The 144,179-nt window shown below is 37.4% G+C and overlaps 5 protein-coding genes across 9 annotated transcripts; 3 read left to right on the top strand and 2 right to left on the bottom strand.

The window, feature by feature from the left end:
- Positions 1–48,055: 48,055 nt before the first annotated feature.
- Positions 48,056–56,459, top strand: LOC134755893 (venom protease-like). Its single transcript, XM_063692544.1, has 8 exons — positions 48,056–48,196; positions 50,764–50,864; positions 51,555–51,691; positions 53,082–53,215; positions 53,636–53,804; positions 54,430–54,674; positions 55,017–55,177; positions 56,250–56,459. Exons 1-8 carry the CDS (start codon positions 48,136–48,138, stop codon positions 56,409–56,411), a joined length of 1,170 nt encoding a protein of 389 aa, XP_063548614.1. The 5' UTR covers positions 48,056–48,135; the 3' UTR covers positions 56,412–56,459.
- Positions 56,460–58,736: 2,277 nt separating this feature from the next.
- On the bottom strand, positions 58,737–80,411 carry LOC134755762 (glutamate decarboxylase 2-like). Its single transcript, XM_063692345.1, has 8 exons — positions 80,171–80,411; positions 76,997–77,178; positions 74,626–74,848; positions 74,144–74,395; positions 73,905–73,969; positions 73,331–73,520; positions 59,903–60,136; positions 58,737–59,393 (listed from the first exon to the last, which is right to left on the bottom strand). Exons 1-8 carry the CDS (start codon positions 80,276–80,278, stop codon positions 59,205–59,207), a joined length of 1,443 nt encoding a protein of 480 aa, XP_063548415.1. The 5' UTR covers positions 80,279–80,411; the 3' UTR covers positions 58,737–59,204.
- Positions 80,412–82,165: 1,754 nt separating this feature from the next.
- Positions 82,166–89,420, top strand: LOC134755734 (adenylate cyclase type 10-like). The gene is made up of 4 exons (XM_063692283.1): positions 82,166–82,542; positions 82,614–87,285; positions 87,356–87,520; positions 89,235–89,420. Exons 1-4 carry the CDS (start codon positions 82,253–82,255, stop codon positions 89,418–89,420), a joined length of 5,313 nt encoding a protein of 1,770 aa, XP_063548353.1. The 5' UTR covers positions 82,166–82,252.
- A 713-nt stretch (positions 89,421–90,133) lies between these two features.
- Positions 90,134–94,343, top strand: LOC134755805 (guanine deaminase). The gene is made up of 8 exons (XM_063692417.1): positions 90,134–90,373; positions 90,472–90,732; positions 90,990–91,208; positions 91,518–91,625; positions 91,799–91,906; positions 92,546–92,711; positions 93,141–93,287; positions 93,777–94,343. Exons 1-8 carry the CDS (start codon positions 90,275–90,277, stop codon positions 94,031–94,033), a joined length of 1,365 nt encoding a protein of 454 aa, XP_063548487.1. The 5' UTR covers positions 90,134–90,274; the 3' UTR covers positions 94,034–94,343.
- LOC134755767 (uncharacterized) lies at positions 94,339–133,675 on the bottom strand. 5 transcript variants are annotated; one of them, XM_063692358.1, is made up of 12 exons: positions 133,164–133,675; positions 132,904–133,076; positions 130,879–130,974; positions 125,349–125,440; positions 113,325–113,434; positions 111,575–111,586; positions 109,423–109,606; positions 108,810–108,887; positions 104,135–104,295; positions 103,397–103,519; positions 100,891–100,981; positions 94,339–98,395 (listed from the first exon to the last, which is right to left on the bottom strand). In XM_063692358.1, the coding sequence occupies exons 1-12, from the start codon at positions 133,329–133,331 to the stop codon at positions 98,262–98,264; spliced, it is 1,422 nt and encodes a 473-aa protein (XP_063548428.1). In that variant the 5' UTR covers positions 133,332–133,675; the 3' UTR covers positions 94,339–98,261. The 5 variants fall into 5 exon arrangements, with proteins under 5 accessions (XP_063548428.1, XP_063548454.1, XP_063548437.1 ...); XM_063692393.1 differs by lacking the exon at positions 100,891–100,981 and adding an exon at positions 102,300–102,331 and having other exon boundaries at positions 98,265–98,395; positions 133,164–133,674; XM_063692384.1 differs by lacking the exon at positions 100,891–100,981 and having other exon boundaries at positions 133,164–133,674.
- Positions 133,676–144,179: the final 10,504 nt, after the last annotated feature.

Below are 144,179 nucleotides of genomic sequence, written 5' to 3'. Positions count from 1 at the left end.
CTAAGTATTTGCATTTAAATAATGCTACCTATTTGGTGTGAAATGAAGGAAATAAAGACCAGAATAGAACACCTCTACTCTGCGGTACATGTCTAAGTATAGTCTGACAAAAAGAACAGAAATTAAAAAGTGGCAATACTGTAGTGTCAATAGTGTCATCCCGTTTTCTTATATAGTTTGATTTGAAAGGGACGACACTACAGTATTGCCACTTTTTTTTTCATTTCTACTCTTTTTTTGTCAGACTATAAGAGATGCATTACGGTTGTAAATAAAACCTGACCAGTAATATAAATATGAGGCATTTCGTATGAAAAGGGACCTTATTGTCAATGGCGCTTACGACATGAACTACGATGAATACAATAGTAGAGTAGGGTGGAACCGAAAGTTCTGGCTCATGACTTCAATTCGTTCGGTTCGATTGTCAATAATGATCATTGTCAAGAGAACGCTGTTATTTTCATGTATGGTGACAGTTTAGTATAGTATGAAAGAAAAATTGTTCCAGTGAATGAGGGCTACCGCGTTTAATTTCGCCGCTAGGGGCGCTAGTGTAGATGGAGGTCTTTCAAAATGTCAAATGCATAGAAGTTTTGGGGGTTTCAAGCTTTTTTATCGGGAATGTTTATTCCTTATTCATAATTGTGGTAAATCTTTGTCCATCTTTGATTAATCATGGTAAACAATAGATATAGCTCAATAAATGTTAGTGGTTTAAAAAAGTATCAACTAAAATATATGCAAAATTAAACAATATATTAAACAGGTTCAAAAAATGTCACATTTAGACGTTAAAATACCTTTATTTTGTTATTAGAACGTATTATTTTTATAAAAATAAGCATAGAAGAATTTTGAGATCTGTTTTTCTGGACCTACATCCAAAGAGTATATAACCACTACTACATCTACAGTGGCGCCAACTGGTGATCACCAAAACGTTAGCCCTCATTCCGCAACATGGCGCGTGATCATATATTCCTGGCCAGGCTTTAATTTAAATGGCATTTCAAACTGTTTTTTTTTTTCAAGTGTGTTTTTTTAATTAAATATAAAATTATACTAATAAAACAGTTTATAATATTTGAATTGAATCTAGCCCGAGGAAAGTAGTAAACTAGTAAGTACCTATTGAATTAGATTTGCATATCCTTACTATAATCATAATTGTGTTAATTTCCTTTCCTGTTGATTGGTTTGCCTATATGTACTAAACTTCCTATAGGTAGCATCATAAGAAGTAGGAAGGATATGGTGGGCTTGCAAAAAAGTCAGTTACTTAAGTGAACACTGCCGGAAGGAGCAATTAAGGTAACATAATCTGAAGTCTTAAGTTTCCCTAAAGTAGGTAGATGCATATAAGTAGGTACTTATATAATATTTCCGATCGTCGTTGTAAGTCTTCTGGGTTTTAAGCAAAACACTGGCCATAGGCAAATTAATTTGAAGGAGCTTGAACTGAAAATAATAATTTCATTTAGTTATGCGTACTATATACCTACCCTACAGATTAAACGAACAACACTTGGATAGGGTAAATATCCAATGATTGGCACTTAAAAGTTCATATTTTGTAACCTTTGACGGGGTACCGACAATGATTATGTAGATATTAATAAAATACATTAATCTAAGTAGGTACCTATTAACTGAAATAAATGTCATACACGAAGGAAAAAATGACCAAAGCCTCCAGTGTCCAGAGCTGGAATCGAACCAGCGTACCCCGTTTACCGGACAGGTGCCTGAACCGCTCGGCTATCCGGTTACGGTGGCATGGGTCGAAATTTCCAAGTATATGACAATTCCCGAAGGCTTGTGGCGCCCCCTGGCCATCTCTAAGGTAGAACAGTATGGTTCGACCTTCTAACTGAATCAACTCGGGTGATTACGGGCTAGCGAAGAGACATCCTCCCATTCCTTCTCATTCCTTCGTGTATGACATTTATTTCAGTTTATAGTTTAAATAGTAGTGTGTCTACTGGAAAAACCACAAATTTAAATATTTTCATATAAAATAATTTAATTTGTTCTTAGAGTAGGCACCTATTGATATTTAAAGAATCAACTGTAAGTTCCTTTTAGGTAGGTACTTATATATGTACCTTAACTATATTATAACCGTTCAAGCAAATAATATTACGTACAATACGTACTATTCTATTTATTGTATTACTAGCTTTTTCCCGCGACTTACTCTACGTACGTGGAATCAGTAACAGCAGCTAGAGTAAGTTTAGCGCCTGAGTAAAGTGTAATAGCACTCATTCAATTTGAGCATAAGCTTAATTGCGTGACATCAATTTTCAGGCAATTCATTAAATATCTCAATTTCACCCCCCTTTTACTCTCTTTAGGGATGATTTCCGACATAAAAACTATCCTATGTCTTTCCCCGGGACTCAAACTATCTCTATGCCAAATTTCAACTAAATCGTTTCAGCGGTTTGGTTTAAGCGTGAAAACAGACACAGACAGACAGACTCGCATTTATAATATTAGTATGGATGGATTTTTGACTATTATTATTATTATTGGGGCGTTGTGGGCCTTTGAGTGTCACGTCGACCAAACAGTGATCTATTGTGACGGCCCTTTAAAGCTCATTACTAATGAGGGGGGAGGAGGGGTAGGTACGCTCAGGTATGCGACGCTGAGCTATTGGCCTACACCTCAAGTCCGTCATACACGTCCCCATCGGCCCTGTATCTGCCGCCGCGGATCAGGGCCGAGCTCACCCAGGGTTACATTTGTGGGTGGGTCGTCAAGTGATGTGGCATCCCCACCCGCCAGGTGTTCCTTTCCTTACCCTAGAATTCCTGTCTGTAATCCCATGCTCCAAAACGTCATTTCCCGTCTGTTATTCCCGTCTTACCTTCCCATCTCCTGGGGTTTGCAGTCCGGAGCCTGAATGTGCGGAACGATCCTCCGCACATTTGGGACCCGGAATGCAAACCCCAGGCTTCCTTTCACACCACTTCTCCTACTCCACTCCAAGAGGAGTCAACCTCTTTAAAAAATCCCCAATCTAAGGTGGAACAATCGTGCCGAGAGATGCGTGGCTGAGGGGAAGCTCAGCCGCTAACGATGACCCTCGATACCGGGCAACCTCGAGGTGTATTTTGCCTTGTTCCGGCAAGCGGGGCTCTGCTGGAACCGACCACATTTTTCCCTAGCTTCTCGTGGGATTTTTATGGAGAACGTTAATAATAATTTTTGACTAGCGACCCGCCCCGGCTTCGCACGGGTTACACAAAACCGTAAAAAATTATACACCTAAACCTTCCTCAAGAATCACTCTATTGATAGGTGAAAACTGTATGAAAATCCGTTCAGTAGTTTTTGAGTATATCGGGAACATACAGACAGACAGACGTGGCAGTAGTGGAAGTGGGAGTGTTGTTCCATAATATGTTATCGAAGTAGGTACCTACTTATTCGCTTTTTCATATTGTGGTGCACAATCCATACTATCCATATCCATACTAATATTATAAATGCGAAAATATGTCTGTCTACCTCTTCACGCTTAAACTGCAGAACCGATTTAGTTGAAATTTGGTATACAGATAGTTTGAGTCCCGGGGAAGGACATAGGGTAGTTTTTATCCCAGAAGTCTTCCTTTAAGGGGGTGAAAAAGGGGGGGGTGTAAGTTTGTATGGGGAATCGATAAAAAGCAGATTGTATTAAAAATAAGCTACCCAAATTACTAACTCCACGCAAACGCAAAGTCGCGGGCAAAAGCTAGTAAAGAATATTGAGTATTGAGTCCGTCGATATAATTATACGATTTACAGTTAAATACATATAATACAGGTTTCCGTGGCAATAGTTGTGACGATTCTAAACATGTATTACCCAAGGTAAGCCGACGAGGCTCTAATCTATTTTAAAATAAATTATTAAGTAGGTAAATAACATTTTAAGAAACATATTTTATTAATGGAACATGGTTGACACAAGCGGTCAAGTTTTTTTTTGAACGCATTTATTATGCGTCATCCCTCCCTAATCAAAAGGCGGCAGCGGCAGACGCTAATCTTCTTATAAATTGGAATCTGTCTTGTTTCTAATATGAATGAAGGGCACAAATCCACAAAATATACAGTAAGTAGTTAAGTACCTATAAAAAAACCGGCCAAGTGCGATTCGGACTCGCGCACCGAGGGTTCCGTACTTTTTAGTATTTGTTGTTCTAGCGGCAACAGAAATACATCATCTGTGAAAATTTCAACTGTCTAGCTATCACGGTTCATGAGATACAGCCTGGTGACAGACAGACAGACGGACAGCGGTGTCTTAGTAATAGGGTCCCGTTTCTACCCTTTGCGTACGGAACCCTAAAAAAAGGTCGTAACGTCGTAACAAAGCAATACCTATATTATGTCACTAAGTGCAGGCTACCTATTATACCTAGTTGTTAGTAATCAAGTTTAATTTGCGTCCCCATTTTACGCTCCTGTCATTGAAATAATATTTTGTGATCGTCTTATTGCATAACTTTGCTACGTGGGTGCGAAAACGAATGCCTATGCCTACATAGCTATGTAAATTACAACCATGACCACAGTTCGTTCTTATTTGATTACAATATTATTTATACCATGCTGGCATAGGTAGGCATAATAAAATGTGGTATTTTCTATAAAAAGGGGCCTTATTGTCGATGGCGCTTACGCCATTAGAAACGATGCTTCGATATAAATACAATGCCGCGCGACGCTGTGCGGCCTAAGCGCCATCGACAATAAGGTCCCTTTTCATAGAAAATGCCCCAAATAACATGCGACTTCAATCAGTATGCTAAATACTTAAGTTATTTAAAGTGCGAAAACTGACACATGCCTAACAATTTATACTGCGCAAAGAAAATTATGGAGATAAATATGTTTTATTATTCATTAGAGTTTAAAGTGATTTTATAAGTATGTGTACAAAAGGCTGTAATGATTTTTTCCCCTCACTAGCTCGGAAAGCCGTCTATTATCCTTTAAAACAAGCGGGGAAAAACGCATTTTATCCACTAGTGGGGAAAGTAATTTGACCTTGGATGGAGCGTGTTTAAGTAGCTTGACAGATAACAAAACGTACAACGCTCATAATAATGGTTCGTTCGATATTAATTATCATTAAATAAATGGTTTGAGAATGTAATAAAAAATACCAAATTTAGATTTATTTAATACTTTTAAGTCATAACCCTTAAAATTCCATAAGAAACGTTAGATTTTTTATAATGATGTTAAATATAATTCTGAACGCACAAGTTGAGTCGATGCAATTTCAAAACGCATCGTTGACATTTCATACGTCAGAACAGAAATGTTAACATTGTCAACAAAATTTTTACTATTCTTCTCACCGACTCACGTAAAAATCAGAATTTCTAGTGTTTTCTGTTATAATATCGTAAAAAAATTAGTGATTCCAGTGATGAAGATGATCTAACGCCTGTGGATGTTGCACTTTCCTCGCTATAGTGAGGGGAAAAGTTTTGTGTTACACACGGGTGCAAATGTATTTTACTTCTCGTGTGTTGAAACACTCGCGGGTAAAATACAACTTTGCACCCTTGTATAACAAATAACTATTGTCTTGTTGTGAAATTCTGCAGTTACCAACTTAGTAAGATAGTAGGCACCAAAGATCATACTTTTCTGAGTTTTCTATCCTACATATTATATAAAGTTTTGTTTGTCATAAAATGACGATTTTGCGCAATTTGTTAGGTTTAAAAAAATGTCCCTACACTAACAATAAGAATCAGCACTTTCTGAACAGAATGAAACAGTTAAATCGAATACCACAGGCACAGAATAGTCTGAATGAATAGTCAAGAATGTATCTTGTTTAACTGAAGATAGTAACATATACTTATTTTTAATAATATGGCCTTAATACTAGCCCACCCAATTTGTAAGTGCAAAAATAATATCATAACAAATTAGGTGGGCATTTAAATGTGATCTTACGAATCTGAGCACAGAAAATGCAAATAACGACTTTGTTACATTGTCTTTAAGGTTTTGAATGCTAGATTTTTTATCGCGAGGCAAGGGGGTTACTTGTACTATGCTGATAAGTAATTAGCAGAAAGTGTGAAGGTCCTGAGGTTATCTGGAGTAAAACAACAAGAGTTACCGCCGATCTTCGCACTGTATTCCAATCGCTTGGCTAATATATGCGAAGAGCGCTAAGCTGTGGGCCACTAGGGTTACCAGACGTGAGGAATTTTCCCGACATGTCAGGAATTTTGGCCAGGGTGCCCCCCTCACCCCTGTCGTTTTATCTGGTAACCCCACGGATTTAGATTTTGGTAACCCTAGCTGTGGGGAGGGGACACAATTCTCGCTCACGCTCTGCCCGCAAAACGCGCGTGTGTGACGGAGCCTTAATAGCGTTATCCATGAACGCGTTACTGGCCTGAATTAGCTATGAATCGTTTGTCTTTATCTGTCATTTTGACTTAAGTATTTGTAAGAAAGGGATAAAACATATATTAACTAAATCAGGCCTGTAAAGTTTTATAAATAGGGGGGTTCTTTGCACCGGCTTGAACAAAGCAAAGGAATAAAGGAGTGTCATTTTCATAATAGTCACTTTTCATATTTGACATTAATGATGACATTGCCACACTTTGTCATTGCAATGCTATGCGTGTTCTGACTTCCTATCTCATATTTATCGCCAAGTGGTTGTCACTTCTGTGCTACTCGCGTCTCTATGCGAATGAATTTCTAGAATTTATAGAAAATTTTATGATCCCGTGGTTTCCATACACACTGGTTCGTTAGTTAGAAGCGTACTCTCTGTAAACGAATACAATAACAATTCTGACAAATCGGCCTCCGACTGTACTAATTAAATCTAAGACTACGCACTTAAACCAATTAGAACATGGATCACTATCAGTTTGGCCCAATTTTAAGAAAATGGAGTGAAGTCAGGCAATGGCAGCCATAGCGTAGGTATCTTGGGATTCTTGGGGCTCTTGGGCGTTTTCCAAAATAAATATTGAAAACCTGATTCTTTCAAATCTGGATATTCTTGGGCTCATTCTATCTCCATCTTGCCATTAAAAAAATATGTCCCAAAATGTCCACTCCATTACATCACGTTTTAGAGTGTTTTTTTTTTGTATCTGCGTGTCGTGTATATGTACAATTTTCATACAAATTTTTGGGACACTTTTTTTATCATCAGGATTGGATATGCTAGTGATTCTGAGTTGAAAGAACCCAAAAACACCAGGATCTGTGAGAATCAGGTTTTCAATATTTATTACTAGCTATGCCCGCGGCTTCGCCTGCGTGGAATTCGGTCTGTGTCAGTAAGCGGCTAATTCACCCCTAATTTATCTCCCTGTCCCCTGGAGACGGAACTTAAAGTAAAGTTGACAGATGGATACGCTAGAGGACTGTAGTCCAGATAAAATATTTTACAATTAGGTACCTACCACCAAAGAGATATAACTCCATAATAGATGGATACAGTCTAACGAAAAAACGTGCCTCGAAAATCACGAAAATTATTTGATTCTTGTATTTATTATAGAAAACGGCCATCTACAGTCTGGCAACAAGAGTAGAAATTAAAAAGTGGCAACACTGTAGTGTCGTCCCGTTTTTCTTAGATTGATTTGAAAGTGACGACACTACAGTGTTGACACTTTTTAATTTCTACTTTTATTTGCCAGACTTTACAATAGAGATAGAGACTTTTAATATATTGGATTGGACTAGCAAGTGTTTGTCGTCGCTAAATGTACAGTCAGCATCAAATGTACCTGATAAAACCAGGCGTCACAAGTATATATTCTCAAGTTTAACAATTATATATAAATCCCTGTATGTAGAACAATTAGACGGTGACAGATACTTTAGAACGCGAACAGTATATCGGTCGTGTCCATCTTGTTGGGGGCCTCCTTCTGCTGCGAGTAAGTATAAATACAAATTTCACAGAATGTAATCCCAGAAATTAACGCAGATCGGAGCCGGGATTCGAACTCGAACCCAGGAGTTCATATCTGCCTGCATGCGCTAGCCCTGCGCTTCATTGTATCACTGAGTATAGCATAAAACATTATTAAATCCTATCTTGCAGCTACAGCTAATTTTAACTTTATAAGTATCATACTCGTAATACATTCAGGTGCTTCTGTTTCTGTTTAATCTGTTTATATTTAGTTCGGGTGGTTGTGTGAAGTGGAGGAGAAAAAACCGGAAAGCGGACCCCCGGCATCGATAGTAGCTGAGGATGCAACCATGCAGCATGGGCTAAAGGTGCAGTTCCGAGCCAAGCGACACTGACGCCACTAACGCCGCGTAAGTATCGCCGCGACAGAGCGACAGTACAAGGTTCTACATAAATACATGACTGCGTGTACGAACACGGCGGCTGTCACGCCGCGTCAAGTATCGCCATGTTCGTACACGCCGTCATGTTCATGTATTTATATAGAACCTCGCTCTGTCGCGGCGATACTAACGCGGCGTTAGTGGCGTCAGTGTCGCTTGGCTCGGAACTGCACCTTAAGCGACAGTGCGGGAAGTATCCGGGAACTAATTGGTGATATTATTATTTTTCATTTCTCATACTCTGAAAGAGGGTAAAAGTGTGCCTGAAGAAAGTGATACTGCGTTTCTGCACCAGGAGCATTTTACTTTCCAAGTACGATTTTTTTTTCATTTTTAGGGTACCGTCAAAGGGTAAAAATAAAACCTTATTATACTAAGACTTCTCTGTCCGTCTGTCTGTCTGTCACCAGGCTGTATCTCATGAACCGTTATAGCTAGAGTTGAAATTTAAATAGATGATGTATTCCTGTTGCCGCTATAACAACAAATATGAAAAAGTACGGAACCCTCGGTGGGTGAGTCCGACTCGTACTTGTCCGGATTTTTATTTTTACGATAAATAAGCAATTGAAATTAGGTTTTCCCCTCACTAGCTCGGAAAGCCGTCTTTTATCCTTTAAAACAAGCGGAGAAAAACGCATTTTATCCACTAGTGGGGAATAGTAATTTGACCTTGAATGGAGCATGTTTAAGTAGCTTGACAGATAACAAAACGTAAAACGCTCATAATAATGGTTCGTTCGATATTAATTATCATTAAATAAATGGTTTGAGAATGTAATAAAAAATACCAAATTTAGCTTTATTTAATAATTTTAAGTCATAAACCTTAAAATTCCATAAGAAACGTTAGATTTTTTATAATGATGTTAAATATAATTCTGAATGCACAAGTTGAGTCGATGCAATTTCAAAACGCATCGTTGACATTTCATACGTCAGAACAGAAATGTCAACATTGTCAACAAAATTTTTACTTAAAAGCACTTCTCACCGACTCACGTAAAAATCAGAATTTCCAGTGTTTTCTGTTATAATATCGTACAAAAATAAGTGATTCCAGTGATGAAGATGATCTAACGCCTGTGGATGTTGCACTTTCCTCGCTATAGTGAGGGGAAAAGTTTTGTGTAACACACGGGTGCAAATGTATTTTACTTCTTGTGTGTTGAAACGCTCGCTACGCTCAGGATTCTATTTTAGAACCACTTGCTTCGCTCGTGGTTCAACTATAGAATCCTTTCGCTTGCTCGTGTTTCAATTCCACACTCGCAGGTAAAATACAACTTTGCACCCTTGTATGACAAATAACTATTTAAATGGATTTGTTATACAATTTCCATTTTGATATTTGACTCCAGATTCCATAAATGAAAGTACCTTCAAGAAATACTATAAAAATGTAGTCATGTTTTAAAAAAAACATTTGCATTCTACTTTCATCGTATTTGAAATGAAAAAAAAGGTGAAAGGCATGATTTCATCCCTTGGTTAACAATCTACTATTATTAGGTAGGTTAGGGTAATTAGCTAGGTGAGCAATAGGTAAGTAGGTACCCAATTTCACGTGTTGGCTGTGGCATAAGCCACCTACGTTTTCAACTGATTCTGAAAGAGTAGGTTTTTCTCCTGTCAGTTTAACGTTTTTTAAGCGATTCGTTCGAAAGTTGTACCTATTTAGATTACTTAGATAATTTTTACCCACCCGGTTTATCTAATTATATTTATTTTTAGGAAATTCCTTAAGTTAGATACATAGGTAGAATAGAATGTGCAATGCAATTTAGAAGCCGTTGCAGTTTTCTACAATAACTTTAGTGTCTACTTATTATTTAACGTTTATTAGTTCCAATGCATTATTGCAACTATGTAGATACCGATGTTATTCTCATTGCTACTCGAGGCAGCCAAGCGTTTACCTTGGCGTACTCGTACCCGTGGACCGTACCTACAACATTAAGGTCATTAAGAGCCCTATAATAGAACTACCTTAACTTATTCAAAATGAAATAGTGATTGTTTACTTTTATGACTTTTTGTTAATTCCCGTTATTAAGTAGTTGGTTAAATGTCGGGCTTTTGTCGGGTCAAGAACATAAAAAATATATTTTTAATACAGTTGCTCAAAAAGTGCTACTTTTCGTGGCTGTTTAGCGTGCGGAAAGTTGGTTTTCGCGAACTAGTGCTTTTTACTTTTCCAATTTTTATTAATTTTTACTTGTTCCGATCATGACTACTTATTGATGAGTGTTAATATTAGTTTCCTTTAAACGTCGTAATCAACATAAAAACCTACTGTTAATTTAAGATATGCATATTTCTTATTTTATTACTTACCTCTTCATCATTATAAGTATTATAACACGTTTATTTTTTAATGTTGAAAAACCGTTCTTAATAAGTTGTCTGAATGGAACGGAACGCCTGTCAAAGAAGAGGCGTATTTTCTTACTGCAAGAATGTTTTAAGTTTCCAAAGGCAACATTCGATATTGTTTTCATAAATATACGATACATAAATAATCATAAATAACGATATTTAGGTAATAATGGTAACACAGTAGTAGTAGTAGTACAATGTTTTAATATTTACAATTGTTTCTGTCTTATAGAACATGCATTTGAAAAAATAACTTTCATTGAAGTTGGTTCAATAATAATAACAAAATCTATTCTAGTCGAATATAAGCTAGAAAAACACTTCTTCATAATGTCAATGTCAATGATGTCACAGAATTAATAATATAAAAGTTTCGAATTCCATTCCTTACTTGTTGCTTTTCTTATTTTTTCGCAACTGTATTAAAAAACGTCGTTCGATACACGTGCGGAAATGTCATTCTTCACTCGGCTCGTGGCAAGATATCTCGGTACTCGTGAAGTAATGACATACTTTCCGCACTAGCATCGAAATGTACTATGATTTAAGGTTTTCCTAACGGGCCTATACCTTGATACTCGTATTAGTATTTTTTTTTTTTTTTTTACTTTATTTAGAACACAAACAGTCACATATACAAATGGGTTTGAAGTACAAATGTACTTAACATACTTAAGAAAACAGACCTGGAGGTTTATTAGTAAGTACATAATGTTAACATACACACTAAACAGCAAAGATAAAAAGGAGATAAAAGAAAAAGAAAAACATGAGCCTACGGTTGTCCTACCGGAAAGCCGGAAAGTTACATTTATACATTTACTTATTTATATTTATACTTGACATATTAAAACAACTTATGTCTAAGTTTCATTCTAAGACTAGACAGGGAAGTGTGAAAAGGATCAATGTCATGTAGGTGCTTATTATAATAATTTGGGACTCGTCTGAAAAATGTGTGCCGAGCGTAATTCTTGCGGGCAAAGCTGATATGAAATAGAGGTCTAGAACGTAGGGGTTGGTGCGGACAACTGAAAGTGACTAATTCTAAGAGATTCGGACATTTTATCACACCTTTAAGAATTTTAAACAAGAACATTACATCTAAGTAGTGTCTTCGGTTATAGAGGGAAGGAACACAAAAATGCTTCGCTGCTGACGAAGTGCGTTCGAAGTAATTACCTGTCCTGTAACAAAGTGATTTTAAAAAAATATTTTGGATCCTTTCCAGGCGATCAATATGGACTTGGTACTGAGGTGTCCAAACAACACAACCAAATTCTAGTATACTCCTAACAAAGGAATAGAAAAGTAGTTTATAGGTATTGGGGCGCCTGAAGGGCTATCCAATTCTGAGAATCATCCCCAACTTCTTATAAGCTCGCTTACATATATTATCAATATGTAGACTAAAATTCAATTGCGAGTCTAAGGTAACACCTAAGTCCCTAATGGAATATACCCGGGCTATATTTCTTCCAGCTAAAGTGTAATTGAAAATTAACGGGTCATTTCTACGATTAAAACTGATTATGAAACATTTATCAGTATTTAAGAAAAGCTGATTATCTGAACAGTAGAGTAAAAAGTTATCTAAGTCATGCTGTAATGCACGGCAATCTGCTTCCGAGGACACAGCTTTGTAAATCTTTGTGTCATCTGCATAGACGAGGTGCTCAGAGTTCCGAAAACAGGATGCCATGTCATTGACATATAAGATAAACAATAAGGGACCAAGGTGCGATCCTTGGGGTACTCCGGAAGGTATAGGAAGAAAGCATGAAGTATAACCCTTCAAGGCAACCGCCTGACTGCGATTGGACAGGTAAGACTTTATCCATCTAAGGAGGTCGCCGTGTATACCGAGCTCAAAAAGTTTCTTGATTAAGTTATTGTGATTAATTTTATCAAAACATTTCGAAAAGTCAGTATACACGACGTCCACCTGACAGCCAGAAGATATCCTATTGATAATGAAATCGGTAAACGTCAGGAGATTTGTATCAACGCTACGACCCTGACAAAATCCGTGTTGGCTAGGCGCAATGTGTTGAGAGAAAGCAGAAGTAATTTTATCCACCCATATATAAAAAAGATCTACGACTACACGAAGTAGGTACTTACCTAATAATCTAATCCCCTCTCGTACCTATTATCTGTGATCTCGTGGTCAAAGTTACACTGGTTCCCTGTCCAAAATGCTAAAGCGATGGAAATACGGAGCCAGCTTGCTTTACAAGCCACATCCGGAGCAAAAACCATCGAGCTCATTACAATAATCTGGACGAGTAAATTATTGAACTAGCTAAGTGAAGTACCAACGGAGGATATATTTATTTAGGAAATAATTAAGTATAGGTAAGATTAAAAGTAGAGTGGGTTGAAGAAAGTCGCTCTCCGCTATCGTAACTGCTGCATAATTTAATTACCTAATATATCTTGGTTGTGGTTATTCGTTACGTTAGGGGCCTAACGCAAAATTGTAGTTTGTATATTTAATTTTTACACGTTTTAATCAAATGCAAATGCCATGAAAAAATTCACACGGAAACTAGACTATTTTCCGAGGGTCAAACAAAACCTTAAAAGGTAAAAGTTTACTCCGTAGAAAAAAATCACGAAGTAATGTCTATTTTATTTCAATTGGATATATATTACCATAACCTGGATAACCTGTTACCATAGCAGTAAAATTTTAGTTTAAAATAGCTAGTGATATAGCCGAGGGATCTGACGAGCAATAGTTATTTGTGCAACAAGAGAGGAAAGTTGGTTTTTCTTGCGAGTGTTTATTTTGAGTCCCGAGAAAGCGAGATTCTATAATTGAATCACGAGCGAAGCGAGTGATTCTAAGGTAGAATCTTGAGCGTAGCGAGAGACTCAACAACACGAGATGTAAAATAACTTTGCTCTCGTGTTGCACACATAATTTTTCACCTCAGTAGTGAGAACATATTAAAGGTTAAAATGTATTTCGAATTACACAGAATAAACAGAAAAAAAAAGAATTATAATATGTACGATACGATACGATACGATACGATACGGGACGGGACCGGACCGGACCGGACCGTACCGTACCGTACCGTACCGGACCGTACCGTATCGTACCGTACCGGACCGGACCGTACCGTACCATACCATAAAAAAAATGTAATAAAAGTATGAAGTTAATGGCCTTCACTAAATTAAAAAGCTACATTGTTTCACTCCCTGGAGTGAGGAAAGTGCGATTTTCCTCACTCCAGGGAGTGACGAAAGTAGGCTTGTTCGAGCTGCTGAGGTGAAATAGTTATTTGTGCAACAAGAGAGGAAAGTTGGTTTTTCTTGAGAGTGTTTATTTTGAGTTCCGAAAAAGCGAAAGATTCTAAGGTTGAATCTTGAGCGTAGCGAGGGACTCAAAAACACGAGATGTAAAATAACTTTGCTCTCGTGTTGCACACATAATTTTTCACCTCAGTAGTGAGAACATATTAAAGGTTAAAATGTATTTCGAATTACACAGAATAAACAGAAAAAAAAGTACGATACGATAAGATACGATCCGATACGATACGAGACCGGACCGGACCGGACCGTACCGTACCGTACCGTACCATAAAAAAATGTAATAAAAGTATGAAGTTCATGGCCTTCACTAAATTAAAAAGCTACATTGTTTCACTCCCTGGAGTGAGGAAAGTCGCACTTTCCTCACTCCAGGGAGTGACGAAAGTAGGCTTGTTCGAGCTGCTGAGGTGAAAAAGTATATTTTTAGAGTAATTAAGATATGAGAAAATACCTGCGCGACGGCCATATCTTTCGTCGCAAGTTTTGCGCGGCGCGCCGTATCGTATGGTGCCTGCAGTACGGCCACTTGGGCACCAATTTTTTTTATAGAATACTTAACTTTATTATTTTCACCTCAGCAGCTCGAACAAGCCTACTTTCGTCACTCCCTGGAGTGAGGAAAGTGCGACTTTCCTCACTCCAGGGAGTGAAACAATGTAGCTTTTTAATTTAGTGAAGGCCATGAACTTCATACTTTTATTACATTTTTTTATGGTACGGTACGGTACGGTCCGGTCCGGTCCGGTCTCGTATCGTATCGGATCGTATCTTATCGTATCGTACTTTTTTTTCTGTTTATTCTGTGTAATTCGAAATACATTTTAACCTTTAATATGTTCTCACTACTGAGGTGAAAAATTATGTGTGCAACACGAGAGCAAAGTTATTTTACATCTCGTGTTTTTGAGTCCCTCGCTACGCTCAAGATTCAACCTTAGAATCACTCGCTTCGCTCGTGATTCAATTATAGAATCTTTCGCTTTTTCGGAACTCAAAATAAACACTCTCAAGAAAAACCAACTTTCCTCTCTTGTTGCACAAATAACTATTTTAATTAAGTTTTAATCTCCAATATCTCCAACATTTTAAGATTTTCCATTTACTTTCCTCTCTACGCCCCCTATTAATCCATTTGATTCGTAAACCTTTTAGCATCGTGATAAGGTTTAGTTACAACAGTTGTTCAGTTAAATGTTGTACATGTATACGACGAGTCATTTATGTTTACGCCAAAACGGTTTGATTGCTTAGGATATCTATGTCATCTGTTACCTAATGACGCACTGAGCAAGGTCATCTCCAGATTAGATACGTAATCCGATATCACGGTGAGGATTTCCATTCTTTAGTGGCCTTTATTGTCTAAGATTTAGCAATAACAGTATTGGAAGATTAAATCGGAGTTATAAATAAGATTCATTTAGAGACAAGTTTAACTTAAACCTTGTATTGTTCTCTTCGTCCAGACATCGTGGTCCCATTGCGATACATTTAAGATATACGTGTTCAGATGAACAGATATGGCAACGACTGTGCCTTAACTTACGCAAGGTGTGCGAGGTAAAGCGTTGTTTGATTGGTATTTGGTATGGTAGGTAAAACAGCGGTTTAGGAACATATAGAGTATACATATAGACGGCAAACGTGTTATAACCACCTTTTTTGTAAGTGCTGCGTTGCCCTTCAGATCGCTCTTTCGGGGTGATTTATACGGTACTGAAACTATTCTTTCCTAGGTGAGTAACTATATAATATAAAACATGTTATTTATGACCCTGGTACCTAGAATATAAAGGGTAGAGGTACCTTAGTAATATAGGCTGAGAGTAAGTATTTAGGAGAACAAGGAAATGGGATAAAACTGATTTATATTGTGCATTTAAAGGCTTTTCCGGTAGGTAGTTGTATTCTTGGGCGTTCCCTGATATGTGTTGGAGTAATTCAATCCTCGTAAATGATCTATTCTTGGCTAGCTCAATGTTCCAGATTCCCAGAATAGATTCCTGGATACGTATTGTGATAGTTTATAACAACCATTTTATTGTTATAGGTTTACATATATGCTGACAATCCTTATCTTGGTGCATTCATACTTCCGCTTGCATCTACCTATTGCATGCAAATTAGTATAAGTACGATAATAATGAACCTCAAAAACATTTCTTGATTTCCGATAACAAGGCGACGACGACGACAAACCTTAAGGGGCCCACTGACTATCAGTCCGCCGGACGATATCGGCCTGTCAGTTAGAACAAAAATTTGACAGTTCCGAACAATGGACAGGCCGATATCGTCCGGCGGACTCATAGTCAGTGGGCCCCTTTATAGAGAGCAAGAACCAATCACACACTCAACAATATATAATGTTTATGTTTTATGTACTAAAATGGCTATGCTCTTAATAAAGTCGTCAGTTTGAGGTAATTCCCACGTTAATTCAATTATCAGTTCAATAAATTACCAGCCAATAGGTAATCTACATCTTTTATGTTTTTTCGCCAACTTTCTGCCAATGTCCTTCTTAATCGTAAGTGTTACCTGGCGGAAATCCGCATTAAACTGAAATGGCGACTTAATTACCTTTAATTTATGAGCTACATGGTCTATTACTTTTATCAAGAAAGTCATTTGCGATATAAAAATTTAATGTACATACGTCCTTTCAAAGTTCAGGCGTGTTAGTAAACATACGTGGTTCGTTATACGGCTCATGTTTGGGACTAATTGCATGCAATTCTGGTTCATTCAGCTTCATTATGTATACATAAAATAATTGAGATAAAATTACTGACCTGTTTTGTCCATATTGTTTTGACACCCACTAATTTCCGTAGGTAATATAGTATAGGGAAGTAGTGTCGATATTTTAGGTCTGTAAGTCTTCAAAAAATCTTAGGTTTTTAAAAAAAATAATTTGTAAATAAATACATGGGGTATGTTGCATGTTTACATATAGCTCCACAAAACTCAACAATGAGTTTGTCTCTCGAAAACATCAATTGGAACCTACCTAATTGTTACGTCGGTTCAGTTTTATGGAATTAGAGTGATCCGATATGAAAGGTGCCATAATAAATTAATAATAGGACTTCTTGAGTATTATTTTTGATGAGGGTAGGGCTGGAGTGGTCAAGATTGCGGTTAGAGACTTGTTAAAACACTCACTTTTTGTGGCTGTTTTTACAGTCCATACTTCATAATGGTGTCATTTTTCAATTTATATAGGTAACCCTTTGTTTTTGGTCATCAATCTTTGAAATAATAAAAACTGGATTAAATATGCCCAGGTTTATTAGTAGCATGACTAAAACACAAATTAGTAACAGAAAAAAGAGCTTTCGTTCGTGTTTTTAATTTTAAAGCAAAACTGGTTTCTTCAAAATGGATCGCATTCTCGATACTGAATGCTCCTCGATTGTTACCTAGGAGGATATAACCAAACGGAGCCGCCACGTCTGTTATTTGCTGTACAAAAAAGTCTGCCAATTTTTGCGGTGATTTCAAAATTGAGTGAATCTACTCTACATTCTACCAAGGCACAATGGGGTCCAGAAAGAAAGTGAAGCTAACGGCACATCTCACGTGGGTTGCCCTGTCAGCTCCGTCTCCGATTCGGCCCGATTTTGTCTTTGCAACGTAAGAATAACATAAGTATAGAGACGACACAAGTGACACAACATTATTTACCTACTTACCATTGAAGTTTCACCCAAAATCTAAGCGGCGGATGTTTCGCCAGCTGCTCCAATTGTAGAATTGTTTTTCATGTAAGTATATATGATTATAATAAAACTATGGCCTATCACGATGTTACGTGTTGGTTCACTTGACTATCGTACCGTAGGCCCAACCCTCCAACCACTAACAGTTGCTGATGACTAAGTACCTACGTAAGTACCTACCGACGAAAGGTACCGACGAACCTAAGTAGGACAAACGCATTATTTATTAGAAGAATGGAAGAAGACACAGAATAGAGCAGTCACAGGTACCTACTGGTATAATACAAAATGTAAATGTATTGATATGACAAGGAGATAATAATCCAACTATTAGGGAACAAATCAAATTATTTTATGAAATAAATTTTGATTTGTTTTTAAGTAGTCACACTACTGTATATAAATTATAAATTGAAATAGATAGCATACATTACTGTAGTGTAGAAAAAGTCAGGACGTTAGCCGCGTAAGGATAAGGACTTGGTCACTTTTTATTTAGTGTATGATATCTATTTAAGTTTATGAGATAATAACCGTCTAAGAAACATCATTTGTTATGGAAGAACAGCTATTCAGTTTTTCCCAAAGAAACAGTAAACTGTAGACATGAAAACATGCACAAGTTCATCGATACGAGTACCTCATAGAATCTAGTTACGCTTCTGTACTTTTATATCCTCGTGCTAACACAAGCCTTTTGTGCATTATCAAAACACGCCAGTGTGGTCCCCCGCGATAAAACTACCTACGTGTGGTAGTAACAAACAAACCGAAACGTTGCCACTCGCCAATATATTTCACATAATTCTCGATTTTATTACATGTAGACGTTTACTAAAAATACATCGCGGCATAAAACTTGGGTGTCGTGAGAATTTGGAAATAGTCCTTTCGACCGGTTATAAAATTGTTTTGGCTAATACGGACGTTTTTATCGCTTGTTATCGTATGCTGAAGGGACGCTAAGGGCTAAGTAATAGCTGAATCGTTTCTTATACCTATGTAAATTTTGTTACCCGTATTTTCTATCTGTTTCTGTTTGACAAAATCACTGTTAGAGACAGACTCACATGTGTTTATGAACTGCAACCCTGGGCATCCATTCAACGATAACCAATATGGTTCGTGTTCAGTTTACATTGAATCCGTCTATAAATACCTACTTGCCTCTCTCAGACCTTGAACAAGCGCGGAACCCACTGTTAAATATTTTCGATTAAAATTAATATTTAAACATTTCTCGCTGAATGTAAGACTAGGGTGTTCCGTAATTTTATGTAGGTAAGGTATATGTAATTTTGATTTATGGTACAGACCGGTACACCAAACCGTGAATGAAGTGAACTATAAATTAATGGATTATATAATTGTGTGAATGAAGTCCTGCCATATCGACGTTCGGATATAATCACTTTGTCGTCTCATCTCGCAGAAAGTAGCCTATAAGTATAATTATGTATACGCACTTTTACAGATTTTGTCGTACTTACGCACATAGACAATTTCTTTCAATTAGTTGATCAGCTAAATCAGCTTGATGCCGGCTAGCTTTGGTGAATCGACTAATAGTTATTTTACTTATCGACCATTTCACATTCCATAGGAAAGTGTTTTTGGCATTTAAGTGCTTTTCGGTATAAAAGTTTAAATGCAAGGATAATAAAATCTAATAAAAAGCACCGTATATTTAGCTCAAAAAAATATCTGGGACACTTTTAGTCGCGCTACAATGATTTGGAATTCGGTTAAAAGCATCGTAAACAGCTTAATACGCAGCTAACAGAGGATGTGGCCACATTTGAGTGATTGTTACTTTGTTGTGACGGCTCCGTTGTATTGCGAACCTACCTGAAAAGGTATTCAATACTTACTTGGATCACAAAAAACATAATATAGACGTATAACTAGCATTTACCTTAATTGTACACATTTAATCATTATAATGTAGACATACGTCTGTTTAATTTACATTTTCTGTGCATGTGGCCTTGTCATTTATACAATAATACAATCACCAGCCCGGGAGAATGATCTTCAATCCGAATACATAATAAAACGTTTAAGCTACAAGCGATTAACAATAATTACCAAAACGGTATTGTTTAACTGAGCTGACAAGGATGTTGCAATGTATCTTGCTCAAACATGATTGGTCAAAGGTAGATGAAGCTAGAAGTTCAAGGATGACAAAGATCGCACGTTTTACGGCTGCGTTTTTTGTATTACAATGGTTGCATATTACGTATAATGGCTCCTCTACACGATGGCCCAGCGTAGCCCAGTCCAAGGGACGCATTTATGCGTTAGAGTGATATGGCCATCGTGTAGAGGAGCCATAATCCTCCAGGGGTTAAGCGGTCAATGCAACTTAAAAAAAAAAGAGAAGGTTCCATCCTGGGTCCACGGTCTCGTTGCGCTGACAAATGAAGGGCAAACACAGCAGAGATCAACTCAAACTTGCATTCAACATCAAAATGATATCTAATTGATGTCATTTAAGTATCATTCGCGCGTGCAATTAATTGGCGCATCATTTACATATTTTGATGTCAAATATAAGTTTAAATTGGCTTTAGTCTTTGCTCGCGTAAAAAAATAAAAACCGGCCAAGTGCAACTCGGACTCGCGCACAAAGGGTACCGTACCATTCCATAATATCGAGCAAATAACGGCAAAAAAATCACGTTTGTTGTATGGTAGCCCCATTTACATATTTATTTTCATTCTGTTTTTAGTATTTGTTGTTATAGCGGCAACAGAAATACATCATCTGTGAAAATTTCAACTGTCTAGCTATCACGGTATTCACGGTTCATGAGATACAGCCTGGTTACAGCCAGACAGACGGACAGTGGAGTCTTAGTAATAGGGTCCCGTTTTAACCCTTTGGGTACGGAGCCCTAAAAAGTACCTATTATTTGGCTGTGCTTCTGTAAGTAAGGTATTTAGGTACCAATATCCTTTGTTGGTCTACACCAAATTTGGAAGAGATGCTGCCGCTGTTTCAAAATCCTCCTCCTCCTCGCGTCGTGTTCCTCATTGCTGAGGGTCGTGAAATCCCTGTGGAATCAGCTTCTCTTTGACGGTGTCCCGCCATCTGTGCCTGTTTTTGGCATTGTGAAGCGCGACGTGCAGTTGGGTGTCCAGCGTAGAACGGACTTGATCTGCCCACCTTATTGGGCTACGGCCTCTAGGTCGTTTGCATGCCATCAACCTTGCCAGTAACTATGAGTTGTTCAAGATTATGACCTTTCTTTCCTGGCTATGTGACCGAAAAACTCCAGTATCCTGCGTAGAAAGATGGTTGAGAGTCTGATTTTGATGTTGAGTTCGCGTAAGATCGTTTGTGCGAAAAGCAATCCAAGGTATTCAAAATATGAATGCTTAATACATGATACATATAATTGCTTGTGCCGTAAATACTGCGTACGTGCTTGGGCATGGGCAGTGTTTATTGGTTTTGGAATTACACTATCGCATTGAAAGCTTTATGATAACCGCCGGATTGATATGATTGGTGACTGTTGCTCAATCTCATGCATACAAATACGATACGAAAGTAACAGCGCTTCACATATCTTATCTTCTTAAGTTGCATATCTATAATTGTAATAAATGCACATTTAGAACTCGAAACGACCTGAGAAGAAGGCGGATAGTAAAAACCGGCCAAGTGCGAGTCGGACTCGCGCACGAAGGGTTTCGCAGAATACGGCAAAAAAATCACGTTTGTTGTATGGGAGCCCCACTTAAATATTTATTTTATTCTGTTTTTAGTATTTGTTGTTATAGCGGGAACAGAAATACATCATTTGTGAAAATTTCAACTGTTTAGCTATCACGTTTGATGAGATACAGCCTAGTGACAGATGGACAGACAGACAGACAGCGAAGTCTTTGTAGATAATATGGTCCCGGCCCTTTGGGTACGGAACCCTAAAAACAGTCGATGAAAACTGCAAGCACATATTAAAGTACGAGCACAAAGTAGATAATAGTACCTACTGTATAATATAACCAACTCTCACTGTCTAAGATATACAGTAGCCATCAGATATATCGGAGCGGCCGAGGTGCTCGAAATTATCTGAACAAGCACTCTAGCGCTTTGACAATAGAGGTGTGTTCAGATATTTGTGAGCACCTTGGCCACACCTATACATATATCTGATGGCGACTGTACAAGCTCTTGGGACTTGAATTTTACTATGTATTCGTTATTAGGCACGATACGACCTATCTGATACCGCAGGGGCCGTTTTTATTAACGTCTATAACTTGTACCTAATAAGCGAAAACAGGATATTTGTAGGAAACAGAGTTGAAAGAAAGCTTTGGCTTGTACAGGTTACAAGCATCTATTAAATGACCTCAAGGAGTTACAGAGATATGCATGAACAGATAAGTAAACATGTGCATCTTATAAGGAAGCTCCTTTTAAAATTGGCGAATAAATATGCGAATTGCGAATATTAATATACTAGCGACCCGCCCCGGCTTCGCATGGGTAGTTCAACTAATTTACACAAAACCTTTACAAGTTACACATATAAACCTTAAAACCACATCAAAATCCGTTGCGCAGTTTTAAAGATCTAAGCATACATAGGGACAGACGGACGAACAGACAGCGGAAAGCGACTTTGTTTTATACTATGTAGTGATTCGCCTAATGGCCTACGCAGAGATTAAGTAAAAAATGTCGTACGAGAATTACAAAAAAAAAAAAAAATTTTTTTGCTTTTGGGAAAATACAGAAAATGACAATAATTTTAAGTACATGCGTGACATTTACACTTATCGTAATTGTATCACAGTGGCCAGATATGCTAAGAAGAGGTTAGGTATGTATGGAGGATAGCTGGAGCCGCCGCGGTATAAACAAATTCACTTGAAAACTATCTTTTGTTTAAAATGAGACGAGATAGTACAAAATAAATATATAAATATAATTTTAACCGAAGGTTTATGATATATGAAAGTCATTAGAATGATACCAGTAACAATTATTTTTCACCCCAGAAAAATACCTGCTATAATATTTTCGGGTGTGCAAATACTGCACTTTAAAACTTAATTATCTTTGTTTTCACGAATAAAGTATAATCAAATGTAGACATAAAGTGTAGTCAAAATATATTTTCAATATTTTATTTTGACTTGTAATTCTTACCACAAGTTTAAGAAGTATTTTTTTGCCTGGTATCATCAGCAAACGTCAGAATTCCACGCAAAGAAAGATCAGAAAATATACTGAGACATTTTTATTGGATTTGACTTATAGATTTAACAAAAGGAAGACTTTATATCCGCTATAACTAGCTTATGAAATTTAATCTTACCGAAGACAAGGCATCAGCACTATATGCCCTATGGGTATGGTCTTAGCCTGTCCAGAAGGACGAATAAAAGAAAATAAAAAAAGAAAGATCAGAGTTTAAATGCTCCAACTCTTATATTACTGATAATATTTAAAAATTCGAAAAAAATCAAACGTAGAGCAGAACCAAATGTATCAAAATATTTACAATAATGTTTCGTCTTAATTGTCGTAACACAATGGAATAAATTAACTTTCGACTAATTACAGGTCCTGAACTATGTACAATATTTTTGCAATTCACTCGTACGGTTTTTAGTGATCTAAATAATCTAGCGATTTTATGCCAACAAATACACTAGTTATAATAGTTATATAATAGGTCTTTCTGCTCTCTCTATAATAGGACAATCTGCTGATTGTTGAGCGGAGGTATTTCCCCGTTTGTCCCTATCTGAATTCGAGTGATTAGAAAATTTACCCTTACTAAACAAAATTGATCGTGATGTTTCGATTAAAGTAACCTTTGCGAATAAATTAACCCCAATCAAATGAACAACAGTGATTCAGCGGGCTATCTCGTCCTCATGAGGCATTGTTTACGTTCGAAGTACACAGCTGTACTTACTTGTATGGTTACTGGTTACCCGTCCACTTATCTTATCGAGTGCATAAACTAAAGACATGATGTGCTAGGCTTATTGTGAGCGTGATCTCATCTACATTTCAGCATTTAGCAGCTATACGGTATAAAAGGTATAAATAGGTACAGATTAGACTCCTGAACTGTCTAATCTGTACAGTTATTTAGAACTTTAGAAGATACGTACAATGTTCATTGGCAGTAGTAGGTCTTAATATCCGGTCATACTTACGAGTACCTACATATATTGTGTTTAACTTCTTGTAATTAATAAACTTCATGTACCTACCTTCTCAACCCTCAACCTCAACGTCGTGTCGTATCAGGCTGTCAAAGAGAAGGCAGAGGACCGCGAAACATGGAAATGGCTCCACCGACATGAGACTTACTCTTAAGTATATGATGATGATGACCTACCTTCTTTATATCTGTGCAATTACCAATTATTTCACTGGTAATGTTTAATAACTTTATTCCGCAAGGAAAAGGAAAACCATTAGAAAGGTCAAAAGGTGATCAGATGAAATTACTATAATAGCAGGAAAACATTGGATTGAAAAAGCAAAAACTGGAGATAAATGGAAGGAGTTGGAGAAGGCCTATACTCGAGAGAGGTCCTTAATATCCAAGACGTAATTTATATACCAAATTGAAATTTTAAATTTTATTAAAATAATTTAATTATGAATTATATTTAAATCAAGATAATGAAAAAATGTAAAAAATAATTATTTAGTAGACATACAGTAAATTATTTAAAAATGAAAATGAAAAATGATTTATTCAGTAACAAGCTTTTTTAACAAAATACAGGTTGGTGTCCCTTTTTAAGTATATAAATACTTGTGTTAAGGAACACCGCTCTTCCTTAGTGACGCTCTTATTTAGAATCTAAAATAAAAACTGTAAGTTATGCATGCATTAATATCCGATAATTCTGTTATAATATTGTAGCGATGTAATATCGGAATCGGAATCGGAATAAATGGCTTTTTTATTTTTATTTATTTATTTATTTTATTCAGCATTAAGAGTTAATTTTAATACTCTTACTAGGTCCTCTTAAGAGGTATTTAAGTATGTACTTATACTAAATATTATGTAGAAGAAAGAGTATAGAATTCCCACCACCGTCGCATGGGAGTAAAATGTCGCCACGCATTTGTCGCTAAAGCATAAAGGCAAAATATCAGAATAAGTAGTTAGGAGACGAAAGTGACTGAAACATATGAAATGTCGAAGTTCGAACTAAATACCAATTGTAATATTAGTAGGTACACAACGGACATCTAATGTAGACGTTCTTGCTAATACCTACATGTACCTACAACGCTATAGGAAGTCATTCTTGCATAATTATCGATATGTTTATCCAGGTGTTTTATTGGTCATAGGCAGAGAAGACCCGGAAGAGATTAATCATTATAGTGTCATTGCCTCGTGTAGCCACTATCAGCGGTGTTTAATACTCAATCCTGTTATTTACACTAACAGGAATAAATAATTGCTTCATGGTAGCGAGCGACGTGTCATTTCTACACCGAGTTTTGTTTGTCACTTATCTCCTCGAACGGCATTACATTATTCATTTTAAAAATATCTTCAACTTTAATATCAAACTGAGGATTTTTTAGTTCGAAATGGCTTATTAGGTACGCTTTCTTTTTATTTATATTTTATAGGACAGAAAAATCGTAATATTCACGCACTGACCAGGAACCTTTCTAATGTCGTAACTTAAGATTCCAAACTCCAAAAAACTCGTCAGTTTAAAAATTAGCCTCATGAGTCATGCCTATATATTCTATAAACTTAAATAAAAATAAACACTATTTAAGCGACAGAACGGCGTGGCTCCGTTGAATCGTCCTCTTGTGTCGGACCCTTTGGCCAAAAGTCGACGCCTTCGATGGTCTCCTTAGTCCCCTAAAGCGGACAACAAAAGACGCTTGCAAGACTCATCATTGGACAAGCGAGTGTCAATGACATCTATGATTTATAAAATGGCGCCCTGTTTTGGCATTGTTTTGGCAAAATCGCATATAAAATAACTACTTACAGAAGTCGTTGTCACGCAATATGTTATCAGAGTTATCAAACATTGACGGCCCGACTAACCTAATTATATTTATAGTTTTATCGTACGCGTAGGTGGTTAGAAATATGACTGCATGGTTGTTACCTTATCGCTATTTTATCATTTTGATAAACTATGATAAGGGAAGGGACCGAGTACAATAACATTTTATAATATTGTATAATTATGTTATTTTGAATAAATAATATATAACATCGTATTTTAAATTAATAAGTGGTTGTAAAATTTTAGAAATCCTAGAGCCACTGATTGATTGATTGATTGATATTTCTTAAGCACTTGTTTAGCATGCTGTGTTAACCAACACGAATGCTTCTTTGCCATTAGATCGGAAAAATATTACCTACTTAGCGCTGTTTTTAAATTCCAGTACAGAAAATTACCGATGAATTGGCCAATTTACTGCCCAATCCAATCAGCCTACTTTTGTACTAAAGTGACAGATCGGTTGGGCACTCAAACTATCGCTTCAGTATCTGGGACATAAAAACAAGTTTCAGGTAGTTGTTTTAAATCATGTTTTATTTATCCAAGGACGTATTTATTCTGAACACTTAATGTATTGAAGCGTCTACTTAGTTAATAGTTCAAAAGTGCATAATTTGCTGTCTTTATTTTTACGGTTTCTACCTTAGTTCTCGGAGAAAATTTGCAAAATATGTAAATACATCTGACCTACACGCATTATTTATTCTTGTGTAGGTATATAACTTGTGTATAGTATAGGTACATGGTAGAAACGTCGGCAAAGCGAGACTAAGATAAGTCAAACAAGGCAATTCTGCAGTTACGCTCTTGCAGTAGACTTTCTCTCGGTTTTAGTTACAGAAACACATTAAACTCCATGTATGTAGTTGACGCTAATTTAAGAAATGCTTTATTAAGGCCACGGTACCCACAGGCCACAAGGTGTGTTCTCATTCCGTCTCGGTCATGCCATTCAGGCTATCTTGACACCTGTGATTATTATAGTAAGATTTTAAAATCTACACCTAACTTTAAGTACAATTTATTCTCTCAAGAGTTAAACCCTTGTATGACATAGTTTTAGTCATTCGTGCCTAGCTCGTACCTAAAATGCAAAATTCGTATGTTAGAGTTGACTGCATGCGAATGTGTGCCGCTGCCGCGAAACACAAGACGGACGCGCAATTTGCCACTTACCTATTAAACGTTAGTTAATAGCAATTACTCGTATGATATGTGTAATTTAATTACTAAATAATTATGATATTGATGATTAAATTTCTACCTATAAATACGTGAAAGTTGCATTGAGTCAGTCATAATAAAAATATTATAGGTCTGTTAACACATCTATCAGCTTTTCTAAAAGTGGAGCAACACTGTGCAGAAGTAAAGTAACTAACACAAACACCACAACACAAGCACAAGTAACTGCCTGTGAAGCCGATGGTCCTGGGTTCGAATCCCGGTAAGGGCATTTATTTGTGTGATGAGCACAGATATTTATTTATTTATACTGCTTGTTAAAAAGCCATAATTTCATCGACCTCAAAATACTAAATAAGTAAATAATGGTACTTAGTATATAAATTATAATAATGTTTGTTGCTATTCTACATTGTCGTTTATTGCTATATTCTACATCGTCATTAGATAAAATTAGCTGCAATTTAAGAGGACAGACCAGAATAAACTATAACAGTACTCGGAAACAAAGTTGTGAAGAAACAATACAATTACTATGGTAATTTACTCTACATTTCTGAATAAACTTTGTTGTCCATCATCAGTAGAATATTACATGTCTCTGAAACATCTGACAAAAGCTTACATGTAAGCCAACTTACAACCTTAAGCCGTTAAGCAAAGGATCATAATCGAGTGAAAAAATATATTGGCCAGAGGCTAACTCAGTGCGACGGTGCAGTAATCATTATCATCAAACGTTTCGTTACATTTGGAGAAACGTTAAATTACATGGGTATTATAATTTGAATCGTTCCGGTTCTTGCGTAATGCTACTGTGGTGCAGTGTGTGAACTTCCATTCGTGATTCATGAAACCTGTACCTACCTACCTATTTCTGATTTCTATTAATTACTTATTGCCTTAGGTATTGGTTGTGTGACTTGTGTGTTTAGTGAGAAGAATAATGAAGATGGAACATGAAAATCCTAATTGAACAGAATGCGAGATGAAGGACCTAAAAGCGATGATCGCCCTCGTCGTGAACTAAATGCTCCCAAAATTTTAAAATACTTAATATTTGACTCATAAGTCAAATAACCACCTATTAGGTACGGCGTAGTTGACAGAAAGGTAGCATTGACTAGCATTGTCAAGCAAACAGCTAAGACGAGTAAAAGTTTTTTATCATGGTGTCAAACAAGTGTATCGCACGCATGATGGTAATCGGTCACCTCAGCCTATAGCCACTTGGTGGTGTTTTCAGCGGTGTCACGAGCGCATTATCGATCCTATAGTTACATAAAGAATCATTGTGTTCATAGATTGACGTGAACTAATAAAGTTTTATCACCACCAACACAGTTCACCCATGGGAACCCTGCATGCCAACCTTATTTACAGAAAATAATTTTATATTGTTCAATACAGTGAATCATAGGTAAATGGAATTTTAAGGGAACCCTTGTACAATCTAGGCAGACGTTACCGTGAGATATTAAAACATTCAAGAAACAATGGAGGTACGAGTATGACTGGTCAATTGTAGAATGTGGTTTGAATGTTTAGATAGAGATATAGGACAATTAGTACATATCTATATATTACATCTGTATAGGACGGGTTATCTAATAATTAACCAGTGTATGATTATATCAGTCATGTTATTCTGAGTTAATCCATTCTCTTGTGTGCACCTGTTGCAAGTTTAATGCTGATTTATATTTGATTATGTCAACCCTGTGTTCGATTATCGTCATACCCCGGGATTATTCTGTGCCCCGTGGTTTTGAGTGCGGGAATGATTTGGTGTATTTATAACTTCGTTTATTGTAAAATAGTTATAGTTAACGCTATCTCTACTGAGCTCGTTCACTTACCTGTACTAACAATGGCATTCTGTTAAACAAAAGCCATTATTTCTTTTGTACGAGCACGTGGCCTTTGTGCCTGAGCGCGTGGCCATTGTGTGTGAGCCTCAGGCACAATAAGGTCACGCGGTCACACAAAAGAAATAATGGCTTTTGTTTAACAGAATGCCATTGTTAGAGTACGTAAGTGAACGAGCTCAGTAGAGATAGCGTTAACTATACCAAACTATGAATTAAAAATAGGTTGTATGCTCCTAATGTGTTTAGAAATAGTTTCTGTTTTTAAAACTTTTACTTATTTCTTGGTTAGTGTAGAAAACCCGCACCCAAAAACCCGGGGTAAAACTATTATTCGATAATTTTATTTGTAAACGTTTTAACAATATCTCACTGTATTACATTTTTTCTTTCTTTCGTATAGGTGCCATTTCCAGGTCCAAAAAGCAGGTATAATTTTGTTAAATCTGCTTTTTGGACTGTTGGACTGATATTACGGGTTTTTGAAATATTGAAACCTAACTTCAAAATCTTAAACCTAACTACTTAATGCTGTTTTTCAAGTTCAGCATTTTCTTGTCTGCAAACAATTTGCAAACATTAAAATTTACAATTACAATTGCACAGTACAAAACATTACATCACAAACTGCAATAGATAGATATATAGGTAATAATCTGCTAGCATATTTATTATGTCGTTTTGCAATACATATATTGATTGACTTACACGATGCTCAAACATCTTATATTAATTAATCTACCTATACTCTCTTAAAACAAAGAAGGTAGAATTTTTTGGGATTACCTAACTATAAAATACTATCCACCTTCTTTCCAATTAGTAAAGGTTGTCACTAAAGATAATATCGACACATGTTTCGCTCATGTTTTTGTAATTAATTTAGCAATATTCGCAAGCTAACTGAGGAGTTATCCCATGAAGCGATTATTAAATATCATATTTAATGTGTCGGAGACTGCTTGCTGGATATGGTGAAGTTGCCACTTTCTATCACTGCGACCAATTTAGCTTGAACTCCGGTCGGGAATGACATTACAGACTGTTGGAATAGATTACAGAATAATGTGATGCTGCTAGCGCCCCACGATGGGTCAAGCTAAATTAGTGTTGGAAGTTTCACCTCGCTTCTGTTTGCCTCAGGCACGGGTAATGGTCGTAGGTGTTTTTGTTGATTAACATTCGGAATTGGTACCTTTGCAATTTAAGCGAATGCTAACATTTTTATGGGCATTATTAAAAATATGGGGATAAATGGTGTTTATAGATCTGAGAATAGAATACTAAAGATTAATTCGAAATAATTGAATGGTTAAAGCGATAAAATAAAATAATCGATTAAATTCTTGCGCAAATAATTACCTACAAATTAAAACACTCCAGGGCAAATAGAATGAAGTGAGCGAAGTATGAAAGCGTGAGATGAAACTAATATTATCATATCATAATCAATGTTATTGTGACGTAATAACACGATGGTAATTATGCCCAACAGTCGTAGAAAGTGTTGAACGATTATAAATGACACTAATAATGTATGTCATGTTTCCAATCACGACTATCTACAAGCAAATAAAATAAATAAGCATATCGGCCACTGGCTCATTAAAAAGTTAAATTGTCGGGTATTGTGGTGGCAATAAGAAATAATAGAGTAATAACAAAACGAATGATCGCGCGAATTGGTCAATTTGAGAAATGCACGCACGAGCGCACGACTACGTTAACAAAATAGACGTAACCACAAGTGAAAATCAGGTAGACGTATTATATTTAAAAAAACCGGCCAAGTGAGAGTCGGACTCGCCCACCGAGGGTTCCGTACTTTTTAGTATTTGTTGTAATAGCGGCAACAGAAATACATCATCTGTGAAAATTTCAACTGTCTAGCTATCACGGTTCATGACAGACAGACGGACAGACAGACGGACAGACGGACAGCGGAGTCTTGGTAATAGGGTCCCGTTTACCCTTTGGGTACGGAACCCTAAAAAGAGGTATTAACATTTCCGTTGCAGGATATTCTAATTGTAACTAAATTTTTTTTTCTGGAACACTACAACATGTGAAAAATGTGTTTCTAATTAGCAGGACTTGGTTTTAACTGTACGTTATGTGTAAATAACGCATCTTTTTAATATGACAGCATTTACCTAAATAGGTTTTCATCCCACATCCGAATCCCCAAAGCGTAAGTTCGTGATGTAAATAAACATATAGAAACGTGTTTGGCATGAACTTTTTTCATTGACTGTACCACATCGTTTCCGTACAGAGCAAACGTACAATAATATTGCATCCGCGTGATAATCAATAGGTAATTGAGACAATTATTTGCCGTAACTATATATTTTATGCTTTATTCATTATGTATCGAGAACCTGCGGTGGCAGCATGGTTCCATTTTTATCGCCTGTCACTATGCCTGCAACTTTCGCACTGACATACTCGTTAGAACGTGACAGGCATGGTGACAGTGACAGGAGGTGATAAAAATGCGACCGTGGCCGCTGGAAGTCTGAGAATGAAGAACAAAGGGCCGAGCAACATAGTTTTTAGCGACATGCTGACCTTAACACTATAATACGACTGAATTTTACGTTTTTTTTTAATAAATATAATCTATATTATCAAAGACCTATGTAACTCCGTATAAGATGAATACAAGGATAAAAAGTGCCTCGCAAATCAAGAAAAAAAAAACTCGGACAGATGGCGCCTACACCTTTGGCCTATTCTCTGCTATATAACAATAGTTTGTTATATAACAATTTTAACACATATTAGTGAAAAAATATGGCTCAAAATCATACAAAAATAAAAAATACAAATAAAAAATTATTTATCCATATATAAAAGGTGTTCACGAGGAACCGAAGGATAAGAAGGAAAAAAATGTAATGTTTGGGTCAAATTCGCAAAAAATATATATTTACTGTCTCATAAGACAGTGAATATTTTTTATTACAAATGTCAGGATCTCTGCCTGGTTGTGAGTACCAACAAAGATAGATATAACTCCGTAATAGATGGATACAGTCTCAGGAAAAAACGTGCCTCGAAAATCACGAAAATTTGATTCTCGATCAGATGGCGCCACTAGCTTTGGCCTACTCTCGTATAGAGGGCGTTGACTGTTTCGTGTGTTATTTATAATTTTAACGCATATCAGTGAAAGAACATGGGTCAAAATCATATAAAAATAGTTGATGCAAATAAAAAAATAATTTATCCATATTTAAATACATTTTAACGTATTTTTATAAATCTTCATTTTTAGTTTTATAGTACCTATGTCGATAGATGGCAGTGAATTTACAGTGGTTACAAAATTTACTATGACAGTACCGCTCTATCTTATTATATCCTCTTTGGTATCAATATAACTCGTAACCGGTACCATGTTGTAGGTATGAAAATCCCTTACCAACGTTTTGAGGCTCCTTTCCAAAAATGCAATGTTTTAAACTTAACAGCTTACTTTAATATTATGTTGGAGATACGATTGAATTTGTAATTGTTTCTTATAAAATGTTTTTATTGAATAATTTTATGCTTTCGTTTCCATTGACCGACCGTGACAATATTTATTTCCTTTATTACATCCGATTGTTATGATTAATTGGTGTAATATTGTGAATATTTGCAAAAAGGTACTTAATATACCTACGTGCGTTATTATTATTGAGTTACGTGTGAAACTATTAATATTGCATCTGATAGGGTAATATCCGCTTAGATAAGTACATAGGTTAAAGTAGGTAATTACCTAGTCTACGTGTAACTATTAAAATCTAGCTACTAAAGATACGTGCCTAGGTTACATGCTTAATATTTTGTCTTTTGCAGTAAAAGTAATCCAAGTTTGTGTTTTGAATCTGGACGTGAATAAAAAAACAGAACATACCGACATAGTATAATTTAATACTGAGCTATTCCCAGAAATAATTTTTAAATAAGATACTTTTCCAAGCAGCATAATATTAAAGAAATGAATAGTGCCTAAGATTTACAACTATCTTTGAAAGATTCATCTTAATCCGTTCATTAATCATCATAAATAAAATATGTAAAACAGCGTATTTAATTTATGGCGGCGACTAAATAGGTATCTATTTGGCGATCGTAAATCAATCGCGGCGTCTGCGTCTGAGCAATTCCATTATCGAAACGTTACATTATTAGTCTCTTGCACTCTTATATCATAAAGCTATAGAGTGAAAGGGACAAATTATTTTTGGGCTTCGTTGACCGAACTGCGTTAGTAGACAACTTACACTGAATAATTAGAATGTCTACACCTTACCTAGTAATGCACTAATTTTGTTCATCAATAGTTTCTCGTATCTAAGTGGATTATATGCCTGCCTATTGCGCATTTTTAGATGAAGCAGTTCAATACAAGATTTCTTAAATTAATTATCAAAGTGCTCGGTAGAGTTCATAAAGTTGGCAGCACGTATATAAGTCTCACTACAAGCATCCCACCCTCGTATTTCAGAGACCAATGATTAACTTTGCTCTAGTAGACTCCATAGAAGACTTTGCTGTAAGCGCATAATTTGCTCTGCTTTTGTTTTTGCATGATATGAATATCCCTTATTTTCCTGGTTCGACATTATTTCCAAAAAAATCCTCATTACAATCTTTACCTGAGTCAAGCAAGGTGTAAGGCGAAAGCTAAGCGAATAAATCTTTTGGACTGCTTTATAAATGAGCTTTTCTCACGAATGAGGGCAAATTTGGTCAAAGACTAATCAGCTAAAGCTTCTAGGCTTCCCACGACTAGAAAGTAATAAATAGCTGCTCATTAAGATTAGGAAAGATCTTCACTTAAGTAATGTGCAACCGCGCATGACTGGGGGCTACGTTTTAATTTTAACGACTTTTCAAATGTTCTGTTTCTGGTTACAATATTTGTGAAAGTGAAATCTTTAGAATTAGCTGTGTAGTGTCTGCTTAACAAACCTAACATTCGCTGTCCTAATGAATGACTTCCATCGAAGTTTATGTTATCTAATTATTATATTACTACTAAGTATAATATTTTTACAAATATACGACCATTTTTGACAATCGATAACTCGGTTATCCAAATATAATTTTAAAAATTACATTAATAACATTACATTGCAGGTACATGTATACATGTAAAGGTTAGCAAACTACGACACAAATAAGACGCACTGAGGTCTCTGATAAAGATATATTTATCATCCAAAAATATGGCACTAAGTATTTATCGATAACTTGGTTATCCAAATAAAATTTCCAAAATTACAGTATTAATTACATTACATTGTAGGTGTTTAAAACACATCATCATCAAACACATGGTTATACCAATTAAATTTTACACCTAAGAACAATAAGTTGACTCTGATCTCAAACGCGATTTGTTAATTAGACTGCAAAATACAATTAGACAAGGCACAGCTATGTGGTCTAATGTTGGCCAGACATGGAAACTGGTCGTTAAAAGGTCAGAGGTCTAAACCGCTTACGGAGGCAATCCACACCTAGTCATTTCAGAAGGGGTTTGAACTGTGGTGATTTTAAAAAGGTTAACTAAGGGAAACCTTTTCTAAGGTTATGTTGCGCATGCGTCAACTGAATGTAGGGAAAAGGACAATACGCTTACCGCGTAAAACAATGCATATATAGTGTTAGATTATCTGATGTTTAAAATGGGTGTGCGGCAAACGCATCGCGTTTAACGCATAAAACAACCGCGCGCTTTAGATGTGAACAAATTTTAACGCAAGTGTGGTTTATTTGAACCAATTAGCAGAAAAACCTTTTTTTTTTATCTGACGTAACATGATTTTGTGCCTAGTGTCTCGGTGGGCACAGTCGGAGTGGAACATTTAGACTAAAACTCCATTAGTTTTACGTTCGTGCAGGTCAGTAACCAGCCGCGGCAGGAACTGCCTCGGCAGCTTAATTTCCCATATTGCTCGAATTGCTCCCATTCCGCATATTAAGTCCAGTTTGCCTAGTTAATTGACGCCACGCAATATGGAAAGCTACACCTTTCTATCAACTGCGCGCATGTGCTCGTCGACTGGTGAGAACTATGGAAAATCGTGTTAATTTTACATGGACAGCAATTTCCAGTTAATTTTAGACAGCAGAATAATGTTAATCACGTGCAGGAGAATTTAGTTGAATCCATACTTACTTGACTTAAAGTAAAGTCCTATGTCCCCTGGGTGGGGCAGGCAGAGGGCGGCCAAAGCGCGCCGAGATCTCGTTCTGTTTTGGGCTGCGTGCTTTGCCTCGGACTATGAGAGTTGAATCCATAATTGGTATATATTAAAATTTAATAATACAATTATCTTTTGCATGTCTTCTGCATACCAAATTGTATCTAAATAGGTACCTAAGCGTGAAGACGTAACAGAAAGAGAGCTAATCGCAGCTTCTTACGCATTTATACCTTAAGTCAGGGTTTCTTAAAGTCGGGTCCACGGACCCTTTAGGGGTCCGTAGCATGTTTATCAGGGGTCCGCAGTAGGTCAGTTACTTGCATGACTGTAAACATACTTAGTAGAAAATATTGTAGGGCAAGTTTGACTCGAGACCTACTTAAGTGTAATGAAACTTATAATAAAAGTAAATTTTTAAATAAAAATGTGGGTTTTTATTATTTTCCTAAAATATTTTTTGACCGGGGTCCGTGGAATTATTTAAATTGTGAGAATGGTCCGTGGCTGCAAAAAATTTAAGAAACCCTGCCTTAAGTGATGAAAGAATATCCATCAAGAGTGAACATCTGTTATCAAAAAATATAGTTAATAAGCAGTTAAATAAATACTGCTACATAATATGTCCTAGGGAGCTTTTGTGGGACGACAGACAGTAGCTCAAATTAACGCTTAAAAATTTTGCGAAAGCTGACTGGGCATCAAAACCAGCTCAAGCAATATTGTATTGCTTAAAATTTTCCGAGCTATAAAATTAATTCAAGAAATGCACCTAACCGACTAGAATGCTACTGTCATTGCCAGCAATATAGCCATAACCATCTGGGCGGCCATTTATAATACCAAGTTTCACAACTATAAGAGGCATCTACAACAACTGAACAGCTTTTCAGTATCAAGTTCGTTGCTTGTCCGGCCATATTTCTTTCTCAAATACCTTTTAAAAGGCACGTGCAGAATAAATCATTATTTTCTAGAACAGCCATCCAATCAAAGTGGCGTCGGGCCGAATAAAAAGCAAAATCCTAGGCAGCAAACGCTTTTCCAATACGAGGGTGCCCTTACCGCATTTCATATAAGGACAATCGACATTTCACCGCACCAGGGAAGTTCTACATCGACTTTCTTCGCCATTAAAATTATGGCAATATCATATAATGTTAAAATATATCTCAGCTCTCTATAACATTGTAGTCAAACACATTTCAATGATTTGGTAACTTGATAACTTAAATTTTTTAGGTACGTATTCAATGTTTATATGGCGCGGCTTTTAGATGGTTTCATTGGGATAACAAAGAGCTAAGGGATGTAGTATTAAAGGCGGTTGAAACTAGTCAACAGAATGCTTGCATGCATGCATGCATCTATGCATTAGTTATGTTGTCACCGTTGCTTGGTGATTATAAATTATTATGATTGATGAGTAAAATTGACAGTAAAAATACTACGATTAACATATATTACCAATGAATTATTTGTTTTCCCTGCATCAACTTGCCCATAAGCAACTTAAGAAAGTCTGTAGAAACACCCAGTAGCGTCCTAATGGGCTGCGTCCGGCAACAGGCGCACGCGCATCATTCATAGTATTCATACGTGACCGACGCGGTCGCAGGCAGCGGTCAATTTATTTTTATTTTTACCACACCACACCACCGCGTAAAGGCTTTCTTTATTCTTCAAAAACTAATGAGAAAGTTACAGTTTATGCACATGTGTTTAAGAGTGGCAAAGTAATTTGATGCAAATTGAGCTGTTCCCTCATGTTGACTGGTAGAATTTATTTTTTTGTGATGATTTTAAATGATAAATATTGCTATGAACAAACTAATGTGCCATGAACCCAGTTACTGAAATTTTATAAATATTTGATTTTGAATGAAGTATCTAAGCGTTTAACCGTTTCCTGACATACAGGTGCCGTAACGTCAATTAGACCTCCACGCAGTTTAAGTACCTCACGTCCACACGAAAGATTTAACCATCTGAGGAATCTCAGACCGCGCCCAACAGGCCATCGCATGTTATCGTGTTAACAAGCCGTGTTAGCAGATCAAATAAAACATCATTTATTTACATAATCTTTGTCACTCAACGTATTTGTCCGCCAATAATAGCCAGACTTCCTCGGTCGAATTACATAAAGTAGAATTTGCCTAATAAAACAAGTACGGCCATCAATGGAGACGGAACGGGCTACTAGTAGAACTAGAAAGTAGCCGCTAAGTTGACCGAGCATCGGGCGGCGCGGTACATTATTGACGCATTCTTGTAGGCCGGGTCTGGTCTCCTTGTAAGGCTCGCCCTGGACTCGCTAACAGTAAACCTGCTCGGCAAAAACCCCTCTAATTGCGCACTTGCGCAGGATTGTCCAGCGACTTGAACCGTCCTGATGTGACGCGGAAGTGGTCGCAGGAAGATGTCAATTAGAAAAAACATCTTATTAGTTGTGGGTAAAAAAAATTGTCATTGATGTCGCTTGTGTCCGAAACAGACAAGGGTAACGAACCATGATCAAGTGGTCACTCTCGCAAGCTTTTTATTGACATGCCGCTAATCGATTTCCTATCAAATCGTTTATCGCAACTTCCATCATTATATCTACTCGTATCATAGATTATATCTGTGGCACTGTGCCTACACCAGCCTACACATATTTTGTTTAATACTAACATACAACTTTTCTGAACAAGTTCATAAAAATTTCAAAGATCATTCAGGTGGCCTGTTCGACACGTCAAAATGACAGGTTATGACATGGTTAGCATAAATGCAATTGTCTTTGTATCATCTTGACATCAATATCATTGTAACAAGTTGAATAAGGCCCCTGTTAATTTGCCTTTACTGTGTCTCGTGCTGTCTCGTGCCTTTATTTATTGCCAGGCATTTTATATCAATTTTAATTAACTTTTTTAAATATGCATGATATAGAAAACATAAATTTATATTTTTATTATTAACTATAATAACCTTTTGGAGCCGAGTGTCGTACCTTTATCGGACAAATTAATTTTTTTGCAGTGTATGTACTTACAGAGTCCCAATCTATGTATTATATTATTTATGACATTGGGCCTCAGCCTCATGAGGCTAATACAAGCAAGTACTCGACTATTTTGGCAGCAAAAACGAACAAGACCAATACACCACTAAGTGCCTACTTAATGTTAACGTCTCTTCTAAATAATTTGAGTACGGCGGAACTAATTTAGCCTGATCCCTGCCCGCAAGGCATATGAATTTACGCAACTGTTTTACGACTGTGCGGACGTGACACGCACGGTAATGTGTCAGAACACACGCTAATCGCCTCCCGCGAACAACCACTCGTTACTTCCACAATCTAGGATGTAAAACTGAGACTAATCGCCCGTTGACACACGATGAAAGTGTGCAAAAATTATAACTACTAGCGATTCGCTATGGATTCATATTAAACTTTGACTAATATGTTTACAATTTTTCCCGTTGTAGTCATGGTTCTAATCCCTAAATGAATTTCTCGGAACTTATTTACGGAGTAATCATTTCATATATTTTATTTACCAGTTGCTCATTGCTGATCGAAGAAAATGTCCACTATCCTCTTAATAGGAAAGGAAGTAATGGAACCCGTCCATGCTTTTTACTCATTTTTAAACTTACACCTTACACAGACATGATGAGCGTGAGACTTTCATTTATAATTATACATATAAAATAGATTACGTAACTTCGATACGCTTTATCTTTCTCGAAATCCGGTTGTCAGTCAAAACTAAAGACTTTCTGAGGCGCCTCGGTTTTTAATTGTGTATGCTCCGCAGATAATGACCAAGACCACATTTAAAAACCTGTTAAACATATGTAATTCCCTCGTTTTGGACGATATGAGTGAAAGCAGGACGATGACAAATCGTGGGTATTCTGATCAGGTATTTCTTATCAGCTTGTATCTTTTCTTCTCGCTCATCCAAAATAGGTGTGAAGAAATGGCCGCAAGAGTCGAGCTATTAACATAAGGAATACGAGGTAGACGATTAGTGATAATTGCCTATATGACGCTAATGAGCACAGTGATAACGTGTACCGGGACCTTTGTGTGTGCAATCACTTTACGTCTTAAGTGGGTATAGGCTTAAGAGGAAATAATAGCTGATGTTTTGAGTCAAAAAGTCCGCTAGTCAAAACTTCTGACTTGGTACCTATACCTTCGTTACAACATATAATAAGAGCTTACATACATTCAGTCCCTAAATGGCAAATACAACACACTCCTGACAGCTTCACCTTGTCGAGGTTATAAACTCTACATCTACAGACAGTTCTAAGAAACCGAATGGAATTCTAAACCGTTCTTACTCATTAGTTACGATTTATCCCTCAGATTCTAGTGGATGTTTTTATAAATAGTCAGCAGCCGATAGTAAAGATGTGGCTGTAATTAGAGCTGTCTGCGCGGTACGAATAAAGATGGCAGATCTATCGCGGGCGTGTGCTAAATGATGACAAAAGTTTCGAACCTGATCTTAATAGGCTTGCCATAGAATATTACAATAACCTGCTCTGTTGAATATTTATGAATGTATAAACTAATACATATCTTGCTGGAAAACATTAATAGCTAAACAAATATTTTTGTCTAAGGACTTAAGGTTACCAGACGCAAGTAATTTTTCAGATATGTCAAATTAATTGATTCATTCATTGATGAGACACCCACAGTTCAGCACCTACAAATCTAGGCGCCAGCTTTTATCAGTATACTTGATTGTACTTTAAACATATCTATCTACTTCAAAAATAAAGACGTTATGAAAATTTTAAGGTAGGGAAGAAACGGTACTATACACAGTGAAACCTTCGGTAATGTATGTTCTTTTCTGTGGACTTATGGCTCCTCTACACGGTGGGCCATCATACTGGCCCACTAAGATGGGCCAGCGTGTAGAGAGGGTATTGGTGGCGGATGACTTATGTCGCGGCGGGATGGCGATTGGATGGCCACGGTGTCGGTTTTTCGCCCGTCGTCGCTGGTAGTGGGCCAGCGATGGTGTGTACGCATCAACATATGGCCCATTCCATAGTGCGTGCTCTCAACCATCGCATGGCCATCGTGTAGAAGAGCCATAATCATCGCGAGGTCATTAAATTTAACTTCAGTTCCACACTGATAAAATGTCTATCTTCGATTACTTACATGGGTTTGTCAGTAACCCGAAGTGTCAACGTCTATGCGGCGCCGCTAATCGTCGATTAATTCGTGTGCAGGCGCCAATGTTCAGCTCACGAAAAGCGACGTAAGCGCCGCACTTTCTTTAATATAATGCGTCATTTTACCCAGCGTGCCAACTTGCATAATTGTCAGGTAGTGTACAATTATGCAACGTTGCTATGCTGAATTTGCATTAGATCTTGGAAACACTGTATTGTTTCAACTTAATAAAAACCTTTTTTGACGCAAATATTTGTCTTTAATAAAAGTTCGATTAATTAATAAGGCCAGAGACAAGTAAATAATACAGACATCTAGTGCGTGGTGTAGATGAAGATAGCGATGGTGTTACATTACCGAGTTTTTTACACCACTTAACACCGAACCACTATCTTTTTTACTCTCTAAGAATCGGTCACAAGAAAATAAATATTAAGCCTTTTTAATAGGGTTTACCAGTCTTTATTGTCTGTCTATCTGTGTTAGATCACATTATTAAGAACTCAGTACAATATCATGCAATTATAATAATTGTGGCGCCAGGTCAATAAATTAGAATAATTAAAAATAATTCCATCATTCAATATTTTATGCATAATATTTGGGGTCCCTTTGTTTGACATAATTATTGACAGTCATAATGTAATGATTGTCATATTATCATTAGTCATAATTCTGAAACCTTTAACTTTTCAGGATTTTCCTCGGGTTATCCTATAGATAGGTTAGGTTAGGTTAGATTTGTTTTATGGTAATCTTGGAAAGTTACGCGTTTCTGAGAAAAACCAAATTATAACTAATGATAATATGACATTTCAATAATTATGTCAACTTCTATCACACAACAATATGCTTCTGTTTAAGGGTTTCTCTTTAAGACAAAAACGTCGTCTCACAGGAAAGGTTTTGAAGTAACTTAAGTATTTATTAAGAGGGGGCGTAAAGCCAGGAAGGAAATTAGAAATAGACAAAATATATGATGCGCCTCGCGAAACCTGCGATGGAAGAATTAGCGATCGCGCGGGTTTTAACGTTTTACCTCAATAACTGAAAATAGGGGAACCCGGGGCATTACAGGCACCCGGTGTAATATGGACACCCATTCTCCTGTCCACACTAGCCCGCACACGCCGTAGACAGTAACCTAAACGGACGTCTGTCGGCACTGTGCCCTGTACTGTAATGCTATGAAAAAAATTACATGAAAACAAGACTATATCTTTTAGTTCGTTAGTTAGTTTAGTATTTAGTTGTATATCATTACCCTGCAGAGTGCAGACCATTACCAGTAAAAAATTGCTAGTGATATAGCCGTATATACGCACAAAATTTAATCAATTTTATTTTCAGAGTACATTTGAAAGTACAAAGGCCTATCCCAAAACTTATCAGAGGGATCTTTTTCAGCTATATATGGTGTATACTTTTCCTTATAATAAAACAGCCACACATGCTTTCATAAACTCTCAAGCTTACCTACTTTTAGTTGTTAACCGTTTAAGGTACTTTAATCTTGCTCTTGCTTGACCTTTGGATCTTTGTTTAGAATGTCTCCGCCTGGTCGCAAAAGCGCATATTAAAGTTTTAGTATATACTTAATGTAGTTAAGATAAGGTATACCATGATGTGAATATCTAATAGTAAATCAGCATTAACGTCAATGCAAACTATTAACCCTTTGTCACTGACGATAAATCGATTATTCCTCAGAAATAATAGAACCCACTAGCTAAACATATCAAATCTCGTTCTGCACCCTCATAACTATTAATCAAACCTATCAGCCGGTGCCAAATATTCTCCAGCGAATACGAATAGTTCAAGTTTCACTCCTACAGGTCCTAGACGTATCTTCGCAACCACATCAGTCACTGGTCCAAATTAAATTCTAAACTTCGCAAGCTCGTATCTTATCATTTTATGAAATTCCAAAGGCAATCTTATAGAATTGTTATAAAGCATACTTTTCCAAAAAAATTAAGGTGGTGTAATGAATTTGATGATATTGTTGAAATGTAATGGAAACCGCTGCCTACGCTCCCTTCACTTGTCTTGCTTATCGCATTACCTGCTGCTGCGACGAAGGACAAACAACTATTAATAAACAAGTAAATAGTGATGCAACTGGCGCCATAAAATACTTACTTTGACGGAATTGGTAATTGAAGTGTTCTTGAAGTTATACCGTCGAGAATATGCCCACGCCGCCCTAGGTTATATGGAGCTTAAAATTATAAATCACAAAGGACTTTAAATTTTCTATACTCAGTGGCATTCAACATACCTACATGGTAGGGTACTAGTAGGTATTTAATTCTAAGTATGTACCTACATGAGGTTAAATGCACACAGCTCTATGCAGATATATGGCACTGCAATCGAAGAAGACCAAACTAACAGATGAGCTTCCGTCCGTGTGTCCAAAATCCTGGTATTGATTAAAAAATATACCAATTTCTTATACCCGCTCCACACCGTCTCACTATTTTTTCTTCCTCGGTATACGATGCGAGCCGAACTATCTGAGGGCCTACCGCGTACCAAGTTCGACGTGTTGCCTCTCTGTCGCACTTGTAAATTCGTACGTAAGGTGCATATGCAGCATCAATAGTAGGGTAAGAAATAACGCGCCAAAAGTATCTACCCTTGGAATACTTTTTTAAATAGAGTTCGACTGTCATCTGACCTTCCAACCTAGAGGGTAAACTAGGCCGGGATTAGTCCGGTTTCCTTCAAAAAATAACAGACTTCACAAAACAATTAATACCATCATGGTTGATTTTCATTAGCAGTTTTACTTTACTAAATGATGCTTTCCCAGAATAAATCCTAAACGAAGTTACCTACCTACAATGTAACTGAACTAGTATTTCCTTGAGAAATGTATGTTACTTTCTGGCTAAGAAAATTAGAAAACTACCTGATTATTCGCTCATGATGATAGAGTTTCAATATCCATTGAGAAAGTGATATATTCCAGGAAATCAAACAAATTTGTTGGAAATCCATGTTGAATAGCAAACTACTCCTTTGACATTCGACCAGGTATGCCATTCTAAAGAGCGAGTCAAAATGCCCAGGCAATCCACTATAACTTAGCTCTTGGATAATGAACAGCTGTTACGACTCCCGGGGTCACATGCCACTGGTTTTCCAAAGAAGACGACATGCCATCGCTCGCGCAACCAACACAGTGCTGACAGTATCTTGCGCATATCGCTCGATCAAAGGCCTCGTCACATTGCTACTGATTGGCCTGAATAAGAATGCAACAGCAAATAGGCTACTACTGCCATTCTACTCGAAAAAAGTCTTAAGAAGCTTTGCTGTTCGAATTGAAATAATACTTTTTGGCTTCGGGCAATTCTATGCCATCGTTTGAATTAATAATGACGTAAAGGTAATGGTAAAGTATATTTAGTTGGAGCGATTTAAAATGAATAAGCGAAATGGTCGTCCCGCCCCCGTCGGCGCCGATCTAGTAACTTGTCTACATAATGTAGTGAGTATTTTAATTGCGACCGACCCAATATCGTGTCGTTTATAACCATTGAATTAATAGGTAAAATACGATCCTTGAAGCGATATGTATATGGGTTGCTATTAATGAATGCATAATGCTCAGCTGATTTCTGTTTGCCGGGTATTCCGGTCTAGGGTACTAGGTTTCTTATCCCAGCCGTATAATTTATGTTTTTAGGGTTCCGTACCTCAAAAGGAAAAAACGGAACCCTTATAGGATCACTCTATGTCTTTCTGTTTAAATTTATGTGAGTCAATGACCTGTAATATACCAATATATATTGAAGTTTGCCGGTGACATAACGTTTTCAGAAAAGCGAACATATGGTCGCCATATCACGAGTCGAGTTAACATCGCATTTAGCGGTTGTAGGTTGTAAGTATGTTTGCACTCTTTGCAGTTATCATTGAGACTATTATATAAAGAGTACCTATTTTAGATAAGTATATCTAGGACATTTAGCTTACAGTATTCACGGTGGGTCCCTATTGTTCCAAAGTAAATTACCTACGGCATTTTTTAGATGTAACCTTAAAAATCTACTCTACCTTGGAGAAATATGTTTGATAGTGCGCCCATAAAGGGGAACCTATGCCTTATACTTATAAAGGAATTACATTATGTTTTTTGACCTACTAATGATACACATACACATGGTAGCTACTTAACGGAACATGAGGAATTTCAATTATTGGCACTACCACAAAAATATGAGCGCGCGTTTGTGCTCTTCGTAAAGCAGTAGGCGTATGACGAGCTATTGTTAATATGTATTATAATAGTACGGGCGGGGGCCGTATGATCCACTACGTCATCTGATACAAGAATAAGCCCCAGTGATGCTAATTTTGGAAAAAATAGTAGATAAAATTAGATTTGGCCGAAAGCACGAAAATAAGGGCCACTTCCGGTTACGAAAAAAAGCGAAATTTACGTCATCTGATACAAAGATGAGACTGGTGGCAACAGATAGGAATTAATATGTAGGTTCAGAAAATACTCGTCTGCCAGCTCCCAAATGGCCGAAAGTGCGTCTGCCGGGCAATTAAAGGATTACCAGGGATACCTTTAAATGCCCGGCAGACGCACTTTCCGCCATTTGCGAGCTGGCAGACGAGTGTTTTCTGAATCTGGCGGTCACTCACTGGCAGTGTTGGCCGAACGTTAATTGCAATTAACCATTAACCAGTACAAATTGAACCGTAAGCCGTAACGGACGGTTACAGTTTACGGTTCAATTTGTACTAATTAATGGTTAATTGCATTAACGTTTCGGCCAACACTGCTCACTGGTGCCACTACGTTATACATATGTAGGTATTGTATAGTGTGTTGCAAATGTTGCAATACATTAAGTTATACTTCGTTGAACTTTATCCTTTTAAAATCTTATTTATTATAACTAAAATAACCTCTTAAGTTGATCATATGCAACCCATTAGTTCACGTGTGTAGCACTGCTGGTTTTTATCTGCATTTTCAACCGAGTTTACACATGTGTTTTCCATAATATGCAATGGAGGTGTGAAGTTCTGAGTATTATCTTTCTAACTGCTTATGCTCCAGTTCTTATTACCTACTAATACAAAGATAGACAGAAAAGAAGAGAAACATGGATGGATAGGTGAATAATCAACGTACTGTAAGTGCCCCTACTTAAGTACTCGCGTCGCCATCCTAGCTTTATAGATAAGTAGGTTAGGGCACCTACTGTACCTAAGTATGAGACAAAACGATAATAGCAAGCTTTGTTTAAATCTAATAGGTATATTATAAACCTAAACCATATTTATACATTTTTAGAACTGGTGCGTCCAGGTTGCGCGAATGCGGCATTACATTTGGCGAAAAGTGCGTGGTTACATCTGGCAGCTGTGAAATGATGACAAAAATGTAACTCATCCCATAGCTGCCAGGCAGACGCGCGCACCTAGCCAAGCTAGCAGGCGCAACGACGGAAAATCCGGTATGCAAATGTCGCGCGTTCTCGCCACTGGTCAATGGTCACCGATACTATTCAAACTGCCCACTGCTGACCACAAGGCTTGGGATAATAGTCCCACGATGGCCCAATGCGGGTCGGGGACTTCACACACATCTTTGAATTTCATCACGGATGCATGCAGGTTTTCTAACGATGTTTTCCTTCAGCGAAAAGCTGAATCATGGATCCAAATTTTCTTACTGCGGTATATCTGTTAAGGCCGTTCCATCGATTTGCCGCTATCACTGTCACAGTTAAGGAGGTATTTTTTTGACGTGACGTCTTATAAATCGATTAACACTGGTAGCATGCACGAAAAAGTGTCACGTTGTGGACACAAAATTACAAAATTGCATAGCGTTACCATGGAGATCTCTCCATGGTAACGTTATGCAATTTTTCATCAGTTTTCTTATGACGTTATCAATTATCACGCAAAATTATCGTCCGTAAACCGACTACAGACAATTTTTTTTTGTAATGGTATAAAACATTGTAAGGATCAATAGGCTACGGTAACCGCTTACCACCAGGCAGGTTGAATGCTTGAATGCCAATGGTATAAAAAAAACATATATGTAACAAAAAAATGTTTTCAATTCACCGTGAAGCAAAGGTTAGTGCAAAGGCGTCTGAACATTATTTCCGACATATGTAAATGATGTTAATTGAAAGAGGCGTGTAGTAATATAATTATCGCGAGTTACCGTACGAATCAATGATCATTAGCATACAGTAGGCAGCCCAAACATTCTCGGAATGCAGCGAGTGTCCTCGCTTGCTTCAGGCGTATGCAGATGCAGCCATCAATGGCATTGTGACCATACATTAAGTGAGCCAGATGTGCACGAAAAATATTTGTTATTAATATTTTTCTTTAAAACATATATTTTAAATAATTAGATTATTTATTTCACCAGCATGCACGTTAAGGTTTTTTATTTATTTATTTAGATTGCTAGTATTTTATTAAGCTGCACAAAAAGTCCATTTTATTATTTAAAAGTCTTATGTACCTAATAATGTGTCTACCTTAATTTAAACTAAGCTCGAACGACACTTTTGTATGCAAGTTCGAGGATCGCTAGCTACGAGCACAGAATATCTAATCTGCCATACACCTGCCCGGGCGGTGCGCCGGCCAAATATACCTAAACTGCGCAGTGACACCCACCTGCTACGAGTACGATCGCCTATAAGAAATCTGCATAATTTTACAAGTTTCTCCCCTTGGCTATGACCATAAATTACTTAAGTACCGCAATCGTAATCTTTACCAACATAAATCACCATTAATTGCAGGTTTTATCCTGTATGACGTAATTACCAAGTAAATGCGTATGTTGCTATTACTTATCTATTGATCATTAAAATTAGCTTAGTCAGTTCCGTCGCTGTAAATTTTTATTAAGAGGTCCCGGCAATCTCGGCCGAATTGCACCTTCCCATACAAACGTAGTTACGCTCTCATTTTAAAACTATGTGAGCAAAAACAAGCTTTGTATGAAAAACTTAAATTCGCTGTATTTTTGTAACTATGGTATCTGAAGCCACATAAACGAATTACAGACATAGATATACCTTGTCCTATTGTAAGCACAAAGTTTCAGAGAAATCTAACTAGTCGTTTTAAAATGAGAGCGGAACTATGTTTGTATGGAGAGCCGAGCTTGCCGAAAGCCCCTTATGGGCTGAAATCTAGACAGGTACAAACACAGAAAGCAAAACCGTACCTACCAGGGGAGGGGATACATGTATCGGGATGTCAGATGCTACGAAAAGTCACGTGACTATTTCCATACATTTTTCATGTTTCGAGGGCTAGGGTCCCAGCATAGAATAGTAAATCCCACATTGACATATATCTAAGGACGGGCCTTACGGGCACTAAGAATAGTCCTAGTTCAGCGGTGTCACTCACGAATTCGAACCAATCGTGATGCGAACTCATCAACCAATCGCGTTGTGGCGTTAGACTGCACGATTGGCTCGAATTCGTGTGCGTGACACCGCTGTACTGGCCCCATTCTTATTGCCCGTAGGGCCCGTCCTTAGATATAGGTATGCATGTCAATGATATCCCAACAAAAACATTTCATGTAGGTAAATATAGGTAGCCAAAAATATTGTATAGAACATTCATAGCAGCTTTTATTTAACTTTTATTTCAACCTTCCACTCGGTAAAATATTCAATATAATTTTTTGTTGTTATCAGTCGCATCCTGTGGATTACTGGGTGTCCTATCGGGGCAGCATCCGCCTCGTCCTAAATGTCTGGGGAACAATTAGTGCTCGCGCCGAGGCCGGCCGAATCGCAACCATGTTGCTCTTCATGTGGTTAGCTTTGAGTGTGCTCGGTGCCCAGGGAAACGATTACAAGTGTGAGTTTTAATTTTAATTCTGAGTATTGGGGCTATAAGCTCAGATATTGTATCTACCCCAACAACTGCCTACCAATTGCACAGGCATAATTGATAAGTACCTATTGATAACATAGTAGGTATGTATAATTTCAACGTGTAATGTAAAGAACATAAATTATAGTTATTTACGATACAAGTGCGAAAAATAGGAAATTCGAGTGGCGAATTACCTATTCGGACGTGTACTTACCTACGTTTTACAGTTTAGCCCTGTGCTATAATAAGCACATTACGTAACTACGCCGAAAATATGTCGTGGACCACCAGATGTACTGTAAAATAATTTTACACCCTGTAGATACCTAAGTGTCAGGTAGGTACCTGATTTATAATTTATTATTTATCAACAGTAAGTAATTCAAACACAACGATTTCAAAAATAAATACACAATACCCAATTACCCACTCATCAAATATAGGTAGTTAATGTATTTAGTAAGCTCCTAACTAGATAGATCATACTTATTCTGCGTTCTACGTTTGTTTCAAGGCATTTTTAAAAACCTGCCTAATTTATATTCTATAAATGCGTCCTTACTCAAAAACAATAGGTACCTAAGTGGCTAGGCGTTCAAAGGAAGTCAACTTTATAACCAAAACACGCACTTACTATTTAATGTGTTTTGTATGTTAGTTGGGAATATTGAACAACGTCATTTTGTAGTTTAAAGTTTTTTAAACACGAACACCTGACGTTAGAGTACCAGGTTTAATTTAATTGTGTACTCTATTTTTAAGGTTTCCGTTTTGCGAGGCTTTTGCGGCTGATGGTTTTTCCACGCTGGTGCTTATAACAGAGGAGCTACTCAACCAAAACATTGATTTTGACCCCACAATAGGTAGTATAGTCAGCATCATAAGTAATGGATCAGACTACGCGTCAAAAGTATCTACCATTCTCTAATGACAACAAAAACAAATATGTCTCTACATGTAGACCGTAATAGTACATTACTACAGAGGCCGGAAAGGAAGGGGTTGCCGGCCGAATAGAATATACGGCCGAACGTAGTGAGGTCGGATAGTTATGAGGCCGACAACCCGTTTTCACGCCGATGTATGTATAGTGCTTTTCTCAAACGTTTAATATAGGTATATAGTTTGTCAAAGGACTGTCTTATTTCAAACATAGACAGAGAGAATCATACTATCTTTGTCTTACACTAGTACTAACACCCAAAAGAAAACGATGAGTATAGTTTTTTTTGTTCTTATTTACTGACAAGATTTGCTTGACCAACTATATATATCAATCAAATATCGTTTATTGTTTTTTTTTTTAATAGGCGTATTGGCAGAATGTCATAAACGAACCAAAAAGCGAATATTGCTTATAGTTTTTTTTAAATGGCTGAATGCCATGGGCCATGATGCTGTGCCACAATTATATGTGAAATAGAAATTTAAAAAAAGCCACTTCCCGGCCTAGGCCTGCAACTTTGTATGAAATTTCATTACAGACCTCTCGTCTAGCCGCGCCTGAAACGTGATACTTCCCAGCCTAATATAAAGAACGTAATATCAATATTACATAGCATGTTTGAGAAATAGTTATTTGTTATACAAGGGTGCAAAGTTGTATTTTACCCGCGAGTGTGGAATTGAAACCCGAGCAAGCGAAAGGATTCTATAGTTGAACCGCGAGCGAAGCGAGTGATTCTAAAATAGAATCCTGAGCGTAGCGAGTGGTTTCAACACACGAGAAGTAAAATACATTTGCACCCGTGTGTAACACAAAACTTTTCCCCTCACTATAGCGAGGAAAGTGCAACATCCACAGGCGTTAGATCATCTTCATCACTGAAATCACTCATTTTTTTACGATAATACGATATTATAACAGAAAACTGGAAGTTGTGTATTTTTACGTGTCGGAGTGGGTGAGAAAATTTTTGTTGACAATGTTGACATTTCTGACGATGCGTTTTGAAATTGCATCGACTCAACTTGTGCGTTCAGAATTACATTCAACATCATTTAAAAAAAACAAATGTTTCTAATGGAATTTAAAGTTTATGACTTAAAACTATTAAATAAAGCTAAATTTGGTATTTTTTATTAAATTCTCAGACTATTTATTTAATGATAATTAATATCGAACGAACCATTATTATGAGCATTTACGTTTTGTTATCTGTCAAAAGCTACTTAAACACGCTCCATCCAAGGTCAAATTACTTTCCCCACTAGTTGATAAAATGCGTTTTTCCCCGCTTGTTTTAAAAGATAAAAGACGGCTTTCTGAGCTAGTGAGGGGAAAAATATATTCTTTTGAAAGCGAGCTGAAGAAATATATGTTGATGCTCACTGTACAATATTATATTTCTAACCTAGCTGTAATCTGTAACCTAACCTACCCATATTGTATTAGCACAAGTACATAGATATACAGGTACACTCGCAATTGACGCTAAGTAAACGATTGTTGTTCTCACGCCATGAATATGAAATTGTGAAGTATGGAAAGCTTTCCTAGAATTTTAGTAAGTATTGAAGCCGCAGACCGATTGTGTGAGTTTTTGCAGCGTTCTTCGAGGGCGCGGCATGGGAAGATGTGTTCGCCGCCGGCGGGATGCACATCGGCAACGGCCGCCACAAGCGCTTCGTGGAGCTTAGTGACAACCAGGTAAATACCTGCTTATTATAAGTATCCCAACATTCTCAACACTAAGATCATCATCATCATCATCATCACTTAAGAGCTTTGCTCTTGTCGGTGGAGTAATTGCCAGTCCTTTCTTTCCTGAGCCAGTCTTTTGATTTGCTCGTACGATGCATTCTCTTTTACTTGGCTCAAGTATGTGATTCTAGGCTTTCCACTGCCTCTCGTCTTTTAAATTTTTCCTTCCAGGATGTTAGGAACACTAAGATAGGTTACCTAATTACACTGATATTTGAAAGTGGTTGACATTCCTTGCTGATGCTCAAAAAGATACACACAATGACAAAGTAACCGTATAAACCCGTAACGAATACCGAATTAAGTATATTATGGCCATTTTACCGATTAAAAAGACATTTTATTCATTGCTACTTGCAACAACTCAATATTTTAACGATTTTTATGTACAGCAATAAACTTCCAACACACATTAATACCACACACCTGCCTGCATTAATTTATTTATCTACTTTGCTTTATGCGTTAACATTAGGTACTCGTATTAAGCCAAAATCTTATAGATATAGAGGGCAACTTCGGATTTCGCAATAAAAACATTGCTCCATGTATGCACTGTTACATACTTAGTTGCCCAGCCGTATCCTGTCTATATCTAACAGTGATTCTATCCTTACCTAAAACTCCATTTACCAGAAAAATGTGCCGTACCAAGCATGTACGTTGCCGGGCGGCAAAGGCGGCCACTGCCGGCATCTGCATCACTGCGTGATAGAAGAGTTCAAGCGGGACTTCACGTTGTTCATGGATTACCTGTGCATTATCAAAAGGACGTGAGTCATCTCATACAACCAAACTCTTTTCTGGTCGACGTACTTAACTGACCGTGAATGCCTAATCTGATTTTAGATTAAATACGACAAATACGTGCTGGTTGCGGACTTGTGAATTTTATTATGTATGAGAATTTTGAAATTTTAGTACAAAACTCGCACCAGCTCTTATGAACCAACCATTGCCAAGGCAAATCTTCTGAAAACCCCGTTTAAGAGGTATGTAACAAAATTGTGAAGGGTGCAAGAAAACCTAATTCTTAAGTCTTATGATATGTAGCTCTAAAAGAGAAGTCGCTAAGGAAAATATAGTAGGTACCGACTTAAAAAATCGATCTCGTTTTAATATAATTATTGTTCTTATCTATGGAACGTGTAGATTATATTAAGTTTCACAAAGTCTTGCTTGGGTTAAACTAATAATATTTAGGTCAACCTTAGTAACGGTTACACGTAAATCAAAGTCAAAACATCGTGGCGAACGTCTTAACCGGCACCTTGGTTAGACCCCCTCCTGCTAATAGATATTTGACCCCAATGAGGCGTAAACGTGAGACGAGAGTATTGCCCTTTTCCGGTGTTTAGGCGATAATGCGCTTTTAAACTAGGACGTTGGAAAGCTTATTATCGTTACTCTATGAAACACACAATTGTCAATGAGGCATTTATGACTAGCGATCGGTAATATCGTAGTAAGTAACTATCGTTGCAGCGTAAGGAGAAAGTTAACTTCATTCATGAATTTCATTTCACCTCATTAAAATCCCCGAATATCATTAAATGATATTATTTGTAATTATGTACTTAAATGAAACCTTTGGTTTAGTGGGGTCAAAGAGGATATAATAGGATAGAGCGGTACTGTAATAGTAAATTTTGTAACCACAGTAAATTCACTGCCATCTATCGACACACTATAAAACTAAAAATAAAGATTTATAAAAATACGATAATATGTATTTAAATATGGATAAATGTTCTTCTTTATTTTCATTAATTATTTTTATATGATTTTGACCCATGTTCTTTCACTAATATGCGTTAAAATTGTTAAATATCAAATGAAACCGTCAACGCCCTCTATACGAGAGTAGGCCAAAACTAGTGGCGCCATCTGATCGAGAATCAAATTTTCGTGGATTTTCGAGGCACGTTTTTTCTTTAGACTGTGTCCATCTATTGGTATTTGTGAGCGTGCGTAACACAAAAATAGGTCTGGAAAGAATTTTCGAGAATAAGAAGACTCGAAACTAATCATCGAAAGATCATACCAAACATGGTTTCGAACTATTATGTTCGGATACCTAATTCATAACAAACCATTCATCGCATTGTACGTTGTACGTTTCTAAAATAGCATTCATCATATCATTATCTGCTACTTTCTCAGGTCCATCGGTGTATGCTGCCCGGACTCCCTGAACCAAGACCAAGTGGAAGGCTTGGCCGGCGACCTTCCCGCATCAGCACCGCTGGAGGAGGGCAACGACGCTATACTTAAGATCACGAAGGCGGAAAACCGAGGTCCGTAGATTTTATATAAGTTTAATCTACATAATAATGTCTGCTTTGTTAGCTGATGGTGAATAAATTCTTATATAAACAGGCTGCTGTTTTATTTTTGAAATGTTGACCCATTTTTTTAACTACAACTCTACAGCAAATTAAAATTATTAGGCTCGTTGTTTCTATATTCTAAAAGTATTGTTAAAGTCTGCCATTAGTTAGACAAATAAACACACTGAACTGTGGCCGAGGCTTGGCCAAGGCTGTGGATTAAAATGAAGTACATCTACTCACTAATAACTTCCGCTCAACACGAAACAGAAAAAGTTAAAAATGATAGCATTTTAGCCTATCAGCAAAGGAGGACACTATAGAATTTACAGCGAGTTTCGGCTATTTATAAACAAATTACATTTGAGTTAAAATTCGTTTATGCAGGATGTGGTCTCAGCACCCGATCCGCTGGACGCATGGTGGGCGCGCGGCCGGCCAACCCCCGCGAGTGGCCGTGGATGGCCTCCATAACCCCTGAGGGCTTTGAACAGTACTGCGGTGGAGTACTCATTACCGACCGCCACGTACTTACAGCTGCACATTGTACAAGAAGGTAGACATCGGGCTTTCATATCACTTTATTACTCTGGACACATAGTGGGCGCGCGGCCGGCCAACCCTCACGAGTGGTTGGAGAAGTGCTCACTACTCTGACCGCCGCTACATACTTTACAAGAAGGTATTTGTTACTAGTCTATTATAATTCAACTTGTGATAAACTTATTCGTAAGTAACTTCACGCGTCTCCATGTTTTCTCTGAACCGAATTGCGCAGTTTATCAAACCCTGTAATAGCTCATATTAGTCCTAATTGGGCCTCCTACCTCCGTCCGTTGACATGCCCTGCTTAGTGCATTTTTTTAAATCGCCGAATATAACTTGTATGAAAGATCGAATACCACCTAACACACGTTTTTAGCTTAAAAGGAGGATTCGACACCTATGGTTGTAAACATTAGTTAAAAATAAATAATTTTGAATTTTTTAAATGTTTTTGAATTTCAGCGTTTGAAGTCAGCGTCATATAGATAGTGATTTCCAAAGTGGTCAAACAATAGGTATCGCAACATTTTGTAACAAAACGTGTTTTGCTAATATGTAATATATTTGGCTACTTTTGGTGTCACTATTTATGTATTCGACGCTTATTGCACCTATCAATAAACTAAAAATTCCAGATGGAAAGCCAACGAACTATTCGTCCGCCTCGGCGAGTACGACTTCGAACGCAACAACGACTCGCGCTCCTACAACTTCCGCGTGGTGGAGATCCGGCAGCACGAGGACTTCGATCACACGAACTACCACAACGACATCGCCATACTGAAGCTGCACCGGCCGGCCGTGTTCAACACTTATGTGTGGCCGATCTGTCTGCCACCGGTGGGATTGTCGGCGATCAACCAAAGTGCTATAATTATTGGTAAGATTCGAATCCCATCTAAAGCGCTTCACACATATTCCTTAATTCAGTAACATGACAGGGACGCCGCTATACGTTAGACACGGTAGAGATATCTGCATCTCACTTCTAGGAATGGCTTTGTGTGTATCCATGTCGTCAGTCACTGAATTAAGTAAGGTGTGTTAAGCACAAGTTGTTAGCAATATCATTTATCGCAGATGAAATCCACTACTAAGATTTTTCCCTCGCTTGGACTCTGCCCACAGTGTATTAACTATACAACGAATACGCTTTGACAGTTTCGTTTGACATGTGTTCTTTACTTCCATTGTTAGATGAATTATTTTCGTCATGTACCAGGTTGGGGAACTCAGTCGTACGGTGGGCCGCACAGCAACGTCCTGATGGAGGTGTCGGTACCGATCTGGGAGCACACGCGCTGTGTGCAGTCTTTCACCGACTCCATCTTCGTAGAGAATATCTGTGCGGGCGGCTACGATGGCGGGAAGGACGCTTGCCAGGTAACGGATACCAAAAATTACATAGTCGCCATCAGATATATCGGAGCGGCCGAGGTGCTCACAAATATCTGAACACGCCTCTATTGTCAAGGCGTTTTCGGATATTTTTGAGCAACTCGGCAGCTCCGATATATCTGATGGCGACTGTATGTGCCGATGGAGATCTCAAAATTATGTATCTTTCGTAGATCTAATTTTTTTTAAAGGACCTTTTGGAGGAGTTTTTTTAGGAGAAAGAGGGACCTTTCCTTGTTTAATTCCTGCGATATTTTCCAAAAGCTTTCACGAACTTTCAGTCAATGGAAGCTTTCTGCAAATTGCACATTTGTACAGACATCAACCCAGTCAGGTTGGGGAACCCAGTCTCGCAGTCTCGGAGAGTGATTACTGATTAATAATAGAGGTCTTTTGCAATATGTACAGTTTCCGGGACATCTCTCCCTACACAAATGTAAACGTGATATAAGTGAGGTTAATACCACAGCGTTTCAACTGCTTTATTGAGCTTAAGTTTAGCAACTTAAAAATGTAGAGAACCGACGTAAAAAGTGCTCTGATATTTACCCGCGGTAGATTAAGGTAGGCCTTGTTACACACTGTTAGTGATGATATTGGAGCCGATTTGGGAGCATCGACTTCTCATACTCCATACTGCACTTATCAGCCTAATATCAAAGAGGATATAATAAGATAGAGCGGTACTGTCATAGTAAATTCTGTAACCACAGTAAATTCACTGCCATCTATCGACACACTTTAAAACTAAAAATGAAGATTTATAAAAATACGATAAAATGTATTTAAATATGCATAAATGATTTTTTTATTGGCATTAATGATTTTTATAATTTTGACCCATGTTCTTTCATTAATATGCGTTAAAATTGTTAAATAACAAACGAAACCGTCAACGCCCTCTATACGAGAGTAGGCCAAAGGTAGTGGGCGCCATCTGATCGAGAATCAAATTTTCGTGATTTTCGAGGCACGTTTTTTCCTTAGACTGTATCCATCTATTACGGAGTTATATCTATCTTTGCTAATATTTAACCATTATTGAACATGTTCACAGGGTGACAGCGGCGGGCCGCTCATGTACCAGCTATCGAGCGGGCGTTGGGCGGTGATCGGCGTGGTATCGTGGGGTGTCCGCTGCGGCGAGCCCAACCACCCCGGCGTCTACACGCGCGTCGACAAATACTTGCGGTGGATCGTCGACAACGCTAGGTTTTAACTCTACAATGTAGGTTGAGTATTTACGAGATGTCGAAATTGCAGGTTCACACACACACTTTTGCAGTTTTGCTTAATACACATTTTTGCAGTTTTACGATGAATTTTCATAGAAAATAAATTATAATTCAATAGTAACCCTCATTTTTTACCTTATTCGTTTATAATTTGTTAAAACGTGTGCGACTTTTAACCATACAAAACTAATTAGGTAACTGCGTCTAAATTGCTTATAACGTTACGAGTATAATAAATCCTACTGTCATGAATTGTTAGGAATCACATGTTATTAGACTTATTAACTAAACTAATTCGTAACAATCTATTAAGGCGCTTCGCGCAGTTTTTGGCTAAAAACTGTTACTTTTTAGAGCTTATAACTTCTAAATGAGTCAACCAAAAATTATGAAAAAAATATATATGCATCTTCACTCTATGGACAACAATCGCAACATTTGACTTTCTTCCTGAAATTTGTAGTTTCACCGAAAAAAAAATAACACGACAGGCCGTTTTGCGGCTAACTTTGCTTATAACTTCTAAACGGCTTAATCGATTAAAATTATTTTTAAACTAACAAAAATGTTTTGACAGGTTCTACAAATGCAACATAGCTTTTCTTAATCAAAAAATATTTTCTTAAGAAATCGAACGTTTTTCCACATTTCATGCGTATGCAGCCTGAAAATGGCGTGGCCGGCAGTCGTGTGCCAGCTTTGAGACGAGGAGGCTGTGTCGCTCGTCGCTCCGTGCCTTCCTTGCACTATGTACGCTTATGCACAAGCAAAGTGCTATAATATCGGAGTTATTGTGGCCAAAGAATAAATAACTGCAGAGCGCTGATTTGGTTGCGACGCGCATTAGCGAGCGCAACACGGTATTTTGCGGTCTATTACAATGAATGTAATGATAATATCCGCATATATTATACTATAATATACGTATGTTTGAGAAAACTTCATTTGAAATAAATAAATAAATGTTTTCTAACCGACATATTATAATGTCATTCAAGTTTTACGTTTTGAATAATGTTCCATTCCATCTCGAAACAATAAATAATAGATCATAAGCTACCTATTACCTATAACGTTGTATGTATGAATAGTACCTGTTAAAAAACATTGTTTTTGTAGTTTAAAAATAATTTTAATCGATTAAGAACTAGCAAAACGGCCTATCGTATTTTTATTTACGGAAAAACTTACTATTAAGTTTATTGTAGGTTTAAAATTAATTTGTTTACGTTACATGTCCGTCTTTGGGTCACAAACTTACATATATACACCAAATTTCAACTTAATTGGTTCAGTCGTTTCCGAGAAAATAGGCTGTGACAGACGGACAGACAGACAGACAGACGCACGAGTGATCCTATAAGGGTTCCGTTTTTTCCTTTTGAGGTACGGAACCCTAATAATGATGATATTCCCACGTAATGATTGAGAAAACTTCGAATTTCGAAAAATAACACATTTGTAGTAGTATATGAAACTAGTAGGTACTTTAATTTTATAAGTTAACTATTAATGGCATTATTTATATTTATTTATTACGGATAAAAAAAATTGTATAAATAAACGCACTGTACGCCTCAATTTAGTACATACCAAGCTTTAGCTATAAATCTTAATCCGTCGATTTGACTTAGGTATTTATTTGTAAGAAATAGATAAAACACAAATTAACTAATTGAGGCTTGTAAAGTATAATGCATAAGGGAATATATTTTTATTATAATTTACGACCTCTACACGCATGATCTACTCATACTCAAACAACAAAATATCTGCAAAAGATACACAAATACGAGGTATAGCGCCAAATGCCGCGCGCCTCTGGGCTGTAGGTTATTCTTTGAACCTCGTTCCGCCGCAGTCGCCGCACCGAGACGAAATTCACGTACGATCGCAGTGAGCGGGGTGCGGGTACAGAGACGCTGAGACGCTCAAGGCCAAATCAGCGAGAATCGTCTTAAAGCGAACGTTTTCAATCAGAGCCTATCAAGCTTTGAAAGAATAAAATGAAAGATGCCATTGGTAAATAAAGTACCTAACGAAAATGTGACAAAGACCTTTGAATTCAAAATTTGAAATTAGTAATTGCAACAGTTGAAAATGGTGTGGAACACATCTTTACGACTGTCACTTTTGTGTCTTATGTATGGGTAGTGGATACGACCTAACTATCAAATGACATTTTGAACATAGGTACGTTTATTATTCCAAGTAGTTAGTTCATCGTAACATGGTTAAATCTACTAATAATCTAGTGTAATTTCCTCCCCCACTTGTTTTATATCCGCTAATATCTTCAGAATTTGGGCTTCTTCAAACACCAGGTGGAGGGTCACGTCACGGCCAAGCGAAATAAGTTCTTGCGCTCACGCAGGGGAGAGTATGACACCATCAGCGAAGTTTTTTTTATTGTTTATGTGGAAGCTACTAACAATTTAGTGTAATTTCCTCCCCCGCTTGTTCTATATCCGCTAACATCTTCAGGACCTGGGCTTCGTCAAGCATCAGGTAGAAGATAACGGCCAGGCGGAATAAGTTCTTGTACTCACGTAGGAGAGAATATGATACTATCAGCAGGGCGTTTATTATAAGTTTATGTTAAGTTTACTAACAATCTAGTGTAATTTTCCCCGCATGTTCTATGTCATCTACCATCTTCAGAACCTGGGCTTCTTGGAGCACCGGGTGGAAGATTACGGAGGCGGAAGGAGTTCTTATGCTCACGCAGGGGAGAGTATGATAACAACAGGGAGTTATTTAAGTTTATGTAAAATTTACTAAAAATCTAGTGAAATTTCCTCCCCCGCTTGTTCTATATCCGCTAACATCTTCAGGACCTGGGCTTCCTCAAGCACCGGGTGGAAGGTGACGGCCAGGCGGAAGAAGTTCTTGTGCTCACGCAGGGGAGAGTATGATATCATTAGCAGGGAGTTTCTCGTAAGGCTCTCTTTGATTTTCGGTGTTATCTGGAAAGAGAAACGTGGACTTTTAGAAAAAAGCGTGTTCAATAGACTTAGCTACTTATTACTTGCAGACCTTGTAGTTCCACTAGAACTGGAACTTTCAAGTATGAAATACATGTGATAGACAGATTCTCATGTTTACACAAAAAATATAGTAACAGGAAAATCCTGCTTTTACCTAATAGCACTAGACCTTTACCTACCTATCACTAGATTTGGGCTACTAATTGAAGGGTCCCATTTCTAACTAAGACTTACATTACCTACTAAACAAGACAGTACAAATCGCTCTGCACAGTCGAGGTAGTTGAAGCTGTATAAAACTTGTAAATTAAAAAATACCTTTTGCATCCCCTCCCACCACTCCTCATCCTCCTTGTCTTTTCGGTACCGCTTGGGAATGTATCCGAAGCAAACATTCGGGCACTGTAGCTGGTTCACCAACAGCTTAAACCCAGGCCAAGCGGCTAGCTTACTGTGCATTAAAATAAGATTTATAAACGATCAGCTACCTTATGCATCCTCTCCCACCACTCCTCATCTTCCTTGTCTTCTCTGTACCGTCTGGGAATGTACCAGAAGCATACATTGGGGCACTGCAACTGGTCTACCACCAGCTTAAAGCCAGGCCGACTCGCCACAGTGTCGAGGCAGAACTGAGCGATCTGAATAGTGCGATCGGCGAGTTGGTTGAGGCCGGCGTCGCCGCGCGCCTTCCACATCATCCATAATTTGAAAGCGTCGATCTGTAAATGTGCGATTATATATGATCAGGCGCTGCGAACAAGCCTGGTCAACTCATTGGAAGAGATATTTTGGTTATAAATAGACTACGTTCAAAGTCAAAGTCAAAGTATTCTTTATTCAAATAGGCCTAGCACTTTTAAATTGTCAAGTTTTTCATTTCATAATAATTATATGGCAAATTTTATGTAATAGTATAATCATTTAGTTATTTGACAAGTTTAGAACTGCAACTAGCGAAATACTAAGTGGTAACATGGCTAGATAAACTGCGCTAGAAAGAAGATGGACCGGAAAATATTATACACCTACTCAGGCCTCAGCCGTACTTATCTCGGCTTAATATAATTAATAAACTGAAATAGATGTCATACATTAAAGAAAAAGTGAAGGAGCCCTCCAGTGGTGAAGGCCGGATCCGGTATATGATAATTTATATATATATACATCTTGGCTGTCGTGCTGCGTCCTACATGGCGTTTTTTGCATATCATGCTGCGTCCGGCTAACTTCTTGCTTCCAGTATACGGACGCAATATCGACCTACCTTGATTTTTCGTCAAAAGACGCAACTAATCATGCAGAGTGTTGTAGCAAAATATTGGCATGAAAGTCACATCACTACTGGAATGACTTCCGCTGTATTTTTTAGTTTCGCGATATTCCGCACGTAACAAGAGGAGCTGGCGTCGCGGTGTATATCTGTGATGTTGCAATTTTAGCAGTTCAAGTTCACGATCAAGTAGCGTCCCGGATATTCTGACCTTGCCTTTGTTATCTCCTTAAGTTTGGGCTTGGAATGCATTAATGGTTTTGTTTTTTATTCGTGTACCAAGAGATTGAAGTTTGTTGAGCTTGAGCGTCGTATTTGGACTACTACATCCTTAGTGAACGGACGCAGCTTAAACTTAAATAAAAAAAAAAAAAAAAAATTAATTACCGCGTGTGATGAATACCTGGACGAAAAAAATAATGGCTAATGGTGAGTACATACATTTATTTTAGTAATAACATTGTTCTGTCACACGCAATTATAACTTGCTAAATTCCCATTTGCATTATTATCATGTAGGCCTTATTGTTAAGACCCCTTACATACCCATATCAATAAGAAGAACTAGTAACGAAGGAAAAAAAAAGATCTTTGTTCGATACTGGTTTCGAATAAGGCGTTATTATTAGGGTTCCGTACCCAAAGGGTAAAAACGGGATCCTATTACTAAGACTCCGCTGTTCGTCTGTCCGTCTGTCCATCTGTCCGTCTGTCCGTCTGTCTGTCACCAACCGTGATAGCTAGACAGTTGAAATTTTCACAGATGATGTATTTCTGTTGCCGCTATAACAACAAATACTAAAAAGTACGGAACCCTCGGTGCGCGAGTCCGACTCGTACTTGGAGAGAGTTAAAGATCAATCTTTTTAGTTTTACGTAAATAACTCGTAAACGGTGGCCCATAGCAAAAAGTGTTCTTATACGTAAATAATCTACATAAAATTGCCTACAAGAAAGATTTAGTACACTTTTTGCTAGGATCAATATTTGCAAAGATATTAAAGCGAGAATGTTAATTAATATCAATTCTAGGGTCCGTTTTTTTATATTTTCGTAAATAACTCGTAAACAGTGGCCAATAGCAAAAAATGTTATTAAACGTACATAATCTCTACATTTCCTACAAAAAAAACTATGTAGTACACTTTTCGCAAGGATCAATATTAAAAAAGATATTAAAGAGGGAAAGTTAATTATAATTAATTCTAAGGTTTTTTTTTGTTTTTCGTAACCCATAGCAATAAAAATCTGATACATAAATAATTAACAAAATTATCTACAAGAATCATGTAGAGCACTTTCGCTAGGATCAATATTCTAAAAGATACTAAAGCAGAAAAGTTAATTATAATCAATTTTAAAGTCTCTTTAGTTTTTCATAAATAACTCTTAAACGGTAGCCCACAGCAAAAAAATTCTGAAGCAAATATTTTACATAAAATTTGCTACAAAAAACACATGAAACACTTAGAGAACTAGGATTAATATTTAAAAAGATATTAAAGGGGAAAGTTAATTCTCAGGTCCCTTTGTTTTAGTTTTTCGTAAATAACTCGCAAACGGTGGCCCATTAAAAAAAATGTTATACATAAATAACAACCATAAAATTTACTACAAAAAATATTCTTTACACTTTTTCGCTAGGATCTATATTTAATTAGTTATTAAAGGCGGAAAGTTAATTATAATCAATTTCATGGTCATACTTTACGAGTTATTGACGAAAAACAAAAAAAAATAACCTTAGAATTAATTATAATTAACTTTCCCTCTTTAATATCTTTTTAGGGTTCCGTACCTCAAAAGGAAAAAACGGAACCCTTATAGGATCACTCGTGCGTCTGTGTGTCTGTCTATCTGTCTGTCCGTCTGTCACAGCCTATTTTCTCCGAAACTACTGGACCAATTAAGTTGAAATTTAGTACACATATGTAAGTTTGTGACATGCAACGTAAACAAATGAATTTTAAACATGGGGGCCACTTTTGGGGGCTAAATGAGAACATTAAAAAATGTGACGTTTTCAACCAAAAGGTACCACAATGTCGCTTGTCGATAAGGTTGATTTCGAAGTGAAGCTATATGGAAATAGCGCCTTATTGACAACCGACAATAAGTACCCTTTTGGTTGAAAATGGCACTAATAAAGTTTTTTAAACTATATCGTGTTACATATTAAATGAAAGAGTTCATTGTGAAAATCTCAAATATATTTTCCCCTCACTAGCTCGGAAAGTTGTCTTTTATCCTTTAAAACAAGCGGGGAAAAACGCATTTTATCCACTAGTGGGGAAAGTAATTTGACCTTGGATGGAGCGTGTTTAAGTAGCTTGTCAGATACAAAACGTAAAACGCTCATAATAATGATTCGTTTGATATTAATTATCATTAAACAAATGGTTTGAGAATCTAATAAAAAATACCAAATTTAGCTTTATTTAATGATTTTATGTCATAAACCTTAAAGTTCCATAAGAAACGTTTGTTTTTTAATAATGATGTTAAATATAATTCTGAACGCACAAGTTGAGTCGATGCAATTTCAAAACGCATCATTGACATTTCATACGTCAGAAATGTCAACATTGTCAACGAAATTTTTACTTAAAAACTTCTCACGTAAAAATACAGAATTTCCAGAGTTTTTTGTTATAATATCGTAAAAAAATGAGTGATTTCAGTGATGAAGATGATCTAACGCCTGTGGATGTTGCACTTTCCTCGCTATAGTGAGGTGAAAAGTTTTGTGTTACACACGGGTGCAAATGTATTTTACTTCTCGTGTGTTGAAACACTTGCTACGCTCAGGATTCTATTTTAGAACCACTCGCTTCGTTCGTAGTTCAACTATAGAATCCTTTCGCTTGCTCGTGTTTCAATTCCACACTCGTGGGTAAAATACAACTTTGCACCCTTGTATAACAAATAACTATTTTTCTGTAATTTTAAAATAAATAGTTCAGAAGTTATTTAAGAAAATAGCCAAAAACCCCCCTTTATCTCCGAAACTACTGGGTCTAAAATTGAAAAAAAAAATACAAAAAATAGTTCTTTACGATCACAGGAAAACCTATTAGAAATGTGCACTCAAGCGTGAGTCGGACTTAATTACTTAGTTTTTGATCCGACCCCTACGGATTTTTCAAAGATATTTGACTCACGTTTCACTTAAAAAATACATTATTAAAAATTGTGTAATGCACGGAACCCTTGGAACGCGAGTCCGACTCGCACCTGGCCGGTTTTTAAAAAAGATTTATTAATTTGGTTTCTTTAGACAATACATTTAGTAAAGCAGGAACAGTGGGCTTACTCCGGCCCACTCGGCCCAGATATCGGTTTAATCTACTATGCCACACTTTGTTTGCCCCGCCCGGCTATCTAACCGAGGACCTCCGCTCCGGGTCTAGCGCCAAGCGATCTTAACCACTTGACCACGGCGGCATTTTCGAATTCAACATATTTTATTAATTATCACAGTGGTACAGTGACTGTACTCGGCATTTCATGCCTTTTCTGCTTTCTCCATCACTTTTTCTCATTTAAAGCATTTTTGAAGTCAGTAAAAAATAGAAAAACGTAAAAATAATATCTCACATATTATAAATGTGAAAATATATTTACGACAATTGTATACTTACGGAGATATTGGGGCCTGAAATCAAAAGCGTTATATATAAGCTTTTATTTAACTATGTTTCTATGGGTCAAATCTTGCAAGTTAAATTTGACCCACTTGCCGATTTCTAATTGAGCAGATCATACATGTGTAAATCGGATGACAATGCAATATTATGATGACATGGAGCTGATCTGATGATGGAGACATGTGGCTAGACACTGTGATAAAACAATGTAATCGAATTGTGTTTAGGGTTTTTAGAACTGTCTCAATGAGTATATGTTGCCTCAGTTGCCTGGAAAGAAAAGTACAATCAGCGATAAAAGCTTTTTCTAAAAAATGGCCTTTTGGCAAAAACATCATATTTAGGACAGAATAACTAATAGTACTCCCGTACAGAAAATTCACTCCTTTACAAAAATCAGATTTAGCTATAAAATTATACCTATACTCGCCGCCTGCAAGCAAAATTGAAACATAACCGCGCACGAACCGTGAATCTTCTTTGCGCGCCGCAGTTTTATGACCGAGCTGCGAGTGTCGGCACGGGGTTGTCACTTGACAAGTTTTTGTACCTATACCTACTGATTTATTATATTTAAGATAAATATGTAGGAATTACAAACGTTGATTCTGTAAACATAGTTTTTTTATCCGGAGATAGTATGTCTGATTCTCACGGAAGTAGTTATGCCACAGAAGTACCTACTTATTCCTTTGAAAATATGTCGGTCAATATAGTCCGGAATTTAAAAAAAATGTTATTTCTGCTTCCATGTTCTTCGGTTTATTCAGACATCCGTAAACAGAACAATATCTATAGATTTAGGTTTCGAAGGCATTATGTATTTTCAATTTTGCGCTAGTCGAGCGGCAGCCCATTGCCATACTCCTGCCCGGGAGGCGCGCCGGCCTAATGTACCTAAACTGCGAAGTGACACCCCCCTGTTTAGGAATCTGTTTATTTAGTGATCGAATTGCAATGACTATAAATGGCCATATTTTCTATGAAAATAGTACAGTCATGGTATTTAATTTCCGACCCACCTAAGGTTCAATATCGTACAGCAAACTGTTACGATGCTTTGACATGTCGCATGTATTGTTTTATGTTAGTAACTAGGCAACTGATTCAATGCGTTGACATCTGAAGCAATGCCACGAAATTAAAAACACGTTTAAACATTCAACATTCCAAAAACTACCTAGCATACGCAGTGCAAGTATTATTTATACGTTATAATTTCATGGAAGTTTGACGTTTAAAATAACACTTGCACTGCGTGTGCTATCAAAATTCTTGCAGACTTATCTTGGTCTAACTCTAGGACTTTTAAATAAGACGATGATAAGGACAAACAATAACATCGCTTTCTCTGTTACTCCTGCTGAAAGTTTGGTCTGACCATCTGACTTTCCACAACGTAAAATAAGAAAAGCATATGATAGCTTAACGCAGAGATTATCTGTAATTTGAAGTGACAAATAATACTAATTGACATTTCAATACTATTACTGAAATATAATTTTCGACCTTAATGCAATTGGGAATTAAATTCTTTGACTGTAATATTTTTTATTTTGTATTTTTAAATCTTTACACGTATTTCATAATTTATTTAGAGCAGCGTCAACTAGATCCCTTTAAATGGGATCCTCACACCACGCGTTCGTTTAAATTTGATTGATGTAAGTATGTAGTGAATTTACTTTCCTACGTTTTCAGTTTAAAAAAACCAGGATGACGACGAATCGGAAAACGACGGGAACGGTTTTGATGTAGATACCGATACCACATACGTTCCCGCAAGTACCGATGTAAGTTTTTTTTTTGTTAAAATAGGTGGGGTAAATATATTGTACCTATAGCACACGCGTAAAAATAAGACTAAGTTTTTAACACTCAACAATTTTTTCTATTTCATTCCTATTCCATTTAAAAACAAGCCTTGTCTTTTTAAATGGAATAGGAATGAAATGGAATAAGTTTTTGAGTATTACAAAACTTATTTAGTCTTATTTTTACCCGTGTCTTATATTTACCCCACCTGACCACTGTTTTATGTAACACACTGTTTTACAAGGAAGACATCATCTTTCTCGCGTTGTCTCGGCATTTTGCCACGGCTCATGGGAGCCTGGAATCCGCTTGACAGCTAATCCCAAAAAATTGACGTAGGCACTAGTTTTTACGAAAGCGACTGCCATCTGACCTCCCAAGTCAGAGGGTAACTAGGCCCTAATAATATTTATCCGGTTTCCTCGCGATGTTTTCCTTCACCGAAAAGAGACTGGTAAATGTCAAATGATATTTCGTACATAAGTTCCCAAAAACTCATTGGTACGAGCCGGGGTTTGAACCTGCGACCTCCGGATTGCAAGTCGCACGCTCTTACCGCTAGGCCACCAGCGCTTCCCTTAAAAAGAAGACATATAAATTAATAATAATGACTTATTTGTGACAATGTGTAATCGGCCTATATACGTTTCCACCGAAGGGCACAGGTATTTTCTCAGAGAGCGGGATCCGGTTTCTTTGTGACGTTTTCCTTCACCGAAGAGCGTTTGAGAAGTGTTGTATGGTAGGAAGTTTCATACACCGTGATCCTTCCGGTCCTGGGGATCGAACCCGGGCTGCCTGAGGTGATCCCGAATTTACGCCGCGGATGCTTTCATTTGAGATGGTAATATTGATTTTTCTTTTGCAGACAAGCTCGGACGAATCATCCACTGATGGTAACTTGTTAGACAAACGTATCCAGGAGTCTTCTATCACATATCTCTTATCAAAAAATACTTCTGATAGTATTGATAGTGATTTAAGTCACATCAGCAATTCTTCCTGTAACGAACCCATCTACGTCTTCAATGAATTTATCAATCCCGTACCATTGTTAACCATAGGACAAAACAAGAAGAATACTCAAGAGGAATGTTGTACAAATACCACTAATATTGAAGAAAATCCGCGACCCCAAAAAAAAACAGTTATTCGTGGAAGGGATTATTGTTTTTACTGCGAAAACTCAGTACTAAATTTTGCACGACATTTGTTTGGATACCACACCTACGAAATCAAGGTACAAGAAATTTTAAGTTATCCAAAAAAAAGTTTTGTGAGAAAAAATAAAATAACATAATTACGAAAAAAAGGAAACTACATACAAAACTCAGTTGAAGTCATAAAGCCTATGAGAAAACAAAAACATACCGATTACCTACCATGTATTACTTGTTTGGGATTTTACTAAAAAAAATTACTATGGAAACACAAAAAAAGTGTACTGGGAAACATAGTAAAAATGTCCAATCTGAAGCCCAAAATTTGTTGCTACGAAATTTAAAAGTGGACGAAAAACTAAAAAGCACCGTATTTCATAGAATGCGAGCCGATAAAGTGTTGCTTATGGCTAAATCAGACGTCCTTATCTGCGCATTTGGATCACAATACTTAAAAACTCACAGAAATGACCATTTTGTCAACGTTGTTTCGCGAAAAATGCGAGAATTAGCAAAATTACTAATCGAAATAAAAAAGAACAAACCGCCAGTAAAAAAATTGTTTGATGTGCTTAGACCTGAAAACTACGATGAGATAGTGGCAGCTACCAAAGTAGTGGGTAAATTTGACACCGAGAAAGACAGGTTTGACTGACCAACATTTGCAATGAATATTTCTACCAGCATCAAGCAATGTTGCAATATAGCAATCACAATGGCATTGAAGAAACAAGGACCGTACATGGAAGTAAACACGGCTGAAATTGAAGCAGGCCTGAAAACATTAATACAGCTAATAGACAACCACTGGAAATTTGACATTTCCAGCCAGGCTTCAACAGACCTGAACAAAAGGAAATGGAACAAAGTTACTATAATTCCGTTGGCAAATGATTTGAAAATCCTCAAAGAATTTCTAATCAAGAAAGCTGAAGAAGCTGCTCATAGAATCAAACAAGGTTTATATAATATTGCAACATACATACAGCTATTGGAAACAGTTTATTGCAAAGTCTTGTTACTAAATCGACGTAGGCCAGGGGAACTACAAAGAATTTTCCTACATGATTACTTGGAAACTGCTAATAATACTTCAAACTATGAAGAATTTGAGCGGGCACTCACAGCTTCTGAGCGATTACTAGTAAAGAGATTTAAAAGAGTTGTTATTAGAGGGAAACGTGGTCGTGGGGTGCCCGTCTTATTCAGTGAAGAGGTTCAAGAGGATATTAAATTATTACTTACCGTAAGGGACGAATTTGTTTCTACTTCAAACAAGTTACTATTCGGAAATCCGGGATTCGATAACTCAATTTATGGATATAAAGTGTTAGAAAGATATTCGAAGTCATCTGGCGCAAATAATCCAAAGGCAATTTCATCTACAAGGCTCAGAAAACACTTGGCTACACTATCACAAATATTTAGCATGTCTGAGAATGATATGGAGCAGTTGGCTACATTCATGGGTCATACTAATGATGTGCATAAAAAATCGTACAGACTTCCAGACGACGTTTACCAAACCGCTAAAATTTCAAAGCTATTAATACTCATGGAAGACGGAAAAGCCGATGCTTTTAAAGGAAAGAGACTAGATGAGATCGATTTGGATTTAAATGAAGAGTTACAGAAAGAACCCATTGAAAATGATGAGATTTTAGAATATGATTTACCAGAAATATGTCAATTATCACATCAGGATCGCATACAGCAAGAACGTAATGAACCGCAGCCGGGCCCGTCTGGTCACCAAAGCAAATCTTCTGAATTTGTGTCATTGCCACCAAGAGCAGAAATCAAAGTTCAGGAGAGAAAAAAAAGAACTTTAGTACCGTGGACTACAGAACAAAAAATGTAGTTACTACGTTTTTTAAACACCACATAAAAAATAAGCGATCACCGAAAAGACACGAATGCGAAAACCTGAAGGCGCAACACAGGGAGTTGCTGTTAAATAAAGATTGGTTGAAAATTAAAGTTTTCGTACAGAACATTTATTCAAAGACGTAGAGTAAAGTTTTTTTAGTACCTATTGAAGTTAACAGAATGTAGGTGGAGGGGTGGAGTCAATACTAAATTATTAAAATAAAAATGTTATTTTGTGCTGTGTAGTGGCACTAGCCCATTTTACAGACTGATTATTTAATTGTGACCGACTAACGTATGCGAAGTGAAATCTGGACAATGTTTGGACATGTAAAAAGTAAACAAAAACTTAAACTGAAATTTATATCTAACTGCCACTTTAATTAAAGTATATATATCTGTCAATGTATCCGGTAAGTTTCATGGGCATTGGATTCTTTATCTTGAAATTGTAGTCAATCTAGAAGAACACCATCGCGAAACTATATGTAATTTCTCCAGTACATACTATTTCCCTATGGCCAAAAGCGAAGATAGTGGAACATTTTGTGGAAGCGGGTTAGAGGTGAAGGTATGTTTATAATATTTTTACATCCCTTTTTACATAATTTTCCCCTTAAGTTTAAGAGGCATTCGTGGATCGCAAGTTATTCCAGAGACCTGTCGCCATTTCATCCATCCCGCATGTATTTTATTTTTCACGTCACGGTCGATTTCGAGGTTAGACTTAATCCGATTGTGCTATCTCCCTAACTTTGATTTCTGCTCCTGATGGCAATGAACATTGGTACGAAATTCAGAAGATTTGCTCTGGTGACCAGACGGGCCCGGCTGCGGTTCATTACGTTCTTGCTGTATGTGATCCTGATGTGATAATTGACATATTTCTGGTAAATCATATTCTAAAACCTCATCATTTTCAATGGGTTCTTTCTGTAACTCTTCATTTAAATCCAAATCGATCTCGATTGTGGAAGCCGGTTAGAGGTGAAGGTATGTTTATAATATTTTTAATTTTTTACATCCATTTTTACATCATTTTCCCCTTAAGTTTAAGAGGCATTCATGGATCGCAAGTTGTTCCAGAGACCTGTCGCCATTTCATCCATCCCGCATGTATTCTATTTTTCACGTCACGGTCGATTTCGAGGTTAGACTTAATCCGATTGTGCTATCTCCCTAACTTTGATTTCTGCTCCTGATGGCAATGAACATTGGTACGAAATTCAGAAGATTTGCTCTGGTGACCAGACGGGCCCGGCTGCGGTTCATTACGTTCTTGCTGTATGCGATCCTGATGTGATAATTGACATATTTCTGGTAAATCATATTCTAAAATCTCATCATTTTCAATGGGTTCTTTCTGTAACTCTTCATTTAAATCCAAATCGATCTCATCTAGTTTCTTTTCTTTAAAAGCATCGGCTGTTCCGTCTTCCATGAGTATTAATAGCTTTGAATTTTTAGCGGTTTGGTAAACGTCGTCTGGAAGTCTGTACGATTTTTTATGCACATCATTAGTATGACCCATGAATGTAGCCAACTGCTCCATATCATTCTCAGACATGCTACATATTTGTGATAGTGTAGCCAAGTGTTTTCTGAGCCTTGTAGATGAAATTGCCTTTGGATTCTTTGCGCCAGATGACTTCGAATATCTTTCTAACACTTTATAGCCATAAATTGAGTTATCGAATCCCGGATTTCCGAATAGTAACTTGTTTGAAGTAGAAACAAATTCGGCCCTTACGGTAAGTAATAATTTAATATCATCTTGAACCTCTTCACTGAATAAGACGGGCACCACGTTTCCCTCTAATAACAACTCTTTTAAATCTCTTTACTAGTAATCGCTCAGAAGCTGTGAGTGCCCGCTCAAATTCTTCACAGTTTGAAGTATTATTAGCAGTTTCCAAGTAATCATGTAGGAAAATTCTTTGTAGTTCCCCTGGCCTACGTCGATTTAGTAACAAGACTCTGCAATAAACTGTTTCCAATAGCTGTATGTATGTTGCAATATTATATAAACCTTGTTTGATTCTATGAGCAGCTTCTTCAGCTTTCTTTTTTAGAAATTCTTTGAGGATTTTCAAATCATTTGCCAACGGAATTATAGTAACTTTGTTCCATTTCCTTTTGTTCAGGTCTGTTGAAGCCTGGCTGGAAATGTCAAATTTTTGTGGTTGTCTATTAACTGTATTAATGTTTTCAGACCTGCCTCAATTTCAGCCGTGTTTACTTCTATGTACGGTCCTTGTTTCTTCAATGCCATTGTGATTGCTATATTGCACCATTGCTTGATGCTGGTAGAAATATTCATTGCAAATGTTGGTGAGTCAAACCTGTCTTTCTCGGTGTCAAATTTACCCACAACTTTGGTAGCTGCCACTATCTCATCGTAGTTTACAGGTCTAAGCACATCAAACAATTTTTTACTGGCGGTTTATTCTTTTTTATTTCGATTAGTAATTTTGCTAATTTTCGCATTTTTCGCGAAACAACGTTGACAAAATGGTCATCTCTGTGAGTTTTTAAGTATAGTGATCTAAATGTGCAGATAAGGACGTCTGATTTAGCCATAAGCGATACTTTATCGGCTCGCATTCTATGAAATACGGTGGTTTTTAGTTTTTCGTCCACTTTTAAATTTCGTAGCAACAAATTTTGGGCTTCAGATTGGACATTTTTACTATGTTTCCCAGTACACTTTTTTTTGTGTTTCCGTAGTAATTTTTTTGAGTAAAGTCCCAAACAACTGAGTTTTGTATGTAGTTTCCTTTTTTCCGTAATTCTGTTATTAAATTTTTTCTCACAAAACTTTTTTTTGGATAACTTAAAATTTCTTGTACCTCGATTTCGTAGGTGTGGTGTCAAAACAATGTCGTGCAAAATTCATCAGATATACATGACATATACAGTGTGCTACATGCTTACCGATATGAATAGAAGCACGAAGTAAGCACACTATATCAGATATACATGACATATACAAAACACTTGAATACTTTTGAAAATAGGGACGAAAGAGAGATCCGACTGAATATTGTTAAGCACGCTACATGCTACCAGTCGTTCAACCTTTTTAATAAGCTACCAATTGAGTTTAAACAGATACTCAACAGCAATATTTTTAAAGCGCCACTCAAAAGTTTTCTTTTAAAAAAGGCATATTATTCTGTAACCGAATTCGTAGCAGATGGTAACATGAAAATCAAATATGTTTATTATTATTAGGAATGATTAACATTTTATTAATTGGATCGTATTTTTTTTCGTACTGACTGTTATATAGTTTTAGGATTTTATTTTATTGCATGTTATTTTTAATTTGGTAAATATATGTTATTTAAACACAATGTATATTGTCAATGAATGTATAAATGAAATGAAATGCTACATGCTTACCGATATGAACGGAAGCATGAAGTAAGCACACTATATTACATATATATGACATATACAGCAGCGTGCTACATGGTTACCGCTATGAACGGAAGCACGAAGTAAGCACACTATATCAGATATACATGACATATACAGTGTGCTACATGCTTACCGATATGAACGGACGTTACAGCATAACCGAGAATTATTCAAAAATGAATATCCCCTTAACCTGCTTTAAACGATTTCTCATTACGACAGATAACTTTGTGTGCAAATCATCATCTTCCTCGCGTTGTCCCGGCATTTTTGCCACGGCTCATGGGCTCATGTGCAAATATATCAACAATATTCACAAACATACTAAATAAAATCATAGCGGAACAGGGAGACGCAAAAACTATCGACTCGATTATGAGCGTTTTACGTTTTGTTATCTGTCAAGCTACTTAAACACGCTCCATCCAAGGCCAAATTACTTTCCCCACTAGTGGATAAAATGCGTTTTTCCCCGCTTGTTTTAAAGGATAAAAGACGGCTTTCCGAGCTAGTGAGGGAAAAATAATTTGATTTATTCCCAAAGTTGTTAATATAAGTATAGGAAAACCCAAAAGATTGATTGAGTACCTATACAAGTTGCGTTTATTAACGTTTTAATAGTCGAATATTTTAGAAGAATGTGTGTGATGCGAACCATTAATAGAATATCAGCGCCAATAAGAAATACTTATGTGAGTCTAAGGAAATAGCTGTTCTGTTAAAGCTCACCTTACGTCCGCACTGTATGCTCTTGTCCCCGGTATCGTAGCTGACGTCATAGAACTTGTCCTGCTGAAACAGGTACTGCGCTGCGGCTGAGTTGGCCTCGTGGAGAAGGCCCTTCTCGCGCACCAGGAATAGGGAGCACTGGAGCGGCGCTCCTGCCATCTTGTGGGGGTTCCAGGATATAGAGTTTGCTCTGAAGTTTTAAATAGTTGTTTGTGTTATAATTGTTATAAGGGGGTAAAGTTGTTATTTAACCCCTCATGCTAATATTGATACCCGAGCATAAGAAAGATATGATTGAAAAGTGGAATCATGAGCTTAGTGAGGATTTCAGGGCACATGGTTAAACAGACTTTTCTGCCGTGAAAAACAAATTTTTTGACTAAATTAGCACGAGAAAAATACTAGATGTATCTAAAACATTACAAATCGAATCCGAAAATTATTACTTAAAAATCCATCCTACCAGCCAAAATAAGGCAAAAAAACTCAAAACTTGCATTAAATTATTTTCTCACTCTTGTCGATAAAATGCAACTCAGGTAGCGGGTAGAAACGATATTTAGTAATTGCTTACTGTTCAATCCCATTTAGCTTTATTTTATGTTTCCGAGACAATATCAAACTTCCGCCCCAGCAAGCCTGAAAAATGTAAGCAAAACTCAATTAGTATTATATTATATTAGCACGCATTTCTGACTAAACGTCTATTGATATATTTTGTTGTGTACAGACTATTAAGAGTCGAGTTATTCGGGCCCTCCCTGTATAATTGGTATTCAAAAATAATCACTACCTAATCAGAATCAAACTTACATCAACGTGCATCCAAACTGCATACTTCTTGCAAATGTCTGCAATCATCAGCAAAGGGTCGATAGCTCCCAGAACAGTGGTCCCAGCAGTGGCATTCACCATCAAGGGGTGTAGTCCAGCCCTCTTGTCTCTGAAAATGGCCGCTTCCAGCTCTTCTGGTACCATTCGGCCGTTGGTGTTGGTCTTTATGGTACGTATGCTGTCGGTACCGAAGCCAAGCCAGTGCGCGGCTTTCTTTATTGAATAGTGACTCTGAAAAGTTTTATAATTAAATCATTTAATAAGTAACCTGTTTTTTTTATAATCTTCAATATTTTGTCCTCACGACTCTCACGAGGCCTAGGTGAGAAATAGCGAGGTGTATATTAGCGATCGGTTTTTTCGACACTTACACACTTGCGTTCGCTATTTGCTTAATCATTTGATAAGCACTTAATTTACGACGAACATTTATCCTTTTCTGGCAACCCCGGAAAACTTACATCTTCAGAAGTATACAACACCATCTGAGGCAGACCCCACATGCCCTTGGCCTTGACTTGCGGAAAGGCTCTGAACCGGGCTGCGACGATGCCATACAGCATCGACAGGCTGCCTCCAGGGCTAAAGATGCCGTCGCCATCTGGGATGCCGAAGAGCTTCAGGACGTGGCTCAGGACTTTGTTCTCGATGAGGGTGAATGCGGGCGCTACTTCGAATGTATACCTGGGGAAAATGAAGTTGTTTTTTAAGCCTGCTGAAGCACGTTAGTTAGAGTATCCTCTAATGTTTGTCCTAAGTATCTTTAGACCATGGTGCTTCCCTCTATCCGGGGTCTTTCGATTAATTTCTGAGATTGTGATGCCCTTTGAGACGTGATGCCCTATAAGCACCTGCTTAATATACTCGTTTTTATACCATGCCTACTTATATGTCGGCATAACATAAAGGAGGTCTAAAATTTTAACGATTTTAATGATATTATATATGATGATTTAAACGATTATTCAATAATTAAGATTATGCAAACCACTTTAATACTTATCTCAATAATTATAATGAGTCATAAATCACTAAGTATACTCGTATGCGAACAATTAACTGTGAACGTATCTCCATTATCTAGTATGTATTATTTACTACTAGTGCTAGGTTATCAACTAATTAATGTCAAGTATGTTACAACTTGTTATACAATCACGGCGACCTTTGTAGGAGCACTAGGAAGGTTCCTAGTGTTCCTACACCTTCCTGCGAATAGGTATTCGCGAGTAGGTATAAAGTGCAGGCATCTAGACATAATAGGTTCTAACGGTGTAAGTATACTTACATCTACTTTCGACATGAAACATATTTTGTCAAAGGACTGTCTCGTCGGAGAATCATACTATTTTTGTCTTACACTCTAGTACTAGCACCCAAAAGAAAAGGATGAGTATAGTTTTTTTTTGTTCTTATTTACTGACAATTTGGTTTGACCAACTATAGCCACTAATAAAGTTCGGTTGGCAAGTAGAAAACTATATAAAATATAACAAGTATTATAGCCTACTTGGGAAAAAAGAATGTAATGAACTAATGAATGTATTACTTGTAGGTGGTACCTATTGTACCTAAAGTAAAGTTAAGCAAAAATGTATTTGTGGAAATGTTATTTGTGTATTGTAATCAGTGTTGGCCGAAACGTTAATGCAATTAACCATTAACCAGTACAAATTGAACCGTAAACGGTAACCGTCCGTTACGGTTTACAGTTCAGTTTGTATTGGTTAATGGTTAATTGCAATTAACGTTCGGCCAACACTGATTGTAATTGTCATACGATAAATAAATATTGGAAACTTTTCCTACTTTGACTGTTATCTGTTCAGGGTGCCTAGCCAACGTGCAAATCGTTAACGCTCTGTGGCGTAGCGTAGTCATCTCTCTCTATCACTCGTCGTCGTCCATACTAGTGCGACGGAGACAGTTAAGTCTTGGCTACGCGGCCTGTAGTAGTAAAGTAATTCGCTCTAATATTGTATAGGCCTTCTTTACCGTGTTTATGATACATATCTCTATATTTTTTTTCTATCTTGTACCTGTTGTATCTAAACATACGAGTACACTTACTAATGTTACTAATACATAGTTGTAATGGAAACAGTTTCTCGAGGCTGCACCTACTTACTAAAAGTTCAAAGCACTAAGAAGGAAAGTCTAGTGCACAAGGTAGTCGAGATCCAATAATCATTTGGTGAAGGTGAACCAGACAGCCTAAGTAAGTGTTTACCTGTTTCCAAACTTAGTTAAGCTGGAATGACGTCTTACTTGTAATCTACTAAGGTTTCAACCAATACGGGTATTAATTAAACATCTAATGATCGCGTATCTATTTCGTGACCAATCATTGTTCAGTCAAGAACTACCTATTGGCCCTAGAAGTATTGATACTTTTTTTGCATCAAGTGGTTCGGGACTTAATATAACAAAAACAAAAAGCCAGTAAGCTAATAATTATAGTCATACATTCTTCTCGGTTGCGCTATAAGGTCACAGATTGTGAAAGTAAGTTATCAAAAAAGCTTGCCAGTAGCTGCCTCAGAAGTTATTTATATCAAACTTTCAAAAAGCATCGTGAAATTAGTGCATTTTCGAATAATAAACCAGGAACTCGAGGAAGGTGTGCGCCGCGCCGTGCAGTGCAGTGTGCAAACATGGGGAAAAAAGTAGTTATTCTGTGACAAAGCGAGGTTCTCTACCATAGTATAACTAATAGTACTACTCTCTACTTCTCGAAACTCTTGTACGAGACGACTTCAATTACTAATTTTACTATAGGTATAGGTATTAGGTATAATAAAATAAGGTACCCCATTTTGATTAATTACTTACTGACTGGTGTTGAAAGCCTCTGTGATCCAAGAAGCAGAGAGCCCGTAAGGATCAGTAGCCCCGAACAGCTGGTTACGGAAGGTGGGTTTGTTGGTCTTGACGCTGTATTGCAACACTTGACGCACACATTGCTCTAAGCTCTTCTCGTCTGTCGCCTCTGATATGTCTAGCTGAAGAATTTTCTGAAACGTCAAATATCAAGCTATTGAGTTGAATTCATCATTCCAGTGGTATCTAATCTAGTCAACTGTGCATTAGATAAGACACTGCCCGATTCAAATTTAACAATTTGTTACGGTTTTGATCTGATTTTGATACGACCTTAAAGATCGCTAACGCTGATTGGTACATGTGAAATGGAGTGAGTCGCGTGTGAGATGAGCGACAAACAATAAGACGATAGTCAAGATCATATCAAAACCAAAACAAATTTTTAAATCTGAATCAGGCTCTAGGGAAACACTCTTCACAGTCACAGTATGAAATTGTTAAACTCCATAATTATGCGTTCGCTGTCGCTGACCTACATAATTACATATATTAAATCGTCTAAGAGTTCCTATCGAGTGGAAAATTGCAACGAATGTTTTATGATTAAAACATTAGAATCCATGTTTCAAATCATATTTAGCTCAAGAAGGAGATAAAGTAGCCGCAAGCCTGAACAATTACACATTACCAAAGATAGATATAACTCCGTAATAGATGGATACAGTCTAAGGAAAAAACGTGCCTCGAAAATCAAGAAAACTTGATTCTCGTTCAGAGGGCGCTACTAGCTTTGGCCTACTGTCGTATAGATGGCGTTGACGGTTTCGTTTGTCATTTAACAATTTTAACGCATATCAGTGAAAGAACATGGGTCAAAATCATAAAAATAATGAATGTAAATAAAAAATAGTTATTTGTTATACAAGGGTGCAAATGTATTTTACCCGCGAGTGTGGAATTGAAACACGAGCAAGCGAAAGGATTCTATAGTTGAACCACGAGCGAAGCGAGTGGTTCTAAAATAGAATCCTGAGCGTAGCAAGTGTTTCAACATACGAGAAGTAAAATACATTTGCACCCGTGTGTAACACAAAACTTTTCCCCTCACTATAGCGAGGAAAGTGCAACATCCACAGGAGTTAGATCATCTTCATCACTGGAATCACTCATTTTTTTACGATATTATAACAGAAAACACTAGAAATTCTGATTTTTACGTGAGTCTGTGAGAAGAACAATAAAAAATTTGTTGACAATGTTGACATTTCTGTTCTGACGTATGAAATGTCAACGATGCGTTTTGAAATTGCATCGACTCAACTTGTGCGTTCAGAATTATATTTAACATCATTACAAAAAATCTAACGTTTCTTATGGAATTTTAAGGTTTATGACTTAAAATTATTAAATAAAGCTAAATTTGGTATTTTTTATTAGATTCTCAAACCATTTATTTAATGATAATTTATATCGAACGAACCATTATCATGAGCGTTTTACGTTTTGTTATCTGTCAAGCTACTTAAACACGCTCCATCCAAGGTCAAATTACTTTCCCCACTAGTGGATAAAATGCGTTTTTCCCCGCTTGTTTTAAAGGATAATGGACGGCTTTCCGAGCTAGTGAGGGGAAAAATCATTTATCCATATTTAAATACATTTTATCGTATTTTTATAATTCTTCATTTTTAGTTTTAAAGTGTGTCGACAGATGGCAGTGAATTTACTGCGGTTACAAAATTTACTATGACAGTACCGCTCTAGTATAAGTTACTCTATGACATTACTCATAAGAATACCTATAGGACCTGTAGCAGCTGGATCATCTTTTTCGTATTATCATTATGGGGAAAGTACCTGCACTACCTGCCGAGTGGCGTACCTACAATAATCTCATAATCATAACATAACAATTTGTTATTTAATAGACTGGATAAAACAAGAAATCTGTATACAAGATACAAGTGTAGTATCTTCCTTATTTTTTCGTCGTAGCAGTTAAAGAAGCTAACTCTCCCAATAAAGTACACCACTATTGGCACTATTCTTCTGATCCGAGTATTTCGAGTATTTAATTTTATATACTGTGTAGCTAAGTAGATATTGTAAAGCGCTCTTCCACTATGTAATTAAAATTTTATGGGCAATTGTGTCTAGTTAACTAACTACACCCACGCCACGCACACTAATAGTGCACACTAGTTTAGGCATTTGACTCTTTTTCTAAGTAAATAGTTAGTATGACAGGCTAAATATTGTGGTTTACATTGAGATGGCAAAACGTATGTTTGTTGCCCTGAGACTGTACTAGCGGCTTCGCCTTGATAAGTACCTACTAATGTTAATGAGGGTATACTAATTGCGGAAGAAACATTTGTTATTTGTCGTCATTATCTCGTCTGTATCAGAGTAATTGAGGGGCCTATTTGACTCGAGTAAGCAACAAAAGGTGCCGTGGCTACTTTTATGATAAGTTGCGATGTCAGGGAGAGTCGAATTGTCACGAACTGTCAATTTTTTTAAGACGACAGATATAGTGGGATAAGGGCAGGAAGATGATGTCGATTTAGAAAATTTGATGATCTGACCGTGACATGTCCACTTATCACACGAGGAGCCAAGTAGCCGCGTCACCCTTTGTCACTTTGTCGATGTCGAGTTAAATAGATCCCAAATACTTACAGTATACAATTAGGCCAAAAAAAGAAGGTTACTTTTGTTATTTTGATATAGAACATTTCTTGTGCCACAAGCGAACCGGGTGTTTGCTTGCATAGCATGATGTTGCGAGAAATACCGGCTCTTGTGGCTGTACTCACTAAACAGCGGTTTCAAATTAATCGGATTTTTCGAAAATTACCATGGGTACCTATTTAAGTAATTAGGTTTTGTTTTTGCACTAAGAAAAATTACAATACCAGGTGTTCAGCCAGAACCTTAGACAATAATGAAAATATAATTTACATAGGGTCTTGATCGGAAGTCGAACTTGTAACAGTTGATTACAATTCCTCCACCACTATTTAATATTCGAAGCTCGTATGAGATGCATACGTAGATACGGTACGGTACGGTAGGACTTCCTAGTAAATGGATATTAGACTTTTAATTATTTATCAGTGCTATGGTTTAGAATAAACGATATAATATTGTACATAACCATCAACCCAGTGCAATACTTGCCTCCAAATCCTTTGGGTGCTCAAACTTGATAAGCGCCGCATCTGCTCCCAACTCGTCTTTTACTATATCAAACACTTTACTAAGAAACGAATGACCGTTGACATTCATTTTGTAAACATGCAAATTTCACTGCATCTATGTATGAATAGGTGTAGCCTAACCAAGGGACCGCGGCAGACTGCGCGTAGGCACGGTTCACCCGGAATCATATTGTTTGTAGTAGGTATTAAGCCATTATTTACACAGGACCTCGCGTTAATGAGTCTATCGACAACACCGATATCGGGTACGTTAAGGACCACACATTCATTCTGACCTTCAGTGTAAAATATGGAGTTAATAACCCCTCAGCCATGGCAGTGTCTGATTACAGTGATTACATATGTATTGTTCTCAAGCAAAAGGTACCACTTTGTCGCTTGCCATAAGGGCGCTCTAACAGGTTTTTCGTATATTTTCGTCCTTATGGTAAGCGACAATGGTACCTTAATGGTACCTTTTGATTGAAAACGTCACATATAATGTCGTTAACGGAAAGTTACGGAGTAAAAAGGGTGTTATCTAACTTGTGTGGTACCGCGCACAATTTGGAAGTACTGTCATGGTTTGATCTAACCAAAGAGGTATAATAAGATAGAGCGGTACTGTCATAGTAAATTTTGTAACCACTGTAAATTCACTGCCATCTATCGACATACTTTAAAACTAAAAATGAAGATTTATAAAAATACGTTAAAATGTATTTAAATATGGAAAAAATTTTTTTTTTATTTGCATTAATTATTTTTATGATTTTGATTTTTGACCCATGTTCTTTCACTGATATGCGTTAAAATTATAAATAACAAACGAAGCCGTCAACGCCCTCTATACGAGAGTTGGCCAAAACTAGTGGCGCCATCTGATCGAGAATCAAATTTTCGTGATTTTCGAGGCACGTTTTTCCTTAGACTGTATCCATCTCTATTACGGAGTTATATATATTTATCTTTGATCTAACTTAACAAGTAGGTAAATAGTTTAAAAAAATCCAAAAATAAAATATGGATACTTACCTAAGCTTCTGAAGGTACTTAACTAAAATCAAATACCTATTAAACAACAAAAAAACTATGCTCTGGTACCTAAGTATAGGTAGGTATTGCTGTGCACTTGTTGATATTGAGTTATTGGAACATTGAGACCTTAAGTATAACTACAATTACAAACGTATAAATTATTGATAAGGCATTGTAAAAATCATACCGACAGTAATAACTGTAAATAATGAACTCCAATGAACCACAAGTGACAAAGATTGAAAACCTACTAACAGTAAAACACCCTAGATTTTTCTTAAACTTTAGACAATAGATAAGTATTATAGGACCAGGATCTCTACGAAATAATCGAAAATGCAATGCCTCTCAGTTTCTACGAAACCACAACGACATCGCTTGCGATTTTTGATAGGTAGGTACCTACTCGTACATTGCGGGCTTGCGGCATTCGGTCGATTAAATGAAGTCGTTGCGCCTTTACCTAGTAGTCGGCAATGTGTCCAAAACGCATGCAACTAGGTACCGGTAACGTCTGTAGAGTCGTGCCCCAGTATAAATGAAGCCAATCTGTGTATGCGTGGAACGCCTATTGAACCGGTTCTGCTGTCATTTGATCGCGATAACAATTTGTCGTACTTAGGTATAAATACTTTGGATGGCCACTATATTTAATGTTAAACATTGGTGTTGCTAATTTGAGCTTGCGCCTTGCGCCTGTTTATCATGTTGAGTATACAGCTGCTGCCCTTACAGCTGTTTTTAAATAAGGACGAATTTAGCGCTCCGTAGCATTTTTCAGTTTTACTCAAATTTCAAGTTTCCGTCAAAGTAAAGTCCTAGGTTCCGTACTTCCGTACAATCAAAGACTCCTCTGATAATTCGCCATTAATCATAACTGAAGGTTTTATTAATGAGTCAACTCATATATCCTTATCCTGACCAACTAGATTGTTTACATGTTGATTAGGTTAAGATTAAAGTGACTTTGAGGTTAAGACAATTTCAAAATTCTTGTAATTTAAAATAATTTACAACAGTCAAAATGAATTTCATAAAGCAACGAGCGCGTTCTCGAAAAAACTCTATAAACATAATTTCGGCTACAGACAAGTGGAAAAATATCAATAGAAAGAAATCACGACGCGACGTGGATTCGGACGAAGATGAGGATGAAGAAGATGCCAAGATGAATGAGGTAGACTGGGAACAGGAGTTCTTCCAAGAAAGATTAAACCGGCTGTCTTCTGACCAAGATATCGAAGTACAGCTTACCAAGAAACAAACGTTACTGTTAGCGACGTTACTTCCAGACGAGATCATACAGACTGAAAAGTTAGTTTCTAATGACCTGTCCCTGAATTTGAAAAATGTGTGTAAATTTTTCAAGAGTAAATTTGTTACAGTTTTGATTCGACTGAACCGAAACGTTTCGTGGGCGTGCTGTTGATGGCCGACGTGTCAGGATACACCGCACTGTCCGAGCGCTACAACAACACAGGCAAAGGCGGCACATACCGCTTGACTGCCACACTTAATGCATACCTCGGCTCCCTCATAGAACTTATATATAACCACGGCGGAGACATACTGAAATTCGCAGGCGACGCCTTTTTAGCACTGTGGAAAACTGATAAACGGACTTTCCTGTGCCATACCATCCACACAGCGATAGCATGCGCACTCCTAATACAACATTCGTTTTCATCCTATGAAACTGACGTCAAAGTAAGTCTCAAAGTAAAGTTAGCTATCTCAGCGGGCAATTTAATTTTTGCCACAATCGGTAACAAAATACCGATGAATTACGTTATTTTTGGGCTACCGGTAATCGAGGCTAAATTAGCCGAAAGCCTTTGTACTTCAGGTGAAGTAAAGTTAACACCTAACGCCTGGGGCCATTGCTATTCACGAAATTACGACTACGTTATTGAAGAAAACGGGCACGTCACGATTAAATCCATATTATACGATCCTCGCGAGAAGGACGTTTCAAAACCTTTTCGGGGACTAGGGGCAATGGTCAAAACCAAAAGAAATTTCGTTGCTATTGAAAATCTTCCAGATTCTGTATGGACGTCTCCAAACGGTTTAAATGCTGAGAATGCAATCAAATATGAAGCGCTTACTTTTAGACAAAAGATTTTACTTGCTGAGGATCGTAATATAGGGCCAGAATTACGAAAGTTTATGATTCGTCCCGTGCTTACTCAGCTTGACGCGCTGCAGCCTTTAGAGTACCTCACGGAAATGAGACAAGTATCTGTTTTGTTTGTAACCCTCAAGCCCAGAAATTGCCCGCATCAGCAGCTCATCACAATAGTCAACAATTCCTACGAGACTATGTGTGAAATCGTTTATAAATCAATGGGATGTGTGAACAAAATCATACTGTTCGATAAAGATGTGATGATTTTAATTATTTTTGGCTTGCGAGGCTTTAAACATGAATCTGAGGCTCAAGCTGCATTAAAATGCGCATGTGGTATTAAAAAATCTGTCGCTGCTCTAGACGGCGTGCGAGAGGTATCTATCGGGGTGACCACCGGTCAGGTGTACTGCGGGGTCGTAGGGCATCCTTTGCGGCGGGAATTCACTGTAATAGGAGCCACCGTCAATAAAGCGGCAAGGTTAATGTGTTACTTCCGTGACAAAATAACATGCGACGAATCGACCTTCGTGAATAGCAAAATGTCCAGTAACGGATTTACTCTGCAACCGACAGTTGACCTCAAAGGTATTCTGCATGCAGGTAAAATTTTTGAATACAGTGAAGATATAAGAGTAAAAGAACTGTACGATATTCCAATGATACCAAGACTTCTGGACCGAACGGATGAGATGGAATATTTTGAAAATTGGCTCGATGATGTCCATCATTCTTATAGAGATTTTGACGCTCTTTTGTTGGTTGGTGAATCGGGTGTAGGAAAAACTAGATTAATAGAGTGGATGGCTCGGTATGCGCGAGGATGCGGGCACAACGTGTGCAGTCTCACATTGACCTCGATACATTCAGCAACTCCATACTTAGCTCTAACTCAAATAATCAATCAGATATTAGGGCTTTCAGAACCAATTGAAGATTTCAAAAAAGAAGAGCGAATCGTACAGCTATTAAAAGTATACGACGAAGATCTTTGTTTTCTCAATGACGTTATTAAGGCTCGATTCGCGTATCACGAAGGCGTATACAGCCAGGATACAAAACAACGTGAAGAGAAAGCCAAAAATATATTCTCAAAGCTAATGCAAAACATACCTGATACACACGTCATATTTTTAGATGACTTACAAAGCTTGGATCAAGTTTCATGGGAGTATATCTCTATAATGATAAATTCACAGAAAATATTTACCATATTAACAGTACGAAGAGGAAAAGTTAGCTCTATACAAGAATGGTTGTACAATGTCTTTACTAACAATAATATAAGGAAAATAAATTTAGGCCCACTAAGCTCAAAATGGATTCCACCACTTGCTTGTCAAATATTAGACGTAGCTGCAGTTTCCAATGACTTATGCAAAGCACTACAATTAAAATGTAAAGGAATACCTGGAACCATGGAACTGTTCATTATACATCTATTCTCCAGCGGCGCTCTAGAAATAAAGAAAATTCAAGAGCAAGAACTTGACGAGTATTGCAACGACGAATTACAATTCCCACCAGCTGAATTTTTACATCCGCAGGCTTTAAATATAGGCGACCAGCCTACTCTAGACCGTTTGATAAAAGAAAATAAAACAGAGGAAATAGGAATTTGTAGTGTAACTGAGAAAGAGCAATTAAATACAAACATTAATGTAGAAACTACAGATGCATTGATAATGATGCAAATTGATGCGCTTACTCCTTATCAACAATTGTTGTTAAAAATTGGATCCGTAATAGGAGATGTAATGTCACGAGACCTATTGGAAAATATAATGTACGAAAACAATGCAATAACAACAGCGAAGGCAATAAAAAGATTATTTGCAATGCAAGTTTTAACTTGTGCAAATACAATAAACAGTAGATGGCACCGTAGGTCCACTAAGGCTTCGTGGAACAACAGCATCACGTCAGTAGCTCCGTTGCCATCATGCGAATGCACTTTTGATTTCGATCCTGAATGCAGTATTAATTTACCGAAATACGCTTTTTGTAAATTATTGAAATTTAAAGGTAAAAAAATGAGAAAAACATTTTATGAGTTACTCCCAATGAATCAAAAAAAGGAATTTCATGCACGCGTCGTTATTTATTTAGAGAGTAACAAACACAGATGTCGCAGTTGCGGTGGAACTATTATGGTTGTTCAGTCCGTAACGGAGTTAGAGAATGAAGCCGAAAAAAATGTATTAAATGAAAGCTCCAAAGGTGAAGATGACGAAGATGAAGACAACAATTCTCGAAAACAAAAGGATATAAGCGAATCATATTCCAAGATTTCGGACTCCAGAAATAAAAATACAGAACCACGTTATAGTACTAGTGCTGCAGATGTACCAACAGAATCGTTACTTCATGCAAGTTTCACATCAGTAAATTCACAAACTGTTCCAATTTTGAAATCTAACAAAAAGGATTCTATACCGAGACGCCGATCAACTAAGAGAGTGACTGTTTCCAGCTTTGTCTTCAAAAATAGTAGCAGCTATCAGTTAGCCACATTTAATGTGTTTGATATGTTGCGTAAGGTGACAGAAGCAGAAAGTATGAGCGATTGGCACGAACTCGGTGTCATTGACAGCGATGACGAAGATCATAAAAACAAAGAACTATTTAGTATAAAAATAGAGAAAGGTGTTTCAGAAACAGATTTCAGTAGGTGTACTTGTGCTGAACTAAAAATAATAATTTATGAACAAATGATTTATCACGCAAGTATAGCTGAAATGAAATTTAAGGAAATTGAATTCACAATTGAATTATGCTACCTATATCTACTTGCAAGTAATGTAGATGATGCATACCTAAAACTGGAACATGTTGAAACTTTGTGCAATCTCCCAGAAGTTCACGAAATTATAGACACCTGTGACATAAAGAGATTTTTAGGGAAAATTTATACTTTAAAAGCTGCTGCGTGTATAGCAATTGGAAATCACTCTGCCGCCAAACTGGCCATCGGGAGGGCAGTGCGTATTTACCGCATTAATCTTGATAATGTAGCGGAATTCCTTAAATTGCGTACTTTAGTAGATAAAATTAAAATAAAAGGAAAGAAATATCGATTAAACAAGGTGAAGATGACAGCGGATTCTATCCTGTGTTTAAATATTTGCACTTTACTGTATTCCGCCTTAGGAGATGGAACTGCAGCCAGATTATATGCATATAGAGCGCTGAAATTAGTACAGAAAATAGAATGCAATGTGGTAGACATGTGCGACGTGTTTAGCAACGCTATACATGTAGACCTCGTATTGGGATATATAGAGTCAACAGCTGATACAATGCATATAGCGATATCGAAATTACAGAATTTGCCGCAACCTTTTCAGTCAGGAGATTTGTATGCTCTTGGGAAAGTGTTTATGGCTGCGTTTCGTGCAGGAGTGGCGCGCGGCGCGCTCGCCTCGGCTATAAAAACAGCCTTTCGGGCAATGGCTGTCAGTCGATTTCTTCGTGCCTATAATGTATCTATGGAGATTATACCTGATTTATTTTACATTTTACTTTGTCGCCGCCGCATTACAGAAGCGGTCGACGTTCTCAAAGAAGCTTCCATCATGAGTAAAGAACGCAGTTCATTGGATTGCGAAACATGGTATTATGCACTGTGTATAGATCTGATATTAGACACTGGGTTCCAGCTGGAGACACCTACTGAAATAAGTAGATACGCTGAGTATATGATACAAACCCCCGAGTCGAATGCTGGACGACGACGTCTCATGGCGGGGCTTTGGACTTATTGGCTACGAGCTGACCAGGAAAAGAGAGCCAAACGCTTCGAAGCCGAAGTTTTGGTATGGGTGTCACGAGAAGAAGAAGACGGATCTTTAACGACTCTCATAAGTTCAATGCGATTAGCTGAAGGTATGCTGGAAAGTTTAGCAAGGAAAATGGATGATTTGCGAAAGGTAACAACTTAACTGTTCAGGCTAACGTGGAGTTTGTCAAGTGTCTTTTCAATTACGAATTTGGTTTTAGGTAGTTGATCTCATGGAACTGCGTTCGTTGGCGGATCAGAAGCTGGTTTCACTGGAACATGATGCAAAGATGTGCCGCGTAATTTATCCAAGGTGGATCACATTAAGAGCCAACTCACTATACTTATCAGGTCGTCGTTCAGCAGCAACCGCTGCATTTAATCAGGTATATGTAGGTATAGTCATCAGCCGCTGAGATAGTTGGATGCCCCTTCCCTGCTTAGCAGTTTGATTGCAGGGGGAGTAGAGATGGTCCTGGGTATTTAAAAAATCTAATACCCCATCCAGGTAAATAGGTATTTACAATGGTATTTAATACCCGCCCTCGGGTATTTACCCGGGTAATTACCTATATCTAAAGGGAAGACAACTACCTTTGCAGCTGGCTGTAGGCACAATAGTTAAAACTCATGCAGGTGGTGAAATAAAAGATATTAGATTAGGGACAATTGTCCCACGACACGTGTCGCCTGCGACGTCGGGAGAAGTGCCGCGCCGTTGGACATAATGGACATGTCGGGCGACATTGCTCGCCGCACATATATATACGATGTCACCCGACCACCCGAATACCCGAGCGAAGTCCGGCAAAGTCGCGGCACTTCACTCGACACGTGTCGTGGGACAATTGTCCCTAGTCTAGCCGTGGCTCAGTATTAAACTTATTACACGTATTGAAACAAATCTAACGATTACATAAACACGAACCTTTAATGCCGATCGGGCTAACTGCAAAGCGAGCGTACCAATTTATTGGACACACGAGGTCACTGCTTTTTTATATATATTTATTCATATAATGATGGTTTGTTGATCAAAAGAAATCTTTAATGCAAAAAAAAGGACTTGATCCCTTAGGCACTCCGTACCAGCTGTTTTTCTCCGGTCTACGGCCTGATTCTAATTTTAATAAACATCAAAAATAAGATCTCGATACGATATGGATCGGATCTGTCAGTGTCAAAAGTGACGTTTTTGATTGAAGAAACGCCAAACACGTCATCTGACAATCTGATGGTGAGATGTCAAAATGATCTACACACGTATTTACCTTTTATTACTATTTCACTAACAATAAAATGGTTTTCCGATTATGTAGTACCTAATATGCCTCTGCCTCCTATTTACTTAGGTACTTCTGCTACTGTTTGTAGACACACCTAAACATTGCTTTGTGAGGGTCGAGAGATATGACATTTTTCGCACTTTAGTACATTATTGTCGAGGCTCGGAAGTAGCTACTTGCTGGCTGAGGATTCGTTTTAAACGGACGACCTTGGGAGTCCGTTTAATTGAATCCGAAGCCAGCAAGTAGCCTTCCAGCCGAGTCATATATAGTGCTTTTCTCAAAAATGGCGCAATAATAACAAATAAAATATAAATATTTTACAGAAGCAACGCTCTTATGTATATATTTTCTCAGAAAAAAGTAAAAAGATTTGCTTTGCCGCCTTTTTATTTTTTTTAATTAAAAATAGAAGTGTATTTTTCTGCTGAAAATACGCCAACCTATTTGAGACACCTAAATAGTCGCGGTACCAACATTATAATAATAAGTACTGATCATCTGTTTGGCTGTTTAATGGACCTATGCCTTCATTTGATATGGCCACTTCAACTTTTAAAAAGTTTGGAACTCGACAAATAATGGAATTTGTATGCAACATGCAACATTGCAGTCCCGAAATCGAGACTGCAATGTTTTTAACTTTTTAATTTTTTGACGGAAAATAAACTACGCCCTTCGCGACCTACTTTTTAACCGGCAACGTCGACTTTGCCGTCCATTTTTGAGAAAAATATATTATATACCAAATAGTAAGCTTGCTCAACTTTGCTTACCATGTCAAACTCAGGTCCAACTCTCACAAATATTTCAGGCCCTAGAGGAAGCTCGCAAGGTTCATAACCGACTGGAAGAAGCCATCACCCTAGCTGCGACCGGTCAGTCGACAATTTGGCTGTCCAACGCCCGATCCGGACGCTTCATAACCTGGCGGGATGGATATCAACTCGCGCGGGAATCATGGCATCAATACCTTTATAGGATAACAGCTATTCGATAATAACAATACCTACTTTCGAAACGTTATGAGTTTGTACATACATGTACCTACACTTTAAGGCTATTCTTTTATTTACGGAAAAATCACATTGCGCATTGCTTCCGACAATTTTTTGCTATTAAAGTTGCAGGAATATTTAGCATATTCTGATCTATCCCACTCCAACTTTAGGTAGATACACAGAATAGGTATGTAAATTCCTAAAATAAAATAGGTGACAATAACTGGCACTGCTGGTACCAAATTTTAATATCTTCAAGGAATACTAACGGATAACAAAACTGTTCAAATTTCGCGCCAGTTATGCAGTTAAAGCAAATTTGTGCGTTTAGTTTTTAACGATCTACCTATTTAGAAAAAGATAAGTACCGCGTTAGTTAATGAAGATTACCTACACAAAAGCTTTCAAAAGTGCACAAATAAATAAGAAAACGTGTTTACTTAGGTTTGTGTAAGAAACAATTTACATTTACAAACAAGGAAGATATCTAGACATTTTATGTCGTATCGTAACGAAACGTAATACTGTCATCGCCCGCGCAGGAAGTTGACAGTTGGAATGTCGAAAGTTATCTCATCTCACGACTTCATGTCTATGATCATGGTATCTCTTTCTTTTAGTGTCTATTATAAAAGTGAAAGAAAGAGATGGGCATGTTATGTGAATCTGTTTAAAAACAAATATGTTATCACTTATCATCAATAACAACAAATATGATCAAATCGCTTAGAATGGTTACAAAATTTTCTTGCAAGTTTCGTAAGATAAATGATAATAGTTGTCAAAACATACCCAGTTAAAGTAGTTAATCCATGTGCGTGTGACTAGTGGTTCTTATATCATAATACTCATAATGTCTGGAGCAAAAAACGTATTTCTTGGGTCTATTGTATCATCGTCTTCATTTAAAGATTTGTCATTTGCCGGCTATTTGGCCACTGAGAATGGAAAGGTAAGTGGACTGTATGAAATCATTTCATCAATCACCATGACTAATTTGATTGTCACAGCTTTTTAACTTCCACACTAAAAAGTCTTGTTATCTTTCAGATTACTAAATTGGGTTCAAGAGAAGAGTACAATTCCTTACAACAATCTGGAGCTTTTACCGACCACAAAACTATAACTTTGAAAGCAGATCAGCTGCTAATTCCTGGATTTGTGGATTGCCACACTCATGCCCCGCAGTTCCCTAACTTGGGTATTGGGCTTGATAGACCTTTGCTAGAATGGCTGGATAAATACACTTTCCCCTTGGAAAGCCAGTACAAAGATGTGGAATTTGCTGCCAAGGTTTATGATAAGGTTGTGGTAAGTAAAAACAGTTTATTATATGTCCCTAGTTAATTATTCAAGCGAGCTAAGAGCAGTCCATAACTATAAACCTACCAAAATTATCTCGAGCAACAATAGTTTAAATTCAGTGATTCTGCATTTTTTTTTATACAAACGAAGAATTGTGGACATTTAATATTGTGCAACTCCCAATTTAGCAGGAATTCATTGGCACCAAAGAGTACTCAAAACGAATTGCAATTACAATTGAAATATTCTTACCATGTTTCTAGCAAAGACTTCTAACCAATGGCACCACAACCGCCTGCTACTTTGGCTCTCTACATCTCGAAGGAACTATTGAGCTGGCGAAGACTGTGCTGAAACATAAACAAAGGGCACTAGTGGGCAAAGTCAGCATGAACATCAAGAATCATGCAGGATATTATAATGAGACTGCTGTTGAATTGGACCAAGTAGAGAAGTTTGTGCAAACTATTTTGTCTTATGAGGTCAGTATATAAAGCATGTTTTTTTGAGAGATCAGGTAAGGCTCCATATTAAAATAATTAAAAAAGGTGTCATATTAAAAAACTATAAATTTCAAATTTTATACTAAAATATAAACTAACCACATTGATGCGATAGACACACACTTGACCAATGGCTTGACTTGGCTATTTGTGACCAATGCTGCTAGTAAAACATAAAACTTTTTTCTTTTTCCCACTGCAATATCAGATCAACTGAGAACCGAAATTCTATTCTAAATTTAACCCATCAAGGTCGTTTTTTGTATAGCAAACATATTTTTTTTTTAGAATGACTTGGTGCAGCCAGTAATAACGCCAAGGTTTGCAGTTAGTTGTGATGAGCCTCTGATGACTGGTTTGGCAAAGATAGCCCAGAAGTATGACTGCAGGATACAGGTTAGATGACTTATAAGTAGAACCAGGTTCTATATAGAATAACTATTGTAACCAATATAAAGTAGGTCCTACTTTATATTGGTAACAATAGTTATTCCAAATTTAAGCTAAATAGCGTAGTAGCTTGCCTGCAGCAATATATTTAATAAACATGCGTATTGTTATTCTTTCAGAGTCACATATCTGAGAACCTGAAGGAAATAGAATATGTGTTAGAAATGTACCCATCTTGTACAAGTTATGGAGAAGTGTATGACAAAAGTGAACTCCTCAATAACAAGGTAAATATTTTTACAACGTACATACCTACATAGGCTATATTTGCTTGTTGCTTATGAGCTGTCCTTTTTTTACGTATGGGGTGTGGGGAAATGACCGAACGGGATAGTCTTATGTATCTTCAGGGGCGTAGCCAGAGGATATGACAAAAGTTTCCCTGCTGCTGGCTTTTGCCCATTTTGGCGCCCCCCCTTGGATGGCGCCAGGGGCACTTGCACCCCCCCCCCTAGCTACGCCACTGTGTATCTTTCAGTAGGAGTAGCAGAGAAAGCGCTGTTATTGTTTGTCCTCGTCAGTCTCACATTTTTTTATTCCCCACTGTAAATTTGTATGGTTTAAGGTGGGGTACAAATCTAATTGATCAACTATATTGTCGCATTGCGTATGTTCCGTCCCTCGCGGGCGCACGCGTATAGCTCATCTATGTAATGCTAGGTCTATGATAGATAATAAATCTATAAGTATGTATAGAATACCTACATAGTAACAATATTACAATATACTCAGTAAGTAATAAAATTAGGTTAAGCTAGATATTGATTGCAAGAAATGGCAGATCAGAACTTGTTGGAGATCCCGACTCTTCATCATGAAATTATACTTTTAATTTGTTACCTACAGCTATGTTATTTTAATTCCAGTGCATCATGGCCCACGCCATTCACCTAAACGAAGCAGAGATGTCGCTGCTGGCGGCGCGAGGTGTGTCGCTAGCGCACTGCCCCGCGTCCAACACGCGGCTGCGCTCCGGGCTGTGCCCCGTGCGCAAATACCGCCAGCGAGGGCTACGCGTGGGCTTGGGGACAGGTAGATATACAGTGTGGAAAAAATTTATGGGCCCTGGAGGGAAAGCGCCTTAAAACCTTAAGTTAGGCCATTTTACTTAAAGGAAACATTCTTTTATTTTTAAGAAGAGACAAAACTGCATTCAAATGCTAAAATGAAAAAACTAAACAGACATCTGTGCTTAATTAATACAGATTTCCTAATGACAGTAAGATTATCTTCTTTTAAAATGCTAATATTAGCCAATTCTATAGAAGGTGTAATGAAGTAATGTGTAGACTGTGCGGAAATAGAAGAGTCGTAGAATGTATTGGATCCCATACATTTCACGACTCGACTCTTTCCGCACAGACTAACGCATAATCCTCAGGCGAGAGGTCATCATTTGCAACTCGTTAAGCTATTTCGATCATTATACCCCCATTAATAAGGTTCCTATGGTACCTACAGACGTGTCAGGCGGCGACAGCGCGTCGATACTAGACGCTGTGCGCAGAAGCATGGACGTGTCCACGCATTTGGACCTGCAGGCGGGAGGAGACAACGCCATTAGCTGGAAGGAAGCGTTTTACTTAGCTACTATGGGAGGCGCTGAAGGTACTTTTACTCCCTACTCGTATTCAGTTTTTTTTTAAATGACTAATGTAGAATGATAAGACAGATAAGGACAAATGAATTGTAATTTAAATTAGGTAATTTTTTTATAATTAACAGCATTAGAAATTTACTGTTTGGTCTTCAGAATGTTACTTGGTTTTAGTGGTACTACAGAGTTCAAGAAGACCATAGTTTAATACTTACCTACCTATAACTATCAAAATGACTAATAAATATGCCTTAATTGATTTGAAGTTATCACGTAAAATGACCACGTTGTCAAGGGGATAGGGGTTTCCCAAACTTTACCCACATAGAGTTAAACCAAGAAAAGTGCAGAGATTTTGACAGCATACGCAGTGCAGGTGTTATTTTAAACGTCAAACTTCTATGAAAATATGACGTAGAAATAACACTAGCACTGCGTGTTTTCAAAATCTCTGCACTTGGTCTAACTCTAGCACTTTAACCGTTATTTTTCCTCCACAGCTCTAAATCTGGATCACAAAATCGGCAACTTCCAAGTGGGCAAAGATGTCGACGCTCTTCTGGTGGACGTGTACGCCGCCGGCAATATCGACCGGCACGAGTACTCCGTGGACAAGACGGAAGAGGAACGCGTCGCAAGCCTCTTGCAGAAGTTCGTGTATCTGGCCGATGATAGAAACATCTTGCAGGTTTACGTTAAGGGGGAACTAGTTAAAGATATAAGCAATGGGGTTGGCAACTGTCAAAGGTTTGCATAGCTTGCCCCTTTTTCTATGAGATTTGGCTTAAAGGGCTGGCATCCAGGGCATTAAACAAAAGTTTGACAAGGATTGACAGGGCAAGCTATATGTGTGTGTGTGTGTACTTCGGCCAACCCCATTGAGAAAGGTTAAATACGTTGGTAAGTGCGACTGCCGAGTACAGATAAAATATAAGTAGGTATTGGGAAGTCAATGACTGGAATTATTTGTGTTCGGTTGTCGCACTGTACCTAGAGATGAGAAAATATATTAGTAATATTAGATAGGTATGTCACTGGAAATCAATAAATGAAATGCCATACTTTAATTTATTATTTTTTATTCTCGTGTAAGTTCTTTATAATTCGTGTAGAAAATGTGCAAATAATGTGACAATAACAACTGAAATTAATTAGCGAAATACCATATTTAATACTATCAAGAATCAATATTAAATTGGATTCCATTTAATTTCAGAAATACATTTTATAATGTCAAAGAAAGTTAATGAATTTCCGTTACGTTTGGTAATAAAAATAAGTATTATACAAAATGCTTTTATAGTAACACTGTTATTATTTTGTTAAAGCTCTGAGATCTCTAATAAAAGTTAATGAGAAAAGATTCATAATACTCAAATGCAACTGGTGTTGTTGAAAATACTTAAATCGGTGGAATGATCTGACATTCAAGTATTCGAGTGTCATTAATAAATTATATAAGTAATTAATAACATAAACAGTCTTATAAAATCAAAAATAATATTTCTACATTTAGAGCAACTTATACGTTATTGTACAAAATAGTAGATATAGCTATGTTAAACGTTAGAAATATAATTTTATCTAAAAAAAATAGGACGCATTGAATCATATAGTAATACACTAATGGTTATAATTTATAAAAAAAGGTTTGCTGTTGCTATCACGGCTTTTATATACTATTTCGTAAAGCCCGCTCGTGATAGCAAAAGCAGTAAGTACCAACAGCAACACACTTGACTGCCCACATGTTGATATCATGTTATTGTTCCTAGGTTAACCGTCAGTAGTGTGTGGCTGATGGTACGTCGCGCCACTGTCATACACGACGACACTAGTTCACCTCGACCTTCTACAAATTGTTTCCCTAACACTACTCAATGAACACAGGAACGTGGGCGTGCAAATCCTAGAGATGCAGGCCCGTTCTTATACTTTATTACAACATACACATCTAAGTAGGCTAACAAACAACCCTTCTAGCAGTATTCAGAACACTACTTCCCGCTACGCTACAGTATGGCCACAGAACAACAGGTATCACACAAAAACCACAAATTTGTTTGATATTCTTTATATAACACACGTAATGTCACATTACGCATACATATATAGCTATATCAATATTTGATGATAAAAAAACAATGAGTGCGATGGTTTCATTAGGCAACGAAAAGCAGACTAACAACTGCTTAAAACCTACTTACATATGTATAAAACATAAATTGCTGTCTTCTAACATCTTACTAAATAATATTGAAGCAATCAGATCATGTTCTGAAGTTTAGTCTCATATGTTGAACAATTACATGTCTTTTGACTTGCATTGAATAAACTAATCTAAACAGTCTTAAATATATGTTATATATTATATAACTAACACATCCTGTGCGAACCAATGTGCATAACAATAATTTAAGTTTTTTTTATAAAGTAAATTAGTAACGCGAGCATAATTTGAATACAGATACGAGTATCTACAGTAAGAGTAGTAAGACTATAGTTTATGGACAACAGAGATTATATAAGCATTTTTCCCTTTCTACCAATTAAGTTCGAGAGGGACGAATGCCTACTTTATGCCGATGTCTTGCTGATAAACGAGCTACAATAGAAAACTTCACAATCATCCTAGCACCTCACATTGCAATGAAGAATTTATAAAAATACTTCTGTGGTTCCGGAATAACAAACTCAATTTTGTACTATCCAATAATAGACATATAAAACCTACTTGTTGAATTAACATAGTGTGTTAGGTTTAATATGAAGGGATTTTTTTGTAAAAGTATCAAAGTTATTACTAAAAATTTCAGTCTTTTGCGTCTGGCTTACTTTGGCGAATAGATACCATAAATTACTATCTTCGTTTTAGAAAAATTAGGAAAACTGAAACAATCCGGAACAATACGGACTAGGGAACTATTGGAATATAATCGAAATATGAGCAAAACTGGTGATTGAAGGATTAATTGATGAATGAGGTAGAACAGAATATAAAACGAAATAATATTTACGATAGAAAATAAAATATTTTGTTCATAATTTACCATGTCCCATAGTAATAGAAATGGTAATATTATTTTGCGTTTAACACTATCTTATTACATATATCTACGTTATATATTTACAGGAATGTATTAAACATTGTGATATCGAAGTAATTGGGTACTTCATTAAAAATCAATTCTTTCTCCACACATAGCTGAACCTCTATAGTAGTAATAGGTGATAACTAAGCGATCCATTCTCATAATAAATTCGATAATATATTATTTTTACAAAATTATAGCAATAGCACAGTCGAACAAAGCTTATGTCACAAAATCTACGGTATTAACAGAATCTACAATTGCTCTTTATTTCCTGTATTACGGTAAACTTGTTAGGTATTTTGAAATAACTGAACAAAAGTATAAAACAAATCGTTAAAATGTATACCTGCCCACCTATTACATAACTTAAGTCGAAAAACAGATCATATGAGACTTCAATATTTAAAAGGCTATTGTAAACCTAAATTAATGCTGAACTTATTGCAATGCAGCTCACCACTCATTACAATTATCAATACATTTGTGATGGTGTTCTATATCCTATATATATAGCTTTTTCGTCATGCAAATAAAAATAGGAAAACAGCATGCTAGTCTTCATAAAAAATGCAATGCTATGAAAACTAACAAAACACTACCTATTACAAATTGATTAACTGAATCGGTTGAGTAATGCTGCGAACTTAGGGAAAGATTGAGTTAAATTAAATCCAACGATTTCCTTTCCTTCGAGGTAGTTCGTTTTGGTAGCCGTAAGTGTAGTAACTTTATCAACACAGGTCGCCTCATGGTGAAGTGGCCTCTGAGATCTATGGATATACGCAATATAAAGGTTCCCATTGCGTTTCCATTAACCCTTGAATGCATAGTGATGTATGTATGTACACAACAAAAAACATATAATTTTATGCATAATTAGGTAAAATCTATTTGGTCCTGTATAATTATTTTGATCGTAAATTAATACGCTTTCCGTTGTTTTATTCAAATTTGCGCAGTATTTAAGTTTAAAAAAATTACATTTCTTTTAACACGAAATGGCGGAAAATTGGAAAAATTTGATGATTTTTAGTATGTAATTTAGGCGGTTTTTTCGGGGTTTGTAATTATTTATATTTAAAATCTTTATTATAGGTATATTACAAATAGTATAAATTTCTAATGGTAGTAAGATTTTTTATATATCTTTTACCAATAATTGTATAAATTTACATAAATTATTATTTACCCTATGTAAATTCTAATACTGGTTAAGCAGTGAAAATCGATGTTTTAATTTTAATTTTTCCTAGAATCAGTAAACAATTATGTAAGACATATATTAATTCCAGGCAAAAAGAAAAAATCATGCATTTAAGGGTTAATGTCGTTTCGAATACGATGGCTTAAAGATCGGCAATGTATCCTGGGAGCAATAGGCGTCCTCTGCGAGGCTGGAGGCCGAAGAGAATATTGACTGACAACGAGCCTCAGATGCTATTCAGTCACGCGGTCACACTGCGAGGCCGAAGACTTAGATAACTAATAAAAATCCTTATATCAGGTTTAGTGACGCGCTTTGGTGTAGGCACACCAAGCTAGTCGATGTCGACCGTGATCTCGCATCAGGCAGTTATTTTACGAGGCTGGAGAGTGATTGACTTCTCAGACGACTCTAACTGAATATCGTGTAGGTAAGCGATAATCGATTACTGCGAAGCCGGATACTAAGATAACTAAAAAAAAACCTCAGGTCAGGTTTCGTTGCGCGCGGTCATTTTACGAGGCTAACTACGACTAAATGAAGATGGTGTGGTGTATTTAAGGAAGCGACAGTCGATCACTGCGAGGCCGAAGACTTAAATAACTAATAAGAAGCCTCAGATCAGGTTCCGTGGCGCGCTTCGGTGTAGGCACTCCTAGGTAGGTGATGTCGACCTTGATTTCGCGTCAGGCGGTTATTTTACGAGGCTGGAGAGCGAGCGGGACCTCAGTGTCGGAGTGCGTGAGCGCGCGGCACGCGGCGCCGCCCGCGCACAGACGAGCGCGCCGGGACCGCCGCCGCGAGCTGCGACGTTCGCCACCTGCCGGATAACGCACATGTAAATTGGTCTTTGTATATAATGGAACTTTGACACCATTTTTATTTAAGTGTTTGTTTTAGCGTAAAATAAGCGAAAAACCAATTTTTTAACAAGCAGATACGTCTGCGAGCGATACTACAAATTTTTATATTAAAGGAAAACATTTAAATATTTACGCTTCCGGCAGGACTCGCAAATGGGGACTTTATATACTTTCATTATCATTTTATAAACGTACCTACTCTTTTTATTCCACAATAATGTTTTCTACTACTAATCTCTAGCGCTAATTCTAATGCTATGAAATGAAACTAAGTATAGTTTCATAGCATTAGAATCGTCAATGAAGCAAAACAATCTTAATGAAAAATAGCGTAATAGTTATACCGAGTTAATTCACGGTACTTTGTGATAAAGCTCATTTTTTCTAACGTTAATAAGCGAAATGCTAAGTTCTAAGTTCGGTTGGCTAATAACAAGTTATCTAAAAAAACTCTAAATAGAAGCGAGATATAAAAATATACAAATATTAGCTGTTGTATATGTACGGCTAAACTTTTTACACAAAACAATCGACACCGTTGTACAATATGAGAAATATGTAGTTTCACTAACCCTTGCAAGTAGGCTTTCGCGGTACAAAACATTTTACAAAAATATATTATTAAAGAAAATAGTTCAGTTTATTACCTACTTATATAATGAACAAAGAAATGAGCTTACAAAATCTATAATTGTTTTGTGTAGCATTACTTCTACAACTAAAAATAAGAAAAGTTGTAGAAAGGACCAATTCCTTTACACATACCAGCGGTCCTAGCAAACAAGCAACTCAGACGTTTGTGGCAACCGTGGCATTACTTGTAATGCAATGACCATTCGATACACAGCATGCCGTGATCACATACATAGGTACATCTGACAAATGCTTCACATTCGCGACACGGAGTTCTACTTTTTTCGGATAGCACCTCACATTCCAAGCGTAACATTAACGATTTTAAATACTACATTGACACTAGGATTCTAGCAGTAAAATACTCACGATTCTCATATATGGGACTTATGGGAGCTAGAGCATGTAGTCTTCTGCAGATATACCTTACACAACGAAGCGCGCAAAACATATGACACCATATTATTTGTAGAGCCTTAAAAACGGATCATATATTTTTGCGGGCTTCGTTGTGCAAGATATTTTTGCAGTTGTGTGTTTACATCTTTCGACGACTATCACAATTACCGAGGAAGGTCCTCCTATTTTAACATTTAATTCTTTCTGCCATAAATTAAACTCTGCTACCATTTTGAGTGGTGTACTTTTAAGGAATCTTGATACACATCGACACGTATCAAGCTAAGGAAATAATAAAGGTACCTACACATGTTTAATCTTCTTAAACATACTCAAAGTCTGTTTACCTGATAAATCATACTAATTCAAAGGAAGCCACTGCACTGTATGGCATAAACAACGTAATCAGAGTCACAATATCGTTGCAATACCAGTCGTCATTCTTTAACTGGTATTGAGTAAAAATATCCGTCGGTCTTGTTGGCTATCCATGGTATGGACGCGAGGCGAATTTTAGATCATTTTAAACGCATCCGTTTTTTGTTTCGTTTCAAGTGGAATAAAAGTACAGAGAAAGCTGTGTAAAACAAATAATAAATGACACACTAACAAACTTAAATCTATATATTTATTAGTAATTAGTTCTACAATTTGCACTAATGATATAAAAAAATACAATTACAACAAACAGATGCATGTATTTCCATAACACAAACAAACATAAAAACACAATCGATAGTGAACAAAGAAAGCATGCAAATGAAGTGTTCGTGCGGTGAAAAGGGAAAACAAACGTAACGTTGAAAGCCAAAAGCAGGACAAGCTGGCCCGAGACATACCGAGGTGTGGTTAGGATTGGCGTTCTTATTCTATATCTGTGGTAACAACGGCGGTAACACCACGCGTTGAAACCTAATGCGGTGTGAGCAAACTGCGCCAAATAGCACACGGCCAACACATACAGTCGAGCCATTGGTGCGGGTATTTGTATTGGATCCTCGTGCATCGCTTTACCTTACTCGGCTCAAGTGGTTGATCGTCGTATAACGCTCACTTTTTATTGTACACCCTCTAACTCTTTGCTTCCCTGTAATTACTTCGAAACATATCAGAAACGAGGGCGCACTCTTATTTGTAAATTCGTATTAATTAAATTAGAGTGCCGTGTCAGATTTTATTTTATTGACTACCGTCTAATATTAATAAATTAAGAATAAGAACGCAACCCCAACCGCGCTGTTAGTCCAACCGCACCGAAGCAAACGAACACAGATTCACAGTACCGGTGCGCGTCAAAACAAAAACTCTAGGCAGGCAACAAGCACGTATAGGGCCGTGCTCTCTTGGCGGTCGCCGCAGCGGCCTTGTGCGCGGGCTCGGCACGGCCGGGGCACGGGCGGGAGCGGAGGCGGGGGCGTACCGGCGCGCGCGCGCGGCGCGTCCAGCGACGCCGCGGGCTGCAGGAACCACTCGGAGCGCGTGCGCATCCGCGCCCGCTGTCGCTCGTGGACCTACCACAACCCAAGCGTCACCCTAGGGCACCCTCACCCACCCCACAAGGGAACTGAGGAGGTGCTCCTATAGTTGCCGTATCTTTTTATATCGATAGGGAAACTATAGTTTGACTAAAATTTTTAAATCGCCTCGTGTTGTTACAGATAAATCCGGCTCTAAGGACTCCAATTATAAAAAAAAGTTGATGGTTTAGTTAACCTACCCCGGGATGACATTATGGTATTGTTAAAAATGTTAACATGAAACGTGAACGTTAGTTCAGTTAGTACTACTCAACCGTCTACGATATTAGTGACAAAAAACGGGAATGACGTTAGAAATCCAGCACACCAAAATAATAAATACGACTGAAATTATCGTCAATAAATGCGTAATTTACCCTAAGTTCTGTACTTTCACAGATTATCGGCGGCATTCGAAACATATAAAAGCGTTGTATATACTGATAGAATATCGGTTTTGACGCACATTTTTCACGTGTTTTGCACACTGCACTGCGTTATTTACACGCACACACCATTGTGCGCACATATCTATCAAGCTGTGTCAATTCATAAGTTATCTGAAGGACCAAGTCAAACAAAAACAATTCTAAAAGGGCAGCCACAGATCGTCCTAAATCCACAGAAAACCAACATGCAGTTGAGAGGTGAGAATGAACCACAGATAGAGCTCAGGCATCAGACATCTATTCCGTAAATAGGACTGACATTACTATACTAGCTAATGAGAATATGAATGATGTTTATTTGTAATGAAACATCTATGAATGGTTCATTAGTTGAGAGCATCGAGTACACAAGCCCAGTCGTAATTTCGTTCTGGCAAGCTTTGCGTTAACTTCACTTCAGGGGCATCGAGTTTTTGTCACTCTGATGCGAAGTTAACGGTACGACCATTTTGCCACTGCGGTACAGGGCGACGTACATAATAGGCACACTTTTTTTTCGTATCATAATAAAATAAAGGACGCCCCTCTTACAGCAGCAAACGCACATACAACGCACTCTCAGCTCTCAGATCATGCGTAGTATCTAGCGTAGCTATTTGAAGTGTCGAATCTTTCATAATAAAATGGAGCGAATGGAGGGCCGTAGGGCAGAAAAGGTTTGAAGTTTATAACCAGTATGTTTTCATAGACGCTACGATACATTTAGAAGCTGTAAGGCCTGTAATCTTTGAGGAATATTCACGAGTACTTGACAGAACGTTTCACTTCTGGAATCATGGTACCCGATGGTAGAGACAGTACAGTACAAGTATGTCAGGAGCAGTGGACAGTGGCGCTACGGGTGGATTGAGAGAAATTTTCACCATCACTTAAAGAAAAAGTCCTTTTGTGAGCGCTAGAACCCAAACACACACTTTATACATTTGGAGAAATACTTTTAGGTAAATGTACTTAGTATTGAACCATAATAACTTTGAAACATGTAACATAATGATTGATTATTTATCAAGTACATAATATATTTAATTTCTAAATGACGTTTAACTTTTGAACTAACTCAAGAAACTAACGTTCATTATATGCCTATTTTAGCCACTGCAGTCTCTTTAAGAAGAGGCAGCAACTGCCTTAACACATTCACCGCCAGCAACCCGCTAGGCGGGTTTTCTGTTCGTGGGAGCTTTTCGCTACAAAGCGGAAATTACGTGTTATCGGCTACTCTCGTAGCACTGACGAAGCTCGCGCTGACAGTGAACGTGTTCAATGTGATATGAACGTTAACGCAACTTTGTATAGGCTGGGCTTTCTTTTCTCGCTCAAATTATACGGCGTGATATCGTGAACATTTTATTTCGTATTCGACGGTCGCTATTAAATATATCACAATGGTCATGGTGCCCAAGAATATCACATTGGCCGCTCCGATACATCTGATGCTGAGCATCCATTACAATTGAGTTACACGCTGTGTAATTAAGTCGTGCGGAATAGGGTAGTTGACACATGTTGAATTTTGTAACTAAATCTAGTTAAATAGATAGAAAATGAGCAATTTATCAAGTTTCGAAAAAAAACTTTTTTTATTATTTTTTAAATAGGAAAAAATAAAGGTACCATTCGATTCCTTATATTTTATAAAAAAAAATTGTATTGCAACAATATACATAAACTCAACATTTCACTGACAAAATCACAATTTCCTTGTTTTTCATACATCGAAACCGGCTTCTAAGCAAAATGACACAGTGACGTCACGATGTGTTGCCATTTTGTGTCCCATACAGACATTTGATCCTCAAAACAAACCTGATCGACTGATACCATAAAAAAAATTGTCAACTACCCAATTCTAATGGCGACCGACCATCATGGCTAGTGCGCGATCTTTGTTCATATTCAAGTCAACCAGAATGTCCACCAAACGTTTAAAACAGCTTGAATCATGTGAGCGCAAGCGTACCTGGGGGAGATAGGAGAGACTCTTGGTGCTCTCCGCATACTTGTTGACGGCTCGGAGCTCGTCCAGCGTCATGTGCGGGCTGGAGTTGCTGCGCGACGACTGCGACGATGAACTCACCGACACCTGAACAATTCTTTTTTTTTACAATTATGGCCTGGAAAACTTGAACAATTATAGATGCGTTTTTGGGGTAAGTTATAATGTACGATTCGCTATAAAACTCGGGCGCGTCTTGGAAATCGTGCATAAGTCTATCAGCAAATTCAGCAACATCGCAACTAAAATGGCACCGAGTCACGATGAAAAAATGTTTTCGAAAAAATTGCGTTAGAGTCCAGTGAACTTTCTACGGCTTTTCAAAATCGAAATATAATTAGGAATACACTGTTAAAGCCTCCAGTTTCTACCAAGTAAAGTGTAATATTCAAAAACATTGATGGTTATGTTTTTGAATATTACACTTTACTTGTAGGTAAGACTATAACGACTAAACGACCTTAGACATAATTGTTTTTCAAAAACCTAATATACTCATACTCATATTTTATTAATAACATAAATTACAATTATAATTGTATACACTGTAATATTTCAGAAATATAATAGTTACTTTCTCACGTTTTTATCAAGACTGTATTCTCCTAAAGAAGTGCAATTATAAAATGCCACTGTAGAAACTAATCAAATGATTGCTCGAAAATTACCAAAAAGCCCTCGTGCCGTCCTCGTCGCACGTACCTTGAACACGCTCTCCTCGAGCGAGATGGACAGCCTGGTGCAGGAGTCGAGCAGTGAGTGCTCGGGTATGATGCCGAGCCCGAGCACGCCGCCGGCCGCGCTGCCGCCGACGACGCCCATCAGCGCGGGCATCGACTGGCATTCCTCGGACTTTGCTAAACCTGACAATGTATGCAGTGTTAATACGGTTTAGATTTTAAAGATCTGTTACAGATCAAATGGGGCATTTTCTATGAAAAGGGACCTTATTGTCGATGAAGCTTATGCCGCACAGCGTCGCGCGGCATTGTATTTATATTTATATCGGAGCATCGTTAATAATGGCGTAAGCGCCATCGGCAATAAGGTCCCTTTTTATAGAAAATATCACAAACATTTTTCAGAAAATAATAAAAAAATGATCCTAAAGCTTTAACGAATGGGATAAATCTTTAGTTTTTAGGGTTCCGTACCCAAGGGGTAAAAACGGGACCCTATTACTAAGACTCCGCTGTCCGTCTGTCTGTCACCAGGCTGTATCTCATGAACCGCGATAGCTAGACAGTTGAAATTTTCACAGATGATGTATTTCTGTTGCCGCTATAACAACAAATACTAAAAAGTACGGAACCCTCGGTGCGCGAGTCCGACTCGCACTTGGCCGGTTTTTTTAGTACTTAATCAACACCTGACGAACAGATTTAAAAAGTTTATCTGTAGTAAAAACTAAAAAGCGCTAAGTGCATGGGCGTAGCCACGGTGGGGCAAGGTGGGGCAGTTGCCCCACCCTGATCTCTGACCGCTTCTGGTCTCTGACCGGAAAATTAAATATTAATTTAGGTAATTTAAAAATTACTCCGCGAATCGAGTGCGCATGCACAGAGATCGTGTCTTTTATAGTTTATAGTTTTTTGTCTATTAGAGTTATTTGCGATTTCCGGACAAAGTTAAGGCCAGTCCAGACGGGAGCAATTTTTCGCCAATCTGATTAAATTGTCTGATGAAATCAGGTGGTGCGGACGCAAACGCCAATATGGCTCGCTGATTTCGACCACCGATTATGACCGATATTACTGAAAAAATTGTGGAGCATACACAAGAATACCAATTTATGACGCTAGTATTCGCGTTTGGGGGCATTTGTTCAATTTAGAACGCTCAAATATTTAAAAAATAAAAAATATTTAAACGATTAAAAAATGCCCCCCAAATACTAGCGTCACAAATTGGTTTTCCTGCATCCGCACCCCATTTTATCGGTAATATCGGTCATAATCGGCAAGCCAAATTGGCGTTTGCAAGGCCTGATTTGACCGGACAATTTAATCAGATTAGGGAAAAATTGTCTCCGTCTGGACAGGCCTGAAGTTAGATTATTTACAGGCTTTTTTTCTTCCTTGTTAGTACCTATTAATTATTAAATCTACCCTAGTCTTGTGCTATTCTCACAACTACAATCTTACTATCTAGTAATGAAAAAAAATGTTTCTGTTACTACTGCACTCAACCCCTGGTTTACCAATAAAAATAAACCAGGGTTCGAAACAAAACAGCCTACGTACACTAAAACTAATAATTGAAATACTCCGTAAAAGTATCGACTCGAAAAAAAAATCTTTCAATCGTAATATGATTTGCCTTATGGGAATATAGTTCAGATCCGGAAACCGCTTTCAACTTTTAGTATGTTATTTAGTATTGGGTTTCCAAAATTGCCGGGAGACAGCGGTACCGGCCATCTACTTCAGCGGAATGACTCTCGCCTCTTTGCGAATATTCCATATTGCTCCCAAACTGCATTGCACATACACATGTGGGGTATTAAATGAAAGCCAATTAAATATTCTATATTTAATTTCTACACTGTAGTAGTTTAAGAGCAATTTAGAAAAGAAATGAAAATGACGTAAAAAAAAACGATTATTTGGGTTTTACAACCAAACCAAAAGTCGGACGTTAAAGCGATGCACTACAATATTAAAGATGATGTCTCAAGCCATACACAGATATCAAAAAATCAAAATCAGAGAAATTGTACCAAAATATAGGTATTTGCCAGAACAACTGCATTAAAGTATAAAAAAATCTAAATTGGTCATTTTCAAGTTTTGGAGACCCAATACCATGCCCAACAACATACTAAAAGTTGATGGCGGTTTCCGGATCTGAACTATCTCTTCGACCGTTTCCCATAAGGCATAGTACTATTTATCCGCTCCTCTTTCCCCTAACATGAATTAAAATAGGGATTAATGATTTTTTTATTTGCATTAATTATTTTTATGATTTTGACCCATGTTCTTTCACTGATATGCGTTAAAATTGTTAAATAACAAACGAAATCGTCAACGCCATCTATACGACAGTAGGCCAAAGCTAGTAGCGCCCTCTGAGCGAGAATCAAATTTTCTTGATTTTCGAGGCACGTTTTTTCCTTAGACTGTATCCATCTATTACGGAGTTATATCTATCTTTGCCCTAACCCTCACTCTCCTGTAGATCGAAAATATTCGAGCGGTTTAACCGTACCCTGTATAGTAACTGTTCAGCGTTGGAGGTAATGGCGACCAAATGAAAGCAGAGAATCTGATATCTTAATTTAATGTTTTACAGAAGGCTGGTTAGAAAAAGTGGGCTTATCTACATACATGTAGAAGCTTATATAGTAAAGTACAGCGCCACACTATGACACTACGGATTGGTTAGGAACTATTACATACATTGACATAGCTAACAGCTTATTGAGCACTTAAACTAGTACACAATAGTTTCGGTAGATGTCACCTTTACATATCATAGGACGATTGAGAGACTTAATCTGTCTAGATTAGGTAAGTAGGTACTTAGGTATGCTAATACCTACTTATCTGCTACTTGTTAAGATAGGTCTTAACAGTAACAGGGTACGGTTGAAACAGCCTCCCCTACTTCTGCCCCACCCCTTAAAAAATGCTGGCTACGCCCATGGCTAAGTGATGAATTTTTCCTAAAAGTAAAGACTGTAATAGATAACTACACTTTCAGAAGCTCAGCTTCGATAGCCGCCAAACGAAATGACAACATGATATGTTATCGGTCAACATTACAAAGATATTAAAAGGGCAATACGACGTTTTGATACATTATCAGATAATGAAAATAAAGAAAATGTTATGTATGACATTTTCGTCACATTTATCTTTTCATTAAAAAGCTTGGCTCGTGACATTTAGCTCTGACCTTTTGTTCGTCCCCGTGGAATGTCGTCGGCACACATGAAAAAGCCGGATATGTACTAATTTGTTAAACTTAGATACCTAACTACTGTGATTGTGACGGTAGAATTTGTTCTTAAAAAATTATTTAACGATCTTTCTTCTCTTATTTTTAAACGATTATTATATTTAAGTTAAACACTACATAACATATTTCTAAATCGTTCTGAATTAGTGTGTAAATGTCAATGTAATACATGTGAGTGAACTGGGATGATTTTTATGATTTTTTGTTTAATTATGATCCCAAAATTAGTAATCGTGATTTGTGACTGATAAAACAATGGACGTAGTTATAAGAAAAGTATCGAAACTACAAAAACGAAACGTTATGATATCGACTTTTTGTAATGAAGGTTTTCTTCTTTGAAAACAAATGAAAAAAACAATGACACTCTTTTTCGTAACTTCAAAGGTTCATAACATAAAAAATAGTGTCAAACATTTGCTTTTCGTGACTAAATATTAGTACTATTAGCTTGATTCGTTTCGTATAACTTCGTCCAAATATTCGGTGATATCTACACAATCAATACATCACTAGTGCCAACAACCCGTTACCGATACCAACAGTAAGTTATAAATTTTACTCAGCATTCACAATTTGAACTCACCAGACGTATTTACAATATTGACTAGATAAAATGGTACTTGACTAGTTTTAATAGTTGTCAGACACATTCAGACGACCTGCGGAAGATGTACAAGTTAAGTACGATTAACGTAAAATGCTTTATTAGATGAGAAGTGGGCAAATGACAACTTTTGAATACAGGATTATCGAATTTAAGAAATGATGACAGCGAATAAACATACTATAGGTTGCACTCCAATTCGACAGGTTTAAAAAAATATATCAAAGGCTGGGCTGGGCTAGGCTGTCAAAGAGAAGGCAGAGGACCGCGAAACATGGAAATTGCTCCACCGACAAGAGACTTAAGTATATGATGATGAAAAAAAATATATATTTTATGTTTCCATGCGTTTTATGAAAATCGTACTTAATAATATCTACTATAGTGCAGGTACATAGCTAGTGAACTTCTATTATTGTTGATATTATTTGACCATCAAATAATGAACCCACAATTGCGATGTACGAAAATTCACATTGAAACATAAACATTATTAAAACGTATAGGTAACTAACCATCGTATAGGCATACCGAATTTTTTTCCTTGATATTGACATAAATTTGACTTAAAACTGTAAACATGCTCATTTTGAGTATCTATGAACATGTATAGTTTATGTCCATCGTTTACTCTAACAATGTACTCACATCCACCATAATAACAGCTACGCTCGAAGTTGGGTGCAGTCATAATTGGAATCGGAAGTAGTCATGGTCATCACATATGAATAAATATGTATTTACATACGCCATATCAACTAGTTTCATACACATTTATCATAATGTTCAAATAATTTTATAATTTACCTTCTAAATTAAATTTATTGCCCCAACGGTCGCATTCGCATTGCAGCCACGTCTTCTCGGCTTCCAGCGATAATTGTCCTGTAAAATAATAAATAAAAAACACTAAACAAATTGCAAATTAAGATCAACCTAATGAGATTGTATGATAATATCTCAAGCTATTAAGGTGCTTAAAATACAATCTTCTTCTTGAGAACAGCCTAATTGGATGATAACATAGATTACTATGTACTATCTGCAATAATGTTATCTTGAGTTTGTTTATACTATCTCAAGAGTAGTTGCTTCAAAGTATTTGTCAAGCATGTTTTCGCAACCTATTTTAATTACTTTTTAAATGCGATGCGACCTAATATAATAATATATTTACTAAGTACTTTAAAAATAGACGCAAGCACAATACTGTAACGTTTTTGAGATGAGATTGATTCAAGGAAATGGTTCTGTCTCACTTTTTTTTTACCTAATCCTAGGGTAACCTTTCTCACTGCTTGGTTTGCAGTACATACAAATGAAATAAAATAAAATACCATGACACCACGGTATCGACAGACACTCATCATTACAACGACCGAGTCGAAGACTTAATAGGTACACAAATAGATGGTCTCACTAGCGTAGGCCTCCTGGTCGATGCGGTGTCGCGGCGGCGGCGGGTCCCTGAACGAGCATATCCACTCGTCCTTCACTCGCAGGATACGGCCCGTGACCCGCGCGTAGTACTCGTAGTTGTCGCGCCCGAACAGATCACCCGCTGAGAACTGCTCGATAAGCTGACGCATTATGCGGGTCGCCACCTAGCGTTATGAAAGTTTTAAACATTATAATATATCGCTTTTGATTTAGGGAATGACGGGATGGGGCCTATAAGATGTTGAAGTAATCTATGTGCAATATACGATCGACTCGAAGGAACGCTCGGTCTAAAAAGCAGGCGATGGATTTAGGATAAAAATAAATGGCAAGGATAAGCTGTGGCTGGGTTGTAGATAGAAACGCTGGGGGCCGTATGTGGAAATTCGTCCAACAATTGGCTTATCGCTCGTGAAATGCTCAATTGTTTTCTATGGGGTATGGTGTACAGTAGGTATATGTTTTTTGATGTTGTGTTTCCTTTTTAAGAGAAGAATAAGGCTCATCTCCTTTTAAAACTAGTCCGAAAATTCACGAGTTTCCCCATAGGTCCAATTGCGCTTCTATCCATTAAATTCAAGACTCAAGTATCAGATATCCCTTTCATATCACTAGAGCATAGGGTGAATGCACGGTTAATGCTATAAATTAAATTAAATCCTCTAGATAAAAAAAATCACAAGTAATTTTTCCGTATTCATATTCTCAATGAGATTACTAAATAGACCAGGTACTTAAAGACAAGTAATCTACCCAATAACCATTGAATGGCATGGCCTCAAGTGGCATCGCAATTCGTACAAATATCCGTGAATGGGATGAGTCAGCGTGTAGAAGAAGTGAGTAACTAAATTAATTTCATGAATCAAGCCCTTATCAGTGTTACGGTGGGTTAGGAATTTAGGGTGCCTACGTGTCTAAATATAGCGGGGAGCACCGGCGGTATTACTTTGAAGTGTTATCTACGCTACGCTAAATACTTAGTAAGGATATAAAATACTAATTTGTCATTACATTACTTCTTTTACAACATCCAAGGCCGTACACTCAAGAGCAGTAAAAACGTTTGAATGAAAATTTGTTTAAAAAGGCGCTCGTTTTAATTGCTCTTAAGTATAGTAGTTGTAGCACGGTTTGGTGGCAGGAAGTTTTTTTTGGCCAAGGGAAGACGTAATATTGTGTACCTACACAACTCGGTAGTTACTCGTTAATAAAGAAAGCTTCAGCTTACTACTCTAATTTCTTAATAATTTATCTGTTCTATGGAATAAATATGGAGTACTCCATCAACTGATCTGAGGGCCGGCCGGTGACCATGACCCTCAGAAAAATCGACCGAGGCGATAGAGTAGGACTTGAAGCATTCTTACACTACCGCTCAAAAGTATTTAGGCACCCGCAATTTTCACCATACAATTGTATACAAAAAATATTTTCAAAATCATACTGTTCGATCGCAGGCAAATGACTCTCTTACATGTTGGATTGAATTTTTATTTAGGTAAATATATTCAGCCTCAAATTGTTGCCAAAGACATCCTTTAAAATTTCGAGTTTACTTTATGCAACGATTTAAAAAAAACCCTTATGTACTAGTTCATACAAAATAAAACGATTTTGTACTGGAAAACTATTTATGGATTTTTTTACGCTTGCCATTTGGTAAATAGGCAATGTACACGAATATACTGCACATCGATTTGAAGCTCGACATGTCTGTTCAATTAAAAAAGTAAACTGCACAAAAAACTGTTACCCGACTGCGACTTAGCGGTATAATTCTGAAAGTCGATTTTGTATACAATTGTATGAAAAAATTACGAGTGCCTAAATAGTTATGAGCGGTAGTGTTGTTTTCCCGCCCAAGTGTAATGTAGGTACAATTGTTACCATAATTATTACGTGCCATATAATGAACTCAATTCTTGCTTCACTATTTATACATCTAAGAGTACTTGCCATATTAAAATTGAAGCGTTCTAAAAGCAAATAAATTCACCATTAAACATATTGTCTTAATTGGTGAACATCACAAAGTAATAACATAAATATAAGCGCTATAATGCCTATAGCAAGATCTACGTTATATGCGTATATGTATAAAAATTTTGTGTCTTGTATTATGTACTCACGCACACTTCAGCCTTCAGCCGCATGTTTAGATAAATTTTGTGAAAACAATATCAAAGCTATATACAATTGTTGCTTATATTTAGTGATAATCAGCCGATTCGAATTAGTCATGTTTAAAATCAAATGGCGATAAAAAGTGGTGAGAAAAAGCAATTTAATTTGAAATTATCATCCTATCAGAATCAGATAAGGACATAAAATACTAGTTTAGCGATAAAGTTTCTGTTTATTGAGTTATGATAAAGCGATTAGAGCTGCCTTTGTTGTGGTAATACTAATAACATGTCTTATCACGACATCGGCATTAATGTACAATCGGTTTGGAATCGGAAATCGATGACATTACCTAAGAACATATTAAATGACATTTAAGCTTATACTACAACACATAAGTTTCATTATAGTTTATAGTGTGTGGTAATCTTAAAGTTTAAAATGTTTAAATACGTATGGTTTTTTCGACTTTATTTTCAAACAGAATATAACCTACATAAGTTAGCAACTGGGGTTAAACTGATAATAACCTGTTTTCATTCAGTAATAGATCTACATACAAGACGTTAATTCTTGTTTCATTGCAATTTAGTATGGTTAGTGGTTAATGTAGTATTATAATAGGAATAAGTGTAATATGGTGCAACCGCTATCTTTAAGATATTATGTGCATTACTCATCATACTGTACATTTTTACTAAGCTTTTTTTATAAACTTCATAAAATAAGAAAAACCCGCAACTAGATCGTCAATGAATTTAACTGCTTCCGAAAATATGCGTTCGACCAGCAAGTCTTCAACTGACGAACCAAAGGGAAGTCTTTATAATAAGAAACCTTAATTAAACGGACCCCGAGTACTGACTACGCAACTGATTAGGTAATGTTTCCATATACAGGGTGGCTAAACAATAAGTGAATTCCCGTTGCCAGGGATGTTTGGGGAGCAACTTTAACTATGGGACCAACGACAACATCGCAAAAAAATTTTTTACCCTCCCATAGAAAATGGACCAGCCAAAATGTATGAAAAAGCCAAATTTTTTTTCGCGATTTCGGGGTTGGTCCCATAGTAAAAGTTGCTCAGTATAATCCCAAAACCTCCCTCACAACGGGAATGCACTTATTTTTTTGCCACCCTGTATACAACTTATACAACCATGTTGGATGTTTACGCTCGAAAACTTGCTAGTCGAGCATAAAGCATAATTAACTTTCCGTTTGTGATTGTTAGTTAGTATGTCTCCAGTACCAAAACATGCCTGCTAATTGTGAGTAACCACACAAACAAGTTTTTTTATTAGTCATATCATCCGCTTTGTCAGTGTACAATGGTAATTATGTAAATGCACACTGTTTACGGCAAACGGATCGTTCGAATCAACTGAGCAATTCTATTTAAAGTTGGGTTACCAAGCGGTTATTAGCCGTGACAGAACTAACAATATGAATTGCCAACTTTCAATTGAAATGCTTACCTAAGAAGCATCGCACTCGACGTTTTTTTGCAGTAAAACAGCTGCGATTTAGTACCTATCGATACGGACGCAAACCAAAACCTTTCTTTCAAAACTGTTTAACATTTCCGTCGATTCACTCAATATTTTCCATGGAACTGCTAATTTTTGTCCAAATATAAAATATTTTTTTTAAAGAACCTACAATTTCCAAACGGCTGAATTGCGATAAAAAATGGTCGTTCACGATTGCTTTAAGCATACCTAATCGCTGTGCAAAAATGAAAATGCAACTCACCTTGAACCTCTGAACGTCCTCCATTGTGGCAGTTTTGCCATCCGACACGCAAGAGTGGAAGAATGACGGAGCTACGGACACACCGAGCGCTTCGGATGTCATGCCGGTACCTGTAAACAATGATTTTGAAAACGTTAATGAAGCTTGAATGTTTATAAGGATGGCTCGGCGTATCTGTAAACACGCCGGCCGTTAGTAAGGCTAATTTAGGTTCAGGTTAGGTTACGGATATCACCTTTCAAATGGGATGTATCAAATGGAAAGATACGCTAGTGGTCATATACATGAATGAAGACATTTTATCCCTTCAAGCGTTCTCTTTTATTCCAGCTAACCTTGGATCAACAAAAAGGTCCTGCAATATGTATATAACAGATATACTTATAGAACAAATTTCGCGCCTGCTCATATAAATCGCATCCAAGTCGGCAGCATTACTTGTGTTAGAAAAATAAATATACAAAGCACATTAAATACACAATGTTATTTACATCATTATAATTTGACGACCGGTCTGGCCTAGTGGATACCCTGCCTGTGAAGCCGATGGTCCTGGGTTCGAATCCCGGTAAGGGCATTTATTTGTGTGATGAACACAGATATTTGTTCCTGAGTCATGGATGTTTTCTATGTATTTAAGTATTTGTATAGGTATTATATATATCGTTGTCTGAGTACCCACAACACAAGCCTTCTTGACCTTACCGTGGGACTTAGCCAATTTGTGTAAGAATGTCCCTATAATATTTATTTATTTATTTATTATATTAACATTAAAATGAATTTGATTAACTGATGTAGAGACTAAAATAAATCTACCATACCTAGTTCAATTAACGTCTTTAGTTATTCATTTATTTATATAACCTTGCCTTTACGCCTTTCCATCGAAATAGCCAAGAAAGTAACAGATACGGTTACTATAAAGTATTAATAGTTACAATTCGATGGTCGATGTAAATGTAACGTCTAATCTAAATTCTTTTACTGTTTAGGCGGCTCGTGGTATCAATTAAAGGCACAGTAAATGTCTGGTACGAGTAATGAAGACTGAAAGTTAACAGTGCATAGTCATGAATGAGAGTGATATTAGCAATCACTCACGCGAACTATCAAGTGAACATAATGCCGAACGTATTTTATGAATCATTAATATCATTATTTAGTAATTTTGATTTCAATTTAATTAGTTTCAACCACTCACATACAATACCAGCCAGTATATCTTATCCATACTAATATTATAAATGCGAAAGTGAGTCTGTCTGTCTGTTACCTCTTCACGCTTTAACCGCTGAACCGATTTAGTTGAAATTTGGTATAGAAATAGTTTGAGTCACGGAGAAGGACATAGGGTAATTTTTATCCCAGAAATCATCCTTTATGGGGGTGAAAAGGGGGGTGGAAATTTGTATGGGGAATCAATAGCCGTTGAACCGATTTAGATCATATTTGGTATGGAGATAGTTTGAAATATGGGTAGAGATATGCAATAGTTTTTATCCCCGAAATCATCCCTTAAGGGTGTAAAAAGGGGGGTGAAAGTTTGTATGGGGAATCAATAATTACTAAAGTAGGGAATAAAACTCAATATTCTAATTACTAATTCCACGCAGACGAAGTCGCGGGCAAAAGCTAGTTTATGTGATAAATCCCTCAAAACAATCTTCTATTAGAGTAGCCCTTGAATAAATGAGAAAATTGAAAATAACTCAAGAAGTATTAAAACATGTCTTATAACTCACGAAAGTTACATGTTACAGGCCGGTACAATATATCACTAATAAGTAAATATTTTGATATAATTAGTTACACATAATGACCTATAATATCTGCGTATTTTTATTTTTGTATGTTTTTCTACTAAATTATATACCTAACCAAGCGAGCACGTAAACGCCACAGCCACAGCGCTAGTAAAAGTCAAGCTATTAAACATAATAAAGACATAAAAGTTTTAAATTATAGTCTAGAAAGGTACTTCCCGAAACATTTGGGCGTCACTCCGTACATCGCGAGCAAACGATGCGTGAATGCGTCGATTACGGTTCAGTCCAGCATTACAAACGCTTACCGAGAATCGAACGCCTAAATAAACTAGTATACGATTAAGCCTGGGTATTACGAATATCGAGATCCTAGTGGACACTGGTTTTTTCCAGGGGCGTTAACTCTGCAGGCGATGGGAATGCACGTCCTAATTATGCGCTTGATCACATAAATAACTTCGTGCAGTCATTGTTCGCGCGGCATTGACTTCAGGAAGAATTTTAAATTTGTGGTTAAAAATTCAATTGATTATTAGTGATTACTATATTACATACCACTTACATACTAATCGTGAACAGTTATAAGCCGATTTCATTTGTTTTAATTGCTGCAATATCTGTCAGTTTGATGTGTTCAGTGTTTATTTAATGGTTATAGGTACGGAACGTTTTTATCGTCTATTAATTGACGTCTGTTTGCGGAATCTCTTGCCAATTTTTATTTATGGGGCTGAAAAACTCTTGGGTTAGAAGACGGCTATATAGAGATGTCGCATTGGAAAGCGATTTTTTAGGATAACTTAAAGTGCCCAAGTAACAATATTTGTATATAGCGCTTAGTGCTACGCCAGGTTTATATTATAATCCATGCTAATATTATAAATGCGAAAGTCTGTCTGTCTGTCTGTGTGTCTGTGTGTTACCTCATCACGCTTAAACCGCTGAACCGATTTAGTTGAAATTTGGTATACAGATAGTCCCGGGCATAGGATACTTTTTATCCCAGAACTTACCCCTCAAGGGGGTGAAAAGGGGGGTGGAAATCTATATGGGGGAATCAATAACCGCTGAACCGATTTAGATGAAACTTGTTATGGGGATAGTTTGAGCTGTGGGAAAGGATATAGAATAACTTTTATCCCCGAAATCATCCCTTAAGGGTGTAAAAAATGGGGTGGAAATGTATAGTGTAGACCAATTTGGGGTGAAAAAAGGATGGATTAAAAAGCGGATTTGTTTAAGAATTAAGGTACTCAAATTACTAATTCCACGCAGACGAAGTCGCGGGCAAAAGCTAGTATGTCTAATAATTTCTCACTCCATCTGCCAGTCAGCCTCTATCATCATCATTTTGATTGCACTTATTTCATATTAGAATATGCGCTGCATGTTTTTTTTTCTTCCATTCCATACCTCTTTGTCGCCGGTCATGCGATCACATCCTTTCTGGTTATATTATCGTATCTCGCACAGTCGCACAGTCGTTACAGCCCTCCAGATTCGTACTTTATACCCTATCCAACTCCAATGAGTTCCTAATACATATTCAAATGGCCATTATGGCATCGTCGCGGTACAGCGCGCGCATAACGCTCTGGTTATGGCGTATGCGGTTACGCCCGCGCCCTATACGTTTGCCTTCACGTCATTTGTTGTAGTCGGATAATGGTAGCTATCGTATCTCTTCGCATAAATTATTGCATTGTGACAGGATTAGTTGCTTCCGGTGCTTATTGTTGAGCTTTCACGCGACATCTTGCGGGGGAATGATCATCGCACATTCGTGGGCGACGTGTTTAGATAAGTGGTTCTGAACCTGTGATCCGTGGTGGTCAGAGAATTAATTAATAGAACAACCCTTTATGGTCAGATGGTCTCTTATCACCGAAAGCTTAAGAACCACTGGTTTAGATGGACCCAAAGGCATCTAGGCTTCCTAATATGTGACATTATATGTTTAAAAGGGACCTTATTGTCGATTCAAGTTTCCGAGATAATCGCACTTTTAATAATTCTCCGAAAAAATACTTTTTTTTCTTTTTTGTGAATGAACAGTCTAAATTTTTTTTTTGGCAGAGACACTGTATTTTAACGATTTTTTATTAAATAAATTATAGTGTAAAGTTTAGTATAAAAGGAACCTTGTTGTCTGATTGTGGTGAGATAGGTCACCCAACATCAATATAGAAATGGAAATATTGACATACACATTACATACGTGAGTTGATTTTGATTTCTTATTGACATTTGTACGCTATAAACTTATTTTTGTTTTATTGTTTTTTTCGTATAAAAATCGTTAATAAAAATATGATTATTATTATTAAACTAGTGGCTCTGTGAGCTGTAGACCTCGCGAGCATAGCTTAAGATGGATGTGTCTAGGATGGTTTAAATAAGAGGGTAGAATAGCTCTACTTTTACAATAAGTACTTTTTTCATACAATTTCCAATTAGGGAGAAAACAGTTTCGACTAACTAAATCTTAACAAATCACTGATTTTGATGTTGATCGCTTCTGCATAATATATTCTAGGTTTATAAATTTCGCTTTAAAAATTATTGTGGCTTTTTAGTAGGTTCATTAACATTAGTTGAACCCTATGAAACTATTGATACTGGATAAGAATGGAATCGATTGGCATAAAAAATAGCATGTGAAAAATAAAAGTTTTCATTTCATACAAATTGTTTTCTTCGATTTGTGGCTTTCCTAGGCGAAGTTTTTTATGGTCCCATACAAGCTTTTGATCGTGGATAGGAATGGGATCGATTGGCATTAAAAAAAAACATGGGAAAAGGCTGTATTAGGACTATTAGGGACACAGCCGCAGTGGTTGACGTGAAACGTGGCGTGGAAAAGTTATTGCGAAGACCGCATAGGGCCGCTTAGGGACCTCATAGCGTAAAGCAGGCGTCCTGTATGTAAGACTTGAATGTTGAGCTTTGCCCTACCCTACAGTGAAAAGCTTGTAGGTAAGAGAAAAAGAGCACCGCAGGCATTTGTCAAAAATGACTTTTTTCTTGCATCCTGTAGGTACCTATGTTTTTACCAAAATCTGTAAACCCCAATCTTCATTAATTTGAAATTGAGGGAAGGTTTTCTAAGACTATTTTCACGTAGCAGCAAGGGATCTGGTAGCTGCCCTCACTGACCCAAACCACCCTGTATACCTGGCTGATTTTTAAATTTCTAAAAGTATTGAAATGCTTAGTAGTGGAGATATATTGAAAGGAGCCACACGAAATCAAGCGCAGGAAACTCTAAAAAACGCACAAGTGCGGGTCGGACTCGCCCGCCGAGCGTTCCGTACGCTTTAGTATTTGTTCCTATAGCGGCAACAGAAATACATCATTTATGAAAATTTCCACTGTCTAGTTATCACGGTTCATTAGATACAGCCTGGTGACATACAGACGGAGAGACGGACAGAGGAGTCTTAGTAAGTGATAGGGTCCCGTTTTTACCCTTTGGATAAGGAACCCTAAAAATCGGCCCGTTTCGACCTCACAATGGCACCACATATCGAGCAAATTAGGCACTACTTAGCTAGGTTACCTGTGTTAAAGTGAAATCTTTGTTAGTAATTATTAAACTTAAATTCACCATCTTGTTTAACATGGATGATCACTCACATGGACAGGCGTTGGGCAAAATTTTCTCAATTTTTATTGAATTTTTCAATAATATTATTGAATAATTGGCTCCATAAACCCGCTCAGACAAACGAATCTATACCTAAACCTCAAAGTTTATAGTGCAAAAAATCTACGTATTTTAAGAGAAATACTGTAAATAATATTATATTAAATTCGGAATAAGGAGAACCGCTTTAAATAAATGTATGGCTCCGCGGTTAAGAACACTAGAAAATTAAAATAAAAAACATATGTTTTAGGTCTAGTTGACCGAAGCGTAGCGAAGGTCTACGGTTTGACTCGCGCATTTTGCTTTTGTATGTCCGGATGTTCTCCTCTACAGGTCGCAATTCTCATCCGATTCTCGTGAAATTTTGTGACCAAATTCTATGACGAAATAGAATTATTTTGTCGATCCGGTTTTTGGATTTTTTTTAAAATGGCGGAGTCGTGATAGCTCCCGCCTAAACAAATAGTCGTATCGATATCATAACAGTATCTTCTTTTTGAGATATGTTTACAGATTAAATGTCGAAAAATGCAGAAAGTTTGTATTGCTGGTTTTGGCGGTATTTAGATATTTAGTTTTTACTCGAGAATGAGTAGCTAAATTTCGTCAACTTAGGTAAGCACTATCATGGCGTGTTTTGCAAACATTCGCTTTTTTCGTTTGCACCGGGTGGTCCCTGGTTCGATCCCCAGTAAATTGTATGCTGCTATATAGTTTTTTGTATTTTGTTTTTTACACTTAAATTTCGTATCGTTTTTTTAATTTGTTTTTTATTTTTCTATTTTGAAACTGATTGATCAAGCGCGGGCTAAGCGTATTCGTTTCATTTTTACAAGCTTTTATTTAACTAGCTCTAAAAAATATGTTTTTTTTTTTTGTTATATATATGTCGGAGAATGACTGTGATACTGAAATCTGATGCGCTGCCGATAGTAAGATACGCCCACGATTCCGATATATATATATATATCTAAGCATTTCAATACTTTTAGAAATTCAAAAATCAGACAGGTATACAGGTTTTTTTGGGTCAGTGAGGGCAGCTACCAGATCCCGTGCTGCTACGCGAAAATGGTTTTAGAAAACCTTCCATCAATTTCAAATTAATGAAGATTGGGGTTTACAGATTTTAGAAAAAACATAGGTACCTACAGGATGCGAGAAAAAGGTCATTTTTGACAAACTTTTCTTTGATGTGAAACGTAAGGTGCACGTCTTTAAAAACCCGTAGAGGGGCTCGGAACGAAAACCGATTTTAATGAAAAAGTGTTATGGCGCGATGGCGGTATATTATACATATATGGTTTCGATATCAGTGTATCAACGAAAGTAGCCATTACCCGGAACTGCATGTGCTGCTGACATAGATGGCGCTGATTCTGACCCCTATTTGCAGTGTTTATTTAATAATTACTCATCAGTCCAATAACCGATTTCAATACAATTGGTGTCATTTGATAGAACTTTTTGAAATATTATAAAAATAAAATACGCGGTATTATAAAAAGCTGGAAAAAGAGTTAAAATGTTGCATTTTTACAGGAATTTCACGACTGTGTTTGTTTGAGGCCACCGTGTGCGAAAATTAAGGCGTAAAAAGCTCAAAGGCGCATACAGGACGCCTGCTTTACGCTATGAGGTCCCTAAGCAGCGGCCCTATGGGGTCTTCGCAATAACTTCCACGCCACGTTTCACATCAACCACTGCGGCTGTATCCCTGATACAGCCTATCCCCATGTTTTTTTGATGCCAATCGATCCCATTCCTATCCGCGATCAAAAGCTTGTATGGGACCAAAAAAACCTCCGCCTAGATAATCCACAAGTCGAGGATTTCTTTTCCATACAGTTTGTATGAAAATGAAAACTTTTATTTTTCACATGCCATTTTTTATGCCAATCGATTCCATTCCTATCCAGTATCAATAGTTTCATAGGGTTCAACTAATGGTAATGTACCTACCAAAATTATTATTTTTTATATTTGCGAAATTTACATCAAAATCAAAGTCATTTGTTAAGATTTAGTTAGTAGCAAAGATAGATATAACTCCGTAATATATGGATACAGTCTAAGGAAAAAACGTGCCTCGAAAATCACGAAAATTTGATTCTCGACCAGATGGCGCCACTAGTTTTGGGCTACTCTCGTATAGAGGGCGTTGACTGTTTCGTTTGTTATTTATAATTTTAACGCATACCAGTGAAAGAACATGGGTCAAAATCATATAAAAATCATTAATGTAAATAAAAAAATCATTTATCCATATTTAAATACATTTTATCGTATTTTTATAAATCTACATTTTTAGTTTTAAAGTATGTCGATAGATGGCAGTGAATTTACAGTGGTTACAAAATTTACTACGACAGTACCGCTCTATCTTATTATATCCTCATTGGTTAGTAGAAACCATTTTCTCCCGAAATGGAAATTGTATGAAAAAAGTACCTATTGTCTGTATTGCTATTCTACCCTTTTAAACGTAACAGGACTGATTGGCGAGATAGAAAAATATGAATAAAATTTCACGTTTTCTCCATAGTAAATGTAAAATTTTGTTACCTACTCAAAAATGTGACTCACACGCCAACAGTTCTAAGCTATCAATAGATGCGTTTTTGTAGTTGTCAGTAGAAGAATTCGCGACACTCAATTGATAATAAGAATAACATACGCTTAACGCGAAAAAGAACGAAAAAAAATTGGCACCGTCGGGGTTTGAACCATGTAATCTGTTTTTTTTTTTCAAAACAGAGGTTACGAATGCCACGAGCACACGACAATTAATATCTGAAAATATCAGTGCCTTGTCAAAGTCTCAAACAAGAATTTAAATATAATTTCTAATCTTTTTTAACAACAAACATTCTGCTTTTTAACCAGCGTTAATTTTTTCAGTAGTTAATTTAATCACACGCGTATGTCCCAGTCGCTTTTTTCCCCAAAGAGTAATGTTTTCACGATAGTCACACTCAGTCGATAGATAGGTAGGTTAGGTTCGTTAGGTAGCTTCAGATGCCCGAAGGGCAAACCGCCCAGAAATAGGAGCCCCGCGTAGCGGGTCTCCGTCGGCTCAGGGGCCTCAGGGTAAGAAGGGCATGTTCTCGGAAATATTACTCTTTGGGGAAAAAAGCGACTGGGACATACGCGTGTGATTAAATTAACTACTAAAAAAATAAACGCCTGGTTGAAAAGCAGAATGGGGAAAAAATTCGAATCGAACTAAAGCTATTGGGGAACAAAAATTTTGGGTAATTAATCTATACAGTCCGTACGTGAATGCAAGATATTGCTATATTTTGCAGTCTTTCTTTACACATTTTTGATGAAGTGTGACAGTCTGCTGTTGAGTGTAAATATATTTCTATTTAGACGTCATATTTTTGTTGCATGCGTAAATATCAACACGTCTTAGAAAATGGTAGAAAAGTTTTGGAAACGATGGTGATAATTCGCAAATTGTACACAATCACACCATCTTTTGGTGGTTAGTCGGCACGACAGCCCTAGACACATACACATCCATCTTATCTTAAGCTATGCTCGCGAGGTCTACAGCTCACAGAGCCACTAGTTAAATAAAAAGTTTAATTATAAAAATGAAACGAATACGCTTAGCCCGCGCTTGATCAATCAATAATATTATTTTCATTTTTTGAATATAGAAAAATATAAAATAAATAAAAAAACAATACGAAATTTAAGAAAAAAAAAAATACAAAAAGTTATGCAGCAGCATACAATTACCGGGGATCGAACCAGGGACCACCCGTTGCAAACGAAAAAAGCGACTGTTTGCAAAATACGCCATGCTAGTTCTTATATAAGCTGACGAAATACGGCTACTCTTTCTCGAGTAAAAACTAAACATCTAAATACCGCCAAAACCAGCAATACAAAATTTCTGCATTTTTTGCCGTTTAATCTGTAAAAATATCTCTAAAAGAAAATACTGTTATGATATCGATACGACTATTTGTTTGGACGCGAGCTATCACGACTCCGCCATTTTGAAAAATTTCCAAAAACTGGGTCGACAAAAAAAATCTATTTAATCATAGAATTTGGTCACAAAATTTCACGAGAATCGGTTGAGAATTGCGACCTGTAGAGGAGAACATCCGGACATACAAAAGCAAAATGCGCGAGTCAAACCGTAGACCTTCGCTACGCTTCGGTCAAATATAACACTCATTTAGTGTAAAAATACATAAATTCCTTGCGTAAAATTTCGTGTAATAATAAATTAAATGGCTAATAAGCTAAAAAACTATTACTTGACATTTTTTATACTGTGTCTACTTTGACAAGGTGTATTATCGGGATCCAGTAATGATTTTATATTAATTGTCGTCTAAATTTTAAGCATGTATAACCCTACGTCTCAAAAATCATGTCGTCTATGTAACTTCCAACAATAACATTTTGAGTGTGTAAGTTTATGCACTTTTGTCGTTAGCTTATTGTTTGTACATTATGGGAACACCGATAACTCCATATCGACAATAAAGTCCCTGTCGGTAGATAATGACACACATATCTACCTAATTTAGTTGAATTCTTAGGGTAAGCGCATTCTGAGAAGTAACGAGAGAATCTTCCTTAGTTTGGAACTATTCCTTATTCCGTGTAACAACCAAGGAATGCTCTTCACCGATTAATTATATGAATAACCAGGAAACAGGTGGAGATTTCTCAGCAATGAGTACGGAAATGAGTTGTGCATTGTCGTCATTACATTTTTCTATGTACTGTTTTCTTGTTTGTATTGCAGAGCTGGCATACCTTATACAGAGTGAAACTAGAAAACAAGTAGTACTTTTAGCAGTGAGTGTGGAAAGTAAAAGCAGCAAAAGATCTAAGGGTTCTTGCAATTCTGTCAACGAGTCATTGGTTTGTATTTGAATACACTAGTGAGCTCTGTGCTCTGTGAGCTGTAGTAGATACAGACCTTGTAAACCCCCATGACTTCAATATTTTGAAAAAAATCCTAAGACTGTCTTGACACAAAAAACATAATACTTATCGAAACCTACTCACAAAATTTCACGAAAATCGGCTGAAAAACGCGATCTGTAGAGGAGAACAGCAGGACAAACGAAAGCATTTTTGTACAATCTGGCTTATTAACTTCCGAAGTTGTACAAAAAAAGTTTTATTTTATTTTAATGGACAACGGTTAAAAACAAACCTTGACCTCCCCTCAAACAGTACGAGTAGCTAAACAACAATTATAATAGTCTAGTCTGCTGGCCGTGAAAGAAAGTGTAAGTGTCCATTAGCAACAGATGTCAAGACACTCAGGACGTAAAACGTCGACGCATACGGCGAATATGATTCATGATCATACATTACCATAATAAGTTCATAACCATCCACCCTTAAATGGGGTGTTCATAATATTTCTTTGTTTGTGTTTTATTGTGATAGTTGTTCTATTTTTATACGCCAACATATGAGTTTGTCAGCAGTTATTTAGTATGGATTTTAACAAAAAAAATTACGACATAGGTACCACATTAAGGGTGTATAACCAAAAGGATTTAGAAAAAAAGTTCGATTTTGGGCAAAACAGATGTGTATAAGTGTAATCACCATGCTTATTAGGCGGTTATCTGGCGCTGTAACCGGATGCGGCGCCAGGCCACCATATCCAAGACCATTTTATTGGGACCGCTAGCACAATATCATAAGGAAACCAAAGCAATGAATTAAAAGATAATAGAGAAAGAAACGTAATTAAAACAAAAATCTTTCCTCGAACGAAACAATGTTACATGAGTGCAATTTTGCCATAACTTTCGCTTCATATTGTACACATATGGGCTTCTTTAGCACATTACCACAATAAAACCATGTCACTGAGAAATTAAGTAAGATTAAACAATAGCGGGAGAACCGGGGTGGTTGCATCACTTATTAAGGCGTGCGTGGGCTGTGTGTAATTGGCAAAATTAAACTAATTATTTTCGGCGACGAGTGCGTGCAAAGAGTTGAAAAATGTTTCTGGGAGTGTCGTTTCGTGTAGCTTAGTATGATAAATAATATATGTCAGTGTTAGTTAGAATTCATACCTACAGAATGTCACTAAAATGTAATTAAACACTGCCAACCACTCACTGGAAACAAATATATAAATACTTGTTTTTTCATTAACGTTTAAAAAATCACGCTCGCGCGCGATTCGGCGTTGGGCGAGATATGAACTGGCAGCTCTAAAACACGGCCCCTGATCTGACAAATAAACTATAAAATTTGCTAAATAAGGCTCTCCTAAATAAAAGATGGAACTGATGGAAGGTGATTTACATTAGTTCCTTGAGCGATTATACAATCAGGGAACCATGAGGAGAAAAATATAGTATTTTCTTTAATTCGAACGCTGAGATAACTACGTTAGTTCAATTGTCAAAGACACGTTTGCATAACCCATTTATTAATTTGACACTGATGACTACTACCTAATAACACTAACGGAAAAGATGTTGTACTTGTTGTGACTTAGGGTGGACCTTCATCATAGTCTGCCTGTTCACTCCTATTTACATCTAATACTACAGTGGAACAGAAATACCGTTTTAGAGTCAGATATGTAGCACTTACCAGCTTTGTCAGCATTTGACGCCATCACCCGAAACGTGCCGAACAGTAGCACTAGCAGCCTTTGCGTGCACACTGGCAGGGACAGAAGCAGTCTGTGAACAAAAACACATATTTAAGAATTCTTAAGGTTCGTTGAGTAAAAGAGAAAAGGATGATACTGAACACCATCAACAACAGACGGGGAAAATGATTGGACATTTGATACGGCACGATAACTTCTTTAAGATTATCATAGAAGGCAAGATAAAAGGAAAGAGAGGCAGAGGCAGACCAAGACGTAGCTACGTAGACCAAATAAAAGAAAAAGCTGGTGTCGTGTCGTATCAAGAGGTCAAGGATATGCCATAAGTATGAAAGGGAAAAATGGAAAATACTCCACCGCCAAGAGGATACCTCTTAAATTGAAGAAGGTTCTTTACTTTCTTTTTCGTTACTACGGACCGGAAAGGAAAATTTAACTACACTATTGTGACAATATCACCAAAGAGCCTTATGTAAGTCGATTTAATTTATATATTTACGGGGGCAACTAGACAAGTAGCCTATTGAAAGCGTTCCACATAAGGGGTGGTGCCGGGTCAGCTGTTTTTTGACTGAAATGTTTTTTGAATTAAAATGTTCGTGTTAAATTCAAGTGTCTTACCTTAAAAGCCGATCGGGTCATTTTGAATACTTGAAAAACCATGAAACTTTCTGATCCCTTTTTATTTTGATAATTTTCCCTACTAAAACCTTATGTTACGGCTAAAGTCACTAAGGAAAGTTTAGACCAGACTAAATTTTCAACAAAATGAAACCTGTTTGGTCTACTAACATAGACCTTATAGGTCTTGAGATACAGCTGCCCAAAGTTGCTTCATTTTATGCCAATGCCAATAATATATGATACCAGATTAAACATAGTTCAGACTTAGTAACCAGAACCGACTTTTAATATTTCGTTAGGCATGGTACTAGGCCTTTAAAACCTTAGACTTTAGACTTCTACGTCAAATACCTAATACAAAAACACAAGACTTACCTAACCATAGCCATTATCAATATTATCATAAATGACCGACATAACACAACAGGGAAATATGACATAACGTGGGGTCGTTGACCGGCGCGCGTAAATATATAGCTCGACTACTCCTTTAGAGGAAAAACATTGATAGATTGAATGACATGCTTCTAAGTAACGGGTAACTCGACCATTTACTTGACCGAGACTAAGTTGGCGACTAAGGATTAGATTAGATTAGGGTCTTTTCCGAAACTATACGTATTAAATATGAGTTCCTATGCCACCGTTTCGGATTTATTTGAATACTGCGCAACCATTATCCAAAACCGATGCTCTATGTCTATGTTCATAGTGATCACTCATCGTTCATAGATAGATACAGTCAGAATACTCAGAATCAATAGATTAGAGTTTACAAGACCGTGATAAGACCGATCTTGGTATATGGATGCGAAGCGTGGACGTTGACCTTGAAGGAGGAAAACAAGCTCTTGGTGGCAGAGAGGAAGACCTTTAGAAGGATCTTAGGCCCTACAAGACGGGAGGATGGCTCTTGGAGAGTGAGGAAGAACTTGGAGGTGGAAAAACTGCTGGGCGAGCCCAACATCATCGGCGAGAGCAAGGCTGCTCCACGTGGAGAGGATGGGAGAGGATCGTGCGGCCAAGAGATCTTATCTGGGGCGACTAACTGGGAGACGTCCGGTCGGAAGGCCTAGGTACCGGTGGATCGATGAGGTCCGGAAGGACCTATGTGACATCCAGGCGGCTGAATGGCGTCGGATCGCACAGGATAGGAACGAATGGCGAAGCCTAGTATCGGAGGCCAAGATCCACTTCGGGTCGCTGAGCCAGCGAAGTAAGTAGTAAGAGTAAGTAAGGATGTTTTTTTTTTTTATTTAAAGTATGTATATACTTACATATTATGATCTTATTTTTGTTAAACTCCTCACAAATCTTATAGGCATACATATAGTGATCTCGGCGATATGTCTTTATCGTTAAGTTTGTTCAGCAAGTTAGATTTTTTTAAGCAACATTTTCGTCAAAATTTTATTGTACAATGTTGTACCTAACCCATGAATTTTACATGAAGACAGTGCATGAAAAGGAGTCAAGTCTACAAAAGACTCGGGTCTCTGATAAGAAAATAACTCGAGTTTCAAAACACAGACGAGTCTTAAAGCAGAGGACTCAAAGGACTCGAGTCTTAACCAACACAAATTATTTCTATAACTTAAGACAAACTAATAAAACTAAAGACGTGTAACTTATCCATTGTATGCTGTAACAATAGTAACATAGTATTCGGACATGCACATGAATGGTAATAGAGTGGCCCCCGCGCGTTGACAGAACAATGGTTGTTTAGACTCGCCCTGCATACATTTTGATGCGATACCTGATGTCCGTGCATTGTTTGTGTTGCGCTTCGACAAACGATTGACCAGTCGTTTTCGGTATCGTGGGTAATCTACGTAACTCCAGCGAAGGACAGGGGTCTTCAAAAAAGGGGTTTTCACTTTGTCCATAAGTATGTTCCCCGATTTCTCGAAGTTGAGAAATTGGAATTTTACTGTAGGTAAGTACCAGACCAATTTTTAACATGTAGCCGAAACTCTTCAAATGAATAACTATATTCTCCTATCTGTATACCTATTTTTGAGGAATTGTTTTGTTTCCTACTTAATTCATTCAATCACCTACAGAAGCGCAAACTTTATCCTTGTCTGATGGTTCTTACCTATTTTTAGGGTTCCGTACTCAAAGGGTAAAAACGGGACCCTATTACTAACCGTCTGTCTGTCACCAGGCTGTATCTCATGAACCGTGATAGCTAGACAGTTGAAATTTTCACAGATGATGTATTTCTGTTGCCGCTATAACAACAAATACTAAAAAGTACGGAACCCTCGGTGGGCGAGTCCGACTCACACTTGGCCGGTTTTTGAGGAAATTGTTTTATTTCCTACTTCATTTATTCGATCAACAGAAGCGCAATTTTATCCTTGTCTGATGGTTCTTAGACATCATTATCGAACGCCTATTTACACACGATTCCCGTGAGAAAACCGCTGCGAAATGAAAAAGAAGAAATAATCAGGGCGATATTCACAACGCTTTAAGAGTATCGCGTTGACCAGTGTTTATACAAGTTGCTGTGTTAGCAATCATTTATTGTGATAGGTATATGGTATGCTGTTATGTAGGCTCCAGCAAAAATTACCTCTACCGTAACTAGTTTGCGTAGGGACAACGAAATCTTTGGGATAATTCGAACAACAAACAACGAGCCAGTGTAAGTCGGTCGGAGGGTCGGTCGTTGATGTTGTTATTTTAGAGCTTATTGTTATTATAGGGCTAGAGCACTAATTAATATTCACATGAAAGTTATCCAACGGATCAAAACCAATACGAAAAACAGGAAAAATGCAAATTTGCATGCATTGCAGTTTTTCACAAACTTTTAATTTACAGGCTATTTGAGGTACCTACTGAATCCTAAACAGTAAAAGATACTATATAAAAGAATTAACTTTTATAGCTTTCTCAATTTCTTGTAAGTAGTTTGTATAATTCTGGACAACGAGTGCTGAATACCTAGGTGTTGTGAATAAGACAGTTGCGAATTAACTTTTATAACTTTCTCAATTTCTTGTAAGTAGTTTGTATAATTCTGGACAAGAGTGCTGAATAGGTGTTGTGAATAAGACAGTTGCGAGCGTGTATCATCGGTTTGCCGGGCCGGGCGTGAAAGGGGTACTGAGCTCGCTCCACATTACTACGGGACAGATGAGATGCGAGGAAAAGTATTCGGAATACGGAAGGAATAGGATAAGTAATTGACAAATTTCTATTAATGGTACCTATGAAAAGTTTCATAGTAAACCGCCGCGGCGCGCCGGGTGACGTTGATCAGCCTGTCAAGTGCGGATGGTGCAACTGACACTAACTTTAGCCCTTTAAACTCGCGTTTTGAACACATATTTAATTATACGAACGGGTCTACCACGGCTGGTGCAACTCAGCTGAAACGTCGGAATTTAAGGTAAAAACAATGAAATTAAATCGCGGTTGACCCGTTCGTATTCGTAAATATTTAGTTAATGAGATTAAAGCAACATGTCTCACTCACGACGATTGCCTGTAAAAGGTACAACCGTAAGTAGAACTTCTTTTTCATGAAATAGGTTAACAAAACATACTTAACATAACAACAGGACATTCAAATTACAGGCCAACAAATAATACTTACCTACGTATTCTGTGATTCATCCACTACGTCATAATCATACTTAATGAGTGTAAACCACGCATGGGTAGTCTTCATTTACATAATGTCTTTGACACATGCTGAAGACCAGATATGCAAATAAACCATCAGAATAGATTATCTCACTATAAACATGTGTGCACACATGCTAAATGGCAATAATTGTACAATTGTTCACACCCGTTTAGCGCACAAATCGTAATTAATTAAGTACACTTATCGTATTTACTAAATGCAAAGAGTTATTGTCTGTAGAAGAGGCATAAAGTTTAAGAAAAAGTCGTGCCTCCAGTATGACACCTGAAATAGGTGGCGAATGAAGTCCATTTGTTTTTAGGGTTCCGTACCTCAAAAGGAAAATCGGAACCCTTATAGGATCACTTTGTTGTCCGTCCGACCGTCCGTCTGTCTATCTGTCAAGACCCTTAATCTCGGGAAAGCGTGGAGGTATCGAGTTGAAATTAAAACCATACACTCAGGTCTGCAGTCCCTTGAATATGAAAAAATCAAACTTCTAAGTTAACTTTTAAAAAGATACGGCCGTTTATGCCGCAAAAAACGTACAGGTATTTCGACATTATCAAGAAAATCAAAATGTATAATAGGGTACTTCCCGTTGACCTAGATCTATAAATACGAAATTTGGCAAGTAATATCGTCTTACACAGTACAGAAAGTTCAGTTTTCTTTCTGTACTGTGTAAGACGATATTATGTATAAATAAAAAAAACAAAAAAAAAAACATGGAAATTAACATTATTACTCGTATTGCTGATGAACGCAAATGTTTCTTTAAGTAGTTTTATTGTTTGGATTGCATGTTTGAAAGCAATATCGTGGCAATTCTACTTCCAGCGGCTTCTCATTACACGTCTCGCGTCTCTTTGCTATATTTGTGTTTTTATGAATTTTGTGTAAGTAATTTTATTATATCTAATTATAAAATGAGTTTCACAACAAGGAATGAAATGATTATTTATAGCCCTATTTAATTAAAAACCTCCATTGATTATTTTCGTATCCCTCTTTTTTTAACCAATTCTCTTGAAATTTTGTGAACAGATTCAATATTTTGTTTGTCAATCCAGTTATTGGATTTTTCTAAATCATGGAGCCATGGGGTTTCTTGATGTCTACACGATGACACCTCAGAGCCTTTTAATTGTACTGTCCAGTAATACATTTTTTATGTTCAATTAATTATCAGTTAAACTTATTGCTGCAGTGAAGTGAAGGTACCTTATAAGACTAACCTTCGTATTTCATGGACTTGCTGCTCTTCTGGGAACTCCACAGCAGTGAACAAATGCATCTCCCCATCGCGCCCAAACACACCTCCTGGTATTTTCCTGGACATAAAGTTCTAGATACATATAGACATATGAATGATGACAAAATTTAGTATGGATGAATTTAGTGGCGCATTGTTACTGGTGAATTTTCAATATGACTTGGAACCCTGGTAGCGGCGGTAGTCGTTTAAGAAGTGTAAGACTCTTACGGTATATGTCGCTAGATTCTAGTGACATCTACCGTAAGAGTCTTACACTAGAGCCTCCCTAATCCCTACGGCTCATATTTGGTGGAAATGTTCGCTGTATTGGGTACAGTCTCGGTGGCTCAGGGGCCCATTTCTCGAACAATATTAGACTAAATATTATTACACCACAAACTGCCAATTCGTATGGGTGGCCATGACAACACATTAATAATATTTGATTAATATCGTTTGTGAAATGGGCCCCAGATGGCAGAGCACTGTACTAGTGATCCAGTGGTTCAAATTCCATCCAAGATGGTGATTTTTTTTTACTTTTAATTTATTTCTAAGCTTAATAGCATCGTTCGCAGATGTTTCTGCTTGATACAAAATTAATTCATATGAATTTATTTAATTGTATGGCAAACAAGATTCGAGTCGCTTGAAAATTTGAAAGTAATAAAGAATTAAATAACTATATCCAACGTCTTCACTAGGAGCGAGCATGTCTTCATGGTTGCCAATAAACTTTCTCTTAGCGCAGTCGAGTATTATTATGCGGTGGATAGTCTCCTTTAGAGCTCCGCAGTCACACTCCATTGAGTATTAAATAAATAAATTCATATGAATGATCTTAATTATCATTCTAGTCTTAATGACCTTGTGCCACTTGGACAAAGATAAACTATGTTTATTTTAGGATAAGAAAGAGCTCCGAAACAGAACACATAAAATTTAAGTAGAAACAACAGAACTATTTGATATCATTTGACTAACTTGCTGTACCAAGTGTCATACCTAATATGTCATCTCTTACTTCTGTGGTTCTGTGGAGTTTTTTCTAAAGAAATTTATCATGGATATCCTGCTAGGGTTTCATGTTTAACCTTTTCGATGCTGTGTCAAACACAAAAGCTGTCACTCGGACGCCACATCACCGAAGTGTCAAAACTGAAATTGAACTTTATGCACATGCACGTAGGTCTATGTTGCTCTGTGGTCTGTGACCGATTAATCAGTCTTTGGTGTTAGATCTGCGGTGGCGATATATCCAAAAGGTTAAAAGGAAGAATGAAAATTTGAAAAAAGAGTAGATTAACCTCGTAAGTCCCCGTGTTCTTGTACAAGTACAAATTAAATTCGAGTTTTGAACTCATATAGAAATAAAAAACAGTTCCAAATTCAAAAGCCCAAAAATTGCCCTGGGTCTTATGAGGTAAAAGGATGACCTGGTCTGACAGAAATAAAATAAATGGTAGAGGAATAGTTATTGATATGTAAAAGATAAAGGGGTGTTATAGTGCATGCTTAAGTTTTATATACTATTACATCTATTACACATACAAGCATTCAGATATACCAGATTTGGGTCACAGCTGTAAAATGTAAGCTTTAAAATACATTTATGGATGAGATACTTAATATAAACTTTGTGGCTATTATACTATAGATGAAGTATTCAGAGCCTATCATTTATTTTATAGACCTAATCAGGACCTAATTCTCAATTTAAAGAAAGAATTAAACTTTTTCCTTGACAGATGCAGATAAATGGATCCTGATTACCATGGATGCAGCGTGGGGTCCACTTGGGCTTTTAACATGACATGCTTTAAGGCATCACTACATTGCATGTATTCTTGAGAAGATATGACATTTCATTTTGTAATGGATGTTAAAGTTTCCTTAGGCTATTAGATTACATCTGTAAATACTTGATGTAGATCATCTACCTATTCAATATAACTTCGTAAATTAAATTAAGAACGAAATAATAGTTCAGTAACTGAAAACTTACCTCAAAAACTTTTTGAGTACACTAGCAATGGTATACACAGAGTAATTGTCTACATTCACTAGTCGGCCCGTTTGCAGGAAGTGAATCAGCTTCTTCATAGCACCCTGGTGTCCTGGTGCGCGAAATACATCGCGACGCAGCGGTGCCTCCTTGTTCAACTTTAAAATCAGCACCTACACAACAAAACCGTATGAAAACACTGATGGCGACTATACTTCCACATAATTTGTATTTTTAAAGGTTTTTGAACTTATACTAACGAGTAGAGGCCCAGGTATGTCGTCCTTACAAACTTCGTGCAAAGGTACTCCGAACTTGACTTTTTCTAGCCGCCGCGGATAGGGCAGGGTATTCGGGTGCCCGCAGGATGTGACCACATTGCTCAAAGTGGCAGCCCGCCGGTGCATCCTCCTAGCCCAGTTGCTCATTTTAGCAGCCTATGTTTAGCTCGATTTATTTAAAGTATACATAACCTAACACCACTTGGTTGTTAATAAATTATAAAAACATTTGGGTCGCAAATGTTCGGTGTATAGCTGTACTGCACTCAGGCACGAGTCCTAGGGAAGATCAATTTGTGAACGAGTCCTCAATGCAAGTTTTACGACCACACCTCCATTTCTTCCAACTTGTCACTTCTCACAATATACAACAGAATTATAAACGTAAAGTAGTATCAGAAACAAAAACACCTAAGCTAAAAATGCGAATATATATTTTTTCTGCTACTAGCAAAGCAAACGCGACGGCGACAGCGAACGAGCAATCAACAATCAACTAACTAACTTGTAACTTCTGTTTCTGTTCTGTGACTTCTGTGTATGCCGTGACGTTTGGTTTGGAGTGTGACATTGTCACACTTCAAGGGCCCTCCACACTCGTGCGCGAATCGCGGCGCGAAGCCGCGAACGCGAGCGTGGAGTCTAGTTCGCTAATCAGCGCCGCGTAGTCTGGAGCGACTTAACACTGTGTGTTGCTGGGGCCATATTAATGTTTATAACACACCATCGCACCGCACTAAGGTCATTGTGCGACGGTCGGACAATGACCTTGGTGCGGTGCGACGGTGTGTTACGACTTAACACTAATGCCGAAACCACACTAACGGGAAACGGCGGGAAACGCCGTTGATTAAAACCTATCCAGACGAGGACAATTTTTCGTCAATCTGATTAAATTATCCGATCAAATCAGACCGTGCGGACTCAAACCAAGTAACTAGTTAATAATCTGTGACTCAAACGCCAATTTGTCTCGCCGAATTATATAAAATGGGGTGCAGACGCAATAATACCAATTTATAACGCTAGTATTCGCGTATGGGGTTTTTTTTAATTTAGAGCGTTCAAATATCACCATAAATTTAAAATTAGTGAGTGAACAACTTTTGGGAACAAAGGAGAATGGGCACTTTAGTATGGGAAGTGTACCATGGATGTATACTGTTGAGACATATGTCGTTTTAAAGCTCTTAATCGTAGTATCATTTTATAGTATGGCACCAACCTTAGACAACTTGCAGGGACCGAGCTATACAAAAAAAAAAGTTGCGCACATAAGCAGTTATTTTTCATAAGACGCTTGATATAATAAGTTGTAGCGTATTTTAATAGAAAGGATATGAAGAATGCTTTATGTTCCTTGTATCAACACCAACAATAAAGTATTTAAAGGGATTCAATTAACAGTTTAAAAAAATCGTCATACTAAAAATGACTTGCTGTACAGCGGAATAACAGTGTATACACATGCCATGTATATCATGTAAAAAGTATCTGTATAAGCTATTTTTCGTATAATATAGCTGAGGTCATACGCTTGCAGGAATCGAAATATAACTATTTAATGAGTGAATTAATTGTAGTTAATTACGCCTTAATTTTTCTACTCACCGCTAGATGTCGCTACAAGGCAAAATTCAACTTGACGTAAAGCATTTCTAAAGTGCGGTAATCTCGTCAGTCTTACTCCATCATTAAAAAAATATATAAATAGTTGACCAATGTCTATGGACTTTCTAAAGTAATGTCAAGATGACGCTCAATGTAACATGCAATTTAAAATAATGAACATTGTCATTATGTACAAAATAGCGTATTTTAAATGAGCTAGAATTTTTTCCAACCGAAAGACATTCCATTGATTTATTTCAAACCCGATGTATCTCAGCGAGTACCCCACTACATATATACCTATGCTCTTTGATGATCTTCACTAGGTAAATAACGCGTAATCGGGGTAATATTATGAGTTGTTGTTACAATGGTTGTATATGAAAGTATTATTTTTTCGTATAGCTCCTATAATAGTGATCGTCTCCATGGATAAAAACGAAGGCTCACAATTCTACATGAAGGTAATTTCAATAAAAAGTGCTATTTAAAAAGTATTCAAAAAATAAGTTCCAATACACCTAGGTATTTGATATATCGTATTATCCGCGTATTACCCGTGGTTCCACTGTTTTGTACCACAGTGGGTCCATGGTTTTTTTTCCGTAGACCCACAATTGTTCGCCAAAGGATCTACGGGTAACCCCAGCGCCAGGGGGAGACACTGAGGATATGTGAGGTATCTACTCACTAAAAAACCTGGGGTGTTCGTCTCTCTGCCTTTGGGGTGGCCACGGCCACGCGGCGTCACTCATCCGCAACCCCACCAGCAGCTGCCCATTAGGACCCATCACCGGGAAACCTAACGTCCCTACCTACCTACGCGGTTTTCCCCAAAGTGTAATGTTTTCACGGACGTCACACTAAATCAATAGGTAGGTTAGGTTCGAGTTGTAAGAGTTTCAATAGTAGTTTACTCATAGAGTACGTCTGAATGTCGTACCGAAGGGCAAACCGCCCAAAAATAGAGGGGCTCCGTCTAATTAAGTTGAGAAGGAAATGCAGTGAACGGAAAGGAAATCTTTTTTGCAAGAGAAACAGTGCGACTGCGAAGGGACCGCGGGTAAAAATTCGTTCTGTTTAGAACGGAGCGTTTACGGGGGAAAAAACCTGTGGTCCTACTGTTTTGTACCACAGTGGGTCGAAGGATATTTTTATCCCTGTCGTCGCCGTCCTTTTTAATTACACGCGGTATTCGAACATCATCATGTCAGCCGATAGACGTCCACTGCTGAACATAGGCTTCCCCCAAGGCTCGCCACTCCGATCGATCCTGTGCCGCTCGCGTCCACCGAATTCCCGCGACTTTCACCAGGTCGTCACTCCATCTCGTTGGAGGCCTACCGGCAGTTCGTCTTCCGGTACGCGGACGCCACTCCAGAACCTTCCGGCCCCACCGGCCATCAGTTCTGCGAGCAATGTGCCCCGCCCACTGCCACTTAAGGTATTCGAACATATTCATACATTATCTACTTTTGAGTCTTCTGATATAGGTACGCAACCTTGGAAATGGACTGTCATGCCTAATTATTTTACTTGCTATTGTTTTCAGAATTTCACTGGCCATATTAGAGGACTTATATTCATTCATCGGATTCATACTTTTACTATATACCTGCCGCGTCAATTGATGGTCTGACAATGAATTAATTGGTAGGTACCTATATTTCTAAATAAATCATTGTGTTAATAAATTATACTTACTTCCAAAAATGTCTACAAACATTTTACGTGACATGTAAATGTAGCGCATCTTTGCTCTGTTCAAAAAGCGCTTTATGGATTTTCTAATAATAATAAAATTGTTTATATGACTGCCTTTTGCGTATTTTCATTAGAAGCGTTTACTTGTTAGGACTTAGGAGTTCTCATGAGGGGACTTTATGGACACAGAGAATACAGTAAATGCAATATGTGGTGTGGTGACTGGTCGTGTCCACCCACAGCGCCATGGACAGGACAACTATAAAGCGCGCGGTGGTTTTATGCGATATAGGTAAGTACGCAGCGGGCAACGGATCTGACAATCAAAAATGTTGACAATAGATTTAATACGTTTTTATGGTAACAGAGTTGTTCATAGCAAAATAAATATTAATTCTGAGATACTTGAACTAAATGTTTAACTTGTACGGGACGCATTAGTACCTATAACATCTACTTTTCAGTGCTGTAGCTCGCATAATCCACAAAGTACAAAAAGCGGAGACTTGACGCCAGAAGGCTTCCAGAAGGCATTCACATTTAGTCACCATCAGGCCAAACAGAAGTTTTAGTTGCGACCGTGAATATTGTATTGTGATTGTACATAATATATGCTGTAGGTATCGAGTTAATGACCCAAGAAGAGACCCATGATGAAGCCCAACTTTTTAAACTTAAGCAGAAACCAATCCGCTTTAGGGCCTCACCTTTATAGGTGAGCTCACCTATAATTGCGTGCGATTTGTTTATTTTTTGATTTAGATTTGCATTAGGTATATTTCGGTATTTGATCGAATGATTAAATTGGTTGACCCATTTAGCAGTAAAGTAAGTAATCTAAAATCGTATGCAATTTTTGCAAGGTCTAAAGAGGCCTTTACAATATAAATCCCAAAATTCTACACCTCTATGGATTCATGAAAAAAATATCAATGACATATACGTTTTTTCTTAAATCGATATTATGTATTACTTATAGACATGTGCGATATTTATAATTTCCACGGTGGAGGCGAATGGCCATCAGGCTTTGAGTTGTTGTCGCTGTTCGGGGAGGTTTCCGCGTCACCACGCTCTCAATGACATCGTAAGGAGGGCCTTAATATCCGCCAACATCCCCTGTGTCCTGGAGCCGCCGGGCCTCTGCCGCACCGATGGCAAAAGGCCGGACGGCTTGACTTTGGTGCCGTGGCAGAGGGGTAAGTGCCTGCTGTGGGACGCCACGTGCGTTAGCACTTTCGCGGCCTTACACCTCGGCCGAACTGTGCGGACAGCTGGTGCCGCGGCAGATTTTGCCGCGGTCAAAAAGCGGGATAAGTACGCGAACCTGGCCGGTAATTATTATTTTGTACCCCTGGCGTTTGAGACTACTGGGTGCTGGGGGTCAGAGGCTATTGCCTTTATTAGGCAAGTGGGACGTCGCATTAGGGAGAGTGGGTCTGACGCCCGCGCGGGTTCGTACATGGTGCAAAGGTTGATGAAGTTTAGGGATCCGTACCCAAAGGGTAAAAGCGGGACCCTGTTGACTACACTGTCCGTCTGTCTGTCTGTCTGTCCGTCTGTCTGTCCGTCTGTCTGTCACCAGGCTGTATCTAATGAACCGTCATAGCTAGACAGTTAAAATTTTCACAGATGATGTATTTCTATTACCGCTATAACAACAAATATTAAAAACAGAATTATATAAATATTTAAGTGGGGCTCCCATACGACAAACGTGATTTTTAGGGATTCGTACCCAAAGGGTACAAGCGGGACCCTATTACTAAGACTCCACTGTCCGTCTGTCCGTCTGTATGTCCGTCTGTCTGTCCATCTGTCTGTTTGTCTGTCTGTCTGTCCGTCTGTCTGTCCGTCTGTCCGTCACCAGGCTGTATCTAATGAACCGTCATAGCTAGACAGTTAAAATTTTCACAGATGATGTATTTCTATTACCGCTATAACAACAAATATTAAAAACAGAATTATATAAATATTTAAGTGGGGCTCCCATACGACAAACGTGATTTTTAGGGATCCGTACCCAAAGGGTAAAAGCGGGACCCTATTACTAAGACTCCACTGTCCGTCTGTCTGTCCGTCTGTCTGTTTGTCTGTCTGTCTGTCCGTCTGTCTGTCCGTCTGTCTGTCACCAGGCTGTATCTAATGAACCGTCATAGCTAGACAGTTAAAATTTTCACAGATGATGTATTTCTATTACCGCTATAACAACAAATATTAAAAACAGAATTATATAAATATTTAAGTGGGGCTCCCATACGACAAACGTGATTTTTAGGGATCCGTACCCAAAGGGTACAAGCGGGACCCTATTACTAAGACTCCACTGTCCGTCTGTCCGTCTGTATGTCCGTCTGTCTGTCCATCTGTCTGTTTGTCTGTCTGTCTGTCCGTCTGTCTGTCCGTCTGTCCGTCACCAGGCTGTATCTAATGAACCGTCATAGCTAGACAGTTAAAATTTTCACAGATGATGTATTTCTATTACCGCTATAACAACAAATATTAAAAACAGAATTATATAAATATTTAAGTGGGGCTCCCATACGACAAACGTGATTTTTAGGGATCCGTACCCAAAGGGTAAAAGCGGGACCCTATTACTAAGACTCCACTGTCCGTCTGTCTGTCCGTCTGTCTGTTTGTCTGTCTGTCTGTCCGTCTGTCTGTCCGTCTGTCTGTCACCAGGCTGTATCTAATGAACCGTCATAGCTAGACAGTTAAAATTTTCACAGATGATGTATTTCTATTACCGCTATAACAACAAATATTAAAAACAGAATTATATAAATATTTAAGTGGGGCTCCCATACGACAAACGTGATTTTTAGGGATCCGTACCCAAAGGGTAAAAGCGGGACCCTATTACTAAGACTCCACTGTCCGTCTGTCTGTCCGTCTGTCTGTCCGTCTGTATGTCCGTCTGTCTGTCCATCTGTCTGTTTGTCTGTCTGTCTGTCCGTCTGTCTGTCCGTCTGTCTGTCACCAGGCTGTATCTCATGAACCGTGATTGCTAGACTGTTGAACTTTTCACAGATGATGTATTTATGTTTCCGCTATAACAACAAATACTAAAAAGCGGAACCCTCGGTGAGCGAGTCCGACTCGCACTTGTCCGGTTTGTTTTTGCCTTTTTGCGTAATGATACGGAACCCTTCGTGCGCGAGTCCGACTTGCACTTGGCCGATTTTTTTGCGTAACGGTACGGAACCATTCGTGCGCGAGCCCGACATTTGATAAAGTGGAACTTCTTATAATTACTAGAACCTAAACTCTACATCTATAAGGGTTTGGCGTCGCGTTTGGTGGATGCCACGGCCCACGGGTGACCAAAGGGCTAGCCAGTATTTTGCCCAGATAATTAGCATCGCCATTCAACTGGGAAATCCGGCCAGCCTGCTAGGCACACTGCCTGCTGGCGGCGAGTTAGAGGGTGTGTTTTGTTTGTAGGGTTTTTTAACGTATAATTTTAGAATAAGTAAGTTGACCGGGTTATAGACCGTGATTACCTTTTGTACTGTTTATGAGCTCCCGATATTTCGGCGATATATCCCGGTCAATATAAGTCTAGTGAAACTAACCGTGAATCATTCAAAACTCTTATAGTAAGTAAGTTGACGAAGCCAGTTGCAAATCTTATTTTTGTATTATTTTGTGACGAAGCCTGTAGCTGATTGTGAGTTTGTGTTCACCTGACGAAGCCTGCGTTGCGGATATAAAATTACACGTACTTCACGTTTGGCGATTTGTCTTCTGTACCTATAAGTCTACCTATAAGTAAGTTTGTATGTATGTGTCTACACAATGAAGCACATTATACCTCTTGCAGACTTAAGGCGTGGGTTCGACACCCGCTTTAGCCCTTTGTGTCGGTAAACCTACGCAAGTGTACGTTCCCATAAGTGTGTGTCTACACAATGAAGCACATTATACCTCTTGCAGACTTAAGGCGTGGGTTCGACACCCGCTTTAGCCCTTTGTGTCGGTAAACCTACGCAAGTGTACGTTCCCATAAGTGTGTGTCTACACAATGAAGCACATTATACCTCTTGCATACTTAAGGCGTGGGTTCGACACCCGCTTTAGCCCTTTGTGTCGGTAAACCTACGCAAGTGTACGTTCCCATAAGTGTGTGTCTACACAATGAAGCACATTATACCTCTTGCATACTTAAGGCGTGGGTTCGACACTCGTCACCCGTTTTAGCCCTTTGTGTCGGTAAACCTATTACGCAAGTGTACGTTCCCATAAGTATGTTTGTGTCTACACAATGAAGCACATTATACCTCTTGAAGACTTAAGGCGTGGGTTCAATACCCAGTGATTTTTTTGTTAGTTTTGTTGTAGGGACAAGCGGCTGAATGAGTAAAGTTTCCTTAAGTGGTGAAATGGAACTCCTCACGAAGACCAGAATGGTACTAATCCACGACTACGAGTAGTACCTAGGTATTTTACGTCTTGGGGCTAATTGTTATGAGATTTACATATATTATGGTCATAAATAATTGTATTAGCATTAAAACTATTTTGTGAAGTTTTTTTTTCCAAGATTATTTGATAATTTTAAACGGGCTTTGTACATATGTACTTATCACTACATAGTATAAAACAAAGTCATAGAGTGATTCAAGAGGTAGGTTTATATGTATAATACGATCAGCATTGCACTCGTGCGAAGCCGGGGCGGGTCGCTAGTTATTAATAAAATTGTAGGAATATTATGTAAGGTTGGTTGACATTGGGTTGGTTTTTAGGGTTCCGTACCCACAGGGTAAAAACGGGACCCTATTACTAAGACTCCTCTGTCCGTCTGTGCTTCTGTGCGTCTGTCTGTCTGTCTGTCTGTCTGTCACCAGGCTGTATCTCATGAACTGTGATAGCTAGACAGTTGAAATTTTCACAGATGATGTAATTCTATCGCCGCTATAACAACAAATACTAAAAATTACGGAACCCACGGTGGGCGAGTCCGACTCGCACTTGTCCGGTTTTTTTTTTTCAGTTTGTGACTTATATTTTAATGTTAAATTAATTGTATTTGTTAGCTATACTTTTAAGAATCGTGCCGGAAAGGTATATGTAAACTGCTGCTGCATGTAAACCACCCTATCCTATCCTATGATTATTATGATAGTTCCAAGTTGGTCCTATTTTTGTCAAAAGCCAATTCTGGTGATGGATGCATTCACGCAGAATTGAGGGAACTCCTTGATTCTTATAGGCATACATAACCCACAAAACATTTGCATTAAAAAAAGGGCAATTTGATGAAGTAGAACTGCGGATAATCAGAACGGAACTTTTCAACGATGTGTACCTATTAAATATATTAATAAAGTGTCACTCACGTATTTTAGTCGAAAAGACATGTTTCACTCCGTACCAAGGCGTGTCATCAGGAGCTTGCGTTGACGGTGACGTGTACCTATTTCACATTTTGCGATTTGTCTCCTTCGTTAAGTTTGTTAAGCAATGCATACGGTCCAGTTCTGATGATGGGTTTCATGAGGAATTTTTAATACCATATCAAGCAGTTTTATTCAAAAAAGTGACGTATGATGAAGTGGAACTGCTGATGTTGACCAGAATGGAACGATTTTTACTGTACCTATTTTTAAGTAACATTCTTGTCAAGGTCGAATCCAGTATCAGGATTGCATGAGGAATTTGGGGGTTTTTTTTTAACATCATAGGGGTCAGCGGCTAGATGTTAGATATTAGGTAACTTTCATATTAGTATTGTAAGTTTTAGGTTATTAAAATTTAGGCTATACGGATTATGCTTGTAGAAGGTTTCGGTACAAAAATGTTGTAAAACATAACCAGTATTTAAGCCATACATAAAGTTTTTAGGTAAACAAGCTTATAGGCGCACAAAAATTAGGGTATTTAATTAATGTTAATCAATATTTTATGCGAAATGTTGTTATGTCAACAGATTTTATGCTATGTGAAAATAGGTAAGACAAAATTATGCGTTTCAATAAAGAAAACCCTGTCCTTTGACCATTTAGGTACAGACATTTTACCGTAGTACGCCTTTGAAATAAGCATAACGCGCGACCCTCAGTTCAAACAATTTTTTTTTGTTTCTTTTTATTTTATACATCTTATACTTACAAAAATGAAAATACCTTATATCAGTGTAAATTAAACATTTTTTAATTTATACCATTGGTATATTGATTCCAGCGGGTTAAGAATGAATCTGTCCTTACTCAAAAAGTGGAATCAAAGATGACTCTGCGAGTCTGCGTAGATAATGTATTTTATTACAGTATTTTTCAAACACGAAGGGTACGCTGACAGATGTCATCTCAGTACAATTTTGTGAGATTTGGCGTTTTAAGGTTATAAAATGTATGTAGGTGACACCTGTCACCGTACCCATCGTTCTTGAGAAATACTATAATGTCAACTTTGATAGAACAACAAAAATTCACTGTATTATGTCTCTTTTTCATGCGGTGAAATCCCCACACCCCGGAATGACAACGACGCCCAATTTTGTCGACTCTGGTCGACTCCAATCTGATACTAAAAGTAAGTACTAGTAAGCAAGTTGTAGTAAACATTCGTTCTTAGTAAAAATCGACCATGAGCATGTCGGGCCATGCTCAGTGTAGGGTTCCGTAGTTACCATTCTGTAGGCTAAACGCCTGCTAACTATAGTGCCTACTAACTATCGCCCTATCTATCTATCATGTAGATACATTACAAGCTTAAGGGACGAGTACCTTTGTTGCGCTTTGTACCCTATTTCTACTAAGAAGAAAAGATTTGGCGATTTGTAAGTAAGGTTACGCAAGCCTGACGCAAGTAAGGTTTTTAAGGAACATTTGTGTCAAGGTCCAGCTAGGATGAAGAGTTCCATGTGGAATTGAAGGAACTTCTTGATGAAACGTACTCGAAGCGCAAAACTGTTTAGTGACATGACTGTTTGACCAGACAGGAACGAGTCTTGCAGATTGTTGCGTCCCTCATAATAAATACCTAGTAGTAACTTACTAAGTAGGTAAGCTGTGTACTTTTTACAATCTTTGACCATAGTCATAAAAAAATTGTCTGACGGTACCTACTTAAATTAAAAACGAATAAATATAACTGATTTTAATAAAAAGAAACCGCCTTCAAACATATCAAAAAACAAGTTATAAATTGTTAATTATACTTTCAGAAACTTACGGCAAGAACAAGGAAGCATCGATGCAAGAAAAATCGAGCAGAATCGAGTTCAAGAAAAAAGCAAATAAAATGTGTACTTGTTTAGTCAAAGAAAGTTAAAAAAGAATAAATCATGATGTGCATAGAATACAGAACCAATGGTCCGAACATTAACTATTAGGTATATACGTACAGGCCATAGGTACAGGTAGGTCGTACTACTGGTACTAATATATTTCTTCTTTTCAATTATATTTCATTGGAATACTTAGGTACCCTAGGTACATTTGACTCATATGTATATTGGTTCTGTATTTTAAATGCACATGAATTGTTTTAGTGTAATTATTATATTAAATACTGTTGACGGAATGTCAACAGTATTTATTTCTGTACTACTATCACAGAAGATTTTAGGTCCTACGGTAGGACTTGATTAGTATTTAGGTACTTATGGACAAATGTAACGCAACGTGAGTTTGAGCCTAAAAATCAATCTTTTGTGAACGTGGTGTAGAG

This window comes from Cydia strobilella, chromosome 1, assembly GCF_947568885.1.
Source record: "Cydia strobilella chromosome 1, ilCydStro3.1, whole genome shotgun sequence".
Classification (NCBI taxonomy): domain Eukaryota; kingdom Metazoa; phylum Arthropoda; class Insecta; order Lepidoptera; family Tortricidae; genus Cydia; species Cydia strobilella.
This window is presented reverse-complemented; position numbering and strand designations above follow the sequence as displayed.

Coding starts and splice junctions, on each gene's coding strand:
- LOC134755893 (XM_063692544.1), top strand. CDS start 48,136: ATGTTGCTCTTCATGTGGTTAGCTTTGAGTGTGCTCGGTGCCCAGGGA. Junction 50,865..51,554: donor TGGAGCTTAGTGACAACCAG/GTAAATACCTGC, acceptor TCCATTTACCAG/AAAAATGTGCCGTACCAAGC. Junction 53,805..54,429: donor GCTGCACATTGTACAAGAAG/GTAGACATCGGG, acceptor TAAAAATTCCAG/ATGGAAAGCCAACGAACTAT.
- LOC134755767 (XM_063692358.1), bottom strand. CDS start 133,331: ATGAGCAACTGGGCTAGGAGGATGCACCGGCGGGCTGCCACTTTGAGC. Junction 130,975..132,903: donor GTACTCAAAAAGTTTTTGAG/GTAAGTTTTCAG, acceptor CTTTATGTCCAG/GAAAATACCAGGAGGTGTGT. Junction 98,396..100,890: donor CGCGCCGCGCGCGCGCGCCG/GTACGCCCCCGC, acceptor GTTATCCGGCAG/GTGGCGAACGTCGCAGCTCG.
- LOC134755762 (XM_063692345.1), bottom strand. CDS start 80,278: ATGAATGTCAACGGTCATTCGTTTCTTAGTAAAGTGTTTGATATAGTA. Junction 77,179..80,170: donor AGCACCCAAAGGATTTGGAG/GCAAGTATTGCA, acceptor TTGACGTTTCAG/AAAATTCTTCAGCTAGACAT. Junction 60,137..73,330: donor GCATACAGTGCGGACGTAAG/GTGAGCTTTAAC, acceptor GCACATTTACAG/ATCGACGCTTTCAAATTATG.
- LOC134755805 (XM_063692417.1), top strand. CDS start 90,275: ATGTCTGGAGCAAAAAACGTATTTCTTGGGTCTATTGTATCATCGTCT. Junction 91,209..91,517: donor AAACTATTTTGTCTTATGAG/GTCAGTATATAA, acceptor TTTTTTTTTTAG/AATGACTTGGTGCAGCCAGT. Junction 93,288..93,776: donor TACTATGGGAGGCGCTGAAG/GTACTTTTACTC, acceptor TTTCCTCCACAG/CTCTAAATCTGGATCACAAA.
- LOC134755734 (XM_063692283.1), top strand. CDS start 82,253: ATGAATTTCATAAAGCAACGAGCGCGTTCTCGAAAAAACTCTATAAAC. Junction 82,543..82,613: donor GAGATCATACAGACTGAAAA/GTTAGTTTCTAA, acceptor AATTTGTTACAG/TTTTGATTCGACTGAACCGA. Junction 87,521..89,234: donor CAACCGCTGCATTTAATCAG/GTATATGTAGGT, acceptor CAAATATTTCAG/GCCCTAGAGGAAGCTCGCAA.